Source organism: Cicer arietinum, chromosome 3 (genome assembly GCF_000331145.2).
Source record: "Cicer arietinum cultivar CDC Frontier isolate Library 1 chromosome 3, Cicar.CDCFrontier_v2.0, whole genome shotgun sequence".
Classification (NCBI taxonomy): domain Eukaryota; kingdom Viridiplantae; phylum Streptophyta; class Magnoliopsida; order Fabales; family Fabaceae; genus Cicer; species Cicer arietinum.
The window spans coordinates 5,252,414-5,355,124 of NC_021162.2; the positions used below are offsets into that span (position 1 = coordinate 5,252,414).

The 102,711-nt window shown below is 28.0% G+C and overlaps 3 protein-coding genes and 1 pseudogene across 34 annotated transcripts; 2 read left to right on the forward strand and 2 right to left on the reverse strand.

The window, feature by feature from the left end:
* Positions 1 to 6,798: 6,798 nt before the first annotated feature.
* On the reverse strand, positions 6,799 to 54,882 carry LOC101513605 (nucleotide-sugar uncharacterized transporter 2-like; annotated as a pseudogene).
* LOC101509949 (uncharacterized) lies at positions 54,730 to 56,858 on the forward strand. 2 transcript variants are annotated; one of them, XM_073365621.1, is made up of 2 exons: positions 54,730 to 54,911; positions 55,394 to 56,858. In XM_073365621.1, the coding sequence occupies exon 2, from the start codon at positions 55,484 to 55,486 to the stop codon at positions 56,555 to 56,557; it is 1,074 nt and encodes a 357-aa protein (XP_073221722.1). In that variant the 5' UTR covers positions 54,730 to 54,911; positions 55,394 to 55,483; the 3' UTR covers positions 56,558 to 56,858. The 2 variants fall into 2 exon arrangements, with proteins under 2 accessions (XP_073221722.1, XP_004499467.1); XM_004499410.4 differs by having other exon boundaries at positions 54,732 to 54,933.
* A 15,957-nt stretch (positions 56,859 to 72,815) lies between these two features.
* On the forward strand, positions 72,816 to 78,031 carry LOC101510271 (transcription initiation factor TFIID subunit 8-like). 31 transcript variants are annotated; one of them, XR_012162301.1, is made up of 5 exons: positions 72,826 to 73,092; positions 73,305 to 74,727; positions 76,351 to 76,836; positions 77,026 to 77,129; positions 77,273 to 78,031. XR_012162301.1 is itself a non-coding variant. In XM_004499411.4 (2 exons), the coding sequence occupies exon 2, from the start codon at positions 73,417 to 73,419 to the stop codon at positions 74,572 to 74,574; it is 1,158 nt and encodes a 385-aa protein (XP_004499468.1). In that variant the 5' UTR covers positions 72,816 to 73,092; positions 73,305 to 73,416; the 3' UTR covers positions 74,575 to 74,869. The 31 variants fall into 31 exon arrangements, 1 of the variants encoding a protein (XP_004499468.1); XR_012162309.1 differs by having other exon boundaries at positions 77,365 to 78,031; XR_012162303.1 differs by having other exon boundaries at positions 76,351 to 76,691; positions 76,785 to 77,129.
* Positions 78,032 to 79,233: 1,202 nt separating this feature from the next.
* LOC101511032 (protein LONGIFOLIA 2-like) lies at positions 79,234 to 84,927 on the reverse strand. The gene is made up of 6 exons (XM_004499412.4): positions 84,706 to 84,927; positions 83,903 to 84,141; positions 82,690 to 82,739; positions 80,756 to 82,462; positions 80,523 to 80,676; positions 79,234 to 80,146 (listed from the first exon to the last, which is right to left on the reverse strand). The coding sequence occupies exons 2-6, from the start codon at positions 84,057 to 84,059 to the stop codon at positions 79,437 to 79,439; spliced, it is 2,778 nt and encodes a 925-aa protein (XP_004499469.1). The 5' UTR covers positions 84,060 to 84,141; positions 84,706 to 84,927; the 3' UTR covers positions 79,234 to 79,436.
* Between the last annotated feature and the right edge of the window lie 17,784 nt (positions 84,928 to 102,711).

A 102,711-nucleotide genomic window follows, 5' to 3' on the forward strand; every position in this document is an offset into this window, starting at 1 on the left:
AGGAAATTTTTTTTTGTTTTTGTTTTCTTCCTTTTTTTTTTTTTTTTTTTTTCCTTTTTTATATTATTATTATTATTATTATTATTATTATTATTATTATTAATTAGATTTTACTCTTACATAGGGGTCTAACCCGTAAAACACATTTTACTCATTTCTTTTATTTTCTTTATTTTTAAACATAATTTAATTACTAAAATATTAATAATATTTCAAAACTAATATTTTATAAAATAAAGTAATTAAAATAATTAATCTTTTAAAATATATTAATAATCAAAACTCTCATATTCAAATTAACCATTATAATTATACTTTTTTTTTTTCAAATACTCATATTAATTTTTTTTTAGTAACTTACGCATATTAACCTCATTTAGATTTTGACATATTTAAATGTATTATTATAAAATAAAATTTAAGAATAATGTATATAAAGTCATATTCTTCTAAATTTGATGTTAAATATCAAAATAGAACTTAATTTCATTGATATATTAACTCGTTAATCTATTTCAAGATACGTTTGATTACTTATTCAAAAGTGTTAAAATGAAATAGGCTTTAAGCAGGCTAACATGATATATCAGACTTCTATCAAGGCCAAACCCAGGCCTAAAAAGTAAGTCTATAACAGGTCACATGCCAAACTTAGGTCTTGAATTTTTTGACAGGTCAGATTCAGGCCTAGCAAAGTCTAGCTCATCTCAGCCTATTCGCACCCCTACTTCTATATGAATTGGAAATGATTTTCATATTTTTATGTTGATGATATTTAAGAAAACACTTATTGTAATTAATTATTTAGTTAAAATATTTATCCCTTGTATAGTGAATATAGTAAATTCAAATTAGTATATTCTAATTATTCTCGTTTTGTTAAGAAAATGTCAGAAAAACATCAAATTTAACTAATTATTTAGTGACAAATATTTATCTCGTGCGTGAATTATACCCTCTGAATACTTATTTGGTGATTCATTTTCACATAAAACAAAGTGCAAAAAATATCAAGTATGACAAAATTATATATAATGTATTATAATTGTTCTTATTTTATACCGATAATCTTTTTAAAAAAATACAAATTTAACTAATTTTTTAGTAACTAATATTTATACCCTTTTATGGTATTTATAATACACTCAAATCACAATATAATAATTGTTCCCATGTTTATTTAGAAGATACAAAAAATCACACAAAATTAAACAAATTGATTAATAACAAACAAACAATTATCTCGTGTATGAGTTGTACATTTCAAAGACTTCTTCAGCGACTTTTGTTTAAAATAAAAAATATGAAAAACATAATACTAATTTTAACTATAATAAAACATAATATTAATCTTAACTGTTTATTATGTGTAATATTTTTAAAATAAACACAAATTAGTATATTATAATTATTTTCATTTTTATCTCATGTATGAACTGTACACATCAACTTCTTTTTTAGTGACATATTTCCATAAATAAAATATGAAAACATTCTAGTTATTTTATTATTATTGTTCTCATATTTATGTTGTTGATGTTAAAAAAAAAAAAAAAAAAAACTAATTTAGTAGATTCTTTAGAGACAATCATTTGTGTCGTGTATGGCTTTTATAATTTACTCAAATGAATATATTATAGTTATTCTCAATATTTAGAAGAAATTAAAAACTATTAAATTTGAGTAATTAATTAGGGAAAAATATTTGGTCATGTGTATAAATTGTATACTTAAAAAAATAGTATTTTATAATTGTTCTCATTTTTAAGTTAACAATATTAAAAATTATCACTGATTTTAACTAACCTTTTAATGATCAATATTTATCTTTTTATGGTGTTTATAATAAACTCAAATCAAATCAGTATATTATAATTATTCTCATTTTTATATAGGACATGTAAAAACAAAAAAAAAAAATAACTAATTAATCAATGATAAATTTTGTCTTGTATATGAACTGAATGTTCCAATAGTTTCTTTGGTGATTCATTTAAAAAAAACCTAAAAGATTAATGTGTGAAAAAATTTAGTTATAATACTATAATATTTTATATATTTTTAAGTCGGCGATTATAAAAAAATTTAACTAATTTTTCTATGTGTGATTTTTATAAAAAAATATCAGTTTAGTATATGATAATTAGTTTAATTTTTTATTTAGAAGATAGAAAAATATGAAGTTTAACTAATTGATTAGTGATAAATATTTGACACATATATGAATTGTACACTCTAATGATTTATTTACTGAATCATTCCCCTAAATACAATCTTAAAAAATGAAATGTAAAAAAAATTATTGTTAATGTATATTATAATTGTAGTTGGATTATAATGTTTTAAGCCTATAGAATAAATTTTTTGTTAATCTTTATTATTATAGTTGAACTAAAATAATAGCTCGTTACATTGCTGTATAAAATCAATATTTTGAGTTTATATTTTTGGGTAACAAAATTGAGGAATGTTTTACAACATGAAAATAGAAATAGATATTTTGTATACAATCTTTTTCTTATATAACACTCAGTTTCACGACGTAAATAGATCTGTAAATTTAGAATTCGACTTAGAAATAAGTAAAATTTAATTAAAAAATATATTAGTCATGATTTATACTTAGAATTATCCAGTTGGTGAGAAAAAAATTGAATTCTTTTTTGAAGATTTATAATATATATGTAAGTCATTTCATTTAAAGGGTCATATTAAGTTGCGTATTAAGAGTACTTGTTAAAAAAACTAAAAAATGAATTAAGATAAATCTTTTGTCTTTAAAAACACAATATTTAAAATTTAAATCACTAAAATCACAATTCCCATGATGATATTAATATATTTTGTTTTTTATTCAGTTATTTTTTATTTCTTTTATAATCACTTAAAATAAATTATATTTGATTTCTTAACATGTGTCAATTGTTACCATTTGCCAACATTAAACCACGTTATTGTAAATTAAGTTAAATAAATTGTTAACATTTCAACTTTTTACTCTCTAAACATTATTTTATTCACTTTTAGCCCCTACTTAGAAATTTTTTTGTAAGAAATGGATACTTTTAGTCCTTAAAAAAACTCCCTATAAAATCAATATATCGAATAAAAGTGGATAAATATTTTAAATGACTAAACTTGAAAGATCATAGTATTTTAGGACTAAAAATATATATAACCCTTGTAAATTAAAACAGAGAAATAAGATATGTGATGAGATATCATTTTAAATATTTAAATGGAAATTAAACCACATTTAAAACCATTTAAATAGGAGATGTGAGATGTGTAGTATTGATGGTGTTGAAATGGAGAATTAAATTAATTCAAATCTCCAATAAGTGAAATTTGATAAGATATCATTCTTTGATATATTATATGATGATTTGTTGTGTGTGAATTATATGGTCACATTTGTATCAATAATACACTTATTTGAAAGACTAAATCATATGTTTCCTTATATATTTTCAAGTATTATAACGAAATGGAACCCTAATCCTAATAGGTATATCAATTGCAAGATTATTTTAAAAACTTGAACATCAAAACTATTTTAATAAACTTTTCATGTCAGTAAAATATTCAAAAAAAAATATATATATTCAATCAATTAATACCTAAATTTCATTTCTTATGAAAATGAGATTCAACTGGTTGTTGCAATTTCAAAATAAACTTTTTTTAAATTTAAATTAGGTCTCAATTATTGTTATTGTAACAAAAGAAAAAAATTGTAGGTATATATTAGTTCTTATTTGAATATTGTTTTTCTAAAAAAAATGTTTGAAATTATTTTCAAAAGTAAATAGACATATTTTGAATATGACCACATTTGTATCAATGATACAATTTCGAATAATCATTTTTTTTAATTTTTTTTTTATAAGCAATTATCATCTTTAAATGCAAATGAAAGATTATGCTCATAAGCCAATTTAAATTCCCAAATTCAAATTTTGAAAATTAAAATCAATATAAATAATTCAGTAATTAATTGGTTTAATACACAATATAAAATTGATACTTTGAAATGATTACAATTAATTGCTTTAATGTATAATATGAAATTTTCTTTTCCATATGATGAAAATAAATTTGATGTTGAGTTTGAATTTTGAAATGCATCAAGAATATTCCTTGATATTGATCCTAGTGGTTGTTTTATTACAACCATTTGATGATTTTAAGAAGATCCGTCTAATTATATTTGACTAATGGACTTACCATTTCTTTTTTATGGTTAATAGAATGTGAATTTTCACTTGAGGGATACTTAATAATTAGGAGGGAAATCGTGTAAGGTTTATTCTTGGATAGAGAACTTAGTCATTTGATATTAATGTACAATCAATATTTGTTATGAGTATATTCATACAATAAATTATAATTAATGTATTATAATTTTCTCATTTTTTTTACCAAATAGATATTAGGTCATTGATTGTTTATTTTTATGATTATTGCGGTCAAAACCCTTATATACACGAGTTTATTCAAAAAATTAAGAAAATTTTGGATTTTAATTTTGCTAATTTTAAATTAGGAATAAACGGTGAAAACATTTACAAACATAAAATTACAAACTTGACTCCAAAGATAAAAAAAAGACTATCTTATTATTAAAAAAATATAAAGAATTATTTTGTAATTTTCATATAACTTAAAGGACAACGGGATGGATTATTTGCAAATATTATATTCGTTCTTTATTTTTTTATGATTATAAAGTTTATTTTTACTAAAAATAGTAAGAGTCTATGTTGAACATTTTAAAAGAAGTCTACAATAATAATAATAATAATAATAATAATAATAATAATAATAATAATAATAATAATAATAAATAATTTTATACAAGCTTCCAAACAAACAAATTGCTCTATAATCAGAAAGCTCCTAGGGTTCATGAAAAATTATAGTTATACTATGGGTAATTGGGTCTTGTTGTGTAAGTGTGGGATGGGAGAGATAGGGTGGGGTTTTAGATCTGAGTTTGAAAAGTTCTAAATTTGAGTTTGAATGATATTGAGTTTTTTGATGATTTTTTTTTTCTTCTAAATTTATAGATAGAAGAAAATGATTAAGTTTTGGGTTAGAGGTTGAATTTCTAGGTTTTGAGTTTAATTTATGTATTTTATTTTTATTTATAAATGAAAGCTTAAATATGTATATACTATGTGACTCGAAACATAATAATTTCTTGGCTTAATTGCAGTTTTGGTCCCTCTATTTTAGCTGAATTCCGAAAGTAGTCTCCTATTTTATTTCTACCCAGTTTTAGTCTCCCAAACAGAATTTTGGTTCAAAACTTGATGAAATTTCAGTTTTTAAAACCGTACCACACCATACTACACCATCTATGATCATAAATTTCAGGTACAATTGTTGCAAATGAAATCTTGAGGCATTGTGTGACTTAAATAATTATAACTGGGGAAAAATAAAATGGAGGGACTACTTTCGCAATTCAGTTAAAATAGGACGACTAAAACTGCAATTAAGTATAATTTATTTTATAAATAATTCGTACTTTTTATGAAATCAATCAGTATCGACAAAGATAAAAATAATTTCTTTTGTGTTACTATAAATTAAATGAAAACATCCAAATATGCATCAGATCATTCTCTGTAGAAGAAAAAGAAAACTTAAACATATTTTGATAATTTTTTAATTAAATATATTATTTTAATGCATGATCAACTTCTAATTAAATATTTGGTCAGAATTTAGGAGGTGGAGTTGGGTTGAGGACGAAATGAAGGTAGTGGAGGTAAGGATAAAGTTGAGAAAGAAACTGTCATGTGGGGTTAGTTAGGTAGGAGAGGCGAAGAAGATAAAGAAGGTGAAATGTTTTTTTATTTTTGTTTATAAACATGGGTAGCTTTAAAGGCAATTGAGATAACCTATTCTCTATAGCACCAAATTTGGTATATTTAAGTAATCTTAGTTAAGGGTGGGAATAGGTCAAAGATCAGACTTTGAAAGATCTGCGTTTAATTTACGATTAATTTGTTTAAGTTTGGCCTACGGCTTATCGAAGGCTTATTTTTTTCGTTTTAAAAATTTGGTTTGGTTTGAAAGTCTATTTAAAAGTTTTATTCATATTAAAATATATTTAAAAGCTTTATTCACCTTAAACAAACACCTTTTAAACTCTAAAAAATGATTTTTGGTTTAAAACAATAGATTTTTTCCTGCAACAAATCCTCTCAATTCTCAAACAAACTCGGAGATATTCAATAATAATAAAATTAATAGACTGCACCTATTTTATGTATTTTTTATATTATTTTTTTACAAATTCGCATATACTCATTACAAGAAAATTGACTTTTCGTGACAGACAACGTATGTCACTAAAAGTCAAAAACTGTAGGTAAATGTCAAAAATACTTTGTGACACCGGATCCAGGGTCAACTTTAAAGAGGCGGCTTGCTACATTTTGAATATTGTCACTACATATTTTAAAGACTGTCACTACATGTTTTTGATTTCTAACTATCACGATAAATATAAATAATGAATTGATCTATTTCTACGGTATTGTCTCTCACTAAAAGTTAAATAAATATAAGTAAATCATGGATCTATTCCTACGGTATTGTCTGTCACTACAACTTATTATTATTTATTAAATTAAATTTATTTTATCTTCCTACTAATTGTAATTCTAAATTATTAATATCAGTAAATTAAATTTAAATTTCTAATTAATTTTTATTAACTAATTCAATTGAAACATACAATAAATAGTTATTTTGCTCTAAAACATTCTATAAACTTTCGAAGGAAGTCAGAATGAGTTTCTTAATATTTATTATGATAAATAGCAAACTAATTTCATGAAGAACAATCATCATCTTCGTAAACAAAATATTTGATAAATACTCCAAAAAGTTTTGGATATGGATATAAAAAGTAAATAATGCAATAGGGGATCCAAATCCAACCAAAATAGTAAGTTGGCTTTATGCTAGACCTTAAATGACTCCCCTGAGCTCTCTAGTTTGCAGTGCGTATTTGCGGTGCTGGGACAAGATCACTGTTGTGTTGTTTCAACTGTAGATCCAAAGAGATATCTCTGAAGTGGGCAAATGGCATTTGATTCCAGTGTTATTATGTTGCTGCTTCTTCCTCTTTGTCGTTTGTTACCACAAGAACTTTCTCTAGTAAGAAAAAGTGAACCATAGAAAGTTTATGACAAGTGCTGCAACATTGACTGTTAATTGAAACTGAATAAATTTTTGATTGTTGTTGTAAACACATCTTCCCCATCTTAAAACAGTGGCGACATAATTGAAGTTGTCGTCTAAGATGACGATATCGGAACTTTGTTTGGAGACTTCAGTTCTTTGGATTCCCATAGAGACAGTGCATCGTTTGTGCCATCGCCTGTGACTGCAACTACATGTCCTTTCTTTCTGAGGCATTGCACTATCGAAAGTTTGTCCAAAGGGACATATCTTCCGAATCCAAAATCTCCATGAGCAAAAGCTATACATCGTAGACTAGCAGCCATGCCTTGAATTATCTTCTCCAATTTACTCTTTCTTCATCAATGGACTTCATTGCGCTAGTTATCACACATTGCAAGTATCAACTCTGCAGCTCCTTTCCAATGCACATCGACTTTGTTCTCATTTTCCTTCCTTATCGCAACACCACTCCGTTTCTTCTCCGAGTTAAATGTTTCAACATGAAGGACTTTATGTTTCTGTTTCATTTCATCCATGTCCATACCTAAATCCGATACCGCCCACAAGAGTATAGCTTTCTCTGTTGGGCTACCTGAAATCTCAGGTACAAATCCTGATGAAGGCTTATACACACTACTAGTTCTATTGAGGGCTACCCCTTAGTGGAATAACTCAAGAACCTTCAGTGCCATTGCATTGGAAAAACTTTTCATCACAAAATTTTCAAGACCAAGACAAAACTTGGGCCCCCTCATTTCATTAAGTGTCTAAGTACCAGTTTTATCAGTACATATAACAGTTGTTGATCCCATAGTTTCACAAGCATAAATTTTTCTCACCGTAACATTTTCTCACATCATTCTTTTCATGGAGTAAGCTAATGTGAGTGTCACAGCTAACGGCAGACCCTCAGGGATAGCCACAACAACAATAGTAACAACAGCTGCAACAATTCTTACAATAGCATTTAAAACGTCGTTAATATCAGTTTTTGTTCCTTGAAACTCCTTATTCCTTTTCTCATCTTCTGTGTTACCCATGAAATAACGAATACGCAACACTAGAAGAACAAGAAATGCTACTGCAAGTCCAACCTTTCCAATCGAAGAGGTTAACTTGTTAAGCCGAGCTTGTAAAGGCGTTCTTTCGTTACTGTCTTGGGCTATTGAATTCGTCATTTGACCCCAAGATGTGTTGCCTCCATCATAAGTTACAAGCATTTGAGCATATCCATCCACAACTTTCGCCCCGGACAACAAAAAAGGCGCTCTTACAGACTCGATTTCTACATGATCGCTCTCACCTGTCATGCTAGATTCATCCACTTGCAATTAATAACCAGCTAAAAATACTCCATCAGCTGGAATTTGATCACCAATCTTAAGAGACACAACATCTCCCACAACAACATCAAATAGAGATATCTTTTGTGGCCTATCATCTGAACCATTTTGCCAATTCTTTATGGAGAAATTAGATAGTGTCTACTAGTACTTATGCCAAAGCTGTCCAATTGTTGCTGCAAAGTAGACCATAAAATTTTATTTATGGCACTTGGTACTATCCATATAATGGCAACTATAGCACCAAATAATTTGCAAAGGAGAAATTAGATAGTGTCTACTAGTACTTACGCCAAAGCTGTCCAATTTCCTTGCTGCTGCAAAGTAGACCATAAAATTTTATTTATGGGACTTGGTACTATCCATATAATGGCAACTATAGCACCAAATAAATTGAACTCTAAAGCTGACACAGTAGGAACTGCTACACCAGCTGATACAACAGCCAAAGCCAAAATCTGCATCATTGTATTCCAATGACATGATCAATACAGAAAAAGTTAAAGGGTTGGATTGAATAGTTCTTTATAAAAGAGAGAGAGAGAAACAAAAGAAAGGAAAAGTTTATTTTCTGACCTTTTTTGAAGGAATGGTTTTTCTATAAAGTATAAACTCTGCCAAAACAATTGTTGGGGTAACAACAATCTTAGACATTTGATAGAAACCAACACTGCATGAACTTAATTGTCAGCAACATGAAAGGAAGTTCCAAAACTCTTATGATTGATATGTTAGAGCAAGAGCATGAACCTGTTATGCTTGAGGCTGGTGTTTGCAAGGCCAAAAGCAAAATCCATAACAGCACCAAGTGCAAATATAGAAAAGAATGGAGTTGTTTTAGATGAGGGAGACACAGGAAACACTGAGAGTGCTTTAAAAAAATGCAAGGAGAGCCCATGCAGTGATGTAATGAACAAATGTGAGGAAAATTTGGAAGTTGAAGCCAACTCTTCCCATCACCTGTCAGCAACAAAGTTTTATCAAATTCAAGAGGCCTATTTCAGTTTTAACCTTCCTAACATGTCATAATAATAATGATGATAAAATGCATGTAACATAAGAAGTAAATGTTACATACCAATTTGTTTGCCATGATGATTCCAACTGCAACCATGAAGTTGAAAGATAATGCCACCACTAGTCCACAATATCTTTGTTGTTGGCGCTTGGCTCATTCCGATGTTCGGAACTCATTGTAGAGAGAAGATCTTAGTTCATCCAGTGCTTTACTTGATAATTTTAACCATGAGAACAGTAAAGCATTGTCGAGTTTACATTAGTATTGGAAAGTGGAAACTACGTAGCATGGTAAAGTAGTGATTTCGTTGCATGACGTGTGTCAGTGTCCAACACGACGCAAAAATATGTAGTTATATTCAATTACATCGATTTTTTAAATTATCATTAGTGTCCATTTGTCGGTGTAAAACATCCATCACACCTTTTGTGGGATAAGTTATTGTTATTTGGAACACAAACATAAGCCTCTTCACTAATAATAAAAAACAATGGCAATTTACAACTAGTACTACTAATAAATACAACATCAAAACTTCATTTAAATTTTCAAAAACAAAAAAAAAACAAATAATAAAAGAATCAAAATGGAATTTCAATTAACAATGGTAATCATCATTTATCTCGTGAATTTGACATTAGCATACAATTCATTCAACTTATTAACACATCTAATTCAATTTCAAATTTGTAAAAAAAAAAAAGTGATATCTCACAGTAACAAATTTTGCCGATAACAACGATAATCCAGTAATTCTAGATATACAGAACAAAAGCAAAGAGGGAAATAAATCAGCAACACAAAACCTCATAGACGAGAAGGAAATCATAAAAGTAAATAAAAAATAGAGAGAATAAGTTGATTGGAATAGATATTTGTTGATACTTACAAAAGCGAAATCAGACTAGCGAGATAGTGGCTGCAGACAATGAGAACGGCGGCGGTGCTGCGAGCTGGAGGGAAATAGTAACACAGACGGTGCCACCTGCCGGAGAGAATGTGGCCGACGGTTTCTTACGGTGGTTGTAGCGCAGAAAGAGCAACTTGACAAAGTAGTATAAAAACCAATGCAAATTGCTAATAGAGAAAAAAACAATTTTCACGTACTCCTGAATCTCTAAATAGCTGAATCTGAATGCTGAGTTTGAATCTTAAATCGAAAATTGCTGAATTGCAAAAACGAGAATCAATGAAGAAATCATTGAGTTTGAATCGGAAATTGAAGGAATTGATTGAAGATGGAATCGAAAAAATGACGAAGAAATCAGGAAAACTTCTTCAACTCAAAAACAAGAATCCATGAAGAAATCATTGAATTTGAATCGGAAATTGAAGGAATCGATTGAAGATTGAATCGGAAAAAATGACGAAGAAATCAGGAAAACTTCTTCAACTCAAAAACGATAATCAATGAAGAAATTGAAAAATACTTCTTCAACAAAAAAACGAGAATTAAAATTCAAATAAGCTTTAATAATTTCTGAGAAGAAATAGGAAATTAAAATTGGGAAGATCTTTTGAGTAAATTTGAAAAGAAAATTTGAGAAAGAAATACAATGAGAAGAAATAGAATAGAAAAAAAAAATAGATGGAAATGAGAAAGAAAGAGAATAAGTGAATATTATTTAGATGTAAATATTTTTTAGATGTGAATATTTTAGTTTTTTTTTTTAAGTTTACACAATGTATTGATGTTAAATGAGAATAGGTGACACTCTATCTCGATGCTCACAACTAGTCATTTTAAGGAGATCTTCATCCTTGATGCTTCAAGTTTTTCAATAGATTTTTGGCTAAATTACATTCGTGGTCTTAACTTAATTTTAGGTAACGTTTTAGACCTTTATCTTTTTTTTTTTTGACTTGGTCATTTATTTTAATTTTAAGTGACAATTTGATATTTTATGTTTTAAAATTTCAACAAAGATATCCTTTTTTATACAAAAATTCAAAAAAATATTCAATCAAAACTCATAAAATTAATTATATTCTTCAATATAATACAAATTTCATCAAATTCGTAACACAAATCTTCAAATAAACTCATATTTTCATACTTTATTTGATATTGTTAGGAATAAAGGACTAAATCTGAAAAAAAAAAAAAAAAAAAAAAAAAAAGGACTAAAACGTTACCTGAAATTAAGTTAAGGGACCACAGATGTAATTTAGCCTAGATTTTTTGTTTTGTAGTGACTATTTTGATTTAAGATTTATTTTTATATATAAAATATAAAATTAGAACAACGAGTTTCTAGAAGATTTTTAAGAGATGCTAATTTTACTAAAGGAATACAAAGATAAAAGAAAAAAAAAATTGAAGTAGTAAATATTGAAATCTTAGGTAGTATAATAATTATATAATAGTATGAATGATTCAACTTGAAAAGAACTAGAGAAAAAAAACAGAAATAATATGAAACGGCTATCGAATATGGAATGACTATCGAGTGATTGCCTAATTGATAGACTTTCAACTAGAAAATAATATTAATAATAAAAAAATAACATTAATAAATAATAAAATATATATAGGCCGACCTGTCAAACCTAGGTTTTTTTATAAACATGAATATGACCTATTTAAATAAACAGACAGATCAAACCACAAACCGTTAACGGACGGTCTAAACCATTCACATCACTATCAACAATGTTATATAGTACGATACGAACAAATTATGAAGACTAAAATTTAAGTTAGGAAATCTAATCATAGACCAAATTAGTGAATTCAATAGTCAAACTAATTATCTTCATTACAGTTTTTCATCTAATATTTAACATTTTTCATGCAATATTTGTTAGTATTAAAATGTTTGATCGTTACTATATATCTGATAAAAACTTGAAAATATGTTGTAATTTATAGACAGCTTACAAGTTACAACATGCCAAAACATGACCATTCTTATAATTTTTATGATAAAGTTCTTTCTAAAGAATTAAAAGTTATCTAATCATTTAAATTTTTAATAGTCATATCATAAAAATCATTATTTTGCCTAATGTGTTTATTTATTGTAGAATAGTATTAGTTATATATAGAAATTTTCTAAATTAGAATTGTTAATTTCTTATTTACGATATACTAAATCACATAAAATTATAATTGAAATGTACATAAATGATAATTAATGTACTATAAAAACATCTCCACATTATGATTAAAATAAATTTTAAGAAAAATGTTAATTAGGTTTGAATTATTTATTAATGATTTTACAACAAAAATTAATATTTAGATCATTACAATGGTATCTTTGATTTGTTTAGGGCACCAAAATATTAAGAACCGGTTCTGTTTATAAACTATTATTAAATAAAAAATTAATGATGAATCAAATAATAAAAATTACCACATCATCCACCAAACATTAAAAATAAAGAAAATTTAAAATTACAGAAAAATAAAATTTTAAAGAAACTAAAATCATATGAAACTCATATTCAGAAACAAAAACACTATTAACTCTTGAATTTTTTCTCTTTGGTGCAATGTGATTAGTTTCCTTTATAGTTTGACTTCCATTAATATTTTTTTTTGGCATTTTCAAATAACGAATGATTCTATATGATAAATGTTGGATAATTTGTATAATTGAGAGGAATTGAAATTGAGAAGAAAAGAGAAGAAAAACAGAGATTTCAACAAACGGAGATTGATTATCAATCTGGACAGTCTGGAGAATGATCTGTTATATATTACAGATTGTTCTTGATTTTTACAACTTTTATAGAAACAGCTTTCTACTAAATCAGTTACAACAAACTTAACAAACTTTTAACTATATTCTAACTAACTTGTAACCATACTCTAACTAACAAATTACAAATTAATTTGAATTACATTTAACAATAAAGATTGTCATTAATTTGATATTTTTGCAACCGTTGTTTCATTGAAATTGATTGCTATCCCAAATGTCAATTTGCTTGAATATTATTATTTTTTTCTCTAATCCCTTTCTAACGGATATTCCAGGACCTTTTGTCATTAGTCACTCTATCAATCTCTAAATTGGTCAGTAAATTTTGTAACTGATTTACACACTGATTTTTTAGATGTCCCTAAACCACTATTTCCAAGTCCATTTAATGCACATGATAGACATGATAGAAAGGGATAGAATATATATTTTCTATTAATTATTTTTATATTTGATTAGATTTATATTTTTATATTTTAGATTATATTTTATAAATTGTTTTTATATTTATATTTTATTATATTTCAATTTATATTATAAAGTTATATTTTATAAGGGTAATTGAGTAAACTGTTGTGCTTATCTTATCTTGTTGGTTTCTAACCCAACTCATTCATGATAGAAATTTCAACTAAAAAGACAAGATATAATATAATTATGGATTAACTTATCATATCATGTTGGTCCATCAAACACTAGATTTAGACATGATATGATAACTTATTCCTATCATGTCTCTTATTATGTTGATTAAATGGGTTCTAGATATCTTAGTTGAGTTAGATAGTTAGTTACACTAGCTAATTAGTTATTTTAGACTAGTTAATTATTTATATAATTGACTATATAAGTGTTTGTAGTCTTTAAAGTAATTAATTATGTCAACTATCAGTATCATTTAATTTACTTTTCTCAATTTAACTTATTATCAATGATTTAAATTAAGAATCGTAATAATAAGCAATTGATTTAGCTACAAATTTGACATTTTCGATCTCTAAATCGATCATTAAATAACTGTTTTTTGGTAGTTGGTCCGAGTGAGTTACAAGTTAAATTCAAAAACATAGTTACATAAGTGGTTATAGGAGTTCAACACTGATTATCGTATATAAAAAATAAAAAACACAATTAGATGTGTCTCCTATTTTTCTCTTGGACTTTGTTTGATCTCAATTGGATATCTAAATTTCTATATACACTTTTCAGACGCAAAGGGATAATAAACAATTGTCACATTAAAAATCTTACTAAGAAAACTAACGACATAAAATCCAGGTGAAGGGAGAAAGATAGTTGTAGGTTTTTCTTTTAGCTTTCTAACACCACAGAGGACACCTTAATTGAAAGTTTAGAGCACAAGTTTGGTCAAAATTTAGAGCACCAAGAACACCAACAAATTAGACATTTTGGATAACGATTATTGTACAAGAATATATCTATTGTTTTGACCAAACCTATTCTTTTTATTTTTTATTAATATAGATTCGGAATTGGCTCATAGATTTGACTTGACTTACTTGAAGTCCAATCAAAACACCTTCCTAGTTCTTTGGTTATGAAAACCTAGGGTTGCCTAAAAAATGTTAAGAACTTTGGTAAACTTTATTTCTTCATTGATTATAAAAAATTATATTTCATTGTTATCTGATGATCGTCTATATTTTAGAAAAATGCATGTTCTAGAAAAGTACGCGCATCTGCCTATGATAGCATGCTTCTGGTAGTTCATCATGTTTCTGGCAGCTCAATATGTTTTTGATAAACCAACGTGCCTCTGAAGAATTAAATGCTCTGAAGATTCAGTGTGTCTCTTGAGTTTCCATGACTCTAATGAACAATACTTTTGCATGTTACTGACGAACAATACTTTTGCATTCTTTTGATGAATTATACTTCTGAGCATGCCTCTGAAGTCTACTGTTCATGTAACACCCTAAATTTTATAATAAATATTTTCTTAATGAAATAAGATTTTAGATAATTAATTTGGTGTTAAAACTATTTTAGAATATATGTGGATAAATTGTGTGACTAATTTTTGTAATATATGTGTGCTTTCTATGATGTGTTAATATGATACATATTGGACTAAGTAAGTGATATAAACAACAAAAATTATATTTAATTATTTTATATATTTTATATATTTTCTATAAATAATAATATTTTAGTGTACATATTTTAATGTATAAAATTTTAAGCGAATCTACGTGTATATGTTCGTTTGTTGTTAATGCGAAATTTTCTTGTATGTTTGACTAATATTAGTTGTGCACATAATTATATTTAATTTTTCATAAATATATTTAATTTTGATTATTTATTTTACAAATAGTTATCTTAAGGTATTAGTAATATTGATATTGAGTTTCTTTATTTTTATACAGTTGTTATGGTATGATGATTTTATACATGTTTATTTTGATTTAGTAATTAATATAAATTGTTGATGTTATATTTATTTATTTTATCCTTTCGAATATTCTATAAAGATGATTTATTTTTATATAATTATTTTGAAAAATGTTATAGTAATACTTATAGTTATTATTTTGAAAATGAGAGTTTTGGTTAAAATTAGATTTATCTATGTTAAGGATAAATAATTTTATGATAAAATGAGTATCTTGTAGAAAAAGTTTCTAGAAAAGTAAAATAAATTATTTATTTATTAAGGGCTTTTAGAAAAACTAAAAAATGGATTATGGACTAGATAACTGTTTACACCCAAATTTTCTACTTCTGCATATTAATTTGGGCTATTACTAGTAGGATTTTTCTTTTATACACCTGCGAATTTCTCATTACACCCTTATTTTTGTCTCATACTTGACTACAATGTGTAGGACCTTACAGTTTTACTCTTGTATTTGTGCATCTTCTATCTGCACCCCTACTTCTGCAATTAAAAAATAAAAATAAAAACAAAAATCAGACTAATGGCAGCTAAATTGCAGCAAACCCTTTTTCTCTCAAATTCACTCCACCAATTCTTTGCCATTTGATTTGATCCCAGCCTCTATCCCACACAAAACTGGCCACTGAATCAAATTTTGACGTTAATTTTATCGATTGTGGCTACGTTTCATCAGAAACAGCTGCGTTTCTTTCCTTAGGCGAGTTATTTTTGGCCGATTCCAATCACCACACTTGTCTCTCAAAAAAATAGGTATCATTTTCGGATTCCTTTGGTCGAAACCTTCAAGAAGTACTACTAATTTGAATTTTTCAGTGAATTTAACGTCGGACCCTTCCGGCGCTTCAACGAGTCGGTGAAACTTTTTCTGTAGTTTTTCTCGTCTATTTGACTCCATTTTTACTCCTAAAATTATTATTAATTATTCATCATTTATTTTTATGATCCGCATAATTTATAAATCGCATCTCGGAGATTAAGTGAACTTGCCCTTTATTCAAATTTGCCTGTTATACGTTGTCAGTCTGCAGCTGCGGTTGAAAATGTCATTTGATTTATGTGTTTGAGAAAGTGTCAAAATAAGGTAAGAGGTGAAAGATAGTTTGAATTCATGAGAATAATATATTGTGAGATGAACAGAAACACCGTATTTCCCAACAATTCATCTGGGGCTCGCAACGTACGACAGTATCCCTATAAGGGATAAATTCACTAATGTGTAAAGAGGGAAATTGTGAGGATAAAATGTGGAATAAAAATATTTATAAGGTGTTTATTGAGTTCATGTGATATGATTAATAAAAGATGAACGCATAGTGATAAGTTTATGTGATGTTTGATTAATAACTGTGATGTTATAAATTTGGGATAAGTTAAGTGATGAGGTATGATTGATGATAGTGATGCTATGAAATTGTGATGAGCTTATGTGATAATGATGATGATGTGAGATAATGATATTGATGTTATAAATTTGTGATGAGAATATTGAAGTAATCCAATATTTGATGAAATAACGGTGATTCCAAATTGTGTTTGAGATAATGGTCTTAATGGAGTATCATAGGCCAACGAGGGGAGAAAATAAATATTGAGAATTTGTGAAGTGGAGATTATGTTGTCATCATATAGGTAGGACCTAACAAGCCTAGTGATTCAGGAAAAGTACAATTGAATAAGCCTGATCGTGATGGTCTACTATTGAGCCTTAATGCAAGATTGTTAGACCTTGGAGGTATTCGAGTGCGGAATTCCTAGGTGACTTGGAAGTAGCACTCCAATTGTCGGGAGCTACAATGCAACACACGTTTACCTCGACTGTCGCGTATTTGTGTCTCGGGTTGAGTTGACGAGATCTATGAGGACAGGGACAATTTGAATTGTCCGTCCACCGGGATGGTGGCATTGGATCAAGTCTCCTAACCAAGTACTTCAGAGTTAGAATGGCGCCACATTGTGAAGTAGAGTCCAAGTTCATGCATAACATTGCATTTTCTTGTGATTGTTTTGCTGTGATTAATAGGTATCGTGTGGTATAATAATTTCTCTTAGATGATTAGATGTTACAATGAAATGTATTGATTTTTCTTGAGTGGTTTTGACTTTATAATATGATGTTTTTCCTCTAAGAATGTTTGTGTAATGATACAGTTTATTTATGATTAATTGTGTGTTCTTCTTACTTATATTATACAGTTAAAATAATTTCAAAACTCACGTCCTTCTTTATTTGTGTTTGACTGGCTTGATGTTGCGTTTGCAAAATCGCAGTTATTACAAGTTAATGAGTCTTGAAGTTCAAGATGAGAGAAATTCCGCTCTAATAGGTGATACCGAGAATAAGAGTTGTAAATTGTATTTTACTTTTACTCTTTTTTTATTTTATTTTAAATGACTTTTTGTATGAAAATCTTATAAGTACAAGTTTTTCGAATTAAATTAAGAAATTTTAGTTAAATCAATTTTATGGAGATTGCACCTTTTTATAAGGGAAAAAAGTTTAAAGTGTTTCTTTTGAATTTTGAAAAATGTGATATCCTAAATTAATTATAAAAGTTTTTTATTTTCTTGGAAACTGTAACACCCTAAATTTTATAATACACTATTTTATTAGTTAAGTACGATTTTAAATAATTAATTTAATATTAAAATTATTTTAAAATATATGATGATAAATTTTCTGACTAATTTTCGTTATATAGGTGATTTCTACGATGTGCTAGTTTTATAAATTCTAGATTACATGAGCGATATAAATAAAAAAATATTATATTTTATCATTTGATATATTTTTTAAAAATAATAGTATTTTAGTGTAATGTATATTTTAAAGAACAAGATTTTATGCAATTTTACTTGTATATACGTTTATCCAATTAATGTAATACTTTTATATGTGCTTGACTGATGTTTAGTATGCACGTAGTTATATTTCAATTATTTATAACTATTTTCTATTGTTAGTTATTTTTTTATAAATAATTATCTTGAGATAGAATTGATATTGTGTTCGATTTCGTTTATTTTTATATACTTGTTATGACATTGTGATTTTATATATATTTATTATGATTTAGTAATTAATATAAAATATTGATGTTATATTTATTTATTTTATAATTTTGACTATTTTCTAATATGTTGGTATTATTATAATGTGAGTATTTTGAGAAATAAGTATAATTGTAGAGATTATTTTGAATGTGAGAGTTTCAATTATTAGTAATATGTTTTTTTTTTATATTGATTATTTTAATTACTCTAATTTATAAAATATTAGTAATGTTTGAAAAATTGTGTTTGAAAGAATATTAAAAAGGAGATCAAATAATTATTAATTTTGTTTTAACAAAATAAAAATAATAATAGTAAAACAAAAACATAATTAAAGGACCAATGAGTTTGATTCATGTGTGAACCCTAATTGTTAATAAAATAAAACAAACAAAAAAGGGAAGGGAGTTGGAAGGGCAGCCGTAAAACCAAAGAGAAAACACAACAATAACCTATCGTTTAACACCAGTGATCGATAACTGTTCCAGAAAACTTTCTCCATTTTCTTCCAAATTTGAGTATGTTGTTTCTTATATTTAGTTAGTCACTTAAACACAATTTTCCAGATTTTCAACAACCCCAATTTCTCTCTAAAATACCCGACTTCTACGTTTGTAGAATTCGTGATTTTGCAACGTTCTTCTTCACCATAAGTTCGATTTGAGTGAAACCAACGCCAAAACAACCTTCTGAAAAATGGCTTTATTAACAACTAATTTGTTTTCTTATTTATGGTAACTTTCTTTGACCGGTTTTCGAATTTAGTTTTTTAGAATATCTCCTCATAATTTATTTTTTACGCTTACCCATAAAATGTCGAGTTAGATCGATCGAAGGACAAAGAGTCAAAGAACAAAGACTGTTTGGTCGTGGTATCTTATTCATAGGTGAAAACGTCGAAATAAAGTAAGGGGTGAGAGAGAGTTTGAACTCATGAGTATAATATATTGTGAGATGAACAGGAAAACCGTATTTCCCAACGATTCATTCGGGGCTCGCTACGTACGGCAGTAGCCCTTTGAGTAATAAATTATTTAATGTGCAAAATGGAAATTGTGAGCGTAAAATTTGGAATAGAAATACTTATTAGGTGTTGATTGATTCGTTAAATGTGTGGTATTTAATTTTATTGTGATATCTGATTTAATTTAGTTAAATGTTGGACATTTTATATTATTGTGATATTTGATTTAATTTCTTTAAATGTGTGGTGTTGAACATTATTGTGATATTGGTTGTTGAATTAATTTTATACATATGTTTGATTAGATGGGTTTAAATGATGTTATAATAAAAATGGATGTGATAATTTTATGTAATGATGATAATGTATGATTAATAATGGTGATGTGATAAATTTGTGATGAATATATTTGTTGTTGTATAATTGATGATAGTGATGCTATAAATTTGTGATGAGTTTATGTGATGATGATGTGTGATTAATGATAGTGATGTTATAAGTTGTGATGAGAATATTGTGATTCCAATTTGTGTTTGAGATGAAGGTCTTAATGGAGTACCATAGGCCAATGAGGGAAGAAAATAAATATTGAGAATTTGTGAAGTAAATATTATTTTTACATCATATAGGTAGGGTCTGACAAGCCTAGTAATTCCAGGGATGTACAACGGAATGAGTCTGATCGTGGCAATGTGTTGTCGAGCCTTAAGGCAAGATTGTTATACCTTAGAGGTATTCGGGCGGGGAATTCCTGGGTGAATTGGAGGTAGCAGCACTTCAAATGTCGGGTGCTACCACTCAACACACGTTTACCTCGACTGTCACGTATATGTGTCTCGGGTTGAGTTGAGGGGATCTATGAGGACAGGGCCAATTTGAATTGTCCGTCCATCGAGATGGTGGCTTAGTATCAAGCCTCCTAACCAAGTACTTCAGAGTTAGATTGGTACCACATTGTGAAGTAGAGTCTAAGCTCATGCATAGTATTTCATTTTATTGTGCTTGTTTTGTTGTGATTAATATGTATCGTGTGTGGTGATAATTTATCTTAAACGATTTGATGTTATAGTGAACATTATTGATTTTTCTTGAGTGATTTGCCTTTTTAATGTGATATTTTCTTGATGGAATGTTTGTGAAATGATATGGTTCTATTATTATTGTTTGCGTGTTATTGTTATTTGTATTATATTGTCATCATGATTTCGAAACTCACCTCCCTTGTTGTTTGTGTTTGACTGGTTTGGCCATGCGTTTGCAAAATTGCAGTTATTACACGTTAATGAATCTTGAAGTTCAAGTTTGGGAGGAACCACACTCTGATAGGTGATATCGGGAATAAGGGTTTAAATTGTGTTTTAGTTATTTAATTTGAAACGAATTTTAGTATGAAAATCTTAGAAGTACTAATAAGTTTTTAAATTAAATCAAGTAATAATACTTCAAATCAAGCTTATTGAGATTACACTATTTTAATGGAGAAAATAAGTTTAAAGTGGTCCTTTTGATTTTTGGAAACGTGATATCCTAAGTTAAAAATAAAAGTTTTTATTTTCTTGGAAATATTTTTTTATTTATCTGCTGCAAATTTTATAGAAATATAATATAAATTATTTTGGGATTTAGGGTGTCACAGAAACAGATTTTATTTACTCACTGTGAATTTTGCACAAAAAATGTATAATAAATTATTATATATTATTTTAGGGTTTAGGGTGTCACATTAGTGGTATGTGGTCTGTCCAATCAGACTGAGTGGGTCAAATGTCAGTTGTGTATTAATTATTTTCACTAACATGTTTTTCCCATTATTTTGTTGTATTATGTGCTATATGTTTTTGTATAATTATACATATTTTTGATGTTACTAATTAATTATTTATTGTTTGCTTACTCTAATTGGATTGTGAATTCTTAGTTTCTACCTAAATGATTAAATAAACTATGGGATTATTTGTTAAAATTTGAGTGAATTTGAATTGTTGGCATGATTAAGTTAATTATCTATTGACTGTACTAGTTGTTTGTGTGGGAAACTTACTCTCATTTTCTTCAAATTTTAGTAAGTTGTTTCACTAGTAAACTGGTTTAATTAATATATTTTATTAGTGATTTTAATTTCCCTTGAACCCATTTAGTATATTCAGAGTTTAAAGTATGAGTTTTATTTTTTGGCATTGTGTTTTAAAACTCGATTTTGATTTTAATCAGTTTAAAATATTTAGTAGCGGCGTGATTTCATTAAAAATGATTGATCCAATAATTAATTGATTGAAAGGTTTATTTTCGTATGATATATATCTTTAAGGCTTCAAATATTGACTTTTACTTGGTAGAAATTTTTATTTTTATTATTATTATTATTATTATCATTATTATTATTATTATTATTATTATTATTATTATTATTATTATTATTATTATTATTATTATTATTATTATTACTACTACGATTATTATTTTATTGAAACCCAAATTAGAAGAAAAAGAGGATGTTTCTTTCTAAACCTTGAGTTAGATAGGAAATATCTATACATTATAATAAAGCAAACATGATTATTTGGCAAGTTTGACACGTGTCAGTTAAATAGAGTGTTAGGAAAATATAAGTTTTTATTAATAGAAATAATATTTCATTGTGCAGATTTAATTTTTTTTTTTTACAATAAAATTAAAGTTTCATTACATCACGACTCTATACGTGATGATGATCTGTCGTTGAGAAGTTAATGGCCAATTAAAAAATAAGAAGAATAAATTAAAAATAAAATAAAATACACCACACGACGACATTTCAGAATTTAGTGGCTAATTAAAAAATAAAAATAAAATACAATACACCACCACTAGACAGTTTTTTTTTTTAAGGTAATTTAGTGTCTCCAGATTTTCTTCTTAATTCGCCGTCCTCAGTTAATTGTCTTTTTCAGTATTCTCTCATTTTTTTTCTCAATAATCTCTCATTTTCTGTGCCTCCATGATAGATGTCATTCATATTATCTCATCTATACAAAATTCCCTTTTAATTTTTTCTATTCCAAAGATTTGTTATTTAATTTTGTGTTTAGCGTTCTCTGATGTCTGGAAAAATATCAGATTTTGTTTTAAATTTATCCAAAAAACGAGTCATGGAATTTGGTTGTTAGAGTTGTGCGATTATGGTTTCTGTTTGATCATAAATTTTATGCGATGGAAATGGTATTGATGGATGACAAGGTTTCATTTTTTTTTATAAATTCAAAGTTTTAAATTATACAAAAACTTATTTGTTATGATATTAATTTAACAAATTTGTGTTTCATATTGTTAGGGTCATAAAATTCAAGCAACAATACAAAAATTTCTTATTTCTTGACTTGAGACTACTATTCGTGAGAGAGTTGTGTACAACTTTCGTTCTCCTGGTGTTGCGTCTAAATAGTACAATGGTATGAGAATTAGAAATCAGATTGGTCACAGCCTCTCCATACGATTTCATTCCTAGAAATTCGAAATGTTACAATTTCTTTAAGATAATTGTTTTTTAAACACTATTTTAGCAACAACTTTAAATTAATTTAATTAAAAAATTTATTTTATTTTTACAAATTTGTCTAGTGCACTTTCCTTTTTAATTTGTCGTCCTCCGTTAACTGTTTCTCTTCGATAATCTCTCATTTTGTGTGTCATTCATATTATCTACTGTATACACAATTCATTTTTTACTTTTCTTTACCAAATATTCCTTATTCATCTTTGTGTTTATCTTCCTTCGATGTTTGAAAAAAAATCAGATTTTGTTGCTTCAATTTCTTCAAGAAATGAGTCATGAAATTTGATGGTTAAAGTTATTCGAATGTGTTTAAACATAAATTTTATGAGTCAAGAAATGACAAAGTTTAATTCTTTCTTTTATAAATTTAAATTATATTATCTTTTTATTAACAAAATTGTGTTTTATTTGTAGGTGATAAAATTGAAGCAACTGTGAGATTTTGTTTATCGATTTGATATTAATATTCTCGAACAAGCCGTATAAGTTGACGTTGTCTCTAACAATTACGTGTATATGGAATGGTATACCACTTTATATTGATTCTGCAAAATGGTACATAGACATCAATTCAAAATGTTGACATAATTTGGTAAATATATTCACATGAATTAAATTTATTTCAATATGTCATTGTTATTTTATTTTATTTATAAAAATATTACTATTTTGTTATATATATATTTTTTATTGTTTCTAAATTTTGTTTCAAAAAATTGTACATCTATGTAAGATTTGTCTTGGACAGTGTTGACGAATGGTTATATTGAAGAGAAAAATAATAATTCATTTAAGTAAATCTAAAATTTATTGAGGCTTCTTAATGAATTCAACTTGATTTCCAAAATATTAAAGAGAAAAATAATAATTTATTTAAATAAATATAAAATTTATTTAGGAATTAAAAAAATACAATTCATTACATCTATTCCGTTGTTGGAAGTAATGGTTTTTTAAACTTCAAACACTACTTTCATTACCATTTGACGAGTTGATGGTTATGTGAAACTGTATAATGATTTTTAAAAAACTACTATTTTAAATGGTTACATTTTAATTTTACTAATATATTATACATTTTCCATTCAAAATTTATTATTAAATATCATTCAAATTCAAAAGAATTCAAAGGATTCATGAAAGATTAATGAGGACTAACATGCAAATTCAAAGATAAAAGATAATCATAGTTTTTATGTGTTTTGTAATTTTTTTTTTTTTTTTGTGATGGGAAGATTATTTGTCTGTAGTATTTTGTGAGTAATACTAGAATGAAAGATATTTTGCTACTTGATACAACAAAATTTATATGAATTATTAAATGTCATATTTTTCATATACATAACATATTATGTTGAATAATAAAAATAAAAATTCATTATTAAGTTACTTACTCATCTTTACATTTACTAATTTACTTACTTTATATATGTCATGTCCATTATTTTAAAAATTCTTATTTCATCTAATTTAATTATTTAATTTTTTAATAATTATTATTTTTATTTGTTTAAAATTAAAAGTATTGTTTTATAATAAGTTTTTTTAGAAAGAAAAAAATATTATTTGGAGAATTAAAAAATAAGGCATCATTATTAAGATTAAAGAGTGGTATTAGAGTCATGTTTTTTATCATGTAAGAAAGTAGTTTTTAAGATATGTTAGGATTAATTTTATTTTTTTTATTGTAAATCGTTTTCTTAAGTCAACTTATGTATTTAATGTCAATAAAATTCAATGAGAATTGATAAATATATATATATATATATATATATATATATATATATATATATATATATAATAATTTTTTTATTAAGAGTGAATGTTGTTTCCGTGCGACACGCACAGGTCACACACTAGTATCTTTTATGTTTAAAGTTTTAATTTTGACTAGAAAATTCTAATTTTTTATTTTAAGTTGGCATGTGTTAAAAAAAAATTTGATTGTTGTTATTACTAATTTTATTGATTTTAAGATAATATTGTAGATGTTATTGCCAATCAAAATTTGTGGTCTTGAAAAATATTTATAAAATTTTAACATTCAGTTTTCATATGGGTACAAAACTTGATTTTATCAAAGTGAAAGTTAGTTGAAAATGTTGATGGTAGTAGATTTTAAAGTGTGAATTTTAATTTTAAATTACTTGAAAGGGTTGTATCTAGATGATTAAAGTTTTGATATTGCTTTTGAAATCAATTTAGGACGTTCGTCGTGATTTTGAAATAGTATAAAATTCATATTACTAGCAATCGAAATTCTTGAATATTCAAGGTTAGTTGTATTTTTAAAGTTTGACTTTTTGAACAAAAAAATATATAAATGAGTTAAAGTTGATTAATTTTTTTTTTTTAAAGTTAATATTTTATGTTTGAATTGTTGTTGATTTATTTTAAAGAATTAAATTGCGTTGAAGTTGTTTTGAAATCAATTTTAGAGTACTCATTAATCACTAAAATGATTTATGTACTACGTGATTTATTTTGGTTTTCTGATTGTTATATTAAATTCGAGTAAAAGTATTTACTTATTTGACTGCTAATTGAAAAATCTTTGTTTCAATTTTTGTTAAATGATAAAGATTGATTTAAAAAAACATTAATAATTTAATTGTGATAAATGATAGTCGTTGGATTGTTATGAGAATATTCTACATCATGACTCTTATTATTGAATTAGTTATATGCATGTATATGTGATTAGTTGAATGTGAAAATGTTTGTGTTTCAGGCGTTCTAGGTGTTGAGAATTTGTGTATAGTGTGTAGAGTAGGTGATAGTGTTTAAAAGTGAGACAATTTTATATTTCCTTATTTTTATTGTTGTTTCAGATTAATGTTAAGTGTCAATTTTGTTGTTGTTGTAACTAGTTGTAAATTACAAATAAATTATTTCGAATGTGTAATTAAGTGAATTTCTAACATGAAGTAAGAAGCAGGAGTTGTAGCGCCGCCTTCGCACTCATGAACCACGTTAAAGATACTTTTAATTACTCGTGTTTGAATTTGAATGACTACATTTATAGTTGTTTAAATAATTGACTCTATGAGTAGAAGTGACTAGCTACCCCAATGACTCATCGTCGATAAAAGAGGCAACAATAACTCGTTATTATTGTTATAATACTTAAAAAATTTGTTTTTGAAATAGTTAGAAATCATCTTCATCTCTTATACAATTTTGAATGATGACGAGTCTTATATAAACGTTGAATGCCGATAATTGTTTATGTCGCGTGGAAATTAGGTTGGAGGTGTGTACTTGAGTTAGACATCTAACTACGTATGTTTGATCGTCTAAGTAACTTGCTTAAAATGAATAAGTGCATTGTGTTAGTATCTTATTTTTCAATATTTTCTCATTTGATAAGGACCTAGAACTATCGTGTAGGAGTTCTATAAATAAAATGTGTATAAGACTTTGAAATTATGTTATACTTTGAGTGTGTTTAAAACCATATGTGAAAATATTTATCCTATTTCACTAAAATTATACACATTACTTTTCTTTTAAAAAGAAAAAAAAATATTAAGTAATTGTATGTCATTGAGTTATGTATGCATTTCTATTTAAAATTCTTGAAGGTGTGAAATATTTTAGATGTTTCTCTATATGTCTAACTTTTGTGAAACCCGTAGAGTAATTATTGTTAGAATTTAAACATCTTTTTAGGACAGTAAAACTAGTAAAATGTTATTTGAGAAGTTAGTCAAACTCGAAAACATATTTGAAATATGTGTTAATTAATTCAACTAAATGTTATAATTGTTTGTGGACTAAATTCACGTGCTTAGTTTTATATATAAATGATAATAATTAATCATAATATTTCCTTAATATTTGAGTTGTTGAACGTCATATGTTTAATTCATTGTTGTATTATGTTAGTCTATCAAGCTAAGCTAATCGATTTTGGACATTTTTTGCTTAATTGAATAGTGAATGTCTTAAATATGTATATAGACTAAGTTTTAATCTTGAGAGTGGTAAGTTAGATAATAGTTCACTCACCACATATTTCAATGACGAAATTTCCTTAACGAGGGGAGAATTGTAATACCCCAAATTTTATAATAAATATTTTCCTAATGAAATAGGAATTTAGATAATTAATTTGGTGTTAAAATTATTTTAGAAAATCTGTAGATAAATTTTGTGACTAGTTTTCGTTATATGGGTTCTTTGTATGATGTGTTAATCTGGTACATATTGAACTCAATAAGTGATATAAATAAAAAATATTATATTTAATTATTTAATATTTTTTTTTTATAAATAATAGTATTTTAGTGTATATGTGTGTTTGTAGTAATGTAATATTTTCTGGTATGTTTGACTAATATTAGGTGTACACATAATTATATTTAATTTTTTATAAACATATTCTATTTTAATTATTTATTTTACAAATAGTTATGTTGAGGTATGAGTAATAATGATAGTGAGTTTCTTTATTTTTATGCAGTTGTTATGGTATGATGATTTTATACATATTTATAAAGATGATGTATTTTTATGTAATTATTTTGAAACATATAAAGATGTGAGTTTCTTTATTTATCATTTCGACTATTCTATAAAGATGATGTATTTTTATGTAATTATTTTGAAACATATTGTAATAATACTTATAGTTATTATTTTGAATATGAGAGTTTTGGTTAAAATTATATTTATCTATGTTAAGGATAAATAATATTATGTTAAAATGAGTATTTTGGAGAAAACGTTTCTAGAAAAGTAAAATAAATAATTTATTTATTAAGGGCTTTTAGAAATACTAGAAAATGGATTCTGGATCAGTCGACTGTTTACACCCATATTTTCTACTTCTGCATATTAATTTTGGGTTATTCCTGGTTGCAATTTTCTTTCCTACCTGCAAGTTGCTCATGACACCCTTATTTATGCCTCAGACTTGAGTACCCTGTGTTGGGCCTTATAGTTTTACTCTTGTACATGTACATCTGCTATATCTTATCTGCACACCTTCTTCTGCAACTAAAAAAATAAAAAACAAAAATCAAACTAATGGCAGCCAAATTGCAGCAAATCCTTTTTCTCTCAAATTCACTTCCACCAATACATTTTCATTTGAATCGATCCCAATCTTTATCAAACACAAAATCGGCCACTGAATTCATTGTTGGCGTTAATTTTATTGATTGTGGCTCTGTCTCATCAAAAATAATTTTATTGATCGTGGCATTAATTTTATTGTTGGCGTTGCTTTCCTTGGGCGAGCTATTTTTGCCCGATCCCAATCACCATGTTTGTCATCTCAAAAAATTGGTATCGTTTTTGGATTCCTCTCGAAACCTTCAAGAAGCACTACTTATTTGCATTTTTCCGGTGAAGTTGACATCAAACCCTTGCGACGCTCCGACGAGCCGATGAGACTTTTTGTGTAATTTTTCTCGTCGTTTGACTCCATTTTTATTCCTAATATTGTTATTAATTATTTCTCATTTATTTTTATGTTCCGAATAATTTATTAGTTGCGTTTGAGAGATTTTACGAATTTGGCGTTTATTTGGATTCACATGCGGTACATTGAAGGTCTGCAGTTGCAGTTGAAAATTTCCATTGATTTCAGTGTTTGGGAAGGCGTCAAAATAAGGTAAGGGGTGAAAGAACGTTTGAATTAAGGAATGTAATATATTGTGAGATGAACGGGAAAACCGTACTTCCCAATGATTCATCTGGGGATCGCAACGTACTACCATAGCCCTTTGAGGGATAAATTTATTAATGTGCAAATATGGAAATTGTGAGGATAAAATATGGAATAGAAATATTTATAAGATGTTGATAGATTTAATTTCGTTAGATGTGTGCTATTTGATAATGTTGTGATATTTGCAATTGATTAGATGAGTTCATGTGATGTGATAATAAAAGATGGATGTATAGTGATAATTTTATGTGATGATGATGATGTATGACTAATAATTGTGATGTTATAAATTTGAATTAAATTTATGTCATGTGGTATGACTGATGATAGTGATGCTATAAAATTGTGACGAGTTTTTGTGATGATGATGTGAGATTAATGATATTGATGTTATAAATTTGTGATGAGAATATTGACTTAATCCCATATTTGATGAAATAACGGTGATTCCAATTTGTGTTTGAAATGACAGTCGTAATGGAGTATCATACGCCAACGAGGGGAGAAAATAGATATTGAGAATTTGTGAAATGGATATTATTTTGTCATCATATAGGTAGGGCCTGACAAGCCTAGTGATTTCGGAGAAGTACAACTAAATGAGTCTGATCATGGCGGTCTATATTGAGCCTTAAGGCAAGATTGTTAGACCTTGGAGGTGGGACTCCAAATATCGGGAGCTACCATGCAACACAAGTTTACCTTGAATGTCGCGTATATGTGTCTCAGTGTTGAGTTGATGGGATCTATGAGGACAAGGCCAATTTGAATTGTTTGTCCACCGGGATGGTGGCATAGCATCAAGCCTCCTAACCAAGTACCACAAATTTAGAATGGTACCATATTGTGAAGTAGAGTCTAAGCTCATGCATAACATTGTGTTTCCTTGTGATTATTTTGCTATGATTAATAGGTTTCGTGTGCGATAATAATTTCTCTTAAATGATTTGATGTTATAGTGAAATATATTTATTTTCCTTGAGTGGTTTTGGTTTTATAATGTGATGTTTTTCCTCGAAGAATGTTTGTGTAATGATACGATTTATTTATGATTAACTGCATGTTCTTCTTACTTATATTATACTATTAACATGATTTCAAAACTTGTAACACCCTAAATTTTATAATAAATTATTTTATTAGTTAAGTACGATTTTAAATAATTAATTTAATGTTAAAAATATTTTAGAATATATGATGATAAATTTTCTGACTAATTTTTCGTTATATAGGTGATTTCTATGATGTGCTAGTTTTATAAATATTAGATTACATGAGCGATATAAATAATAAATATTATATTTTATTCTTTGATCTATTTTTAAAAATAATAGTATTTTAGTGTAATATATATATTTACAAAAAAAAAATTTATACAATTTTACGTGTATATAGTGTACCCAATTAATGTAATACTTTTATGTGCACTTGACTAATATTAAGTATGCACACAGTTATATTTTAATTATTTATAACTATTTTCTATTTTTATAAATAATTATCTTGAGATAGTAGTGATATTTTGTTTGATTTCCTTTTTTTTTTATATACTGTTATGGTATTGTTATTTTATATATATTTATTATGATTTAGTAATTAATATAAAATATTGATGTTATATTTATTTATTTTATAATATGTTGGTATTATTATAATGTGAGTATTTTGAGAAATAAGTATAATTGTAGAGATTATTTTGAATGTGAGAGTTTCAATTATTCGTAATATGTTTTTTTATATTGATTATTTTAATTACTCTAATTTATAAAATATTAGTAATGTTTGAAAAACTGTGTTTGGAAGAATATTAAAAAGGAGATTAAATAATTATTAATTTTGTTTTAGCAAAATAAAAATAATGTGAGAGTTTCAATTATTAGTAATATGTTTTTTTTATATTGATTATTTTAATTACTCTAATTTATAAATTATTAGTAAAAATTGTAAAATTGGAGAGATATTAAAAAGAAGATTAAATAATTGTTAATTTTGTTTTAGCAAAATAAAAATAATAATAATAATAATAATAATAATAATAATAATAATAATAATAATAATAATAATAATAATAATAGTAATACTACTACTACTAATAATAATAATAATAATAATATGGGGTTAAATGAGTTAGATTAATAATAACTAATATATATATATATATATATATACATATATATATATATATATATATAAGGTCAAATATAACCCAAATAGGCTACAATTTAAAGAGCAGCCGCACTTGGAGAAGAAGAACCGCACGGATAAAAATAGAAAATTGACACCGGTGATCGATAACTGTCCCAGAAAACTTTCTCTGTTTTCATCCAAATTTGAGTATGTTGTTTCTTATATTTAGTTAGTCAATTAAACACGATTTTTCAAATTTTTAACAACCACAATTTCTCTATAAAATACCCGACTTCTCTGTTTGTAGAATTCATTATTTTGCACCATTCTTCTTCACCGTAAGTTCGATTTGAGTGAAACCAACGCCAAAACGACCGTGTGAAAAGTGGTTATATTATCCAATAATTGGTTTTCTGATTTCTGGTAATTTTCCTTGACCGATTTTCAAATTTAGTTTTTTAGAATATCTTTTCATAATTTATTTTTGACGTTTACCCATAAACTTTCGAGTTAGATCGATTGAAGGACAAAGAGTCAAAGAACAAAGACGGTTTGGTTGTGGAATTGTAATCATAGGTGAAAGTGTCGAAATAAGGAAAGGGTTAAGAGAGCGTTTGAATTCATAAGTATAATATATTGAGATGAACAGGAAAACCGTATTTCCCAACGATTGATCCAGAGCTCACTACGTATGGCAGTTGCCCTTGAAGGATAAATTAATTAATGTTCAAATATGGAAATTGTGAGATTAAAATATAGAATAGAAATATTTGTAGGGTGTTGATTGATTTAATTTCTTTGAATGTGTGATATTGATATTATTGTGATATTGGGTGTCGAATTAAATTTATATATATGTGTGATTAGATGAGTTTATGTGATAACAAAAGATGGATGTGTTGTGACAATTTTATGTAATGATGATGATGTACGATTAATAATTGTGATGTTATAAATTTGTGATAAGTTTATGTGATAAATGTTTGATTGATGATAGTGATGCTATAAATTTGTGATGAGTTTATGTGATGAAGATGATAGTGATGTTCTAAACCGTGATGAGAATATTGAATTAACCCCATAGTTGATGAAATAATGGTGATTTCAATTTGTTTTTGAGATACGGTTTTAATGGAGTATCATATACCAACGAGGGGAGAAAATAAATATTGTGAATTTGTGAAGTGGAGATTATTTTCTCATCATATAGGTAGGGCCTGAAAGGCCTAGTGATTCCATGCAAGTACAACTGAATGAGCCTGATCGTGACGGTCTGCTGTCGAGCTTAAGGCAAGATTGTTAGACCTTGGAGGTATACAGGTGGGGAATTCCTAGGTGACTTGGAGGTAGGACTCCAAATGTCGGGAGCTACCACGCAACGCACTCCAAATGTCGGGAGCTACCACGCAACGCACGTTTACCTCGACTGTTACGTATATGTGTCTCGGGTTGCGTTGAGGGGATCTATGTGGACAGGGCCAATTTGAATTGTCCGCCCACCGGGATGGTGGCATAGTATCAAGCCTCCTAACCAAGTACTTCAGAGATAGAATGATACCACATTGTGAAGTAGAGTCTAAGCTCATGCATAGCATTGCATTTTATTGTGATTGTTTTGTTGTGATTAATATGTATTGTGTGTGGTGATAATTTCTCTTAGACGATTTGATGTTATAGTGAAATTTGTTGATTTTCCTTTAGTGATTTTTACTTTTTAATGTGATATTTGCTTGATGGAATGTTTGTGTAAAGATACGGTTCTATTATGATTATTTGCGTGTTCTTCTTACATGTATTATACTATTAACATGATTTCAAAACTCACCTCCTTCGTTGTTTGTGTTTGACTGGCTTGGCCCTGCGTTTGGGAAATCGCAGTTGTTACAGGTTAATGAATCTTGAAGTTCAAGTTTTTGAGGAACCACGCTCTGATAGGTGATACCGGGAATAAGGGTTTTAATTTGTATTTTACTTATTTAATTTGGAACGAATTTTGTATGAAAATCTTAGAAGAACTACTAAGTTTTTAAATTAAATCAAGTAATAATACTTAAATCAAGCTTATTGAGTTTACACGATTTTAATGGAGAAAACAAATTTAAAGTGTTTCTTTTGATTTTTGAGAAAAGTGATATCCTAAGTTAAAAATAAAAGTTTTTATTTTCTTGGGAACATATTTTTATCTGCTGCAAATTTTATAGAAATATAATATAAATTATTATATATATTATTTTGGGGTTTAGGGTGTCACAAAAACTCATCTCCTTCGTTGTTTGTGTTTGACTGGCTTGGCCCTGCATTTGCAAAATTGCAGTTATTACAGGTTAATGAGTCTTGAAGTTCAAGTTGGGAGAAACCCCGCTCTGATAGGTGATACCGGGAATAAAAGTTGTAAATTGTATTGTACTTTTACTTTTTTATTAGAAATGACTTTTTGTATGAAAATCTTATAAGTACTAGTAAGTTTTTGTTATTAAATTAAGAAATTTTAGTTAAATCAAGTTTATGGAGATTGCACCTTTTTATAAGAGGAAAAAGTTTAAAGTGTTACTTTTGAATTTTCAGAAATATGATATCATAAATTAATTATAAAAGTTTGTTATTTTATTGGAAATACATTTTATTTACTCGCAGTGAATTTTGCACAAAAAATCTACAATAAATTGTTATATATTATTTTGGGGTTTAAGGTGTCACAGTTAGCTCATGTTCAGTTGTAGTGACTCTAATAATGCAACAAATGTGATTTGTCCAAGCCACTAATTCTAAGTCAAGCAGTCTGCTTCTGACTATCAAGAAAGCAACTATCCAACATCTGACTCCAACAATCAAGTCACAATGTGATAAAGAAAAGTCAATGTCATTGATTGTAAATCAATGATTCTAATAAAAGATAAATTTAACTTAGTTGTATCAGAATTTCTAAAGGTCCTAGAACGTACCTAGTTTTTGTTCGTGCCCTAAAATCCAATCAAGAGTATAAAGAAAGACTCAAGTGAATAATTTCCAAATGCAATATCGAGAAAATACGCATCATATCTTTTTGGAAGAGTTGCTCATATCAGGCTTTGTTGTAAATCAAGTTTTGAATTAGTGGATAAAGTCATCTTCATGAGGGATTGGAAGTATCTACCAAGTTTTGAATTAGTTCACTCTATCTTTTTATTGTTGCCTCTAATTAGTTCAAAAAGTTAAGTCACCAAATCAAAATTAGAAGTAGAATTAAGAAAAAAGTTTTAAAATTAGACAAACACAACTCAATCCCCTTCTCGTGTTTGCACATCTTAAACCACCAAGTCACCTAGAATTCCCCACTAAAATACCTCCAACATCTTACAATCTTGTCTTAAGACTCAATAGTAGACCGCCACAATCAGACTCATTTAGGGTTACTTCTCCAACATCACTAGGGTTGTCAGACCCTACATATATGATGACAAGACAATCTTCTAGTAGCATTTCAGCAATTGTACTGAATTGTTGCAAGTAATAATAAAACAGTAGAACCAAGTGTCGAACTAAAGGACTATGTTATACTATCGAAATACGTTTAGTTACTAAAATTGAACAAAAAGTTGTTGAATTGATTGAAATTATATTTGAAACTAACAAGAGAAATAAAATTGAACTTATAGATTAAGAAAAATGTCAGAGATGAGTTTCATTTTGAATCCAACCTCGGTTTCTAATTTAATCCTAGTTACTAAATTTCTTTATTCAACTATTACCGAATTCTCTTTATTATTCTTGCCCTAATGTCTTAGTAACATAGCCTTTAATATCAAAGTAACATCTAATTCCTTAGTGAATTTAAGATTAGAATTAAGCTTTACAATACAAGAATTATCTTATTAAACTATTACCTCCGCAAATAATTCAATTGGTTTCATGACATGCATCTATCCCTAGACTATAATATCATGAATTTTTCCTCTCAACATTCGTAAAGTCCACTTCTGTTTCAAAATATGAATCGTAAAACACTTTAAAGTTGATCAAGCAGTAAAAATCATTAAGCACAAAGATTAGAAAAATAATTTAATTAACTCATTCATATAACTAGAAGTCAAATCAGAGATATAAGGGTTTTCATCTTGTTTCATTCATCCCTAATAAATAGGGTTTAGTTACTCATGATAGAGATACAAAAGATAGAGATTAAAGACGAATTACAAGAAAGAGTCATGTATGATTCTTAATAAAACTCCTTCAAAGGTATTATAACTAGTCGTCTTTAAGTTTCTCTAATAGGGTACAAGTCTCCAAACTTCAAAATAGCCAAAAAAAATTCCTATGAAGTAAGAAAAACTTATTTTTATGCATTTTGCAGCGCATCATGCGTGCTAGGCTCAAGAATTACGCTCAAGGCGCACCTGGGCAAATACATGATGCAAAAATATTGTAGAAATGCACCTCAGGTGCAAGCTTCTGCGCTTCAGGCGCATTTCATTTTTACTTGGTTTGACTCGAAATGGACACCTACAACTCTAGATATGACTGAATTACTCCACATAGATCTTGTTGATTTTTCAGCAAAATTCAGCACTGCACTAAAACAACGAAACAACGCAACACTACGAAAAATCTCTAATTAATCAAGAAAATAAGAACATAAATATTTCATTAAATTCAAGAAGTAAAATCAAACAAACTATATCAAATAAATCTCGAAATTAACTAATGATTAAAGATAGATACCACTAAAAACAATGAAAAATATGCATATGATAAAGAGTTATCATCTCCATATAAAAAGTTGCCAACATCTATTTTCTCCCTTTGTTAGCCTAAACTACTCCATTAAGAGCACTATCTTTAGAACAAGTTGGAATCACCACTATTTCATCAACAATTGGGTGACACCAACATACTAATCACAATTTGATAACATCTCAATCCTCGGTCACTATTATCATCATATATTATTAGGTCACATAATGCATTCAAGGGTCATCATCACATCACAAAATCTCATCAAACCAAGCATAGGCAAGAAACTCATTTACTATCCAATATCACAATGATTTCAAGTACCTCCCAATTATCGAAAATTAAATCAATCAACACCTTTTAAACATTACTCTTTCATACTTTAATATCAAAATTACCATATTTTCACATTAAATAATTTATCTATCAAAATACTACTGACGTACATAGCGAGCCCTATATGAATTGTTGAGGAATACAACTTTTTCGTTCATCTCACAGTATATTATACTAATGAATTCAAACAGTTCCTCCCCCTTATAATATTTTGACGCTTTCACACGATAGCGCGATTCCACAAGCGAGAAGCCTATGTGCCTTTGACTCATCTTGCTCCAATCAATCCAACTCAATATATTATGGGTAAACGTCAAAAATAAATTATGAAAACTCATTCTTAAAGGTTAATTTAGAAATTGGATCAAAGAAACTTACCCTAAGTTAGAAAACTAACTAGTAGAGAATGTAACAAAATAGTGGATTCCATAAACGGAGAAGTTGAAAATTTTATAGAGAAATTGTGAAGGCTATAATTATGAAAAAGTATGTTAACATAACCAACTCAATGAAGGAAACAAGATACTTAAATTTGGATAAAAACGAAGGAAGTTGGAAGATTTTTGCAACAGTTATTTATCACATATGTCAAACAATAACTCTACTTGTTATGTTTCCTCTTCCTTTCGGCTGCACATATATTTTTCTCCAACTCCCTTTCTTTAGGGATTTAAATCCTTTCACACACTTGGACCAAGCCCATTAGTCCCCTTATTTATTTTCTGTTTTACTATTACTATTTCATTTGGCAAAAACAAAATTAATAATTATTTAATCCCATTTTTAATACTCCTCCAAATATGATTTAGTTTTTAAAGCATTACTAATATTTCAGAACTAATATATTATAAATTAGAGTAGTTAAAATACTTAACCTTTAAAAACTATATATTACTAATAACTTAAACTTTAATATTCAAAATAATCCCTATAATTATACTTATTTTTCAAAATACTCGCATTATAATATTACTAACATTAGATAATAGTCAAAATTATAAAATACATAAATGTAACATCAACACTTTATATTAATTACTAAATCATAATAAATATATATAAAATCACCATGTCATAATGTAACATCCTAAATCAAAGGATTAAAAATAATTATAATTTTAAGATATTCTAATTTATAGATTATTATGATTATATTATTATTATTATTATTATTATTATTATTATTATTATTATTATCATTATTATTATTATTATTATTATTATTATTATTATTATTATTATTATTATTATTATTATTATTATTATTATTATCTATATGCACAAGATACTTAATAAAATTAATTATCCTCCTATATGACCTCAAAATAGGGTTTGAGCATGTTTTAACCAATTGTTCGATTAACAAGCTTAGAATCTGTTTGTTAGTGTTTTCAGAATTAAACTGTAATTTATATGGTGATAGTTGGCATGTATATAGGTAGTCATACCTAATAAAATCAAGACATATATGTTCTTTTAAACAAATTCTTCGCTTTATGTGGAACAAACTACCGGCTAGTGACTAAACATAGGAGATATAGGAAATTTTGTTATTAGCATAATATATATATATATATAAATATACAATTACTAAGAATAACATGGGGATAGAAGGGAAAAAAAAGAACAAATATAAATCTTAAAAGATAGAAGTATACCCAAATAAAGAGAAGCTATAATACTTTGTGGTTGTGGTAACGGTTATTAGCAAACAACATATCAAGAACGCTTCAAGAGGTGAGTAATCACACCCTTTAAACTTTCATGGTACATTTATTTTGGAAATTTAGAATGGAAAAAGAGTTAAGTATTTTGATTGGTATTTTCTTCTAAAAATATATTTTTGTCGAGAACTTAACTCTATTAAAATTGAGATTTTATGAATTGTAATAATAGATTATAAATTGATTTATTTATCATTGTTTGTTAAATTACCATTTTGATGATTGTTTGAATATATATTCTTTAAAAAGATTGTTTTATTATATTTTCTTGAATGATTGCTGTTATTATATATTCAAATAAAATATTATATTATAAATATGATTTTACGAATATAATTGTTAAAATATGAATTATTTGGATTGTATGTGTTTGAGAGATATATATCCTTTAACAAGATTGTGTTATTATATTTTCTTGAATGATCATTGTTACCATATATTCAAATGAAATAGTAGATTATAAATATGATTTTTCAAATATAGTTGTTGAAATATGAATTATTTGGATTGCATGTGTTTGAGAGATATATATTCTTTAAAAAGATTGTTTTATTATATTTTCTTGAATGATCATTGTTATTATATATTCAAATGAAATATTATGTCATAAATATCATTTTGCAAATATGATTGTTAAGATTATGAATGATTTTGATTGTGTGTGCTGGAGATGGGTCTTGTACCCCACCTATTGATGAGTTTTAAACTTCATAAAGAGATGAGGTTTAAACTCCACCTGGATGAGTATTAAACTTTACAAAGAGATGATGTTTAAACTCCACCTGGATGAGTATTAAACTTCACAAATAGATGAGGTTTAAACTCCACATGGATGAGTATTAAACTTCACAAAGAGATGAAGTTTAAACTCCACAAGGATGAGTATTAAACTTCACAAAGAGATGATGTTTAAACTCCACATGGATGAGTATTAAACTTCACAAAGAGATGAGGTTTAAACTCCACAAGGATGAGTATTAAACTTCACAAGGTTTAAACTATTTCACAAAGAGATGAGGTTTAAACTCCACATGAATTAGTATTAAACTTCACAAAGAGATGAGGTTTAAACTCCACAAGGATGAGTATTAAACTTCACAAAGAGAAACTCCACAAGGATGAGTATTAAACTTCACAAAGAGATGATGTTTAAATTCCACATGGATGAGTATTAAACTTCACAAAGAGATGAGGTTTAAACTCCACAAGGATGAGTATTAAACTTCACAAAGAGATGAAGTTTAAACTCCACAAGGATGAGTATTAAACTTCACAAAGAGATGAGGTTTAAACTCCACATATGGATGAGTATTAAACTTCACAGAGAGATGAAGTTTAAACGGATGGGTCTTGTACCCCATATATAGATGATTTTTAAAGTTTACAATGAGATGAAGTTTAAACTTCACACAGATGGGTCTGGTATCCCACACTAGATGAGCTGGTGCTCCACATGATTAGATAATACTCACTCTACAGAATAAATGTGTATATTGGAATTATCTGATTATGATAGTTGTGGATTATCGTTTATTTAATTGATGAGTTTTTATTAATTATTGGAAGTAGTTGGTTATTATAGAGAAATCTTAGTTATATCATTAATAGTTCTAAAGAATATTTTTGGATAAAGGCGGGTGCCATGATTGACTTTTTCCGTTTACCGCTCCGGCTGAGAACAATACTTGCTTTAAAATTGTGTGTATTATTCACTGGGATTTAGTATCTCATTAAAGTGTTGTTTTCAGATACTGAGACCGTTGAGGATGTCGAGAGTTGAGAAGTCCTACCTCCCTTGAGAAGAGTGACTTCCTTCAATTAGGTTAGTAAATCAAGAATAAGTAGACATAATGTCTACATCGTACTTTATTTTGGGATTAGATATTATTTGCCCAGTTTTGGATATTTTAAATATTAAAGATCTTTCAGTTGTAAGGATTTATTTTGAGATTTCATAACATTACTTCTTTCGAACAATTCATTATTTATTACAGTACCTTATTCTCTTATATAATCTTGAAATTCTTTCCATTATTACCTCAGTTTTTATACTCACGTAACTAGGCGTTACACATAACAAGTATATAAAAATAAAAGAAATCAAACAAAATATTACTATTATCTCAAGATAACTATTTATAAAATAAATAAATAAAACAGAAAATAGTTAGAAATAATTAAAATATAAATACGTGTACACTTAACATTAGTAAAAAAATACAACAAAATATCACATTAATTATCAACGCATATATACAAGTAAAATCTCCTAAAATCTTATTCTTTAAAATATTTACACTAAAATAAAATTATTTTTAGAAAAATATATAAAATAATAAAATATAATATTTTTTATTTATGTTACTCATTTAGTCAAAATATGTATAGTATTAGCATATCATAGTAAGCACAGATATAACCAAAACTAATCAACATATATTCTAAAATAATTTTAATACCAAATTAGTTATTTAAAATTATATTTCAGTAATAAAATAGTTAATTATAAAATTTGAGGTGTTATAAACAGTCTGATAAATAGGCATCCACATGAATTAGTTTAAGTCCAAAAAAAATTATAATATTTATTTTATTGTATTTAATATTTTGACAAAAAAAATGTGTTTCTACGATTTCTTGGAATATTATACTACATTTTGATAAATATCAAAAGTATAAAGGTAAACAAAATTAAAGATTTCTTATTGTCATTCTAATTAATTTTGATTTTAAGTAATAGTTACTACAAGAAAATTGACTTCTAGTGGCAGAAAAACATTTGTCACTAAAAATCAAAAATTGTAGGTAAAAGTCAATAATACTTTGAGTGACACTTGGATTCAGCGTCAATTTTAAGGGGGCATCTTGTTATGCTTTGAGGACTGTCACTACATGTTTTTGATTTCTACCTACAATAATGATTGTCACTAAAAACTAGATAAATATAAATAAATAATTGATCTATTCCTAAGGTATTGTCTGTCACTAAAAACTAGATAAATAAAGAATTGATCTATTCCTACGAAAAGAAGAAGAAGAAGAAGAAGAAGAAGAAGAAGAAGAAGAAGAAGAAGAAGAAGAAGAAGAAGAAGAAGAAGAAGAAGAAGAAGAAGAAGAAGAAGAAGAAGAAGAAGAAGAAGAAGAAGAAGAAGAAGAAGAAGAAGAAGAAGAAGAAGAAGAAGAAGAAGAAGAAGAAGAAGAAGAAGAAGAAGAAGAAGAAGAAGAAGAAGAAGAAGAAGAAGAAGAAGAAGAAGAAGAAGAAGAAGAAGAAGAAGAAGAAGAAGAAGAAGAAGAAGAAGAAGAAGAAGAAGAAGAAGAAGAAGAAGAAGAAGAAGAAGAAGAAGAAGAAGAAGAAGAAGAAGAAGAAGAAGAAGAAGAAGAAGAAGAAGAAGAAGAAGAAGAAGAAGAAGAAGAAGAAGAAGAAGAAGAAGAAGAAGAAGAAGAAGAAGAAGAAGAAGAAGAAGAAGAAGAAGAAGAAGAAGAAGAAGAAGAAGAAGAAGAAGAAGAAGAAGAAGAAGAAGAAGAAGAAGAAGAAGAAGAAGAAGAAGAAGAAGAAGAAGAAGAAGAAGAAGAAGAAGAAGAAGAAGAAGAAGAAGAAGAAGAAGAAGAAGAAGAAGAAGAAGAAGAAGAAGAAGAAGAAGAAGAAGAAGAAGAAGAAGAAGAAGAAGAAGAAGAAGAAGAAGAAGAAGAAGAAGAAGAAGAAGAAGAAGAAGAAGAAGAAGAAGAAGAAGAAGAAGAAGAAGAAGAAGAAGAAGAAGAAGAAGAAGAAGAAGAAGAAGAAGAAGAAGAAGAAGAAGAAGAAGAAGAAGAAGAAGAAGAAGAAGAAGAAGAAGAAGAAGAAGAAGAAGAAGAAGAAGAAGAAGAAGAAGAAGAAGAAGAAGAAGAAGAAGAAGAAGAAGAAGAAGAAGAAGAAGAAGAAGAAGAAGAAGAAGAAGAAGAAGAAGAAGAAGAAGAAGAAGAAGAAGAAGAAGAAGAAGAAGAAGAAGAAGAAGAAGAAGAAGAAGAAGAAGAAGAAGAAGAAGAAGAAGAAGAAGAAGAAGAAGAAGAAGAAGAAGAAGAAGAAGAAGAAGAAGAAGAAGAAGAAGAAGAAGAAGAAGAAGAAGAAGAAGAAGAAGAAGAAGAAGAAGAAGAAGAAGAAGAAGAAGAAGAAGAAGAAGAAGAAGAAGAAGAAGAAGAAGAAGAAGAAGAAGAAGAAGAAGAAGAAGAAGAAGAAGAAGAAGAAGAAGAAGAAGAAGAAGAAGAAGAAGAAGAAGAAGAAGAAGAAGAAGAAGAAGAAGAAGAAGAAGAAGAAGAAGAAGAAGAAGAAGAAGAAGAAGAAGAAGAAGAAGAAGAAGAAGAAGAAGAAGAAGAAGAAGAAGAAGAAGAAGAAGAAGAAGAAGAAGAAGAAGAAGAAGAAGAAGAAGAAGAAGAAGAAGAAGAAGAAGAAGAAGAAGAAGAAGAAGAAGAAGAAGAAGAAGAAGAAGAAGAAGAAGAAGAAGAAGAAGAAGAAGAAGAAGAAGAAGAAGAAGAAGAAGAAGAAGAAGAAGAAGAAGAAGAAGAAGAAGAAGAAGAAGAAGAAGAAGAAGAAGAAGAAGAAGAAGAAGAAGAAGAAGAAGAAGAAGAAGAAGAAGAAGAAGAAGAAGAAGAAGAAGAAGAAGAAGAAGAAGAAGAAGAAGAAGAAGAAGAAAAACAATTTTTATTTATTCGTGAATCCTTTAATCGTTGAATCTGAATCGTAAATCGAAAATTACTTCATCATAAAAACAAGAATCAATGAAGAAATCGCAGAGTTTGATCAGAAATTGAAGGAATCAAAAAAATGATGAAGAAATCGGGAAAACCTTATTCAACTGAAAAACAAGAATCGGAATTGGGAAAAGCTATAATAATTTTTGAGATGAAATAGGTAAAAAAATTGAGAAGAGCTTTTAAAGATGAAATAGGAAATTGAAATCGGAAAGACCTTTTGAGCAAATTTGAGAAGGAAATACAATGAGAAACAGAATGGGAAAAACATTCTGGAAATGGGAAAGAAATAGAATAGATATTGTTGGGTGAATTGATGTTTGACTGAATAACTGAATATTTTTTGGACGTGAATATTTGAGTTTTTTTTTAAGTTAACACAATATATTATATGAAATGAGAATAGGTGACACTCTATCTGTAGCTAAAAGTAAATATAGTGACAAATAAAAAATACCACTAAAAGTTAAGTGTCAAGGGTAGCTTTTTTTTTTTAGTGACTATTAGTAGAAATTATTATAATTAACCATAAATAGATATAAATCATGTATTAGGAATGATAATCATGTTTTGTAAAAAAAAAAACGGAATGATGATAATCATCATTTCAATATATGGATATACAATATATTAAAGAAATTTAAATTCTTAAAATAGAATTATAAAATAATACTAAATTATAATAATGACTATGATTCATGGACCAATCAAAACTATTATATTTTATTGTGTCTGTTTGGTTGAGATCTTGATTTATTAAAGGAAAATGAAAATTTAAACAAAAAAAAAATAAAAAACGAGAATTTGAAACAATAAAAAAAATGAAGAAAACATGCGTATGACATTAAATTTGAAATATATTTTTACTATCAAACAATTTGTGAAATCTAGCTACCGCATTTTCGAAGTTATGTAAAATTTCTTATTATCATTCTAACTAATTTTTCAATATGTTGGCCAAAAGAGTTAATTTCAATCATAATTTTTAGCATTAGAACTTTCCATAAATAGATATAACTCATATTATAGGAATCATAATCATGATTTATAAGAGATTTACATTAAAATTAATTAGTATTAAAATAGACAAATAGAAAAAACAAAATAGGAAGAAATTAATAGATAAATTAATATCAATGTCAAAATTCCATATTATGATGACCTTCAAATAAAAACTTTAATATACATGTGTCATTGGATAGATATTACAATAGAAGGAAAAACTGACTTTAACTAAAAGCTGGAAGAAATGAAAAACAAATGTAGCGATAAGCTTCACTTGTATTATGATCTTAACATTTCAAAAATCACTTCTATCTTGATGATTTTAAGGTGCATGGTCCTCCGAACAATCAATTTTATTGTTACGACACTACCTTTGTTTTTTGACTGAATTATCAGCTTCATTAACTAAATCCATAATCTCTTCTAAATTTCCCTTTGTGAAACGTTCCCCACAGCATCTCTAAATTTGATCATGTGCTCCTATATATAATGTGAACTACATTGTTAGTTTAAAGGAAGTATAATACAAATAATAAGAATTGGTTGACAAATACTGCAATCTAACTTACACAACAACAACATCTTGCATATCTATAGGATCTTCAATATTTTTTAGAATGGAATTCTCATATTCAACATCATTGTCCTGAAATTTTTTTGCATGAATTTGTATCTTTTAACTTATAAAATTTTATGCATTAGCAACATGGATTTAGATTGAGTTGATTCATACATTTTTTCCTATCAACTTCTAAAACTTCATGATTACATCAATATATCATTGGTAATGTTCTTCACACAAAAGCTTCTTTCAAAACTTAATTAAATTCACCACTCACTTCAACTTTAAATAAGAATTCCTTGTTAACCAATCCTAAAACCTCACCAGCAAAAATGTCAGCAAACCCTATAATGATTTTTAGAGACCAAAAATCAATTATTGGCAACGATGTTGTTGGCTTAAATCATATTGATACATGATCAATTCAGCAACGTGGAAGCATCACGATAAAAATTCAAAAAGGTTGTGTTTTTGGTGCCTACATTGAACTTCTGAAGATACATGCAAAAAAGGTTCAATTTAAATCATTATGAGTGATAATATAAATGTAACTAATGGTATGAACTTGTGCATATATTATGTGAATTTGGGTTTATTCCACAAGAGATGAAGGATCTACCAATTGTTTTCTTAAAATAAAGTGGTAAAGTAAAAAGGAAAAGAAATAAACAAATATGAGGTAGATAAAGAAGATGGAGAAGACGTCACATTCAATAATGATTGATAAGTAAATGAGGAATCGCCACAATGGTTAGGAAGCCATTGATAAGTAAAAGATCAGGAGACACATATCACTCAACATTCTTGTTAAGAGAAAACTTTCATTCATTTCAAACTTGTCTCAATAAGGTTACAAATGCATATTTATAGTAAAGCTATATTTAAACCTAAATGAGTCATAAATGACACTATTCTAAAATAAATTAAACGTAAGGAAACAAAGTATTAAAATACCTTCACTTACACATTACATCAATTAAATCTAAATTAAAGCTATTACAATTTCAAATTAAAGAAAACTAATAATTAGTAAAAACCAAATTACAATAGTTAATATAGTCCATCATAATTTATTAAAATATGAATCATTTTCATGTTCTCGAGGTCCTTAATTATCAATATACGAAAACAATATAATAGACAAAAAAGACTAATTTTTTTATACTAACCTAACAATAATTGAAAGAATAATGTTTTGTACATCTTTTAATATTATGTTTGGAAGCCATTGGTGATTTTGTTTAAGCAAAATTTCAAAATTTAAAAACTATAAATTTGTATATAAGAGAATGATAAGTGTGCATAGAATGCCATCTTAATTAATATTTATAGTTGTAAATTATAAAAAATGGATTGTTAAAATTCATTTCAGTAATTTCAATAAAGAAAGTAATTTATTTCGGTTGCAAGAATTGTTTAGTACAAATTTTATTAAAGAAATAAAATTATTTTGATAATAATCAATTACGAATTAATATTAGTGTATATTGATTGATTTTCTTCATCAATGGTTCCTTTATATAACATATCCATGTTATTAATATTGGTTTGACCAAAAATCAATAAATAATATTTTATTAATTTATTATTATATTTTTGGTAGAAGCAATTAATTTCATTAAAATATTGTCATAAGGTGTCTTTAGTGCAAGGATCAATTAGAAATTCATGAAATAAGTGTAAAATATCTATACTATAGATACCAAACTACCAATTACCACTAAAAAAAGTAAAAATAAAGTATTCAACGATACCAAATTACCAATCAATTACCATTACTTACCATTACCGATCAATTATAAATCAATACCTTTTTTTTTAAGAAAAATAAAATCAATACCTTTGATATTTTACCTAATGACAAAATAAATCATTATATCAAATGTATTATACTACCAAAAATGAAAAAAAATAATACTACTATCAATTATAAATTAATATCGTAAAATTTTTTACTCAATGTGACAAAATAAATAATTTGTTCTTTAAAAAATATTTGCACAGGCTTAAATATTAATGGTGAATTAACTTTTATTTCCGTTTTGATTCTTTTGAGGGTTCAACCTCTCTCTATATAAATACGTAAACATTTTTTAGCAATGCCATGTAAAATTAATCTCACTTATTTTTTTGCGAAAAAAAAACATTTAGAGCTAGGGTGGAAAAAAACATTGAAAATGATGTTAAATTAAAGATGATGTTATTGTTTGTTGTTATTGCAACTATCATAGTGGGAAGTGTGCATGGAACACGAGCAAACAAGTACATTGATTGTATTCCACTTCCAGGCATGCATTATAAACAAAAAATGTTGTCATCTATCCAATATTTTTACTACTATTCCACCGTTTTAAAATTCTTAGCTCTTTTGCTTATTTCTATTAATATACATACTAATATATATGATAATAGTTTGGGTTTGAGAAATATTGCAGTCTTTCTTACATAATAAAATTATGAATGAATAAGATATTATGATTCCTTATTTACTATTTCTGTTGCATTTTGTTTTATCTTTTATGATCTATTAAAATCAAGATGTGAATCATATAGTTATTTATTGAAATTTTTTAGAGGAAAATAATGATGTCTCAATCTAAGATAGAAAAGATCATAAAGATAAAAAATTATATTTATCTCCTTTTAAATTTCTAATGACATAATTGAATTCATTAATTTTCAAGTGTCCCAATGGCCTTGCTGCATACCTTTATATTATAGAAAAATACAAATAAATGTGACAGATACAATCTAAATTGTGACTGCAATGTCATTACGAATATTTCAAAATTTACAATATTACAGTTGCAGACCGCAATTTAAAACCATGAATTCAACTATATTCTTCTTGCCTTTCAAAAAAGTTGAGATTGATTAGTCATATTAGCTCTATGTGAGCTAGGGTTTTTATTCATGGGACCATTTTGTATGTTACCCTTTTGGCCCCCCACATCCTATGCAGTACTTCATTAGTCAGATAAATGTCTTTAGAGATTCGATCAATCCATATTGTACTACTTGCTCAGACTCTCTATACTTAGTTTCAACCTTTTCTTTATTATTTTTTATCAACCAAATATGATACAAATATCAAGATGATCATAACAAAGGAAAAAAGAAACTTCTCCTACTGTTTAAAAAAATATGTTTATATCATCTTTTTTTGTTCTTTTACGTTTCATCCTTTTGCTTTGATCATACTATTTCAAACTTTATTCTTGTTTGTTTTCTTCTTACTTCTTCTTCTCTTTTGTTGTATTAATTATTTAATTTTTTTACTTCTTCTTCTCTTTTTATTCTGCCTATACTCTTATTTATTGAAATGATTGTGTTTTAATCTCTTTATTATCTACTTCTTGAATTTTTCTTCTCAACTCAATAAAATTTTATAATATCACTTTAATTTCTTCTTAGTTTTAGGATTTTATTTCCCAATTTAAATATGTTTATTGATGGCTTTGAAATGTTTATGCACTCTTAATGTATGATTATAATATAAGGTTAATTAATGGTTGGTTATTCTTCCACATTTCATTTAAATCACAACATTACATATAGTGCAGTAGTATGTTTTAGGGTTTTCTGAAGTATACATGTGTCATGAAAAGGAATATTAATGGAGCAATCACTACTTTCCTTTTTTACTTTTTTTTGGACTTGAAAAGAAGGGTCACTTCTTTTTCTTCAAAATTATTATAAAAAATTGTCTCTTTTTGGAATAATTTTATTCTATTACATTTCAAGCTATGTTTTTTCTAATGGCAAATTATTTATTATTAATAATAAAAGTATAAAGGATACTCAAGTCCATAACACATAAGTGAAATGAGATTAAACTACAAAGAGATAAACAAACCAAGTGCACATCGAACCACTTTGCCAAACACCTCAACCCCTTGTGTTTGGTATTCAATAATCAAGATATGTGCATATATATTCATTGTTTTACCAACATTAAGCTTTCAAATTGTGTATTTTGTTTTTATATAAATTTTTGTATAAATAGGAATACAAAATAAATTTGCTACTATAATCATAAAGAGTTTTGTTCACAATTTTTGATGCCATGAATAATTGCATGCACATAAACATGAGTGATGTACTGTGATGATCAATTGCACAAATATAAAAAATCTTGATGTTCAAATTCGAAATTGCCAAAGATATTTTTTGGCAAAATTTTATTGAAAACAAAACAACAATATTACAAGATTACTCAAATATCAAATTATAAAGGAAACAAAAAAAGGGTAGAATACTACCCCAAGAAAAATTGCCAAAGTTGATAGTAATTAATGTTTTAAACATTGAACTAGATTTATCATCCAAAAACATCTATGAATCGATCATAGTTCAATCCCTTTAAAAACTGGTTGAACAAGAATTAAATTGCAATTGAACGGTGAAAGTAATTGTACCGTATATAGTGTTGGTTCATGGTTGAATTTGTTAAAATGTTTGATTTGATTTTTAAAAACATTAGTTAAGAATAATTTAAAAAATGGTTTGCTGGATTAATGTTCCTTGTTTGTTTGACTAAATCCTAACCATACAAAAATAAAGAAAATTTTAATAGTAATTATTTTCTTTTGTTGGACGGTTTGAAGGAGTATAGGAGGAACAAGCGTACTAATGATCAAAACTGAAAGACTTGACACTACTTAGACACTAAATCACCAACCAAAACTTTAAGGTGTTGTGATCATAAAGTGGATGTGGCTACCCAAAAATTAAAATTTTGGTAAATAAGTATAAAGTTTGTAAAAATGGATAGCTACAATATGTAAAAAAATTAGTAAAAATGTGAAATTAAGTAAAAAGTTATCATGTGATTGTTAAATATATTCCTCTTCTTTTGTCATTTTCATTCTCTACAACAACTACTAATAGAGCTTTGTTAACATTAAAAATTATTAAAACAAGGCTCATAAACAAACTACACTATGAATATCTTGCAAATAACTTGATTAATTATTTACGTTGAGAAAAAATCGTTGTTAGCCTATTTAAGAGTACAAAGCGAATTATTGAAGAATTTAACTATTTGAACCGTCTTTAAATTCCATTTTCTTAAATAACTACTTTTAGTTTTTTTGTAATGCTTTAATTTCCATTTTACATTATTAAGTAAAACTTATTGAGAATTTCTATGCTAATCAATTATAAGTTTGATATACATATTATTATTATTTATTTGGATACCTCGTAAATTTAAGATAATTTCACCACTATGAGAATATGAGTTACCTTTTTTATATATATCAATTATTTGACTCATTTTGAATTAACGAGGGTCTAACCAATCATGCATGAAAGAGATTGTTGGAACTCAACGATAAAAAAAAAAAAGTAAAATTAACAGTCAAAATTAAAGACAAAAAATAAAAATTCGTGTTTATAACATTCATCGATGAAATTAGAGATAAAATTTTTCTTTTTCCATTTGTAAATTAATGTTAATGCTTACTATTTCAAGTTACTTCACTTAATAATTCAATATAAACGATAAATTTCACTAATTCAACTGTTGATTATTGACATAATATACTAATGATCAATTACACACACAAAAACAATATAAATATTAATTTTCATATATACTTCCAATCTTTGCCAAAAATGAAGAATAGAAAGAAAAAAAGAACTTTCATCGTTTGTTTATTTATTTATTCAACTCTTTGGTTCTCAAGGAAAAGATACTATAGTAATTCAATGTTCGATCGAGAGGTAGGTAAAATCTGACCAAGAATTAGGCACAGATCTATTTGAGAGCCATTGGGGTAGCTGCCCCCACATATTTGTATATTTTGCTTTTAATTATTGAATAATTTTGGTTTTGTCCTATTAAAAATTAAATATTGTCTCTACTAAAAATTATTTAATATTTTTATTTATGAATAATTAAATGTCTAACTATATGAGAAATAAATTGTTGAATAATTATTAGTAAAAAATATAATTGATAGTAATGAATAAGCTAAATAGTACATGTGGTCCCTTAACTTAATTTCAGTTTTAGTTTTTTATCTTTTTTACCGATTTGGTCATTTATTGTAATTTTAAGTGACAATTTGATCTTTTATGTTTTAAAATGTCAACAATGTTATCCTTCTTTTTACAAAAATTAAAAAAAATCATCAAAATTTTCAAACAAAATCCATAAAATTAATTATATTTTTCAATATAATACAATAAATTTCATCAAATTCGTAACTCAAATCTTCAAATGAACACATATTTTCATTCTTTATTTGATGTTGTTAGAGATGAAAATATAAGTTTATTTAAAGATTTAAGTTATGAATTCGATGAAACTTGCATTATATTGAGGATGACAATTAATTTGATGGGTTTTGTTTGAAATTTTTTATGAATTTTTGCAAAATAAAATGATAACATTGTTGACATTTTAAAACATAAAAGATCAAATTGTCACTTAGAATTAAAATAAAGGACTAAGTTGAAAAAGAAAAGAAAAAAAGATAAAAAGTTAATGTGTTAACTGAAATTAAGTTAAGGAACCACGGGTGCTATTTAACCTAATGAATATAAAAAAAATTAAAAAATTAAAAAAAAAAACCTATAACAATTTCGAATATGAAAACATATAGAACTTTAATTAATAAATGTTTTAAATCTCTAATTTTATGGGTATGAAATGATATAGTTTACCTAGTCTCTTACTTTTTGCTTGGTAATAATAATATATTATTTTATCACTTGATATATTTTTTTACATAAATATTTATAATATATAATTTTGTTTCCACTAATTAAAATTTATGGATCCGTCATTGTTAAAAATTATTTCAGCCAAAATTTAAATTTAGATTTTTTTAGATCGATTTATCCTTAATTAGAATTCATTAACCATTTTATGTCAATTATGATTAACTTTAATTTGTTTTCTGTCAACATACACATGATATATAACTGACTTTGTCTTGAAGAAAGCATGCATGCGTCATTAATCATGCGAAGGATAACCCTTGTGAGGGTCAGCTCAGTGAAAAAGCTTCAAGTTGCCCCCCATGCATATCTCTCTGCAAAAGTTGTGTGTGGTCCTTCTTATGTTCAGTGGTTTAAAAAAAGATAGATACCATAACATAATTGGTCCCTCACCTATTTGCTTTTCCTTTCTCCATATTGTAGCTATCAAACAAATAGATTTTAAATGTTTAAACAAATAGATAAATATTAGATACAAAATTAAAGACTATAATTATAATTTAACCAATGTGTTTTTATTCTGTGCTTATATAATATGTTTTTTTTTAAGTCTTTGTAATTTTTTTTATCATTGCAAATTTATAAGTTTTGCTTTTGGTTTTGAGTTTTTTTTTTTAAGCAAAATTTGTTCGCATTATAATTCTCTTTATTTTTTATGAATTAAAATAAAATATTCTAATCATCCAAGAGACCAATTCTAATATCAGTATATTTTATAGATACTAAAACAAAATAATTCATAAAGACTAAAAGTAAAAAGTGATTCTATAAAAAAAAAATAAAGTAAAAAAGAATATATTTGTAGAGGAAACTAAAACAAATTACAAAACTAACCTAAAAATGTGATGTATTTGTATGTAATGAAACTATACACGAAATTTTTTTTTAGTCTAACTATTATTATCTGCTTATCTAAACTGGATTTCTCTGTTTGTCTTCTAACTAAATCCTCTCCATGTGATGATGCCTTTGCGTGTTTTTGGTTTTATCTCATTTTAACTTTTTTTGACCTTTTCAATTTTTTTTTTTTTGAACCAAAAAGAATCAAAAACCATAGCAAAAAAACATCATGTTTTCACTTTGCAAGTTCTTTTGTCTAATCAACCGTGATTGATGTTTTCTCTAAGCCTGCCACATATGGTTTACCCTTCTCCGTGCATCTGCTAAATAATTTGAATTTTTGGGTAAAGAAAAAAGCTATAATTTGAATTTCCTTAAAAAAAATAGTTATGATTTAAATTCGAATTTATTCAATTAATAAATGTTGCACAACTGTAGTGTTTAATATGTATATTTTGAAAAAATAGTTTAAAGATGAACTTTTATTATTTTTAGAAAAAAGATGTTTTATAATAATAAAGAAAAGGGCAAATATAATATTTATTAAAAATAACGAGATCTACTTTTAGATAAAGATCATATTAGATAACTTCATACATTATTTTTAAATTATGGGTGTGTTAATTTGGACCTCTCAAAAAATTGTCTAAGGGTGCACTCTTATTATTAAAAAAAAAAAAGAAGAAGAATCTAAGAATGATTAAAAAAAATGAAAATAAAGATATAATATTTTATTAAAATAAAAAGATCCATCTTTGGATCAAGACCATATTAGACAGCCTTGTAAATTATATATATCATAAGTTTTGTAAATTATTATATATAAGTCGTTGACAAAATTATTGTGTATGATCGCATATTTTTTGTGAAATAAGCTATCTTTTGGAGAATTTATCATTGCAGGTTGGGAAATCATTCCCCTTATAATCAAACATGTGCTTAATTAGCGGCTTGCATGAAATGTGCTTTGAAATTATGGTTGTAAATTGCAATTCTCGTTGCATGCAGTTATGTTTATAATGAGACTCTCTATATAACGATAAATTGCATGCTGTTATTGTGAACATTGAAATTTCCATAGTGATGTGTCCGTTGTGAAAATTTTAAAATTCACATTATTACAGCTATAATGTATATTTTTTATAAACAAATATCAATTGTTAAATTAGTTTTTCTTGCATTTTAATCTAAAATATTCATCTTGTAAATCAATAGGCGTCATTTAACTCATCAACGGAGCTATCTACACGGTACTACAGTTATAATATGTCAAAAATTATGTTCAAAATTTTTAGTCAGAAAAAATTGTGTAAGAATTAGAAGGAATTATAAGATAATTTGATTGAAAGAGTTGGAGTGATAAGGAAATTATAATTCAACTCTGTTTTTTAACAAAATTTACAATTAATTGCTAATATTAATTATATTTTTTTATAAAAAAGAGTCATGTAAGAGTTAGTTGACAAGGGTTTGGTGTAATTTTTTAATAATAAAATTGCAGTGGCATTTTGTTTGATGATGTTTGGCTTGCTTCCGTTTGAACTTGAAGTACCCCCATGTGATGCGCTCAGTTGTAAAACCTTTTGAAGTTGTCGATAAAGTGTAACAATGGTCCCCTTTTTTAGGGTTATTAACCGCATGTGTTCATTTCATACACAACTTTGTAACTAATATAAGTAACATCTTATACATAATATAACACCCAAACATATAGAATTTTAACTAACTAGTTAAACTCAAATATTTAATAAAAGTCAAATCATACTAAATCTTAATTCGATTAAAATAATTATTAATTAGAGTTTACAGACAAATTAAATTAATATGTGGAAGGTTAATTACGACTAGTCGTGTTAACTCGTTAATTGTATATCTATATGTTGTAGGTGTTTTGTGACATTAATGAGTTTTTATCACATTTTTTATGTGGTTACTTTCATAATTGAGTTGAGTATTCTTTGTACTCTTATTCTATTATAAATATATTTTTGCCGTTAAAACAATGATAAGAGTTTACTTACCTACTCAGTACCCGTTTCATCTAAGAAGTGGAGTGTTAAGACCAATATAACATAATCTCTTGTGAATAAAACCTATTTTTTCAAAAAATTGTTGAATTTTCCAGACATTAATTGGTGTAGTCATCAAATCCTGAAAGCAATATATCTTGGAATATCAACCATATATAATATTAATTCTTTCATTTTATAATAAATGTCATTTTAATAAAAATAAATTGTCTTAAAATTAGGCATGGCAACCGGGCGGGTCGGAGGCGGATTTTGCCTCCTCCACCCCAACACCCGACTAATTGGGAAAAACTCACACTCGCATCCTTCTTTCATTTAGGCCTCCATCTCCGTCCACAACGGGATTCGGATTTTCCCACTCACATCCGCACTCATTAATATATATAAAATCATAAATTTAAAAATTATATCTATTATAATTAATATAATAAAATAATAGAGATAAGATTAAAATTTTTAATATTTAAAATAATATTAAGTATATTCAATATGTATATGTATAGAAAATTTAAAAACTACTATAATATTACTTACAAGGCGAATTCGGGTACGTGTGCGAGGTAGATATCATCACCTCCAAACCCGTTCTCGCTCCCGAAATTTAATTTCAGAGAAAATCCGCACTCGCATTCAATCAAAGCGGATTTTCCCCGCTCAAATTAAACGGGTTTGGATGGGTATCCGCATATGCGGATTATGTTGTCATCCCTACTTAAAATAAATGTCTTAAAATAAATTATTTTAATAATAGATAAAAATTCACTAATAATTAAGATAAATAATTTGATAAAATTATTATATATTTTTTTTTTAATTATTATATTTTTTTAATGTGCGTGTGAAAATTTTAAACTACTTTATTTATTGTAATTGTGATTTGGAGGAAGTATTAATGAGTATTAACAAGGAAATTATTGTAGATTATGCCTGATAATAAAATGATAAGATGTAGACTTCCATATTCATTTGACCAATAGAGATATGTGCCACGTGGCCACTCATACACCATTGCTTTATCTTTCAGTGCGACATGGTTGTTCCATTCCAGCATCTTCCTTTTCCATGCTTGAGGACTCAACTCAACTTCTTCACCATTTTTTCCATAGCAATCAAAATCCAAACCAAAAGCTTGCAAACCTTCAATTTCTTCTCCATCTTCTATCCAAAAGCACATTGCAATCTTCATCCTTCATTACTTTTAAGGTGCATATGATATCAAATTAAGGTATATAGTTCTTCATATGAATTAGCTACATGTATAATATATCTTTTCAACTATAACTAGGGTTTGTAGTTATTTTTTGCACTTTAACATGTTTAGGTTGTGAGTATTTGTTCAAATTTTGTGTTAATAATTTTTCTAATTAAATAGTTACACAATTGTACCCTTATCCTTTTTTTACTTTGATTTTGATTTTCCTTATTTACTAAATTTGATGCAAATTTTTATATATGATGGCATAGGGTATGTGTTTCATGATATTTACTTACTAAATTAGATATATAATTACCCCTTAAAATCTTTATTAATATTTCTAATCCTCTCAAAAAATCACATATTTACAAATACATTAAAATAATTAAATAATATACATGCAATATATTTCATTTTTTCTTTCTTATATATATATGTTCTATATCCTACCTATTTCTTATTATTTTTAGTGCACAACTTTATGATGTAGTTTCATTGTTGATGGTGGAAAAGAAATTGAACCATCAAAAAGTGGAAGGAAAAAATTCTTCACCTAGCAACCAACAATGAAAGGCATAAGATGATTAAGAATTCAAAAGAAGCATTGAAGCAAGAGGGTCATTCAAACTCAAACAATGATGAAAAAGAAAAGGCTTCATCATCTAACTCCTTAGCATCACAATGGTCAAGATTGAAGGATCCAAGGATTGTTAGAGTATCAAGAGCCTTTGGTGGAAAAGATAGACATAGCAAAGTTTGCACAATAAGAGGATTAAGAGATAGAAGAGTAAGGCTTTCAGTTCCAACAGCTATTCAACTTTATGATCTTCAAGATAGGTTAGGGCTTAATCAACCTAGTAAAGTTGTTGATTGGTTGCTTAATGTAGCTAAGCATGAAATTGATGAACTTCCACCACTTCCAAATTTTCCATCTCATGGAAATTTCAACTTTGGTTTTCCATCTATTAATATTGAAGCCAACACCAACACCTCTCAACTTAATCAACAACTATTGAATATCAATAGGAATATTCCATGGGAAGGTTCAACTTCAAGCCAAAATTCTATGTGGAAATTGAAGCCTAAAGAAGTTACACAAGAAATGGTTATTGATAATAAAGCAAATTATTGGATGAATAGAATTGAAGAAGATGATGATAATAATAACAAGCATGGAAGCAATGAAGGTAATAATTCTAGTGACCATGTTTTGTCAAGTAATAATAACAATTTGTTATTACAAAGAACCAATCATCAAGCTTCATTTCTTGGCTTGTTAAATACTATGCCATCAATGGGTAATTACCAATGGGGAGGTAATTCCAATGTTGATGTTAATTCTCAATTGGGAAACCATATTGGTTTTACAAACCAAACAAATGTTAATGTTGTTACATCTTTGCCACCAATGTTGTCTTTATCAACTGGAAATTCTCAAATGATGCCATATTTCCCTTCTCATCATCATGTTAATGCAATGGAGATGGATAATCATCATCATCAAAGACAAATCAACCATCATAACTATCAAATGTTGAGTTCAAGTTCTCAAAATCCATTGAATAATTCTCTCAACAATCCATCCTTCAATTTGGCTATGATGATTCCTAAAGAAAATCCATCCAATAAAGATCAAGATTTCACTCCTAAGTGATACATGTGACACAAATACATAAGGTTATATGAATTCTCCTCCTCTTCTCAAAATATGCATGGTATACATGAAGATTGTGAGGAAAGTTAGCTTCTTATAATTTAACTAGTTACAAGATATATTGGGATTTGAATAATCATTACATTTGGTTTTGTGAGTGCAATGTTTGAATATTTTATATAGTTTCTTGCTATTAAATTTTAGGTAAACCTTTAGTTTGAGTTTATTGCTTTCTAGGGGGAAGTGATTTAGAGCTCTTTTCACTTGATAATTAATAATTGATTGTTTCACTTAGATGATATATACACGTGCATGCATATTGTTTACTCTCTAATAATCTACAATGAGAATTGTTCAACTAATTTAGAAGACACGTGTGCAAAACTTTTAGAATATATTTTTCGCTAGACATTCAATTTTGCTGATGAAATTGTAATATCGTATCCACTAAGTCCTCGATTAATATTTCAAAATGATCTCATTATTAAAATGCTAATCAAGTTTATACTTATATCTAGATCTGTTATCACATGCTGGTTGACATTAGTTATTTAAATTCAAATACATTCTTAATATTATAAAATTAATGTTATTATAATCACTACAAATATCAATAGAGATTGAGTGTTTTCAATTTCAGTGATCAATTTTAAAATATTATTAATGTCATTATAGTTGTTACAATTTTAGTGATTATTTTAAAATATTGTTAATGCACCGACTAGGTCTTACCATTTTAGAGACCGAAATTGAGTATTTTATCATATTTTTTTATTAATTAAGTTTTATATACTACTATATATTTTGTTATTATATTATTATGTTTTTATAGGAAAATGTTAGTATGTTTGTTAACTTAGTAGGAGGAATGTCACTATAGTCTCTAAATGGATTGAAATTACAATGTGCCTTTTTTTAGTGACAAATTATATTAGAAATAAATTCACATGATTATAAGGAGCATTCAACTTCAAATTACAAAGGAAAGCAAAACAATGGCATAGAAGACTACAACCAGTATCAAGAGAGGGAGGACCTCAGGAGGGACACTACCTTATAGAGTATCTATTATGAACCTCTAAAAAAATTGTTTGAGGGTGGACCTTTACTCTTCTTGGTAAAATATTATAATAATAAAAGATAGATAGGAAATATAATATTTTATTAAAATTTACTAAAAATAGCATTGTGCACTTTGGACAAGAAACATATAGACAATCTCACAAATTACGAAAATGTCTACAAATGTGTTTTTTATTTAAAATTATGAATTAAATTGACTAAAAAATAAAAATAAAAATAACTAACAAAAGACATATTTAATAATCATAATAATTAATAAAATTTCATTTAAATATATTTTTATAATTTTTATACATTCGAAAATTATTAAGACAATCTCACACATTCAAATAGCAATTTAACTTTAATATTTTTAGTTGAAGATAGATTCTTACTCATGCATGCGTGTTTGCCAGCACATCAATAATGAACCATGAATTGAATTAGGTGTTTAAAAACAGTACTAAATGTCACTGTTTTTGGCAGACACTAAAAAAAGCTTACACATGAAAATAACCAAACATAAAACTGCTGTCTAAAGCAACCAAAATTCAAAAGAGAAGATTGGTTAGAGTTAGGGAACATTTTGACATTAATCACATTATGGATTAATAGTACTATACGTACTTTTAAAGAAAAAACTGAGCAAAGAAAACAGAAGTTTTCAGAGTACACTTTCTTACACCTTCTGTATACTTTGTCTCTCTGAATAAAGTTATTAAGAAAATACAACAGTAAATTGAAGGAGAAAACAAAATGTGCCAGAAATTTGTGTTATTGGTGAAGACATAGCTTGTAGAACATTTTACCTGAAGAGTTCAGCAAATATTTTATTCTGGAATTCTAAAATTGGTAATAAAAGCTACATATTAGGTGTGTTTCAGTTAGGAGTTAGAGATTTGGTGAGTTTCCAACCAGACATATTGTTGGGCAAATGGAGGTGGAGCATCCTAACCGGCCGCCGGCCGGATGGTCTGGCATGAGGTATTGGTTAGCTAACTTGCTACATTTTAGTTCATACATAAAAATGAAAACAAAAAACTGTAATTTTTTTATTATAAAATCATATACGAGACAAATTTTTGTCAAAAAAAAAAAATCAGTTAAAATTAAAATTAGTATTTTATTAATATCTTTAACATAAAAAGTGAACAGTTATAACACAATATTTGTAATTTTTTCACACTTCAGTTTTCACGTATTTTTCTCTTTTGAAATATAGAATCGCAAAAAAAATTGTTAAAACGTACAATTTATACATAGAACAATTAATTTTTGTCTCTAATCAATTAATTAAATTTGTTGCTTTTATATGTCATCTAACTATAAATGACAATAATTTTAATATACTAATTACAAATGTATTATAAAAACAATGTCAATAAAGTATTAGTGATCTTTTATTATCATCAACATAAAAATAAAAAATAAGAACAATTGTTTAATATATTAATGTTCTAAAAATCCTTTATTATCATATAACTTTTTTAAAATATTAAATATATAAAATGATAATTTATATTTAAAATGCATTACATATTAATTTGGTGCAGAATAGTGTCTCACTTGAAATTTACGTACCAATTACAACCTTGTCACATTCAGTACAACAACATCACTGTAAAAAGAAAAATAAATAATATTAGTTAATAAATAATTAAACATTAACTTAGAAAAATATAAAATAAATACTTACAGAAACTTAAGAGAGAAATAAGAAATCAATCTAATACAAGAAACATTAGAATCATTTTTAAATAAAAAGCGGAGAAAAATATTTATAGAAAAATATTTACAAAAAAAAGATATGGAGAAAATTTATGGAGAAATTAAAAGTACAAAATGAGATGAAGAAATATATATATATATTGAGGAAATAGCATATATGTGGTCGCTCAAACTGCTCCAAATGTCAACAATTTTATTGAGTTTGTGGTATCGATCGCCTTGATATTGTCTTTGATATTTCAGATCAGTTAAAAGAGTATAAGCCGTCATAAATTCAAATAAATTATCCTTTTAACATATTTATGACTATTTTTAGTTGCTACAAAAATAATATATTCAATTTGTGAGAGCTTTTACGATCACTAACAACAACCAATTAAAATTTTAGCATATTGTAAAAGAAAAAAAATTAGTTAATAATTTGTGATGATTTTTTCAACCATAAATTTTTTGAACAAAAATAAATATTATTCTTATAATATTATTTTATCACTATCTTATTCTATCCTTGTATTACTTTATATATCACCATATCTCTAATATATAATACACATCAACCAAACTCTAAAGATTTATAAGGTATCCACAACTCATATTTAAAATGATCCACCCTTGTGTCCATTGTTTTCACGGTTAGGATCTAAAGGGATTCATATTCTAATCGGTTTTCGGAAGGGGTAGTGTACACTACTACAAATTAAGAAAGAATTTTAAATGATTTAGTTATTTATATTCTGCCTCAAATCACATCTCTTTATGTCCCCACCTATACCAGCTTCCGACGATTTTCTGATGGATTAGTGATAAAAGAAATTTTTATAGTCGAGTATATATACCCGATTGAAACGCATCCACAACTTTAAGATGGATTTTAGGAAAAAATATGTAACGTTTTGTTTATGATTTTATGTTTTTAATAGTATCGTTTGAATTTGTGCGAAACTTTGAGACGGATTTGGGATAAATACATAATATGCTTAACTTTATATTTTAAGTGATTTTCGTACCAAACTTGTCTGAAACTTTGAGACATTTTAATTATTTATTTTTAATAATTTTAATTTATTGGTTCACATCAACAAAATTATAGATATATATGCAATTTTATCTTTTTCTGATTTTATTTATTTAATGAATGATGCTTGTGAGTAAGAAAAATCAATCCCTCAAATTTATTATATATTATTAAAGGTCAAAATAAAATAATAGACATCTCACCATGGCGTTTATTGGGTTATGAATCCAATCTAATAGTAGAGAGCTTTTAATTGGTGAGAAGTCCAATTTTTGTTTTTTTTGTGATATAGTAAAATGAAGATGTTTTTTTTTTTAGTTAAATAAGTTTTCAGTCTCTATAATATTATGACTTTTTTTATGTTTAGTCTCTAAAAAAAAAAATTATTCACTTCAATTTCTATTTTGATTTTAAAAAAATCAAAAAAATCAATATTTAAAAAATAATTAAAATAAGGACTAAAAGTGAATTAAAAAAATTTATGGACAAAAAAGTTTAGAAAATTTTATAGGGACTACAAATAAAATTTTGGAATTTTATAAGACTAAAATTTATTTTACCTTGTCCTTAAATCCTTACTCAAGTGACAATTGTCGATATTGTTAGGTTGAACGTCTTGCATTAATTATGTTGAAATTTACTATCTCTTCTAAAATAAAAAATAAAAAATTATTTTACCATTTTTTTAATTATTAAAATTGATTTGTTTTTAACCTTACATTCAATTGTATTTTTATTAAGCAATAAGTAGTTTAATGAATCACAAAATAACATTTAAATGAAATAATTATTTTGATAAATTAATTGCTCCTTTAAATCGGGAATGAAGCAAACATCTTAATGTGAATTGAAGTTGTTTCTATATCTCATAAATGACATTATTTTCTAGGTTCATATTGGACTTACATTATATTTTTCTAGAATAAACTAAATGTAAGAAAGCAAAATATCTTCACTTACACATGATATCAACTAAATATAAATTAAAACTATTACAATTTCAAATTTAAGCAAACTAAGAATTATTGCAAATCAAATTAAAATAAATAAAATTCATCATAATTTATTAAAATATGGATCATATTTATGCTCTTGAGGTCCTTATTACATCTTAAATAATTTAGTAAATTATATGTTTTAGTGAAAAGGATTAAAATATGTGTCTAAGTTTCAAATATATTGCAATAATAAAATAATTAGTACGTCTAAAAATAATAAGGATAATGGAATGAGTTAAATTTCTAGAAATATATTTGTGAAGAGTTCTACATTGAATGAGAGAATGTATGATAAAGTGTTTACAAATGATGAGTAGTCATCACCTTATAAATTTGTTTGGTGGAAGTGTGCAGGACTCAATTCAAATTCTAAAATGGTATCAAAGTCTATCTAAGATCCTACATTTAATGAGAGAAGTATGTAAAGGTATAAGATACCACATTGGATGAGAGAATGTCAAGGCCTAAGATCCCACATTAAATGTCGGCCAAGAATATACCACAAATAAGACTATCGTAAAAGAGGACAACAAGTAAAAAAAATAAACCAATTTTTAGCAACAAATAATTAACTCATAATATTTAAAAAAATTAGTGGCGGTTAAAACCGCCACAAAAGGGTAAATTTTAAAAAAAATATTGTATTCATTTAGTAACATTTATCCCAATCATTAATAATGACAAACATAGAAAAGAGGAAGATGAAGAAAGGAGAAAGACAAACGACTCTCTAAGGTTTCATAAACCAAATAAACAACTTGAATGTGATAGAATTACAATATGTATATATACAAGAGAATAGAAAAGTCTAAACTATCCTTATTACTATTATATAATAATATTATCTAATATCTCCCCTCAAACTCACGATGCATTAGCATGAAATATTGAGAGTGCGTTCATGAAAGACTAAGTTATGAGTAATTTGAATAGCACTCTTGTTATTGCAGTGCATTGGAGTTGACTTAGAAAGAGAGATACCCATATCAGGCAGAATCCAACACAACCAAATTATTTCAGTACTAGTGGATGCCATAACACAATACTCAACTTCTATAGAAGAGCGAGAAACAATGTCTTGTTTCTTACTCTTCCAAGAAATAAGAGAGTCTCTAAGAAATATACATAATCCTATGGTGGACTTACGATCTGTGGTTTCACCAGCCCAATCAGAATCAGAATAAGCACACAACTCCAATGAAGACGATGATAGAAAGAGAAGGCTCTAAAATTGAGTTCCATGTAGATAACGAAGAATACGAAGAATACGAAGAATACGAAGAATAGTTGCACAATGATTTGTAGTTGGAGAGACAACAAATTGACTAACAATATGAACAACATAAAAGATATCAGGTCTGGTAATCGTAAGATACACCAAGCTATCAATCAAAGTACGATACAAAGTGGGATCTGGTGAAGGAACACCATCCGAGAAAGCATATTTCACATTCAACTCAAAAGGAGTATATGCTGCTCTATTATCAGAAATATGAGCTTGTTCAAGAATGTTGGAAATGTACTTGGATTGAGAAAGAAGTTAGCCTTTAAGAGAGTAGGAAACTTTAACCCCTAAGAAATAGCGAAGAGTTCTCAAGTCCTTCATCTTAAATTGCTTGGCAAACTGCAATTTCAACTCATTGATTCCACTAACATCATCACCTGTAGTAATCATATCATCAATATACAAAGAAAGCATAATGCGACCATAAGTGGTAGACCTTATAAACAGTGCAGAATCATGTTCACTAGAGTAGAAACTAAAAGAAGTGACCACAATAGAGAATTTCTCAAACCAAGCTCAATGAGCCTGTTTAAGACCATAGAGAGCCTTTTTAACTTACACACTTCCCACTGATTATGAGAAACTCCTTGTGGAGGGACCATATAGACTTCTTTATAAAGCTCACTATTTAAAAACACATTTTTGACATTCATTTGAGAAATATGTCATTGACGAATAGATGCAACTACAATAAGAGTACGGATAATGGCCATCTTGGCTACAAGAGCAAAAGTTTCTTCATAATCCATACCATATTGTTGAGAGAATCCCTTAGCAACAAGAAATGTTTTATAGCACTCAACTGACCCATCAGACTTAGTTTTAATCTTGTATATCCAATGAGACCCAATAACACGTTTTTTAAGAGGAAGAGCTCTTAATTCCCAAGTATTTGTTTTGTGCAATACATAGAGTTCTTCTGCCATAGTCTGCTGCCAAAGAGGATCAAGAATATCCTATTTATAAGAAAAGAGCTCAGACAAAATGTGAATAGAGGTTAAGAAAGAAGCAAACAAAGCTGAATAAGTGGAATAGACAAAATCAGGTAACTTAGTAGACTTACAGTGACGAAAGGGGTAACGAGGAGGAAACAAAGTAAAAAAGAATCTGCTCAAGAAAAACATTACGAGAAACATATAGTTTTCTTGCATGAGGATCATAACAATGATAACCTTTTTGACCATCCCCGTAACCAAGAAAAACACACATGGCATACCGAGAAGATAACTTATTGTGCTCTACTTGTGAACGAAGAACAAAACAAATAGAACCAAAAACTTTCAGAGAATAGTAATCAGCGATAGAAGCATAAATTTTTTCAAAGGGAGACAAACCTGATATGCCTGACGGTGGAGTTCTATTAATAGCATGAACAATAGTAAGAACTGTTTCCCCCTCAAAACTCACTGGGAACCGAAGTAGACAACAAAAGAGAACTAGCAATCTCAATATTATGACGATGTTTTCTTTCAACAACAACTTCATTTTGTTGAGGAGTATCATAACAAGATGATTGGTGGAGGGTGCCATCAAAAAGAAGTAATTCAGAGAATTTGTTAGAGGTATATTCACCACCTAAATCACATCGAAAACACTTTATAACAACATTATGTTAAGTCTTGACCATGACACGAAACATATGATAAATGTCAAAAAAATTCAGACCGATTTTTCATAAGATAAACACAACAATGACGAGTGTAATCATCAATAAACGAAACATAATATCTAGATCCACCTTTGGTGAGAACCAGTGATGGAACCCAAATGTCAAAGTAAACTAAATTAAAAGGCGCATATGAAACTGAAACACTTTTAGTAAACGGTAAAGCTGGAAATTTAGCAAGTTTACAACCACAACAATTTAAAAATACCACTAGTTTGTAACTTTCCTAAAGCTCCGGTAGACGTCAAATATTTTAATCTAGAAGCAGAAACATGTCCAAGGCAAGAATGCCATAAATAAAATCTAGAAGACGAAGAATTTAAGCGAATACTAGATAATAAGTCAGACGTAGTTGTTGAGGCTGCAATATCTAAGACTCACGGGTCATCCAAAACATAAAGTCTCATTGTCTATGGCCTGTCCCAATCAGCCTCTTAGAATGTAGATCTTGCACACAACAAGAAGTGGAAGAAAATATAACTAATTAACTAAAATCACATATTTGACTAATAGAAGCAATGTAACACCCCAAATTTTTAATTAATATTTAATAGTAATATTATAATAAATTATATTATATGGCGTATTTTTTTATATTTTATTTTCTTTATCCTAATAATTTATTTGAATTATTAATATTAAATTTGTTTATTTAAATTTATTTTTAGACAAACAAAGAAAAAAATAACAATAATATAGGAATAAAATTCTAAGTCGATGCACTAGCGCTGGTTGCATGTAACTCTAATGTTAATCAACATCATATACAAGTATCGCCGTCGCCAATCAAACAGGGATTTTGCTTTCTACCCATAGTTAGCCTATATCTCCCTAGGTATCGTATCGTAGATCCCCACCTAATCTCTTTTTTTGAATTTTAATTTCAATCCTTCTCTGCATATTAACAATTCAGCCACAATCACATAATTTTGTTTTAAGTTTATTACACACGGATTGTTATTTTCAGTTGTAATTTTGTTGGCTTCTGTTGTTGGATTAAAGAATCAAACATATATTATATTTTATAGGATCTTTGATCCGTCTGGTTAGTATTTCGTTATTTTTAAATTATTGTCAAAACCTATCATTTGCATCACTATTAGTTGAGTCTTCTTTCGATAATTTAGTTACCGTTCTTTCCATATTCTATTTGATAATTTAGGTTCGTGATTAAAATAAAATACTAACTATATTTTATTTATTAATTATATTCTGTTTGAATACCAATTATTTATAGAAATAGGAGAAATGCATTGGTACTATTTGTTTTTCTCTATAAAGTGAGTATATTTTATGTACCTACTTAAATTTTTCTACAGTACTTTGAAATTAAGTTTGAATTATAAAATTGGGCATGTGTTTATTTTATTTTAATTATTTTGTAATGATAAAGTTGCTGATTATATTGCACAAAATGGTCCAAATACCAATTAATTCTTGCTGATTTCTGAAACAAAGAACTTGCACATATCACTTTATTTAATTTAGCTAATTTATTTTGTTTACATGTTTATTTTGTTATTTCATAGTTCATGTTATTAGTATTCCTTAATACTATTTGCAATATTATTATTAGCATACTTGTTTTAACATATTACATTGAGTTTAAATAAATAAAATTAAATTAATGTTTGAATCAAATAATATGAGCTCTTGTTGAATACAACTTCTCTAGACATTTCTGTATTGTTTTATCTTCAAAATCTCTTTTAGATAAACATGTGCAATTATATTCTCTATCTTATATATATATATAAACACTGTAATAATTTTAAATTATAATTAGAATAACTCAAGTCTTTGGATGTTAAAAAAATTGAGATTATATATATATATAATCTCAATTTTTTTAACATCCAAAGACTTGAGTTATTCTAATTATAATTTAAAATTATTACAGTGTTCATTACATCATAAATTTTTAAGATAGCATATATTGCATTTATATATATACGTACCTACAATTTAAAATTTACATCTTAAAGAATCTAATTCTATTTGTGCAGCCAATAGCTCTGTTATTTTCCTTTCAATACGTACCATATATTGTTAGAATATTGTAATATCAAAACCATACACACACTATATTTATTTAGTAATATATGATTATGTTATTTTTCATTTATTTTAAATAACATGTCTGTTTATATTAATATAATCATAAGCATATATAGTATTAAATATATTTTTGAGTTGTATTACAAATAGTAGATGATTTATTAATTTATTTATTTAATTAATTATATTTAGTGAGTAATTTATTTGTATTTGGTGGTTGTGTGGCTATAATTCTCTCACGGATTATTAGAGATGACGACCGACGAAGAAACGACTCGTTAGCATAACAGGTTCATTGAATGGAATCTTCAATCGAGGTAAGGGGTGAGATGAGGTTTGATTTTATGAGTATAAAATAACGTGAGATGAACTGGAATACTAAAATTCTCAGATGTTCATTCGGGGCTTACTACGTACGGTTGAGCCCTATTGAGTAACAATAATTAATTAATAATATATGAATGGTAATAGTGATGACTGAAATATAATTTAGAAACCTATAAAATTGTGTGAATTAATTTATATTAAGATTGCGTGTTATTTGATTTTATGAAACCTATACTAATTGTTATTGTATGAATGATATGTATTTGAGTGTTCTTGTCTACTTGATTGAAATTCTTATATTACTTGAAAGTGCACCTAATTGATTCCTTATTATGTGATTGATGAGACTGGACTGTGTATTGTGAGTAGTGTAAATCAAATATTGGAATGTTATGTGATTGACTGATATAACTATATATAATGATGAATATTGTTAAGTCAAACTGAAACTTATTGAATTTTGATGATCGAGTAAGTCTGAGATATGTGTTGCAGATTTTGGAGTTAAGATTATTTTGTCATCATATAGGGAGGGTTTGACAAACCTAGTGATTTAGGGAAGTACAATTGAATGAGTCTGATCGTGGAAGGCTACAATCGAACTATAAGGTAAGACTGATAGACCTTGGGGGTACCTCTAGTGGGGAATTCCTAAGTGAATTAGTGGGTTATTCCCTAAGGTCGAGAGCTACCGTGCAACACAAGAGTACTCCGACCGTCACGTATATGTGTCTCGGGTTGAGTTGAGGGGATCTATGAGGACTTGGCCATTCATGAATTTTCCGTCCACTCTTGTAGTGGCATAGTATCAGGTCTTCTAACCAAGTACTTCAGAGTAGAATGATACCAAATGATGAAGAAGTATAGAGTATAGGACATGCATAGCATTTCATCCTTGTAACTTTTTGATTGTAATTGAATTAGATTAACCTTTGATATTATGTTCTTGAATGTTTCTCTTTATTTGTGGTGTTTTGACTACTTGCGTGTTCTCCTCGTTTATCTTATACTATTACATAATTTCGAAACTCACCCCTCGTTGTTTGTGTTTGGCGTTTGCAATGAAAACAGACGAGTTGCAAGCTGCAGGTGATGACTTATACCATCAGAATGGCGGAAGCCATCTTGTCTTGAAGACTTTTATTATATGTTTTGTTGTGAACATCTTTAGTTTGGAAATTCCCGCTATGATAGTGACATCAGATTGAGACTACATTTACATTTATCATTAAACTTATGTATGTGTGCTTCAAAAAGGATTTTGTTGACTACTGTTATGATTTCGAGTTGTTAAGTTTGACAAAAATTTTAGATTAATGTGATATGTTCATAATTACGTGATACTTTTTACCTTAAAAGAAAAATATTTGAAAGTTTATTTATTTATTTTGTAAGAATTTCATTATTTTAAAACTAAAATTTAAAATAAAAAGTTACTATTAATTTGGGGTTTAGGGTGTCACAAGCAAGACTCAAAGTGAGATTAGGAATATAATAAACATCATAAAAAGGCAAGTTAGGTGTGGAGACAAAATAAGTTCCTTCTAATGGCATATGAGTACCATCAACATTCATAACTGACACAAAAGAGGCAAGATTCACATACACAATTTTTATCATCATATGTCATATGGTGAGATGCTCCAGAATCCAGAATCCATATGAAAGAAGATATATCTGACATACTAGAGGAGTTCAAACCTTTAGAAGAGGTGGCAAACATGACATGTGATTAAGTGGAAAGAATTTTTTGAAGTTGTTCTGCAAATTCAAATATTCAAGAAGCAGTCTCAGATGGGTATATATAACCAGAACTAGAGCCAATGGTAGGAGGAGCAAAAACAACAACATTGGACGATTACCCCCTAAAATTCTTCTTATGTGCTCTCCCCAATTTCAGATAATGTGTTTTCCAATGACCGTTTTCTTTGCAAAATGCACATGCATCATTACCAAGCCTAACTCTCCCTTGAGATTTTCCTTTTTGAATAAATCAGCAAAAACAGATGGAGGAGTTGAGAGAATTCTCTTATCTGGCACACCAGAATGAGTCTTAAGTCTGGTTTCTTCTGCCAACAATTCACTAACTACTAATTCAACATTAGGTAAAGGAGAACGATGCAAAATACCCTCCACGAATGCCCTCAAAATCATCACAAAGAGCCATCAGAAACCAAACTAGACATTGCTCCTCTATTTGATCAATGTATGCTTTGATAGCTTTCAACTCAGTTGATTCCATAAGAGCCAATTGATCCCACAAAATTAGTCATTGTCGAGTAGAATTCCTCAATGGTCATATTATTCTGCTTAAGTGCCCTAATATCACTTTCCAACTAATAACATTTTTTAAAGTTAGACTGAACATATAAATGTTTCAACTGATCCCAAATCTCTTTAGTAGTATCATACTTTGCTAGTTGCACTCCTATAATCTTACACAGTCTTTTAATTCAATCTTAAAAGGAGCACATGCATTGGCCTTGGTCAAAACTTCATTTATAAGGTCAACCACCTTGTTTGTGGATAGATGGAACCAAACACTTAGCATGATGAGATATGGAAATATTTGAATATTTATCCTAAGTATTGCATGAAAATCAAAGTCTAACAAATTTTCATTGCGTCCACAAGTTTACAAGGGACTCAAGCGATTTTGAGGTAGAAGAGTTGGCAAATCCACAAACTAGACGATGAACAATGATATGCAAAGTTAATTTAAATATTTGGTGGTGTGCCTATGGAGAATTTTAAGCATTGAGATAACCTTATTCACATGTAATTGTATTATGCGAACACATTTCTCAAAATTATTTCATAGAAAAAAGAAATTTTTATCAATTATTTTAAAGATAAAAGAAACTTTTATCAGTTATTTAGGATATCACATTTCTCAAAATACAAATAAAATACTTTAGACTTTTTTTTCCGTAGAAAAGTGCAATCTTAATAATCTTGATTTAAGTATAATTTCTTAATTTAATTATGAAAACTTAGTAGTACTTATAAGGTTTTCATATAAAAAGTTGTTTCTAATTAAATAGTAAAAATACATTCGTTAAAGTTTAGTTTAAAAAAGGGAACACATTGGGAAACTCTTAAAAAAAGAAAAAAAAAATGATCTTTGAAATCAAATTTTGGGTTCATGAGTCGATTATGCGTAGGAAATATATTAACACCATACGACATTCGTTAAAATAAGGTTGTTTGTAATTAATTGTGCAAAATTAATGTTAACTTATATAAATTTATTTCTCCTTTTTTAAATGCAAATATAATCTTTTTTTTAATAATATAGATATAGAAATGTATTTAAAATATAAGAGAAAAAGAAATTTTTATTATTATGCTTGATAAGAGTGTGATTTTGCTCATACATATCTCTCGGTGCGATCGAGAAATCAAAACTACGTAGTTCTTGAGTAGAAAAAATACGGATGTGTTGATTGCTTTTAAAGAAAGTGTGTTTGTGTTGATAAAAAAAAAGTTGTTTTGAGGAAAAAATGAGTTTGCTTGATTTAAATAATTATTTTGAAATGCGAGTTTTAAGACTATCAAGTTATACAACTCGTATCTCAAAAACTGAAGGAGTAAAAAGATGTCATCGTCTAGTTAATCCATTTAAGAATATTTTATATTACTTTCAATTTTAAAATTGAGTTTTAAAATCACGAAGTAGTACAACTTGTGTCTTAACAACTCAAATATTAAAAAGATGTCACATTAAATTAGTCAAATATAAAAGTTGATTATACATTAATTTATTTATAAAAATAAATTTTAGAACTATCAAGTTGTTCAACTTGTATCCTGACAACTCATAGATTAAAAAGATGATACATCTACTTAACCCTTAACAAAAAATTTCTATATTTGTTAGAAATTAATTAAATTTAATATATAAAAAATTGTTTTTTTTTAAATGAATGCTAAAAACATAAAGCTAAAAAAAAAACAAATGAGAGCTTCAAGTAAAAAAAAACTGATTTCAATATATGATAATAAAAAAATAAAACAAAGTAAAGGAAACAAGAGATACCCTATAATAATATAAAGAAAAAAAACAACATATATAAAACTAACAATAACGCTAGTTACTATCATTAGATGTGTGAAGCAAAGGAAGGGAAGAATGGGTTGCTAAGAGGAAATCAGGAGAAGAAAAAAAAACCCAGGAAATTAAAAACAAAGAGAGAAAAAGGAAGAAACTTAGAGGGAAAGGGAGAAGTCTGTGAGGGAGTGTGGAGACCGAGAGAGATGGGAAGAGATTAAGAGGCTGAGCACGACGGGATCAAAAAGTATGGTCGGTGTTCTGGCGACGATGTCGTCAAATGTTTAAATTTTTAGTCTTATCTTTTCTATCCTCTTCATAACTTATCTTGTTTGTTTATAATTTTAGTGATAAGATCATTACATTTGTATAACAACATAACTTTTTATTTTCTTATTCATAACTCATGTCTGTGAGGGAGTGTGGAGACCGAGAGAGATGGGAAGAGATTAAGAGGCTGAGCACGACGGGATCAAAAAGTATGGTCGGTGTTCTGGCGACGATGTCGTCAAATGTTTAAATTTTTAGTCTTATCTTTTCTATCCTCTTCATAACTTATCTTGTTTGTTTATAATTTTAGTGATAAGATCATTACATTTGTATAACAACATAACTTTTTATTTTCTTATTCATAACTCATGTTATATCGGAACATTAAACTTGTATATCAACAAAATGATTATAATGTAGAGAGGAGGAAACTAAAATACATTAACTCTTCTTCCTTTTTGTTTTTCTTTGCTACTACTTTTCTTCAGTTTCTTCTTTTTAGGTGTTTATTTAGTATCAAATCTCTCAAAAATAGCCTCCCCTTAATTTATTTTTTGATCTCAATTTATAAGCTAAAATGATTAATTGAACGAAACAACGTTATAAAATTTATATAAAAAAAGTGAAAGTTTTTTGAGATATTTATCAGCCACCATATCAATTTTCTTCTCCTTTTCCTCAAATGTGGGTGTGCACATAAAATGAAAATTAATCTTAAATTAATCAACATATATTTTAAAATAATTTTAACACTAAAATAATTATTTAAAATCTTATTTAATAAATAAAATATTTATTATAAAATTTAAAATGTGACAACACCTCTGTTGTAATATAAATTATATTACTTATATGGACTCGATCCATACACTAAGCTATATCAATAGAGTTTATAGACATGAGTTTCATCCTAATGAGAGCAAATAGTTGTCGTTATATTCAGGTCCAACCATTAGACCTATGGTTGCATCTCTAGGAGTCTAGGATGGACTAATTATGAATAGAATACATAATGTACGTAATGCATGTAGCTCTACCAAAAAAAAAAATGTAGTTTTTGTCCGGGAGACAATAGAAACAACTGTCCTTATAAATAATGCATGTTTAATTTTAATGTTTAGAGCAAGTGAAATGTCTTAATTATTTTAATCACGTATTTAATACTATTACATTTAAAGTTTATGTTCAAATTAGTGTTAGAATTTCACCAATACTTAAAATTTGTGTTTTTACCTATAAAATTTGTGTTCTATTAAAAATAAAAATAATAGTTGATTAAAAATAATAAATCATTAATAATTTAATATTTTTTATTTAAATAAAAAACTAAAATGGTACTCTACTTTTTAATTTATAAAAAATAAAAGTCGTAAACCAAATATGCAAACATACTATTTTAAATAAAGAAAAACCAAGTAAGTCATTCCTTTTAAGATATGGCATCATTAAAATTAAATAAAAAAATCATATAAGTTGTTCATATTAAATAGCTTAAACTAAAAATAAAAAAGTTAAATATATTGAATAAGTAAAAAAAAAAGGATAATATTTAAAAATTAATAAAAATCATGTAAGCCGTTCTTAGTAAAGACAACTTTGCTTAAGCTAAAAATAAAAAATGAATACATTGGATAAGTTAAAAAATAAAAAGTTGATAATATTTTTCAAACCTATACTACTTTTGTAATAAGTTTGAAATTTTATACTAATTCCGTAAAAATAGTACCATAAGCACAGCTCAAACGACGGCGTTTTCAGTTGTTTTTCCATATTATTACTTCTTCATTTTCTACAAATTAATTTTAATATATAAAAAGGGTTCAAATCTCAAAATCGCATCGAGTCCGAGAGCGCAATCCTCCTTCAAAATTGAACTCCTCTCATTCTCTTAGCTTCGAATTTTTTTTTCATCGAATCCAAAGGGTTTTCAAGGGTTTAACCTAAAACCTAACTTCAAACCCTAAATTTCCCAATTTTCTTCTCGATCTTACACTCACTCTCACCATCTCCAAAATTCCGAACCGATTCTTTTTCACCTCACGCCATTAGATCTAATCAAGAACTTCCAATCACTGGTAAGCTTCTTTTTCCCCCTTTTTTTTTTCTTTTCAATTTTACATTTTCAAATATTTTTTAATTTTTCTCTTTCATTCGAATTGAGATGAGTTAGGGTTTTTTCGAAATTGATATACTAGTGTAATCGTGAAAGTTGTGATCTCTGCATTGAGCTAGTTTTATGTGTAATCTGAAGTTTGATTTATTTTTTTGTTATTGGGATTTTTCTCAGGAGTGACATTGGTGAGATTTAGTTATTGGTGAGTTTTGGGAATGAGCCATGAAGAAAAATAGTGATTTCGGGAATGTTTTGTTGGTTTTTCGAGTGATATGAAGTGCTGAATATGAGCAATGGCAGTGCGAAGACTGGAAAACAGATTGAAGAACCTAACACCACATGGAAGAGGCGGAAAGTGGGTGGTGGTGATGAATTTGCACAAGCTATTGCGAAAATTGCAGTAGCACAAGTATGTGAGAGTAAGGGTTTTCAAGGATTTCAGCAGTCGGCACTCGAGGCATTATCGGACGTTACTGCACGGTATATTTTGAACATTGGGAAGTCCGCGAATTGTTGTGCTAATCTAGCTGGTAGAAATGAATGCAATATTTTTGATGTCATTCAAGGGTTGGAAGATTTGGGGTCAGTGCAGGGGTTCACTGGTGCTTCGGATATTGATCATTGCCTTGAAGATTCAGGTGTTGTAAGGGAAATCGGTCAGTTTGTTAATGAGGTTGAGCCAGTTATGTTTAAACATCCAATTCCTCCGTTTCCGGTTGTGAAAGAACGGGTGCTGCCTCCGAGTTTTTTGCAAAGAGGAGAAGAGCCTCCCGATGATCATATTCCAGCGTGGTTGCCTGCATTCCCTGATCCACAAACTTATTCGCAGTCACCTATGATGAATGGAAGAGGGACAGAACCTCGTTCTATCAACTATGAGCATGAAAGAGAGAATGACAAGGGGGATCAGTCTCTGTTGAATTCGCAGCAGCAGGCGGTCTCAACAAAGTTTGAAAACTCCACCATGAATGATCCTGCAGTTGCTAAGGCAAAGAGAGTAGCAGAAGAAAGTAACCCTTTCCTTGCTGCACCTTTGAAAATTGAGGATAAGGAAGTTGCTTCTGTTGCCCCTCCAGCTAAATTCTTTAATAATGCAGCTTCTGATATTCCCAATGTTCCCATTGTGGAAAATTTTGTTGAAAATGAACTCGTTTCAGTATTGGAGACCTTTGCTCCACCAATTGAAGCGATAAATAGCACATACTGTGATTCCAAGGATGATCAGACAAAATTTCCTGTCAAAGAGAAGCCTACTGTATGCTTTAAGGTTGGGACTAAAAGAAAATTCTTAGGAAGGTCCATGGGTTTGATTCCACAAAAAGAGGAGCATACACAGACATTGCCGTGGTTTGCGATGGAAGACGAGAAGGATGACAGGAAAAGAAGAGCCGAGAAAATTTTGAGGGAATCTTTAGAAAACCCAGATCATCTTGTTCAGTTGTAAAATAGATTGGTTTATTAGAATCTATATACTTGATTATGAGAATATCAGGAACACTACTTCTGGGATATTGAAATCTAGCTAACTGTCTGCTTATGGGCATTATAGGATGTTACTATTATGCTCAGACATGTTCCTAGTTTAACAATCTTTCAGGTATGTGCATGTCAATTGTTTGGTAGATCAATTTATGATTCTTTTTATTGAAATTTGTTAGTACTCTGTATGATCTTACTGAATTTAGCATATTGAAATTATCTACCCCACTACTTCTTATAGAAAAGGTGAGAGTATGAAAGGCATTGTTGTCAAAAGTGTATGCCACGTCTTACGATTGTGCGATCCTGTCATTAAACTGTGGTGGATTGCCACTGGGATCAGGTTCTGATGGGATCCATTTAATTTATCTTTTTCTAGATCGATTACTTTACATAGTCTGCAGTCTGCACCACTGCTGGTCTCCACTGCTGTAACGTCCCTCTCTTCTCTACAGCCCTGTCTTCTTCTGGTCTCATGTCTGCAATTTCTCTCTCCATGACTGCCACAGATTTGTAAGAGTGAAAAGGAATGGAGGAAGGGGTGGTTCCGCCAATGTTTGAAATAGAAAATCTGAAAGTGAAGAGAGTTGGGCAGAGTTGGCTCTGTATGTATTCGATTTGTTTTCAAAATTGAGAAAAAGCTGTCTTTGGACCATGTGGATGTGATGGCCCATTTTAATAATGTGCAGATGAGTGTGTGATGGATGGTTAGAATTGTGTGTGCGTAATCATGTGTTGGTTATGTGAGAGGAATTTTCAAAATATAAATTTAGAAGTTTGGAATGAATAAATGAAATTAATGAGGTTGAATTGACACAATTTATCAATTGGCGCAATGGCTGTGTGTACGCATCTAGTAAAACATATGGTTGCATGTTCAAATTCTAATGTGGGTAGTTTTTGAAGTTTTTATTCATCATAGTTATGGTTCAAAATTTTAAAAAATGAAAAGGTGTGTCCACATCAGGAATCAAACTCGGATCAACACAATGAATGGGCTAGTGCGCTTGCCACTGGACCTATGTAATGGTTGTGTCAAAACTCAAATGTTATTCATGTATGCTTGTTTGCAATAGTTATTGTAGAAACTCTTTATGAATAGTTGGTTCTCTTCACCAAGTGATATGAGTTTCTCTATAAATAGATTCACTCTAGGGCAGAAAACAGAATTCGAAAATCATGTTTCTATGAGTCAAATTTATGTCAATATTTCTAAATAATTTATTCTTTTCTCTAGTGCCTGAGAGTAAATGAAGAAACTTTATTCTGTGAAGGATCATTGATCGATAAGTTTGATGTGAGTATTCAATTCATTTCAAGGTTTCCAAAATATTGTAAAGAAGATTCACCTCGCCGGTCAACCTATTTGCATCCAATAACCGTAGATTGGTGGGCCGAATTGAACCTAAAGTTTAGTGTGATCTACACACTCTAGAGTTTATTTGTACAATTTTCATCAACTTTACTTTCAGCTTCTTCTTGTTCAAGTTATTGCAGCACTCCCCACAATACAACATCCAACATGTTATTTGATACTTTATAATCTAAATAATTGCTTCTTCAGCTTATGCATCTCAGATCTCAATATGTTTAAATACTGATGTTGATTGATTTTGATGTCTTCCGCTATTCTAACATCCATATCAATGTCTTGCAATGAATTTTTTCCATGTATATCTCAGAAGTTCCATTTATGCCCCTTGTCGTCACCCTTTTGCTTTTGCAATTTGTTGTTTTCCAGATGTACTGATAGATCATTCGCATTCATTCAGTAAGTTTCACAAGGCATTCTCATGCTTTAAGGAAGTCGATGATTAAAGAATTCTCTCTTAAAATTAATTGACATGAAATGCAAATCAAGTTTCATTCTCTGAACCAGGCGTGTAAGCACATCTTGATAACACTAAATTGGAGCAATTTGTTGTTTATGAAATGTGCATTGGGAAAAGTTGAGATTCACGGCTAGGATGTGCGTCACGCCACCACTCCAGTTTGTAGCTTCGTGAATTTGCAGTAAAATATGCTGTGGTACACGAGATAGGCTATATCTTAACTCGGTTCCAAACACAATCAGAAGGAAGTGTTAGTAAACATCAAATTTTGTGATATTTTGTTATACTAACCCTGGTCTGTGTCTCCCATTATCTTATTTTGATCAATGTCAACTGTCTGTAGGAACTTATCTGTTCGTGTGATATTAAACTTTTTGCAACATTGCAGAATTAAGGTTAGCATTAACATTCCTCCTCTCTCTCTCTCTCTCAACAGTTTGCAACATTGCAGAATTAAGGTTAGCATTAACATTCCTCCTCTCTCTCTCTCTCTCAACAGTTTGCAACATTGCAGAATTAAGGTTAGCATTAACATTCCTCCTCTCTCTCTCTCTCTCAACAGTTTGCAACATTGCAGAATTAAGGTTAGCATTAACATTCCTCCTCTCTCTCTCTCTCTCAACAGTTTGCAACATTGCAGAATTAAGGAAACCAAAAAGGAATGTTGGGTTTTGCTGATATTCCTAAGGCAAGTATGGTGATGGCTATCTGTTTGAGCAATGGACATAACATTGATGCCTGATATCAAAATTTTAGTGATATCTTAAATTAATATTATTTTTGAGAAATTGCACCTATAAATATTCACCATCCTTATTTCAAAATAAATAGGGTTGCTTAAGGTGAAAACATAAAACGGAGATGAAGAATTGACTCATCGGTTACATAATAATAACATAACTCAGGTTTGATTGAATGAACAGACCGAAACCTCTACTCGGCTTTGATTACAAGGAAAATACAGTAAACAAGAAGGCTGGAGAAGGATGGAGTTATCGAGTCTCAACCTACGCACTTCATGGCACCAACAAATTCCAGGTTACATAGTTTATCATGTCATCACTGCCACCAAAAGAGCCATTGGCGTGCTAGTTCACATGCGATGATCAAAGGGTTGTCACCAACAGAGCTGCAATGGATGTGTGCTAGAAATATTCATCTTGTGGTAATTGCAGATGTGTGTAGTGAAAAAGAAAAGAAATTCCACAAAATGGGTGTAGTGCATAACCGACCTGGTTCTTAGTATTTAGATTTATGAAGGAAAGCGTGTATGGAAGGTTTACAATCCAAGCTCACTTTTTGAATTCATTATATGTGCCAGGCCCAAGCCTTTAAAACACAAACACAACTTTTTCTTTGTCGCACCATTGAGAAGGAATCTTAAAAGCAATCAAATTTGAATGAAAGGTCGTTTTCTGTTGTTTCTGGATTAAAAAACAGTTTTGAAAATAAAGTTTCAGCTATTGAAGATATAAATGAGTTGAGTCGTAGATTAGATTGTTCTTTTTAAGTTATTTTCTGATACTGTTTAAAATTGTGCAAGTAAATTATCAATTACAATGTTTCTAAGATTAAACAACTCTTTTTAAGTTATTTTCTGATATTATTTAAAATTGTGCAAGTAAATTATCAATCACAATGTTCCTAAGATTAAACAACTCTTTGACAAGCTGTTCCTAAGATTAAACAACTTTCTGACAAGCTGTTACAATATTCTATTGTAGTGTAGAAAATCGATTTAAATTACACCTTTAATATGACTAAGAAGTATGATATTTATGACCATTAGAATTTGTGACAGAACAATTTTTTGATAAAGAGATAGAAAAAAGAGGTGACCAAAAGACGAGACGGACACAAAAATCACAATTTTTTGATAAGGAGATAGAAAAAAGAGGTGACCAAAAGACGAGACAGACACAAAAATCACACATCGCAGCAGTGCACATATGTATAATAGTTTGAGTGTATTCTATCTCGTTTACAAAATTGGATATCCTTTGGAGCACACCTATTAGACCCTACCTTCACCTTATAGACACTAACATTGTGTAAAATAGCTTCTATGTGGGACTTCCATAATTTGTTCAATTCATACAATACTAACTCTAAGTGTCAAACACTCGGTACTAAAGTTCCAACATTTTCATTCTACACAAATGGAGGACACAAGTTTTCCTTTGTTAATATTTATTTAGTTATCAGCTCAAGTCCCTTAGTTTTGAGAGGTCTCCACTCTCCATGCAACCCAACTCAGGCTCCAACAGTCTACTAACTTCTAATTTTGTGGCATCACTTCCATTTTAAGAGTTAAGAAGAACCATAAACATGAGATGAGACTCTTTCTTATGATTTATTCACTCAAAGATCTCCTCTAACTTTCACCTGAACAACTAAACTTGTTTTGAGCCAGCCGTATGGTCATTTCACATGCTGCATACTTCTATTGATAACGGTCTATCCAAATATCAAACTGGCCAACTGGTTATCTAAGCCTCCTAGATCAGGTTTGATCTCTAGCTGTGTCGAAAACATGTTTTTCGACAACAGCCACATACTGCGACAATGATTAGTATAAGAAAAAAGTTCAAAACAACGATCTGACCCAATTGGTCCTTTTACGGTATTGTTGGTTTCAGAACAAAATTGGCTTTTATTTTTATCGACAGAAACCATATTCTTCACAAATTGACTAGATTTCACCATTCTACACATTGAAAATGTTTATGCTGTCAAAAAAATATAGAAGTTATTGCAAGATTTCATTAACCTTGTGAAAGTCTATACTGATATGCATTTATCTGTATTTCTGCTTGTATATTTATGAACATAAGACTATAAATAAATACATGAAGAAAAACAAATGTAAAACTGTCAATTAAGCACACGATGAACCCTTTTAAAAACCATATGTATAGCTAGATTAGAAATGTGCAATATAAGAAAAATTTGATTATTTCCCCCCCTCCTCAAACTGCTTAACTAAAAATCCTACTTAGGAAAACAGCATTTTCCTGCAATGATCTCCAAAATGAGTTGCTAATTCATCTCTCACAACTTCAGTTATCAAATCTTTGAAAATTGACCTTTCGATATCCAATCCGATATTCGGTTTCTCACCGCAATAATCAGTCCAAACTGTGTTATGATTCTTCAAATCACTGCACAAAAGATGAATCAAATTCTCATCCTCATGAACAAAACTAGCATCCCTATTTTCACGTTGTAACTCATCAATTTCTTCACATATCTCTTCCAAAAGCATCTTCCCTTTTAGCTTTGGTAGGTACCAAAAACTTGTTGAATTCTCCAATATCAGTTTCTTAACTAATATCTCATTAACAACATCAAATATGAGTTTTCTTTGCATTTTCTCGGCATCGTCTTCGATATTGAAATGCGCCTTATTTGTCTTCATTTGTTCGAGTGCAAGGAATAACTTCGGGTTAATCAAGTGACCTTGTGAATGAAGTAACTTGATAGAGCTGTGATAATTGAATAGACCTGATGTTAACAAAATTTCTGATATATACTTATGATCAGGATTCTTGATGTTATTGAAATTGATGAGTTTTTCATCAAAACATTCAATTTCTTGCCGTATTCGAGCTACATTATCGGTGTTTGTGTCTTTTTCAACGAATCCATTGCTCAAGTTGGCATTTGAATTCTCCTCACTATCATCATCAGTGCTTAAAGATTCACCTATAGTTGAAGATTTTAAAACAAAATCAACATGTTACATGAAATACTTTTGATGACGATTTCTTGTAAAGCCATAGAATGTACATTGGCTTTAGTGACTCATTTGATCAATGAATTCAAATCATGGTTATCAAATCAAGATTCATGTCGTGAATCAGAAGAACTATTTTCCAAATTGTGAAACAATTCTTATAAGAATTCTTCATAGTTAATCAGGATTCATCATATTGAGTCGAGAGAAACAAAATAGATACAAACAAGAGATTCATATCAATTGAGTTTAATTTTCATATCGAATTGAGATATGACTCACACGTATCATAACTGATAACCATGATTCATTCATATGGTCAACAATTCAATCTAAGTTGCTTACCTAATTTTTTTGAAATGTTTGATATATTTTTCACTGGAGAAGGTGGATCTTCCTTATAGAATGCAGCATCAAGAACAGATACAGGACTTGGTTGTTCAGCAGTAACAGTTTTATCAGCCTTAGACCTTTCCTTCCTCATCTCTTCAAATGTATTCTGAACAACAAAAGAATGTTTAACCAATCAGTTTTGATGCAAAAAAAATGTAACACACTACATGACAAATAATACTTACATTTTGATTGATGGAAACGACTTTTATGTCACTTCGAGTTGCCAAGCTTCTCTTTCTGTCATAATCTGAAGAAATGACATTAACATGATGCTTAAAACTTTCATCTCTAGCCTGCAAAATAGAGAAATCTTGTCTTGGTGTTGAATTTGGAGAAGAAAACTCCACAAGTTGCATATTATGTTGTCTTCTGTTAATGATGGAATCCGACGAAGGACTAGTTGGCGTCGAACGCCTCTCGAATCCAAACTTCTTCTGTAGTCTTGGACTCCCAGTTACTGTTACATTGCCAGAGTTGGTGCTGTTTTTTCCATTGCATTCATGAGAAGATTTTGATGATTGCATCAATTTTGAACTTCTCAAGTAACTATTCTTTTCTGCTGACTGACCAAAAGTATCCTTAGAGTTTTTTGTTGTTAAGCCAAACGTTTTAGCTTTTTGCTTTTCAATCAATCTTCCATTTGTTGAAGAACATTTGCTGAGACAAGATTTATCATGAATTGACAATTCTGTTGAAGGAGGAATATTAGCTTTTCTAGTTACTTTTGTTGGTTTCATGACAACAATCGGCAATTTACTGCTTCGGATCGAATTCCATGTCTCAACTGCTACAGTTTCCGATACCTTTTGTTGTGTTCTTGAGCTTTGAACTTTTGAACTTTCAATGAGACTAGTAGTATTATTATTCCTACTGTCAGATGATGATGAATCTGTATATCTTTGCATTGCTTCGAGAATCTGTTTAAGCGCTCGTAGATCCTTTCCGGACTTTTTGAATTCGAGTTCTGTTAACCTTTTCTCAATTTCACCATAAACAGAAAGTGAAGACTTTGATGCTTTAATATCAGAATCACTTCCCTTGGAATCTTGTAGCAAATAACTTGAGCTTGCAGTCGATTCTAGCGCAAATCGCGAATATGGTTTCACATTTGTTGTGATTATATCAGAACTCTGATGTTTCTTGTATTCCCCACTTGTTCTAGATCTTCCCATGAGCTCTTTTTGTTCGGTCGAGCGACTAGAAGTCACAAAAGTTTGTATTGTCATGTCTGGTATAACTTCGAGTCCCATCAACTTCGCTACAACACCTGATGAAGTTTTCGTAGTAGAGTTCCTCTCATACTCTTTTTGCAAACCGTTCAACACGTTGCGAGCTTTGTTTCCTTCATTGATCACTCTAACAGAACCTTGCTTGCTGTCCAAGGAAAGTCTAGGAAGAAGTTCCTTATGCTTTGTGTTGGATTTCAATGTATCTTGTACATACCTTCCATCATAAGAGAGCCGCGGTGAGTCCCAAGGCGCTCTTTTCGACTTCAAAAGACTATTTATCGGTTCGTTCGAAACCATAACTCCTGCATTGAAAGATTTGTGGGCTAGCATAGGCCTAGGAGAATCAATGTGACCCTTTTTTTCTTGCTTGGCAAATGTTTTCACATGTAATAACCCTTTGGCTTCTCTATGCATAGAATCTTTGACAATATCAGAGAAATCAAGAGATTGGTGGTTTTTTGTATCATGTTGGTTCATTGTTACTTTTGAATGTGAATTTTTTGGAATTTGAATTTGTTTGGTTGATGATGATTCTGTTTTAACCATTCGGTTAAACTCGAGGGACGACATGCTAGATGAACATGATGATGAAGACACAGAAGTTATTGATGATTCTTTGGAGAATTGTTGCTTCTCTTTTGTAATCTCTTGATTCTTTGCCTGCATTCATATATAGTCTCATGTTCTTAATTGAATTTTACTAAAGTTTTCCAAATAGTCAAAATAAAACTACGTAAATATTAGTGTCTGACACGTATTGGTGTCAAACGCTTCACGACACTGACACATGCGACTATATTTAATAGTTCTACTAAAATTATTATTGATGTCAATGTATCAAAGTGTTCGTGTTCGTGTTTCATAAAAACAAAGCACATTAATATTACCTTTGTTTTTTGCATTTTACTAAGGTCTTTGGTTTTATTGTTGCTTACACCTGAGAAGAAAGAAAACTTAGTTAGAATTAATATAAGTGAAATATTTTAGGTATTTATGCTCCACAAAACTGATGATTTAATTGCAGATTTTGTGTCCATCATATCCGATGAAGATGTTAGAAAAACAAGAATATAGCTCACAAAATATTATAAAATTCCTTGGAAGATACTTGTAAAAATATTATAAAAACTAATATAATAAAATGACACTAATTTGATTAAATGTATGTAACTATAGTGCATAACAATAAGTCTCATTAGTAAAAACAAAAACAATTAATCTCATAAAATAATTCTCATATGTGCTTCTCTGACTTAAATAATGCAGTAAATTGAGTAAAAAAAAATAATACAATGTGTCACACGATAAAATAAAAAAATTTGACTTTTTATAAAAAAAAATCCGAAGAACATTTAATTAATTTTAACATTAAAAACCATGATATAAATTTCCGTGTACCATATCTGAAGATCTGTTGACTTAAAAAATGAGAGAAGTCAGCTTTGTATCTTCTGGAACTGATTGAACAGAATATAGAACTTAAGCAGGAAACTTCCTAAAAGTTATGGCTAAAAAATATGTTTAACTGAAAGTGAAAAATAATAACTTTTTTAATCTTGGGTTCAGAATTTTTAAATTAAGATTAAATTTTAAAATAAACATGTATTGGTGTATATCCAAATTTGTAACGTATATGCTTCATCTCAATATATGAGAAACTTCTTAGAAATTTCTCCATCATTTGTGAATCTATGGAATCAACCAGCCAAAAATATACGACAAATTTATAAAAAAAATGCTAATCAAATCATGCTTAAGTGAAAATCTATATAGAAAGAAAGAAAAAATGGAAAGTATATCATAACACAATAGTACTAATAATACTAAGAAAATCATAGATAATATACAAATAAAAACAAAAATAAACCTTCATATTAAACATTTGGTAGTACATTTAAATTTCACAAATTTCGAAAAATAGTTTCTACAGTTACATAGAGAATATCCAATTTACGCTAAAAAAATTATTCATTTAATTACTTTTAAAATAAGAGAGATGATAATAGTTTATTATAATTTTATAGTTAAGTAATCAAATACTGAGAGAATGATAATTTAGAGATGTAATTAAAGAAAAAAACAAATTATGAATATGAATACCTGAAGAAGGTGTGTTCTGAATGTAGTTGCTACTAGTCCGTTGATTTGTGATCAAACGGTGTCGATCAAAGAGCTGAAAAAATCCAGTGATGCACCCGATTTGCTTCTGCAAATCTTGTTTTTCATCCTTCTTACATTTTAAACCTTTTCCAGCCATATTCACTTTCCTTCAAATTTCAACTCTTCTATATCCAAATTTTCCTTCTTATCTTCTTCTTTATTTAGCAATAATAATGCCCCTATTGAATGTAAAAGATAGAAAGAAAAAAAATACTTTTTTTAATTCAATTGATGAAGTAAGAGAATTTGATTCAAAATTTATGTTTTCAAATAAGATATATAGTAATAGTCAGATTTTAAATTGCGGTTGGAGAAACTCAAAATTATTTCCATTGCAATTGCGGCCCGTAATTTAAAACCAATAATAATATACATTTACAAGAATTTGCATATATAAGTTGAATGAATTACTTGATCATGCAAAATAAAAAATTTATTTTCACTTGAGGTTGATTTTTGTGATTTACAAACAGTCTGCAACACTAACACTTTTAATTGAATGTGTGTCCGATATTCGACACTTAATTCATTTTCTTAAATTTTTACTTGCGTCAATATGTGAATATCAGTGTTATGTCTAGTTAGTGTTTGATAGCTTTAAAATGTCTGCATGTGAAGAGAAGAGAATGTTGTTGAAAGGATGGAAAAAATGAAAGAGATAAGAAAGAGAATGAATACAAGTGGAGAGAATATCTACTGCAAAAAACAAAGGAAAAGAAAAAGCAATTCCAAAATGCTACTACCTTCTGTAATGTTGAGTATTAACAATACACAAAACTGAATAGAGATTTGAGAAACCCAAGAAGAGATGTTTCTGGTTTCTCTGTCTGAGTTTGGAGACAAAATACTTTTAATTTTACTGTTTTTTGTTGTTGTTATCTCAAGAAAATGCAGAGAGTGTTGTGTTATGAAGGAATTATGGTGTATTATTATTTATAAATATAAGGGTAAATAAAGAAAAATATAGGTTGCTTAGAATATAAGATGTAGTGACAACCTTTTATTAATTACATTACGTAAGAGAGATAAAGAAAAGATGCTTGGAATTTGGAGTGGAAAAATATGAGATCAGATTGCTTTGAGGTGATAATAGTAATAATTTATTTTTTTGAAATGGATTGCATGTGGTTTGATGTTCACAATTTGGGATATATGGAGTCACTGTGGATTTCGAACTGTTCATATTTTAATTTTAAGTTGTAAAATCGAAATATGAATTGTTAGACTAAAATCGAACAAATGAGATTGCATAACAGTGTGAACGTCCATCTAAACTTTTATCTGACTACAAAGATTTTAGGCTTGAATTTTAGCCAGTTATTTATTTATCTAATTTGTTGGATTGAGATTGAATGATCATGTGTTGACTTTAATAAATCAAAACTTATAATCTCAATTATTTGATCTTCATCAATAATTATATCATTGACTGTAATAAATTTAATTCCTAAAATCGAAGTGTCTCAATTCCTAAACTTGAATGTATTTGCTACAATGATCTATCCAATAGCAATCAGATGACTCACATTGTAACAATCACAAATTAAAACTCAATTTAAGTATTTAATTTTCACCGATGGTTAAATTACTGTAGAAAATTCCAAAGATTTAAATGTCCACTCGAATGTATTCACTCATCCATAAATTGAGAATGCTAAATAAAAATTGAAATATTAATATTTTAAATTCAATAAATTTAACATATGAATCACGGTTTTTGAGAGATAGATGAAGATTCTCAATTTTACAAAAGAAGGAAAGAGAGAGGAGGCTAATAAAAAAAATTAAAAAATATCTATAAGTATCTATGAATTTGGTTAGATATTGGTATCTCTAAGATAAAATTAACTCAAAATTTAAATTATTTAAAAATTAGTTAAATCTAAAATATAGCCGTGGCGTTGTATGATTGGTTAATAGATGAGGTACTCAATCAATCTTCTTTAAGTTTGAGAATATTTATCATAAAAAATCAAATAAAATCCTTAATAAAGAAACAAAAGAAAGAGGGGAGAGAAAGTTAAGGGGAAGTTGTGTATGTGAATGTGTGGGTTAGATAGTCATTTCCTTCCTACCACTTCCACCATGTGAACAAAATAACGTGGGTGGGTCTATTGCTTGAACTTCTCTTCTTTAGCATGTGGTGTTTGTCAGAAATGAAAAGAAAAAAATTCAACAGGTGGAGAAGTGGATTTGTATATACTCAATTGATAAGAATATTGAATGATAATTAGTGGATAGAGATGTATTCAGTTAAAAAAGCTGCAAGATCAAATGCACTTGTTCAACTTGGGACCTTACCCTAAAATCAACCTTATTGATATTATACTCTATTAGTATGATTTTAAATTGAGAAAACAAACGGTTTCGATCTTTGAAATTGTAATCGTGGAAAAATAATATATATAGTTTCAAATTTATAAAATAGTAAATTAGTATGTTAAATTAAAGAGTATTGATCAGTTTAATTTTTTCTTCGAAATATCATTCTGATAAAAATATTTATTAAAATCAATGAAAGACATATTGATTTGAATAATTTTTTATTGCATAAAAATAAAATATAAAACTTTTTCAATTGTAGTGGTGCAAAATTAAAAAAAAAAAGTAAATAGATTTATATTTTTCAATTTGAGGAACTAAATTATTATTTTGTAAATTTGAATGATTAAATTGAAACAAAATTTTACAATTGCAATGATCAAAATGTTGGTGTGTTAATTCTAAGTTACAATTGCAATTCGCAAATCTTAATATTTTAATAAATTGATAGAAAGTACATATGAAGTCAACAACTATAATTTCAGTGTGGTTGTAAATACTCTAAAATATTTATTTTACAACAAAAGAGGCTTATATATTTTGGTGATGAAGTATTTATTACATGAATGCTACATTTTACCTTATATTTTTTAGGAATTGCATTTGCAGAGTAGAGTAACATAAATACATATGTTGAATTCTTTTAAAGGGTCAAATTTTAAACCTTACATAGCCATTGTGAAAAAAGGAATTGAATAACGTTATAGGAAAAGGAATATTAATAGCATTGTTGTATATTCTACCAACCTAATAAGTTGGAGAACTTGTTCACTACCACATCAATATATTGTTGGTTATGTGCTTTTTGGTTGATACATTTCAGCAGAAGTGTGGTCCTGAATCCTGATATTTCAATGTGTTACTCTTTAACATGTATATTTGGACCATTATAATTAATCTATCTATTATATTATAAAGATTGACAATGCGAATGCGATTGATTGAATTGCGATTAATCATTGTGATTTTGGCACAAACCACAGTTTAAAATTGAAAATGTCAATAGATATATAAATTTATAAAATCTAATATTTCAAAATTAATTTAAAAGATATAAAATGAACAACATATGATAGGAAAATCTAAAACGTTAACAATAAAGAATGTGTAACTATTTAACAAATATATCATTAGAACGAGCACTTCGATGAAAATAAAAAACTTGAATAAACCAATTCTACATATAAAAAAAAAATTAAAGACAAATATTGCATCTTTAAAATTGCAAAATCTTATGAATACTCTCATATTTTAATATATTTTGCATAAATTGTATTAGTCAACAAAGTTTTATTTTTTTTTTTACTAAAGCAAACCTAGTCTGGATATAATTATTAAAATATATTTATCTTTTGAGACATAAATGCTTGTGTATATTCTTCTCTAAAAAAACATTACATTCCTTGTAAATTACATATTATTTTTTTATACTCACTGATATATTAAATTCTATATTACAACGTGCGGGTTAGGTGTAGTTGAAGATTAAGATAAGATAATTTTTTTCTAACCTTATATGTTTCTAAACAACCACAATTTCATCTGAAAAGTACACATTTAGAAGGCAGAAAAACCATGATTTTGTTTATAGAAGTCTTTCATATGTGTACTTCCAATACATATTTTCGGATTTGATCCTCTAAATTCAAACCTTTATTCTCTCTCAATCTTTACTATTTATGTTAATTATACTTGTTTTTGTCGATATTTTTAATTTAAATTGAAAGTTTGTATCGTATAGATTATACACGTAAAATTTTCATAAATATAAAATCATTTGTTATATTTTTTAGATGAGAAAATGCTAAATTTTCCGATAGGAAATGCACGCAAAAGCAAAGAGTTGCACTGTTATACATTTATAATTACCTTCTTATCCATAATTTATTTTCTATTTTACCATGTTACCCATGTAAGATCAACTTTGTCCTTCCTTGGTCAAATTTTCTTTTGATACCTCTTTGTACAATATAGTAGGACTCTTTAGAGATATATCACAACTAACGACTATGTATGTTTATTGAACACCGATAATTATTTTTATAAAATTATTTTAAACATATAAAATTTTTATATGTTTATTGAACACTGAATCAGATATCAAAATAGATATATTGTTACAATGCATATTTATTTTAGCACAATAGATCAATTGGACAATGGTTGTAATTAATAATAATAACAACACATTTGTCTACATGATAATTTGAAACCTCTAATTCATGTTTTTAAGTTTACATTCTCCAAATCAAATTTCACTATTTCCATTTGCATTATAATTGAATCTAAGTGACATTATATTTGTTGCTTTTGGTTCATATAGTTCAACAAAAAAGACCCAACACAAGAGACATGTGAGCTGACGATGAACAGATGGATGCTACAAATTAGATTTTAATCAAATATTTTAGACTTGTCACAAATTTATAAATTATTATTCCATTCTGACAAGTCAAGTTTAGGAGGAAACAATGATTTCCCCAATCTCATTTTAAATACCTTATTTTTCATTTCTTTTTGCCTCAAATTAATTATTTGTCATTATACAATCCCAATACAACATTAATTACTTTTTTCCACTAATACTCTTATTTATTATATTTCAACTCATCAAATTTTTAAATGAAACATTTTAACATTGAAATCAAATCAACTAATCATTTTCTAAAGAATTATACACACTTCAAATGAGATGTTTAAAATGAGATGGATGAAGTACTTATCTTGAAGAGTGATATTGTTTTTCACACTAATATAATAAAAATAAAGTATCTACCGGATTCCAGGATTATTCTATTCTAAATGCACATATTTTTATAATTAAATTTAATTACTGTCTTTTTAAAGTTGCACTTATGTTATACAATTGTTTTATTTCAAACTTTTTCCTTTAAGATATCCTATTATCATATCAAGAAAAGTAATTACTAATATCAATTCAAACCATTCAACCATTTTATTAATTTATTTAGTTGCCTTGTGAATTTTATATATACTAATGTCGCTTTTAATATTTTTTCAAGTTATTATTTTGTGATGTGACTAACAGTTTACTGCATATTTTCCTTACTTATAATTCATTCATACATAGAATTCATACATCTATTACAAATAAAATTGTATAAAATAAAATTATAAATAAAATTATTGTGTTTAATTTGATATCTAAGTCATTATATTTATGCTACTAAAATATAAGATTTGTTTAATAAGAGTGTTAGTTCACGATGTAAAATGAAAACCGAGACTTATAGATAATTAATTCTAAAGGAGACTTATAAATTATATATATCATATAATTTCTAATGCTTACTAAATTTTTGAAAATAAATCTCAAGACTTTCGCTCATCATACGGATTGAAATCTAGTGCAATTTATTGGCATTGAATTTGAGTGCATACAACATTGCTTATTTTTCAATAAGTTTTCAGGGAATGGATACTGTTGTCCTACAATTTACACTAATTTTATTACATGAAAATTTTGTGCCTCATGTCTCATCATAATTATTAAACATCTGAGACCTTACCCAAGATATATTTTGGACAATATTATTTTTGTAAAATGAGATATAAGCACAATAGATCCATTCCTCCCAATGCACCTTTAGTGATTAAAATTGATAACGAAGGTCCTTATTTCCATGGGAGAAAGTTCTACAATTAGCTTTTCTGGATCAACTGGTCCTCCCCTTGACACCTCAATATATATATATATATAATCTCTAATAGTTACTAATTGGTTGAAAATAAATCTCAAAACACCCGCGCATCGCCTGGATTGAAGTTTAGTTTTCTTTATTGAAATAGACAAAATATGGCCAAGCAAGTAATTTAATTAAGAACCACCGAGTTGATCAAGTTTCACATCATACGTATATTTTTGCCAAGTTTCATCGTCATACGTATATTTTATTTTTTGTCAGACTTATTTTTGCTTTCTATTTATTACTAAAACGAGATATAAAAAAAGTCTATGTAAAAGATTAAAAAAAAATGTCTATATCTAAAAGAATTTAGGTCTAGCTAGTGAGATGGATTAGAAATTTAATTATAACTACATAAAGGAAATTTTAATGTGTGATTCCATTGGTATCAAGATCTAAATCTAGACATACTTTAGTCTCTAAACTTGATAGGAAATCAAAATTAAATTATTTTCTTCACTCTACTTAAAGTACTACTTTTGCATTAATTAAGTGGGAGTATGTTTTTTTAGAGGTAGTAGCAAATATGTAGACATAGTAAAAAAAAAAAAATCAAATATGTAAACTTAAATTAAATTGTATATCAATCATAATTATTAGGGTAAAGTACCATATTAGTCTTTGATATCTGATTCAGTAAAAAAATTCAAATTAGTGATATAATTATTAAAATAGTCTTTAAAAAATACAACTTGTACTATTATAAAAATCCTTAAAAGTTACAATTTTTATCAAAATAATCTATTATTATTATAATGTTAAAAATTAAATCAAAATAGTTTATATCTTTGAGTATTTTGCATCCTTTTATTAGATTATGCTTCTCTTCACACACTTTTGCAGACACTTGAGTGAGACCTTAATACATGATGTGAGTAAAACTTAAGATTCGTCTAAAGTTGCATAGTGTTAACTTTTTGGATGTAAATCCTGTTTAGTTAGCATGAAGACTTCAACTACAATTTCATTTCTTTTGAGAATTACTGTCACTTATAATAGTTTATTTATTGTTGTTGACAATATTCCAAAATAGAATCCATGGTTCTAGGAACCATATTCAAAATCATAGAGCCACATTGGGAGAGGGTCACTAACTAAGAAAGCTTGTGAATCTTTTAAATGTAAGCAAAACCTATGTATGTCACAATGGGAGCATTTTTCTTTTCCAGATTCAAATCAACATTATCCTTTGTTGAAAAAACTAGTATTTTTTTTTTAAAACAAAAACATTCTTCTTTATAGGATTCCAATTTTATCTTCCTAGAGGGACCAAATAAAAACCTCATTTTTCTTCAACTGTCATTTTTTTTTCTTCACATTGTGTATATATCTTCCCTTATTAATTTTTTCATATTCCATAAAAATAAAAAAGGGAAAAATAAAGTGGTCATGATCAAGAGAAATTTAATTAGTTATATTTTCAATAACATTAATGTGTGTCTCTTTGCATTACTTGTCATTTTACATCAAAATAAATGTGACTTCAAATCATTCCTCGTATTAGCATCATCTAAGAAAATCAAATTTAATATGTGTCATGTCACATTTTTGCATTTGTCACAAGAAAATTCACTCTTAAAAAGAGTCCAAACCAAATGCATCTTTAAGTCATGATATTCATTTCCGAAGAAAAAATAGTCACATATAGAGATCTAGCATATATTTGCATATAGTCTATTGTGTCAATATACTATTATGACATTCTTATGCATGTACAAAAGTTTCAAAAAATTATTATGGGCCAATTTTACAGATAAATTCTCCATATATTTCATTTTTTTTTTCATTCATGCATCACATTTTAAGTTAAAAAATCAAAAATAAAGAAATCGTCTTCATATGTGCAAATGTACCTAATTTTTAATTTCATATTGAACGAATTGATCATTTCATATTATGCATTCAAAATTAGTCTCACATGAAGGTATAAGTGACATTAGCATAAAGATGACATTGCATTTGTCATTACACCATGATATATTTCTAATAATCCTAATAATACATGAAATGCTCATTGTAAATAGCCAAAATTCAAATAAAATAAAATACACTGCTTATTAAAAATTGAAGAAAAATTAACGGTTCATCCTTTTGGTGACTAAATCTACATTTGACGTTTCATTTGCACATGCATAAAAAAAATATAGTTTGTATTTGTTCACTTCCCATTTTATTCATTTACCATGTTAACATATTATTTTCATTTGCCTTTGAATTTGAAATAATGTTAATCATGTAAAAAAAAGTTAAATATTTAAACAGTTAGTCTCACACTTATGAAACTTTGCTACACATTTGCATCACAGTCTTACATCATCATATTTTCATTTATGCAAGTATTTTTTTTTCTCTCTCTAATGAGGAGCAAAAAATAAAAAAAAATTAGAAATAATACATTCATGTAAAGTTTTTTTCATGAGTGGTGTGTGTTCTTAAAATGATACTTATTTACAAAAAAAAAATGTTGAATTGGTCACTATTCTTTGAAAAATAAGATTTAATAAATCATAAATGAACTCAAAATTAATTGAGACTCTTGAAAACACACCTCATAGTCTTTTTTTGCTGACAAAAAACATCTTAACATAATGGTAAAATTTTCTAACTTATGTGATTGACATAATTAAAAAAAAATTCAAGTATAAAACTAATGTTACCATTCTTTGAACCATTCATTTAATGAACATGCATGTCATTTGTTTCTACTCTTTCATGACCCTGTTAATGTCCTCGTTTGTACACATGTCTTCACTATTCTTTCCTTTTCGATCTTGTCTTAATCTCTTCGAAAAAATTGGTTTCACAAATTGAATTTGAAAGGGACACCTAATTGATTTCCAATAATAAATTCTCACAAAGTAATACTTTGAAAGTTCCAAATTGGTGCAAGTTCTTTTAAAAAAAATTGAATAAAAAAAAAGTCTGTTAAGATTGAAAACATGTAGTTGGCATCCTAAGCAAAAGTTAGGGCAAAAAAAAAAAAAAACATTTGAATAGATCTGTCGAGCTTTATCCTAATAAATAAGACAAAGTCCATAGATATAGGAGATTGAAAAAATCAAAAAAATAAAAGAAAACATGAAAGTAAGTGAAATATAAATTTTGGATTGATACCCCATGAGGTAAGTCTTTGATCTAAAAAATCATTGTCTTAATTGACCTTGGAATAATTATTTGAGTCTCGTACATCATCTTTTTTTCTTCATAACCCTCTTAGTCATTCACCACATTACATGTCTAAAAGGTTCATTCTGTTAAATGATTGATTATTATTGTCTAAATTTTTTAATTTTGGGACAAAATTAAAAATCTTGTTTGCAACATGCTAAAATAATCCTTAAGGACTTGCACGCTCAGGATTCTTTCAAAGAAAGAGAACACTTTGACAAATTGTGGAGATCATCAACGAGATCAAATCATTTGTACATAAACAGATGATAATTATCATACTTATCAATGAGGGAAATCTTTCAAATGATATACCAAAATTGAGGCATTCGGTATTCAACCGAGATAATACTCTTACCCTTCATTCACACTCATATATTATATAAAACAATTGTTCATTCCTTCAACCCATTCTCTCTTCACTCATTAAAACTCCCGTAATACGAGAGAAATCTTTTAACTTGATACTCTAAAGCTGGGGCACCACCATCGTTGTTCCATTCAAACATTGTGCCTTCTAAAATTATAATTTGGGGTAATCCCTTCACCATTTTTTCTAATCACATACACAATATTTTGTATATTCCAAAATAAGGACATTTTCTCCGTCATTCATTCAAGGATTGAATGTATCTGAATTTCAAATTTAAGAAAACTCATTATCTTTGATTCTTCATTTATCATATGAATATTTTTCATATCCACATAACGCATAAATGGGGCACCTCCCTCATATTTTATTTTTGTATTCCTAAAAAACTAATTTTGATGTTGTTTTTCCAATCACTCATTTCATCTAAACATCCTCTCACTGTCTTTCCATAACGGGGAACTATTATGCTCTTTCTTGCTTAACTCGTGGATAATAGTTAGGTAATCAAACTTTCTTTATACTAAGACAACTATTTCTTGAAATCTAATTAAAACAATGTAATTCTTCATGGATTAAGGCAATTACCTTAGTTTTAAAATACCATATATTTCCATCTATCACCCAAATATTCTATCCTCCTTTTGAGACACATCTTAACCAACTCTTTCAACCTTATTTTCACTATCATGTCTGCTTTATTAAATAATGCTTCAAAGAAAGAGAATGTAAGTTCATTTACATGATCTAACAATTCTTTGGAAAATCATAAATTAATTTCTTTGACCAAAAAGAGTTGAGTTTGTCTAAGGTGTCCTAGTCAAAAGAAAAGACTAAGGTGGTGAAAATTATTCGACGATTGTAGTCAAAAAACTATAGTTGATCATATTTTTTCCAAGAGGTCATCACTCAATCATTGATGGAGACTACAATCATCAAGATACACTAATTTGCAACAAGTGAGTGAAAATAACGATAAACATAAACATGACAAACTTGATTTTGCTTGAGTTTGAGTTCAAATCTTGTTTTAGATATTGAAGTTTTTCAAGGAAGTGATCAAGTCCAGATATTCATTTCTTACACAAAAAACACCTTTCTCACTAAACAAGGTCATTGCATCATCTTGTTCTAAAAAATGAACAATGATAACAAACAAAAACTAAAGATTAGGTGTGCATCTTGAGTTTTTACATGAGTAGATACAATCATAGAGTGTAGATCCATGCATTTTGCGCAAATCATGGATGCATCATATCATGCATCTAAGCATAACTTGACACAATTCATGCACCTTGCATCATGCTCACGTTTAAAGGTCTCACAATCTTCTAATTATATGGCATGTCGCGTGCTCGTGTCAAGTCCAACGCTCGAATGACACACAAATTATTGCACAAATACCACTCAATCCCCTAAAATTTTGCACAAATCAACCAATAGACAATCTACTTGGCGATTAAAATAAGATTTGATCGTATTGGAATAACCTTCGAGATGTACATCTTGCTTGGTTATGACTAATACTTTGTTTGAGTTGTGGTAACTTACTAAATGTAGATTCTACTTGATTATCACAAGCAAAATTTACGGATAAATTTAGTTATGACAACAAAAATTAGTCCCATATTTCCAGGACATGAGCTGTGACATCTTAAAGATCCTATAAAATCTCAAAAGTTCAATTTTCATTGGTAGCTCAAACACTAAGCCCAATCTTCATTGACACCTCAGAGTCCAATGTTGATTGGCACTTCAAAGCCCAAGCATAGACACCTCAAAGTCTAATCTCCATTGGCACTCCAAAGTCCAATATTATTTGTAAACAAAAAGGTCCAATTTTCATTGACATCTCAAACACTAAGTTCAACCTTCATTGGCACTTCAAAGTCCAATCTTAATTGGCACTTCAAAGTCCAACATGGACACCTTAAAGTCCAATCTTCATTAGCACTCCAAAATCCCAAAATCCGTTCAAAAACAAAAATCCAATCTTCATTGGCACATCAAAGATCAAAGTTCATTGGCATCCCAAATCTCAATATTCATTGGCAAATGAAAAGTCCAATTTTCATCGACAACTAAAACGCAAAGTCCAATCTTCATTGGCAAACACATAAAAAATGTCCAATTTTCATCGACATCTGAAACCCAAAGTCCAATATTCTTTGACGTCCCCTTAAACTCAATCTTCATTGGCTCTTTAAGCCCAATATCCACTGAAATCCACGACCATCGTTCGTTGGTAACTTAGAATGCTTTGATATACCAAATCCAAAACATCCATAGGCATCCACATGTACCCTTTAGCATCCAATATTTCATTGGCAAGCCAAAGTCCAATATTTCATTGGCAAGCCAAAAGTCCAATTTTCATTGGCAATTAAAATGAAAAGTCCAATCATAGTTGGCACCTCAACGAAAGCCCAACGTTCCATTAGTAACGTAAATGCCCATCTTTATTGGCAACATATATGCCCACTTCCATTCACATCCCAAAAGTCCAATAACCATTAGCACCCCAACCATAAGCCCAACACCAATTGGCAACCAAAAATCCAATATTCATTGACAATGAAATCTCAGTTTTCATTGTCCATTGACACCCAACACCAAGGATCTACAAAAAATCGCATAAGCCTAATATCCATTGGCATCCAAAAGCCCAATGTCCATTGGCAATCCAAAGCCAAATTTTTATTGGCACTCCAAACCAATTTTCACTATCCATCGGCAATGCAAAAGTCTAGGGTTCACTAGAAAACCGAAAATTCTAATATGTGTTGGCATCTAAATCTCATCACCTACTAGGTAATGATCATTTACATGTATGTCGATCTACACATCGGCAACCAATCGGAAGATGATCATTTGTATTTTTGTCGATCTACGCACAAGTAACCAATTGGAAGACAATCGTTTACATTTTTGTTGATCTACGCATTAATAACCAACCCGAAGACAATCATTTTTGTAACACCCCGGCCATTACCATTACCGGCGATGCTACCTCACGACCTTCTCGCCCCCTATTTCCCACCATTGGAAATCTGGCGAGTTTAGCTCAATTGGTAGTGGGACTGTGTGGAGGCGATACTTATCCCATAGGTACCGAACTCGAATCTCCCGGAAGGCAAAATCTCGCCAGATTTCCAACCTTGGGAAAGAGGGGGGCGAGAAGGTCGTGAGGTAGCATCGCTGGTAACGGTAATGGCTGAGGTGTTACAATTTTCGTTCCTATTAATCTACACATCAATAACTAACTCGAAGACGATCATTTTCATTCCTATTGATCTACACACCAACAATAAATCTGAAAACGATAAGTTTCATTTCTATTGATCTACGCACCAACAATAAATATGAAGACAATAATTTTGTTTCATAATTCGGTGACCAATCCGCTTTCGCATTAGCAATTTATCAATCTTCACATTATACTCACCTTTGCATTATTATCATAGTTTTTAATTTTCTTGCTCCTACATTGTATTTGTTTTCTCATTTTACAACTTTTACATTCACAATTTGACATACAAAATTTGGATTCTTATATTTACTTATATTTTACAATGATAATATGAAAACATCGTTATTCATATTTTTTAGTAAAATATAATTAAATAAGGGCAGCTATAGTACCCCAATTTTGTCCGACCATTTAAAAAATTAAAAAAATAACAAGTCATAATAATGTTTAATTTGATATATTTACAATCATATTTTACTATACTAAAAAAATTTCAAAAAAAATTAAAATTAAACTAATAAATCTATTTCAATAATTGAGCTCACATTCTCATTGGTGTTTTAACAAAGTGTTCAATTTACATCATAAAAATACAAAATATAAAAAAATAAAAAATATTTTTGGTAGAAATAGTACAAGCCCCATCCTCCATATTTTAAGCTTCCATATTTCCCTTCTTTTGAATCTTCACCAACTTTGCACTCCATTAAAAAGTAGAAGTCTCATTTCACAAACTTTGTACTCCACCAAAAAGTAGAAGTCTTACTTCAATTGTCACTCTATAATTTATGCAAAACAATAGAAAAACCAGAACTCAATTTATCTCATGGATGCAACGATTCTTCCTTGTATCCTATAAATTGAGAACCAAAAATTCAAACGAGGGAGTTTCATTTTCCTAAAAAATTAGAATAAAGGAAATAAAATTCTTCATTTGTCGATAAGATTAAGAAAGAAAATCACAAACTTCTTAAAATGTAGAGAGTTAGAGAGAGCATGAGCACACATCACCACTTTCATCATCCTTTGCAAATCCCTTAAGAAACCATTATCAAATCGACCTCCACAAACTACCACCACGAGCACTACCGTCAGAGCGTCCACACAGCCACCTCCATCAACTTTGACCTCCAGTGAACCACCACCGATGGCAATTCCCCTTTCGCGGTCGTTTTTTGTGTGTTAGTTATCTCTCACTCTATTTCTTTTAACAATGAAACTCATTTCTCTCTATGTGTGTTTGTTTACTTTAAAAAAAACATTCACAATAAATAAATATTAGATTAATTAGATGTGACATCTTTTTAATCTTTGAGTTGTTATGACACAAGTTGTACCACTTGGTGACTTTAAAACTCAATATTAAAATCGAAAAACATAAAAAATATTTTTAAACGAATTAACTGGATGAGACATCTTTTTACTCCTTGAGTTTTTGAGACATGAGTTGTACAACTTGATAGTCTTAAAATTCATATTTTTTTTTAAATAATCATTCAAATCAAACAAACTCTTTCCTTTTTTTTTTTCTATGTCAAAACAACTTTTTTTTTTATCAACAACAAAACACAATTTTTTTAAAAGCAATCAATACATCCGCATTTTCTATCAAAGAACTACGTAGCTTTGATTTCTCTATCGCACCAGGAGATACGTAGGAGCAAGATCATACTCTTGTCAAGCACATTAATAAAAACTCTCTTTTTTTCCCTCTCTTTTTTAAGCATACATTTATTTCAAAAAAATAATTGATATTCATATTTACTAATAAGGAGAAATAAGTATATTTAAGTTAATATTAATTTTGCACAATTAATTATAGGTAATTGTATTTTAACTGATGTTTGTAGGGTGCTAATACCTTCCCTATACATAATCGACTCCCAAACTAAAATTTGGTTTCAAATACTATTTTTATTTTATTTTATTTTATTTTTTAAGGGTTTCCCAATGTTTTCCCTATTTTAAATAATCTTTGGCGGCGACTCCATTGAATTCGAGAAACACTCGAAATTTTAGGTCGCGACAAGAATCCAACACTAGGATCCAATGGGACCCACCGTTGACTACACCACTAGGAAGACTTTTGATACAAGGATCCAACATCAGGATCCACTCTTGTTCCCTTTCAAGTCAAACCATGACTCTAATACCACTTGTTGGGGAGTCCAAGAAGCGTCGAAGGCAGTAATGGGCTAAAACTCTGGAATTCCTAAGAGAACTTGACAACACAACTCCACCCAAAACATTAAGGCATTAAGTATAGAGAAATTTAATGAAAGAATCAACTTTGGCTTGTGTAAAATTCAAGTCAATCTTGATATTTGGATTACCCAAGGTGTTGATTAACACATGTGGATTGGTTGACATTGATGTAAGATGCGTTGTGAAATTATACTGATTGTTGAATAACTTAATGAGAAAACCAACATGGAAGTTGCCCCATAAGTTTTTCATCTTGGTTTCCACATGTAGAAGAAATTCTTGGAGTGGTTTATCTTCAAGTGAAAATTCTTGAAGTGGTTTATCTTCAAATGAAAATTCTTGAAGTGGTTTATCTTCAAATGAAAATTCTTAAAGTGGTTTAACTTCAAATGGAATATAGTTTTTATGGTGGAGTATGATAATTATTTTGAACTATGATTATCATTGTAGAAAATGAAAGTTGAAGATGCATCAATATCAATCGGGGCGGAGATTGTTATGTTTGATTTGAGGATTTGAAAAAGTCTCATATTACTTGGAATTGTAAAGAAATAGAGAGCTCAAGGCTATAGATATAGCTCTAGTTTTTCATTACAATTCGCACCAGTCACAAATACTTTGATTCTTTTCTCTTATACTTTGGTGTCAGAATATCGTGAGATATAGTACAAATATTTACTTTTGAGAGTGTCGTTGTATTAGGGGTCATGAGGATTTTATGAGAGAAGTCTATGTGCTTAATAATTTTCACATTATGGGTCCCAAGATGTGACCATTAAAAATGTGATTGACCATATGAGAGGCGTTTTAAACCTTGATTTCACGATCTTATCCTATATAGTAAGTCACATGAGAAGAGAGACTTCTCTACCTTACATGTGCAAAGTATTTCTCATATCTTACATGTGCATAGTAGACATGTGTCCGGTGTAACCATTTTTTCTTATTAATTAATTAAAATATAAACACCAAAGCCTTGTTTGATTTAATTTTTAGAAATTGTGTTTTAGATTTTTAAAATTAAAAAATTAAAAATTGTTTGAATTTGCTATTTTTCAAATTTATTTTTTAAAACTATTTTTTATTTTACTGTTTTTAAAAGTAAAAAACCAAAATAGTTAAGATATATCTTGCTTTTTTTTCTCTATTTACTGTTTGACATTATAACTGAGGACTACAAAGCACAGGGATAATTTGTTCTTTTCATGCAAGATAGTAATATTTAACAATTTTAACTTTAGAAAAAAAATTTGATACATAAACAATATTATGCATTTACAAGCAAGTAAAACAATGTTATGCATTGAGAAACACGAGTTCTTCCCCGTAAAGCTAGTTATATCTCCTCATTCTCAGACAAGTTTTTTTACTTTCACATATTTAAAACAATTTTTAAAACTAGACTTTTAAAACTACACTTACTATATTTTGTTTTTAATTTTTTCTTAAAAGTAGTTTTTAAAAATTAATTTGGAAAAAAGTATTTAAAAATTAAAAATGGAAACCAAATCAAACCAAACCGTCCCTGATTAATTGATTTTTATTTATTTGGCAGAGCTATGAAATTCAATTGGAAGTGTTTTGCACTAGGATGCTGACCTGCCGAGGCCATTATAGGATGGTGACCGTCAAAGTTACTAATAAAGAGATACTAAATTTGTATATAGTATAATTAAATTAATAGATATTGATAAAATAAATAGCTAAATAATCAATTGTGGATGATTGTGTGACCAGCCAAATGATTACTACCAAGTTCTAAATCTTCGTACGGTTCTGAAATTATAACCCAAAACATTAGAGCAGAGAAGGGAAGGAAATGAGGAGATGATTAGGACACATGAGATTTACACACGTCGAAAAGTTTATATCATTATATAAAGAATCTGAAGTTTTAAGTGAAAAACACATTAAATCTATTATATATTTAAAATAGACTCCCGAATGCCACTTCACTTTCGAATGTCACTTATACAAATATTTTCCACATCAACTAAAAAGCTGATGTGGACCTCTCCTCCTTTATCTCCTCTCAATCATCTCTTTCAATGCCTAATCTCCTTCAATCCTCCTCTCAATCCCTAATTTCTTTAATGACTAATCTCCAACTCTTTAATCCATATTTCTCTTCTTCCTTCCACAATTTCTATAAATTATAAAATTATTTTACAATTATTTATAATAAATTTATAATTTATAAATTATTTTACAATTTAATAATAATTTATAATTTATATTATTATCAAATTATTTTATAAGTTATTTTATAATAAATTTATAAATTATTTTATAATATTATAATTTATATTATTAATCATTAAATTAATCATTAATTTATATTATTAATTATAAGTAATGATTTTATACGTTAAAAATTCAATTACTCATTAATGTCAATCCATTTATAATTTCTTTCAATTTATGTCAATTCATCTTTAGTAATATTTTATACAATAAAAATATATATTCTATTTGACAAAAAATACACAAATTTATAAAAAAATAATCATAAAAAAAAGAATATATAAAAAGTAATTAAAAAACTTACTTCCAATTATTAAAATACACAAATTTATATAAAATTATAATATATGAATATATTAAAAAATATAATGAACAAAAGTTTACTATATATATATGTGTTTTAAAAAAATATGTTAACACTAAATTTTTATCAATTAAATTATATATTTATAATTGAATGCTATTTTTTATTTTAATTTTCCTTATTATAATGATAATTTGAATGTTAAAAAATAAATGAAAATTTAAGTATTGCATAAAATTAAATTACTTTTTAATAAAATTTATTTTTAGTACATATCAACATAACTATAATTCAATTGCACAAATAATTAGTTAAAACTTTTAAATACTTAAAATTGATTTAAAGTATACGTAAATCTTTAATAAAATTAATTTCAATCTCTTGATGAAATATATTCAATAATTTTTTTTACAACAATTTTTCATGCTCGCAACTAAAAAATCATACTAATAAAACAAATAAATTTAGACCACACTACAATATAATTCAACATTAACATTTTTTTAAAATAAAAAATATTAAATCGTCAATCATATTTTTAAATTTTTATATCTTATTTTTGGGTATGTAATTTACATTTTATTTCATCAAATAAATACAAGTACCATTATTTGTTGAAAAATAAATTGTTAATCAAAATACAAGGAGTCAAACAATTATCCTGTATAATAAGTTATCATACGAGTTTTAAAAAATAGTTTAAAAATTAAATGAGATGATTGTGATAAACATGATTTTCCCTCATTTTAGTTTTTCTAATCATATTCAATTATTACAAATCAATAAAGTAATATTATAAGTTAACTATATTTATAATACATAAAATATTACTTATAAAAAATATTAAATCGTCAATCATATTTTTAAATTTTTATATCTTATTTTTGGGTATGTATTTTACATTTTATTTCATCAAATAAATACAAGTACCATTATATGTTGAAAAATAAATTGTTAATCAAAATACAATGAGTCAAATAATTATCCTGTATAATAAGTTATCATACGAATTTTAAAAAATATTTTAAAAATTAAATTAGATGATTGTGATAAACATGATTTTCCCTCATTTTAGTTTTTCTAATCATATTCAATTATTACAAATCAATAAAGTAATATTATAAGGTAACTATATTTATAATACATAAAATATTACTTATAAAACTTATAAAATTATTT

What these genes read in the sequence shown, in the direction of transcription:
- LOC101511032 (XM_004499412.4), bottom strand. Translation starts at nt 84,059, where the DNA reads ATGGCTGGAAAAGGTTTAAAATGTAAGAAGGATGAAAAACAAGATTTG. An exon ending in TCAGAACACACCTTCTTCAG is followed by an intron (nt 82,740 to 83,902) that starts GTATTCATATTC and finishes CTTTCTTCTCAG; the next exon opens with GTGTAAGCAACAATAAAACC. An exon ending in TCGTTTCCATCAATCAAAAT is followed by an intron (nt 80,677 to 80,755) that starts GTAAGTATTATT and finishes TTTGTTGTTCAG; the next exon opens with AATACATTTGAAGAGATGAG.
- LOC101509949 (XM_073365621.1), top strand. Translation starts at nt 55,484, where the DNA reads ATGATTAAGAATTCAAAAGAAGCATTGAAGCAAGAGGGTCATTCAAAC.
- LOC101510271 (XM_004499411.4), top strand. Translation starts at nt 73,417, where the DNA reads ATGAGCAATGGCAGTGCGAAGACTGGAAAACAGATTGAAGAACCTAAC.